We start from the raw sequence: 144179 nt of genomic DNA, 5'->3' as shown, positions 1-144179 counted from the left end.
CACCACCGAACACAACTCCGGCGCGATACCGTCATTAACCGAACCTCCCTTCGGAAATGATAGGTGATGTATAAGGCGAAACTTATTAGGTACCCTCTTCGGTACAACCCCCAACGGCGATACCCGCAAATCGGGCATCGGCAGATCCTTGAAGGGGCCTGCCATGCGACCCAATGCCACCTCTTTTTTTAATTTTTCCGTCACCACCCCTGGAAGCTCCTTCGCCGACCTCAAGTTCTTAGACTCTTGCAAAATGTCCCCCTCCACGAACGGGATACGAAAACCTTCTTCAAAACCCGACAACAAAAAACCCGCCGCTGCCACATTCGGATACCTATTTAGGAAGGGCTCCATCTCGGTTACTCGGATGGGCGTCTGCCCCTTTTCCAGCCGAATCGCTCCAACCCTTCCCTTTTCGACCCCTGAAGCACCGCTGTGCTCCATGACTCCCTCCACATGAGGAACATTCGTGCTTGAACTTGCACTTGTCCCCATACTTACATCCCCCTTCATTGAACAGGAAGCATAAACCCTTTTGCGAGGCCACCGAGTGCTCCGCTTGCCCAGAACCCCCGGCTCCCCCTGGAAAGGACTATCTCCCACTGACCGGAGCCATCACCCTCATCCACAATCCGATGTCCTTATGGTCCCACCGGATGGTGGACCGAGCCGCTTTTCGTTGTCTAAATTGCTCATCGTACCGCAACCATCCCATCCCCCCATATGTCCGATAAGCCTCTCCTATTGCATCCAGGTAACAGAAAAGCGCGGAACAATTTTCCGGTGCCTTTTCCCCAATGACACTGGCCAGGATCACGAACGCCTGCATCCAGTTTGAAAAAGTCAGCGGAATCAAACGGCACCGCCGCTTGTCCTCGTTCTCCTTCCTCTTATCCTCCCTCCTATCTCTATCCAAATTAAACCGTTCTAGCGGGAGCAACGAGAATATGTCCACGTAATCCCCTTTCCATATTTTTTCCTTCAACTCCGACTTAAGGTGGGCCCCCAGTGGCCCTTTAAAACAAACGTACACCTCCCCTCTTGCCCCATCGTCCAATAGTGGTTCCACCCCATCCTTTTCCGTATTCGTTTCTTTATCTCTACCCCCGGCCTTGTCCGCCGGACCTGCCACTGGAACCCCCAATGACCCACCACTGCCCGCGATCCTGCCGTCCCCCGGCCCAACAGACCCAGCCGTCTGCCCCTGACCCCCGGACCCTGCCCCTTGTATACCCTAGGCCGCCACCGGTGATCCTGTCCCTGGCCCCACATTTACCAACCCCTTCACTAAATCCCTCAACCCCCCTAACAATGCCTCTAACCCCCCCCCCCCCCCCGCAACAGACCCCTGTGGGCCGACCCCAGGACCCCCCCCAATACAAGCCAACGCTAATGCTGATTCCCCTTGAATCTCACCTGGCTGCGTGGACGCTGTGATTCCACCAGCCGGAACGTGATGTCGTGGATCTTGACCGGCGCCGATCTCCCCTCTGAACAATCTCCAATCTTCAGCACTACCAGTGCCCACTCTTGCTGCTTGAGATCCCAGAGCCTGCAGTTCTGCAGCTCGCCCACTAGAGGCCGCCATTTCCCCGGCTGAAGCTGACACTGGAGCCTGCAATACTGCAGCTCGACCACTGGAGGCCGCCATTTCCACAGAAGACGTCGATGCTGGGCCAGCTCCGCGCTGCCCAATCAGAGAATCCTGCTCCCGGCCGCCATCTTGACCATGCCGTCCCCCAGATGGATCCCGGACTTCACTCCCACGGCATGCCAGGTGAGCCCGCCCTGGCCCACCTGCCGATCCTGGTCCCGCTCCCACGTCGCCTGATTCAGGGGTGGAGATGTCAGGTCTCTCCTGCCCAGGGCCCCGCCGTAAGACCGGATTCCTCCCGGCACGCGACCGCCCGGCTCTACTGCTCCTACCTGCGGCGCGTGCCGGAGGGTCCCTGGTGGGGCTCCGTACCTGGCGCCGGACCCTCGGGGTCTCCTCCGGACTTAGGCGCGCCGGAGGCCTGGTCCTCCGCGGCCGGCGAATAGGGAGGGCTGTGGAGGCCGAATCTCCTGACCCCGGAAGCAAGCCTTGGACCGTCGCCTGGAGCCATTGGGGTCCCTTGCTCTCAGCTGCCGCCTGGAGCTGCGCCAGCAAAGCATCAACAGAAGACATCTTTGGGAAAAAGGTCAGTCACTAAAGAGGTAACGCAGCAGCAGGACAGGGGCTGCTGCAAGACTGTTGTCCCACACGAGATGACCCTGATCCCGCCTCCCGCTGCCCTTTTTAAACCATACACTCCTCCTCTAACGTCCCCCCGCCCCCCATCCTTGCAATACCCCTTAACCCTAAGCCCCCCAACTCACTCCCTCCAAACGCCTGTCATGCCAGGCCTACCCCCAGTATTGCAGCCTTAAGTCCGGCCTGTACTTGACAACACCTAACAATTGATCAACATGACCTCACCATTTTGAGGCTTCAAGCAGGATGTTCTCGGCCACTGTGCTTAGAGCGTCAGAGTGTCATCAGCAGGTTGCAACAGAGAGACAAAGAGACTGGAAGAGTCACAGCAAGGCATAGAAGTGGACATCCTTCGGCCACATCCCACACTGATGACTGCTTCATTGGGAACAATGCCCTGCGTAACTGGATAATGAATGCCACACAACTCCAGAAACATTTAAGGGAGGTGAGAGGCAACCAAGTGTCACGTCAGACCATTCAAAACCATTTACATCAGCGTGGTCTGTGTGCTAGATTGCCTGCAAGGGTACCTGACCACACCACCAGGCACAGGCGTCATTGTCTTGCATGAACCAGAGAGCATCTACGCTGGACTAGGGACCACTGGGCCTCAATGCTATTTACTGATGAAAGTCGATTCAAGCTGAGCAGAAATTATGGCCGCCAACAATGTTGGAGACGTCAAGGAGGGTGCTATGCATCAGCCACTGTTGTCACCAGATGAGCCTTTGGTAGTGGTGGTGTTACAGTGTGGGCAATGTGTCTAGTAAATACAGAACTGCCCTACACGTTGTGAATGGTACAGTGACAAGTCCATACTACTTGAATAACATAATTAATCCAGTCATTTTGCCTCTGCATGAACAACACAAGCCTAATTTTATCTTTAATGCTCCAGGTCTTTAAGGTCGCATCATTAGGGAATGGCTGCTGGAGACTGGGATACCTAAAATGGAGTGCCCTGCACATTCTCCAGACTTGAATCCCATTAAAAACCTATGGGATTAGCTGAGTCGACATGTAGAGGCTCTTAACTCTGTACCCCATAACTTCAATGACCTGAGGGGCGCCCTTCAAGAAGAGTGGGATGCCATGCCTCAGCAATCGACTTGAGAACAGCATGAGATGTTGTTGACAAGCTGTAATTGATGCTCAACGCCATATGACAAGTTACTCAGACACAAATTTTTTGTGGGGGTATACCCACCACTGTTGGTGGCTTTTGTTTCAATAAATTGTTTGAGATGAGGAAATCAACATTGCTGCTTCTACTTAAATGCCCTACTTTCATGATATAATATCACTGGAGCGTGAACTTTTTACATTTTCCATAAATTTCACCCAAAAACCAACTAACTTTTTGTGAGTAGTGTGTGTCAATTATATTAACACATGCCAATCTGATTTTATGCAGATGAATGGTGCTACATAACTATCGCTTTTCAATCTCCTCCAGAAAGGGTCTGTTACACATGGCTTAAAGGGGTTCTCCGGGAATTAAGAAAATGAAAATACTTAAATATTACTTTATTCTAAATATATTCCCAAATACCTTTCATTAGTTATTATGGCTTGTTTTGTCGGGGGAGCAATCATCAGGGGAAATAAAATGGCCGCTGTCCTAATAGTTCACACAAAGCCTGTCCTAATCACACAGCAGGACAAGCTACTTCACAGCACTGAGCTAAAGAGCTGCCTCATCCTCCTCTCTGCTCTGCTTGTCAGGGATTTTGATCCTGAATACAGTTTAATAAAATCTTCAGCTGAATCTCTGTGGGAATGGAGCTCATGAGGAGACATGAAGTACAGAGAGGAGGATGGGGGTAATGAGCAGCAGAACTTGTATGTAGTCCCCATTACCAGAGTCTGTCTGATGACATCATCGCGCCGCCTGAGCCGTACAGCATGGGACAAAGGCCGGAAGAGGCTGCATCGCATCACTGCCAGCCTGATTGAGTTAAGTATAAGTGTTTATTTTTTTTTATATGGTACTACTACTGGCACATGATTGAGGGACATCTATGGGGGCACCTGTTACTGACAATGATTGGGGCGCATCTATGGGGACGCCTGTTACTGGCACATGATCGGGGGCATCTATGGGGGTACTTGTTACTGGCACATGATTGGGGGGCATATATGGGGGCACTTGTTACAGGCACATGATTGGGGGCATCTATGGGGGCACTTGTTACTGGCACATATTTGTGGGGGCATCTATGGGGGCATTTGATACTGGCACATGATTGGGGGGCATCTATGGGTGTACTTGTTACTGGCACATGATTGGGGGCATCTATGGGTGTACTTGTTACTGGAACGTGGTTGGGGCATCTATGGGGGCACTTAATACTGGCACATGATTGGGGGCATCTATGGGTGTACTTGTTACTGGAACGTGGTTGGGGGCATCTATGGGGGCACTTAATACTGGCACATGATTGGGGGGCACCTATGGGAAAACTTGTTACTGGCACATGATTGGGGGCATCTATGGGGGTACTTGTTACTGGCACGTGGTTGGGGGCATCTATGGGGTACTTGTTACTAGCACATGATTGGGGGGCATCTATGGGGGCATTTGTTACTGGCACATGATTGGGGGGCATCTATGGGTGTACTTGTTACTGGCACATGATTGGGGGCATCTATGGGTGTACTTGTTACTGGAACATGGTTGGGGGCATCTATGGTGGTACTTAATACTGGCACATGATTGGGGGCACCTATGGGAGAACTTGTTACTGGCACATGATTGGGGGGCATCTATGGGGGCACTTGTTACTGGCACATGATTGGGGGTATCTATGGGGCACTTCTTACTGGCACATGATTGGGGGGCATCTATGGGGCACTTGTTATTGGCACATGATTGGGGGGCATTTGTTACTGGCACATGATTGGGGGCAACTATGGGGCACCTGTTACTGGCTCATAATTGGGGGGCATCTATGGGGGTACTTGTTACTGGCACATGATTGGGGGGCATCTATGGGGGTACTTGTTACTGGCACATGATTGGGGGCATCTATAGGGGCACTTGTTACTGGCACATGATTGGGGGGCGTCTATGGGGGCACTTGTTACTTGCACATGATTGGGGGGCATCTATGGGGCATTTGTTATTGGCACATGATTGGGGGCAACTATGGGGGTACTTGTTACTGGCACATGATTGAGGGCATCTATGGGGGTACTTGTTACTGGCACATGATTGGGGGGCATCTATGGGGGTACTTGTTAATGGCACAAGATTGGGGGCATCTATGGGGGCACCTGTTACTGACACATAATTGGGGCACCTGTTACGGGCACATGATTGGGGGCACCTGTTACTGGCACATGATTGGGGGGCATCTATGAGGGTACTTGTTACTGGCACATGATTGGGGGGCATCTTTTGGGGTACTTGTTACTGGGACATGATTGGGGGCATCTATGGGGGTACTTGTTACTGGCACATGATTGGGGGGCATCTATGGGGGGCACTTGTTACTGGCACATGATTGGGGGGCATCTATGGGGACACTTGGTACTGGCACATTATTGGGGGGCATCTATGGGGCACTTCTTACTGGCACATTATTAGGGGCACTATGGGGGCATCTACTGAGGCCACAAAGAAAGGGTATTTTATATGGGGGAAGGGGGGAGAGGAACACTATGGGGGCTTTTACTGAGGCCACAAAGAATGGGTATTTTATGTGGGGGCTCTGTATAGGGGCATTTTATACTGGGGCACATTATGGGGAGAGAGGAGTACTATGGTCTCATCTATGAGGGGCACTAAGAAGAGGTATTTTATACTTGCAAATTATGGGGGACACTGAGGGCATCTACTGGGGCACTATATATGGGGCATTTTATACTGGTACATTATGGGGGGCAATAGGAAGAAGGGGGAGAGGAGCACTATTGGGGGCATCTACTGGGGCACTATATAGTGGTATTTTATACTGGCACATTATGGGGGCACTATGGGGACATTAGCTCAACTGGAGGCATTAAAAGGGGGTATTTTTTGCACTGGCACATTATAAGGAGAATTATTACTACTGCGTTACATGCACCCCTAACCAGCGCCCCCTGTGTTACATGCACCCCTGAACAGCGCCCCCTGCGTTACATGCGCACCCTGCGTTACACGCACCCCTGACCGCCACACTCTGCGTTACATGCAGAATAAGTAGTATTAGTTGCACACACCAACAACACCCACAGGGTTATTTCACAAAAGGGTGAAGAGTTTGGAGAAGTGAACAATATAGGACAACATGGCTGATTTGAAAACAATTCCCCAATTCAGCTCACTTTCCTATTCAGTTATGTTGTCCTAGATTGTTCCCTTCTCCAAACTCTTCACCCTTTTGTGAATAAGCCTGTGAGCGTCTGTTCATTCTTCTTTAGTGACATGTTTAACATGTTGGTAAGGCTGATTAGTCAGCCTGCATTTGTGGGAGGGGCGGAGGCTCTTCATATACAAGCCACAGCCTCACTCACAGGCGTGTGTTCTCAGGTGCACAGGCCGCATGTTACCTTGTCCGTCCAGGTTCAGCCACGGCTGATACTATATGTTTTTGTCTTGTTACCTGGATCGCCCAGGCCGAGTTAAATGTTGTATGTCACCTGGATCGCCCAGGTTCAGCCACTGCAGATACCGGCTATGTCATTTGTCTTGTTACCTGGATCGCCCAGGCCGAGTTACATGTTGTATGTCACCTGGATCGCCCAGGCCGAGTTACATGTTGTATGTCACCTGGATCGCCCAGGCCGAGTTAGATGTTGTATGTCACCTGGATCGCCCAGGCCGAGTTACATGTTGTATGTCACCTGGATCGCCCAGGCCACGTTAAATGTTGTATGTCACCTGGATCGCCCAGGCCGAGTTACATGTTGTATGTCACCTGGATCGCCCAGGCCGAGTTAGATGTTGTATGTCACCTGGATCGCCCAGGCCGAGTTAGATGTTGTATGTCACCTGGATCGCCCAGGCTGAGTTAGATGTTGTATGTCACCTGGATCGCCCAGGCCACGTTAAATGTTGTATGTCACCTGGATCGCCCAGGCCACGTTAAATGTTGTATGTCACCTGGATCGCCCAGGCCACGTTAAATGTTGTATGTCACCTGGATCGCCCAGGCCGAGTTACATGTTGTATGTCACCTGGATCGCCCAGGCCACGTTAAATGTTGTATGTCACCTGGATCGCCCAGGCCGAGTTACATGTTGTATGTCACCTGGATCGCCCAGGCCACGTTAAATGTTGTATGTCACCTGGATCGCCCAGGCCGAGTTACATGTTGTATGTCACCTGGATCGCCCAGGCCACGTTAAATGTTGTATGTCACCTGGATCGCCCAGGCCACGTTAAATGTTGTATGTCACCTGGATCGCCCAGGCCACGTTAAATGTTGTATGTCACCTGGATCGCCCAGGCCACGTTAAATGTTGTATGTCACCTGGATCGCCCAGGCCGAGTTAAACGCCCAGGCCGAGTTAAATGTTGTATGTCACCTGGATCGCCCAGGCCACGTTAAATGTTGTATGTCACCTGGATCGCCCAGGCCACGTTAAATGCCCAGGGCGAGTTAAATGTTGTATGTCACCTGGATCGCCCAGGCCACGTTAAATGTTGTATGTCACCTGGATCGCCCAGGCCGAGTTAAATGTTGTATGTCACCTGGATCGCCCAGGCCAAGTTAAATGTTGTATGTCACCTGGATCGCCCAGGTTCAGCTACTGCAGATACCATGCTATGTCATTTGTCTTGTTACCTGGATCGCCCAGGACAAGCTAAATGTTGGGTGACAACTGGACCGTCAGGTTCAGCCGCTGCTGATACTACGCTATATGCCATGTTTTGTTGTTAGAATAAGTCTCTGCCATACCCCACTCTATCGGTATATCGGGTTTACTCTACTCGCACCCAGAGCTGCATTCACACGTCCTATACTACTACAGGTTCTTTCCAGGCCCATTTCAAGAACTGCATTCATGTCGCTGTTACATCTATGTTATGCTCCGTTCACAACCAGAGCTGCTGTTATACCAAATTTCATGCTCTGCTTATACCCAGAGTTGTGTTAACACTTATACTGCTACACCAGGTCGTATACCCTACCCAAAGCCGCTTTTCATGTCTGCTGTCACATCAAGTTAATATTCCGTGCACATCCAAAGCTGCGTCCGCATGTCTGCTTTTACATCTTGTCCTATACTCGATTCACTACTAGAGTTGCGTTCACGTGTCTGCTTTCGCATCACGTCAATACTCTGCTCACTTTCAAATTGCATTCATACGTCTGCTTATACCATGCTTTTCATGCGCTACCCATACTCGGAGCTGCGCCCATACCATGTTTTTTAGGTACCGCTCACATCCAAAGCTCCATTCACCCATTTGTTGTTACATCATGTGTTGTACTCTGCTTCCACTCAAAGGTGCATTCTCCTGTTCATTGCTACGTCATGGTTTTACTCAATAGTCTCACCGGGCAGTCTGCACCCACCGCTCTGGTTCTTTAATCCCGGTTCATATTCACTCAGACTGGTCTTCTTTTACTTCTGGTTCGTATTTACTTAGATTGGTCTCCTGCCCCAGTTCACCAAACAGCTCCTCAGCGGAGGTCAGTCGGCCAATAGGAGTAAGTTTCCTGCTATGTTTTCACAAGCTGTTCATTTGTTTGTCACGATAAGAGACTTCTCTTAGGGCTCTTTCACACTTGCGTTCTTGTCTTCCGGCATAGAGTTCCGTCGTCGGGGCTCTATGCCGGAAGAATCCTGATCAGGATTATCCTAATGCATTCTGAATGGAGAGAACTCCGTTCAGGATGCATCAGGATGTCTTCAGTTCCGGAACGGAACGTTTTTTGGCCGGAGAAAATACCGCAGCATGCTGCGCTTTTTGCTCCGGCCAAAAATCCGTAACACTTGCCGCAAGGCCGGATCCGGAATTAATGCCCATTGAAAGGCATTGATCGGATCCGGCCTTAAGCTAAACGTCGTTTCGGCGCATTGCCGGACCCGACATTTAGCTTTTTCTGAATGGTTACCATGGCTGCCGGGACGCTAAAGTCCTGGCAGCCATGGTAAAGTGTAGCGGGGAGCAGCATACTTACCGTCCGTGCGGCTCCCCGGGCGCTCCACAGTGACGTCAGGGCGCCCCAAGCGCATGGATCATGTGATCGCATGGATCACGTCATCCATGCGCATGGGGCGCTCTGACATCATTCTGGAGCGCCCAGGGAGCCGCACGGACTGTAAGTATACCGCTCCCCTGATCCCCGCTCCTACTATGGCAACCAGGACTTTAATAGCATCCTGGGTGCCATAGTAACACTGAACACATTTGGAAGACGGTTCCGTCTTCAAATGCTTTCAGTACACTTGCGTTTTTCCGGATCCGGAGTGTAATTCCGGCAAGTGGAGTACACGCCGGATCCGGACAACGCAAGTGTGAAAGAGGCCTTGGCGAACTTGCAATGACTCAGGCTCTTGTTTTTCTCCCATCTCTGTTTCAATTTCATGTTTATGTTTATGGTTCGCGGTGGTTAGTGTTATGTATGCACGTGCTTCGGATTTCTAATGGTGGCAGTTATGTTCCTTAGGCCACCTTCTAGCCAATCCAATCATTCAAGCCTCTGCATATCCTATCAGGTCCGGCTTACGTTTTAATTACTTATCGTCACCGCAACGTCATCCCTCTGGCTTCGGGGGCCCTATGATTGATCCGGCCTCATGGCTCCGGGGGCCCCTTGACCGTTTTTCATGTTTTGTTTGTTAGGGGTACGACATGGTTGTAGGCTGGTTAGTGTCCCAGGTTTGCTGTTGGAGGGGGTCATGGCTATACGAGTCCAAGGCATTCTGGTGCTGCATAAGTGGTTTAAAAAAAAACAAAAAAAAAAAACATAAGAGGCTCGCCCGAGTGGCTGTTCGCTTATAGGACCTCACGATTGGCACTGACACTTGTAGTTCGCACGGCCATCTGATACTTTTTTTTCCCGCCATAAGGGACTCGCACGCATGGCTCCCGCCATAAGGGACTCGCACGCATGGCTCCCGCCATAAGGGACTCGCACGCATGGCTCCCGCCATAAGGGACTCGCACGCATGGCTCCCGCCATAAGGGACTCGCACGCATGGCTCCCGCCATAAGGGACTCGCTGGAGTGGCTCTTGGCTTAGAGGATTTCACAATTGTCATCGACATTGGTAGGTCATACGGCCATCTGGTACTATTTTCCATGGCACACCTTTCAGAAGTTTTCTTTTGTTCAGTTATATTTTACAGATTAGTACTTGCGGTTCATTTCAGCCTCATTTCATTAAGAAGCTTTACCCCATGTCTTTGTCTTTCTAGGTTATCGAGTCCCGGTTGATTACTAAACCCGTCGGGTTAAGCCCCAATCTTTTCCCCAGCCGTCCTCAATTCTAAGGTTCGCACCCCGGCGGCTGCCCGGCCCCATGGGCCCCTGGTGGTTGCTTCGGCCCCATGGCTTCAGGGGTCCGACCAATGGTTGTCTGTCCACCTGTGCAGCTATGCTTTTGGTTTTGAATGACTCACATCTTTATCTGCTTGCCAACTTATGTTATTTAGGTTTCATTTTAGTTAATGTCCGTTATTATCTCCATTTTCTGTCACGTTTCCCTTCGTCTTTTCAGGTCATGCAGTTGAATTCATGTTGGGGGTCACCTTCCACGTCGGTCAGGTCTCGTTCCTAACGATATTTCGCCTTGCCTGCCACATCGGTCAGGCTCATGGTTTAATTTCACCTGCACCTTATTCAGGTCACTTATTAAAGTCATAATTTCTTGATTTAAAAAACAAAACAAAAACTCTGCCCCATGGCTTCGGGGGCCCGACGACGGCTTCGGCCCCATGGCTTCGGGGGCCCGACGACGGCTTCGGCCCCATGGCTTCGGGGGCCCGACGACGGCTTCGGCCCCATGGCTTCGGGGGCCCGACGACGGCTTCGGCCCCATGGCTTCGGGGGCCCGACGACGGCTTCGGCCCCATGGCTTCGGGGGCCCGACGACGGCTTCGGCCCCATGGCTTCGGGGGCCCGACGACGGCTTCGGCCCCATGGCTTCGGGGGCCCGACGACGGCTTCGGCCCCATGGCTTCGGGGGCCCGACGACGGCTTCGGCCCCATGGCTTCGGGGGGCCTGATGATGGCTTCGGGGGCCCGATGATGGCTTCGGCCCCATAGCTTTGGGGGCCTGATGACGGCTTCGGCCCCATGGCTTTGGGGGCCCGATGACGGCTTCGGCCCCATGGCTTTGGGGGCCCGATGACTGCTTCGGCCCCATGGCTTTGGGGGCCCGATGACGGCTTCGGCCCCATGGCTTTGGGGGCCCGATGACGGCTTCGGCCCCATGGCTTTGGGGGCCCGATGACGGCTTCGGCCCCATGGCTTTGGGGGCCCGATGACGGCTTCGGCCCCATGGCTTTGGGGGCCCGATGACGGCTTCGGCCCCATGGCTTTGGGGGCCCGATGACGGCTTCGGCCCCATGGCTTTGGGGGCCCGATGACGGCTTCGGCCCCATGGCTTTGGGGGCCCGATGACGGCTTCGGCCCCATGGCTTCGGGGGCCCGATGACGGCTTCGGCCCCATGGCTTCGGGGGCCCGATGACGGCTTCGGCCCCATGGCTTCGGGGGCCCGATGACGGCTTCGGCCCCAAGGCTTCGGGGGCCCGATGACTGTTTTCATTCCTGCTGGGCTGATTGCCTGGTTGGTTATCTATCACATACATACCTGCTTCCCTAATTTCCTAATAATCCATGTTGATTGCTCACTTTATGTTTTGACCGCAAACTGGTCCGGTTCGCCCTACAGCATCATTGTCATGTCTTACGCAGATATTTCGTCTTGCTTTAATTGTTCATGCTTCCGTTCAGGTCCGGCCAGAGGAGGAACAAGTAGGGTAATTCCCTCTAGCATTTCAGTCTCCGATCGTAGTCGACCATATCTTGTCAACCAGGTCCCCACGCAAAGTCTTTGCCTTTTTACCACGACTAGGAATTCATTTTCGCCGGTAGCTTCATTGCAATGGCATTCCCTCACTCATGGGAGGTCATAGACAGAATCTTCTATATTATGGCTTCGTAGCTTCTTGCCGCACTAACCTCAGACTCTCTACAACCACGTTAAATCGTGTTTTGGACAAGGTTCAGCATTTCCTCACAGTAGAAGATTCAGATAGTAGGTCGGTCTTCATGTCTCAAGTGTTAAAACAATTCTCAGGGGCACACAGTAGAACAACGTGCGGACCACGGCTAGCAGATAGCTGTTGTCTGGGGAACTATTCAAGGATTCTCTTCCTATCTACAGAGTTCTTTTTGGCCCTCATTCCTGCATAGTCTAGGCAGTTAGGTTTCGGTCCCACGATCTCCTGAGGCTAGGGCATTGCCAGTACTCCCTAGAACCAAAACATTACAAGGGTCAGTTTGTTTTCATGATCCATTTCACAACGTATTCCCGGTCCTCCATTCCGCTTTGGGGCAGTATCCGCAATATTGAGCATCATGTCTCTGGCCTTGTCATCCACAAGATGGGTTGTAGGTCTCCTTCTGGCCTTGCCTCATACACCCCAAATTTTTCGCTCTAGATCCCTGACGCCTTGCAGTTGGCTTGGGGATTAGTTTGCACATGACATTAGAGTTCCTTTTCTACCCTACTTGGCTTGGTTTTTGCCCACTTACAGGCCTACCCACGATCATGGCTTAGGGCACACAACAAGCCATTTAGTCAGGTCAGCTAAGACACGCCTAGCTCGGTTAGGTTCTTCCCGTTGTTTCTCTCCCTAGGGTTCTTCGGATATCTCTTGGCCGTAGCCATGACCACAAATGGGATTATTTACACAGCTCTGGTGTTTGCTGAAACGGCTTTAAACTATAAAGAAAAGTTTTCGAGAGTGTTTCTCTCTTTCTTAGGTCTGAAGCAATACCGAGGAAGAAAGGAAAACTCTTGAAAGCTTGTCTTTTAAGTATTAGGTTACTACAATACAAAGGTATCCCTGCATACCGCAATACACTCGTATTTTGTAATCTTATTTATATATACTTATTTCGTTTTTTTCAGTAGTTTGATTAGGTGGTGAAAATTATTAGTGCCGCCCCCCCCATTTTTGACTGTGGTATCTTATGTTCCCCCCTATATATTGTTCCTAGAGTCGCCACCTGCTCTCTGTAATTTATGAAGATGAAGATCATAGTAAACTATTCAGTATCATAATCCCTGACAAGCAGAGAGGAGGATGAGACGGCTCTTTACCTCACTGCTCTGAAATAACTTCTGAAGTAAGTCCTATGTGATTAGGACAGGTTTTGTTTGTACTGATAGGACAGCGGGTTTTTTATTTTCCCTAGACAAAACAAGCCATTATAACTAATGAGAGGTATTTGGGAATATATTGATAATAAAATATTATCATTTTCTTAATTCCCGGAGAACCCCTTTAAAGGTGCATGTCAATAAATTAGAATACTGCTGAAAAGTTAATTTATTTTAGTAATTTAATTAACAAAAGTGAAACTCATATTATATAGATTCATTGCACGCAGAATGATGAATGCTTGTATTACTTGGTCGGGGCTCCTTTTGCATGAATTACGGCATCAATGTGGCGTAGCATGGAGGCGATCAGCCTGTGGCACTGCTGAGGTGTTATAAAAGGCCAGGTTGCTTTGACAGCTGCCTGCAGTTCATCTGCATTGTTGGGTCTGGTGTCTCATCTTCCTCTTGACAATACCAAATAGATTTTCTATGTGGTTAAGGTCAGGTGAGTTTTCTGGTCAATCAAGCACAGTGATAGAGTTTTTTTTAACAGGGTTGTGTCATCTCAGACAATGGGGGCATATTACTAGAATAATTACTAGACAATGCGGGTCCCAGAGCTATCTCGTAAACTGAGCCAGCAAAGTCCTGGAAAGCACACCGCACATGCGCAACTGCCCTCCATTCATTTCTATGGGGCCGTGGAAAATAGCTGAGCTATATCCGTCGGCCCCTTAGAAATGAATGGGAGCAGTGGTCGCTCCCATTAATTTCTATGGGGATTCTGAAAATAGCTGAGCGGGACGCTTTGCTATATTCGGCAGGCCAATCAGAAGGCTTGGTGGTTGCATGCCTTGTGTTAGGCTTCGTTTTAGAGATAGGTGCGGGTCCCAGAGGTGGAACACGCACCTATCAGACAATGGAGGCATATACTAGCATATACTAGCGATATGCCGCCATTGTCTGAGATGGTAATACCCATTTGAACCAGGTATTGGTACTTTTGGTAGTGTGGGCAGGTGCCAAGTCCTGCTGGAAAAGGAAATCAGCATCTCCATAAAGCTTGTCAGCAGAGGGAAGCATGAAGTGGTAGATGGGTGTTCAGACTTTGGACTTGATATAAGCGGACCAACACCAGCAGATGACATGGCTCCCCAAACCATCACTGACTGTGGAAACTTCACACTGTATCTCATGCAGCTTGGATTGTGGGCCTCTCCACTCTTCCTCCAGACTCTGGCAGCCTAATTTCCAAATGAAATGCAAAATGTATTTTTATCTGAAACATAGGCGTGCGCACGGGGTGTGCCGGGTGTGCCTGGGCACACCCTAATCAAGCCGACTTGAGGTTTACAATGTGCGGCACTGCAGGCAGCAGAGCAATACAGCTGATGCCTGAAATCTCCAATAACAGAGCTCTGTACATTACAGAGCTCTGTTATAAGGGAGGAGGCTGCTGATTGGCCAGTATCAGCTGGCTGCCCTGCTATTGGCTGATCCTATCACACCCCCTTCTCTCGGGAGCTGAACACAGCAGCAGCAGTAGCTTCCTTTTCAGTTATTATGAATACAGGAAGCGCGCCGCCTCTGCTGCTGATGAAGTGCCAGGGACAGCATAGGAATGGAGCCATCACCATGTGCCCAGGTGAAGTGCCCATGTGAAGTGTCCTGCAGGCTTCTATCTACTGCTGGGTGGGAGCTCCATGTGGAGCTTTATGAATTGAAAAACTAATAGCCAAGACAGAGGCTAAAAAACACCTGCTTCTGACCCTTATGTTAAAACATAACTTTCATTTGATTGCTTTAACACCTAATGGAAAAAAATCATTTTAAAAAGCTGCTGTTTCTCTAGATGACCTTATAGTAGTGGTAATAGAGTCTCAGGGGTCTATAAAAGCAGCTACACTATTTTTACAGACCTTTGAGACTCTATTAACATAAGGTCATCTAGAGAAAAAGCAGGGTTTTTTTTATTCTTTTTTTTTTTTTTTTCCATTTAGGTGTTAGAGCAATCTAATGAAAGTTATGTTTTAACACCTAAAGGAATTATTTTTTTTAAAACCTACTGTTTCTTTAGATGACCTTATGTTGATAGTAGTGTTAATAGAGTCTCAAAGGTTTGCAAAAATAGTGTAGCTGCTTTTATAGACCCTTGAGACTCTATTACCACTACTATCAACATAAGGTCATCTAGAGAAACAGCAGCTTTTTAAAAACATTTTTTTTCCTTTAGGTATTAGAGCAATCAAATGAAAGTTATGTTTTGACATAAGGGTCAGAAACAGGGTTTTGTTTAGCCTCTTGGCTATTAGTTTTTCTATGTAAGTTCTCTGGATCAATGAGATTTTTTCCCCGTATGGTTTTATATGGAGAGCAATGTCCAGTGATCACAGAGAGGACTATACTGTATATTGTACGGGATGGTGCAGGGATGATACTGTATTGTACTGGATGGCGCAGTGGTTTTTATGCTCTTTGATGTGACAATTATCTTAGGTTTTCCTATCGCCCACCTTTGATGGCGCTGTGCCCAGCTCTGAGCCGATCCCGCTCAGCAGCTGCCAAGGCTTAGAGGAAACACTGGTTCTGTCACCCCCGTGCTGCACTTTTTCGCCCCATAAGATGCATTTTTTCCCCCAAAAGTGGGGGGAAAATGCCCCTGCGTCTTATGGGGCGAATACTAATCAAGTTATTAGTACCAGAGGGCCAGGAAGCGCTATACTCACCTCTTCCTGGTCCTCATGCGCTCCACTGTGAAGGCTGCGCACAGTGTGAGGCCGCGCTGTGACCTCACAGCATACTGTACAAGAGGATTAGCGAGCGGTGAGAAGCGGCAGCGTCCGGAGCAGGAAAGTGTTTTTTATTTTATTTTATATGGGGCACGGGGGATTGATATGAGGCACTGGGGGCTGATATGAGGCACTGGGGCTCTTATCTGAGGTCTGATTGGGGGTCATTCACATTGGGGTCTGATCTGAGGTCTTATTGACATTGGGGGTCTGATTGGTGGTCTGACCTGAGGTGTAATGAATTTTTTTTTTCTTATTGTCCCTCTCTAAAACCTTATAGGGCGAATAGAGCGTCTTATAGGGCGAAAAATACGGTAAGTTTAAAAATGATTTGTTCTCCCTTCATTATATTGATAGTGCAGGTCTGTATGTATACAGAGTGTATTTGTGTATATATATGTGTGTATATAATATATATATACATACAGGTGCGTACGCTGCGTCTGTGTTTGTGCTTTAGGGTGCACACCCTAATGCAATAGGCTGCGCACGCCTATGATCTGAAAACAGGACTTTGAAGATTGAGCCATATGGTGTCATCTTCAAACGGATCCGTCCCCATTGACTTACATTGTAAGTCTGGACGGATCCGCTCGCCTCCGCACGGCCAGGCGGACACCCGAACGCTGCAAGCAGCGTTCAGGTGTCCGCTCGCTGAGCGGAGGCTGAACGCTGCCAGACTGAATGCATTAGGGCACTAAGTCTGCGTCCACTCAGAATGCATTAGGGCAGTACGGATGCGTTCGGGGCCGCTTGTGAGCCCCTTCAAACGGAGCTCAAAAGCGGACACCCGAACGCAGGTGTGAAAGTAGCCTAAGACGCTTCTGACATTGTCTCTGGGACATGAATGGCTTGACACAAGGAATGCGAGAGTTGTAGCCCATGTCTTGGATATGTCTGTGTGCGGTGGCTCTTGAAGCACTGACTCCAGCAGCAGTTCACTCCTTGAGAATCTCCCCCAAATTCTTGAATGGCCTTTACATGACGATACTTTCAAGTCTGTGGTTATCCCTGTTGCTTGTGCACCTTTTTCTACCACACTTTTTCCTTCCACTCAACTTTCCATTAATATGCTTGGCTACAGCACTCTGTGAACATCCAGCTTATTTAGTAATGACATTTTCTGGCTTACCCTTAGGCCTCATGCACACGACAGTGTTTTTTCACTGTCAGTGATTTGGCTTCAGTGGTCCGTGTCCGATTTTGCTTCAGTTGTGTTTCCTTGTGTCTTTCTTTTTTTTTTTTGTCTGACAGGGGGGAAAAAGGAAGGTTAATGAAAAGTGTAATTTTATTGCACCAAGATCTTGTAGAAAAAAACGGACGCGGACACGGATGAGATACCAGTTGTGCATCAGTTTTTTTTTGACGGAGCCATTGACTTGAATGGGTCCATCCTCCGTTTTCCACTGACAAGAATAGGACAGGTTATATTTTTTGGACGGACTGGAATCACGGATCACGGACACGGAGAAAAAAACGGAGGACTATTAGTTTTTTTTCACAGCTCCATAGAAATGAATGGGACCTCCGCTAAACTGTGAAAAAATGACGGAACGGACGCGGATGCACACAACGGTCGTGTGCATGAGGCCTTATCGTGGAGGGTGTCAAGATGACTGTCTTCTGGACAACTGTCAAGTCAGCAGTCTTCCCCATGATTGTGTAGCCTACTGAACCAGACTCAGGGATCATTTAAAGGCTTAGAAAATCTTTGCAGGTGTTTTATGTTGATTAGCTGATTAAAGTGTGACACCATGAGTCTAAAATATGAACTTTTTCACAATATTCTCATTTTCTGTTATACTAACCTTTGGGTTTTTGTTAGCTGTAAGACATAATCATCGACATTAAAATAAATGAATGGTTGAAATAGATCACTCTATGTGTAATGGATCTGTATAATGTATGAGTTTCATTTTTCTTTTTAATTGAATTACTGAAATAAATTAACTTCTTAATGATATTCTAATTTATTGATATGTACCTGTATGTCAAGTGTCTGGTGCATTATATGTGAGCAGCCATGGAAAAAAGTTGAAACCACATACAGATGTAGTGTATCATAAATTATCATTATTCTTCCATATTTGAGCATCCCCTAAGAGATGCTTTTTTTAGCTGAATGTCTGAAATGTTCAGTTACTCAACAGGGTGTTAGAAAGTGGTTTGCCAAACTAGGCAACCCTTTTAATATGTCATCTGATGGCAGGGGGTTTCAGCAGCTTGATACATAATGACAAGCTCTTTAGGCCGCATTCACATGGTCAGTGTTGATCAGTGATGTCTATCAGTGATTCTGAGCCAAAACCAAGGGCAAGTCAAAAACAGAACAAGTGCAAAATATATTTTCTTTCCATTATACCTTCTTCTAGGTTTTTGCTACAATAACTGATGGAAATCACTGACCAAACACGGACTGTGTGAAAGCCGCCTAAGGCTACTTTCACATTAGCGTTTTTCTTTTCCGGCATAGAGTTCCGTCACAGGGGCTCTATACCGGAAAAGAACTGATCAGGCATATTCCCATGCATTCTGAATGGAGAGTAATCCGTTCAGGATGTCTTCAGTTCAGTCATTTTGACTGATCAGGCAAAAGAGAAAACCGTAGCATGCTACGGTTTTATCTCCGGCGAAAAAAAACTGAAGACATGCCTGATCCGGCATTTTTTTCCATAGGAATGTATTAGTGCCGGATCCGGCATTCAAAATACCGGAATGCCGGATCCGTCCTTCCGGTCTGCGCATGCGCAGACCTCTAAAAATGAGAAAAAAATAAATACCTGATCCGTTTTGCCTGATGACACCGGAAAAACGGATCCGGTATTGCAATGCATTTTTCTGCCTGATCAGGCATTTTTTAGACTGATCAGGATCTTGATTAGTCTGAAAATGCCTGATCAGTCAGAAAAAATGACATACGTTGGCATACAGTTTGCCTGATCAGGCAGGCAGTTCAGGCAACGGAACTGCCTGCCGGAATCAAACAACGCAAGTGTGAAAGTACCCTAAGGCCTCTTTCACATGAATACGGATTGTGTCAGGGTGCGTTCAGTGAAACTCGCACCATTTCGCAAGCAAGTTCAGTCAGTTTTGTCTGCATTTGCGTTCAGTACTTCAGTTCTTTCCGTGTGGGTGCAATCGGTTTTTATGTGTTTTTAATGTGTGTAAAAAAAAAAACGGAAGATTTACAAACATCTCCTAGCAACAATCAGTAAAAAATAAATTACATCCAGATGCAATGTGTTTTTCACTGAAGCCCCATTAGCGTGAAATGATACGTGAAAAAAATGTGCACAGACCCATTGCAACCACGCGGAAAACGTGTTCGTGTGAAAGGGGCCTAAGGGTGCTGTTACACATTTGCTGCAAAGCCCTGGTAACCGCATGCGGATTACTGCTAATCACTATCTGGCACCTGTATTTGCCATAGTCCGCTCTATTAGTTGAATGGCACTACAAACTATAGTGCTGCTTGGCTAATAGAAGCGATAAATAAATATACTGAAAACACAGGAGGGAATTTATCATTTCCCCCACGCCAGTTTTCTGCCATAAAAGAGTCGCAAACCGTGTCTTTGGGACTTTTCACACACCCTTGAACCTAAATTTGGGCACAAGTGGTTTCTAGGCTGCCTTCGCCACTGTTCCGAGAAGGAGGCATGGTGAGGGCAGAGTTGGGGCCAAGGGGCCCGGTATATTTTTCTTCTTTTACGCCAGTTTTCTGCCATAAAAGAAGACTGAAGTCTACAGCAGGTCCTGGTTTTCAGTTTAGGCTCACAGACTGCCGGAGAAGTCACCTAATTTATGACAAGGCGTGCTCCTCATCACCATTAGACCCATCCCCCCCATAGTTTATGAGTCTGGTGTATTGATGAGTAGAGCACTCCCTCCACCTCTTCCCACCCTCGTACAGAACGATAGACAATACTTTATTTCTATATGCACAGCTTCAGTCAATCTGTGAGATCTCCATGTAAGCACACACTAATCTGCTTGATAGACTGTACGGGTAATATATCATTTGTGGGGGTTTGGGTGCTAGTTTTAAAGGGTTTGTTAAAAATATTGAGCCATTCTGTCACAAAGGGTTAACCGTTTGTCTAGCTGTGTGAATTGTACTTTTTACTTTCACTTTGTGCCTGTCATCTAATAAACCTTATCTCTAAATTAATAAAAGGTCATTAACACTTATTTAAGCCACATTCTTATCAGTAAGATAAGGATTGAGCTATAATGAGTGTTAATAAGGAGCCCCTCAGCTTAGGCTACTTTCACACTTGCGGCAGAGAGATCCGGCAAGCAGTTCCGTCGCCGGAACTGCCTGCCGGATCAGGCAAAATGTATGCTAACTGATGGCATTAGTAAGACTGATCAGAATCCTGATCAGTCTTAAAAATGCCTGATCAGTCGAAAAAATGCATTGAAATGCCGGATCCGTCTTTCCGGTGTCATCCGGCAAAAACGGATCCAGCATTTATTTTTTCACCTTTTTTTCAGTCTGCGCATGCGCATACCGGAAGGACGGATCCGGTATTCTGAATGCCGGATCCGGCACTAATACATTCCTATGGGAAAAAATGCCGGATCCGGCATTCAGGCAAGTCTTCAGTTTTTTTAGCCGGAGATAAAACCGTAGCATGCTACGGTTTTCTCTTTTGCCTGATCAGTCAAAACGACTGAACTGAAGACATCCTGATGCAAACTGAACGGATTACTCTCCATTCAGAATCCATGGGGATTAAACTGATCAGTTCTTTTCCGGTATAGAGCCCCTGTGACGGAACTCTATGCCGGAAAAGAACAACGCAAGTGTGAAAGTAGCCTTAGCTGACCGTGGGAACAGAGTGAAAATTCAGATCTTCATACTAGCTAAGCTCAAGGCTGCAAAAAAAGTGGTTCAAAATTTTTTAATAAAGGCTAAGGGTACTTTCACACTAGCATTTTTCTTTTCCGGTATTGAGTTCCGTCCTAGGGGCTCAATACTGAAAAAAAAACTGATCAGTTTTATCCTAATGCATTCTGAATGGACAGCATTCCGTTCAGGATGCATCCAGGGGGGGGGGCAACTGGGCAATTTCCCCCCCGAGCTGGCGGTGGCGGTGGGGCACAGGGAGATGAGCGCTTCCATTGTGGAAGCGCTCATCTCCATAGTCATCTGTATCGCCGTCCTCAGGACAGCGATACAGATGACTGTGCTGAGGCAGGGGAGGGAGAGGCGTGTCCCTTCCTCTGATAGGCTGCAGGCACTAGTGCCTGCAGCCTATCAGAGGCCGGCGCAGGCGGCGCGATGACGTCATCGCGCCGCCTGAGCCGTACAGCGCGGGACACAGGCCAGAAGAGGCCTGCATCGCATCGCTGACATGGAGGTAAGTATGTGGTTTTTTTTTTCTTTATATATACAATACTTTTACTGGCACATGGGGGGGCTGTTATTGCTGGCACACGGGGGGGGGGCTGTTATTGCTGGCACATGGGGGGCTGTTATTGCTGGCACATGGGGAGGGGCTGTTATTAATACTGGCACATGGGGAGGGGCTGTTATTATTACTGGCACATGGGGAGGGGCTGTTATTAATACTGGCACATGGGGGTCTGTTATTAATACTGGCACATGGGGGGGGCTGTTATTAATACTGGCACATGGGGGGCTATTATTAATACTGGCACATGGGGGGCTGTTATTACTGGCACATGGGGGGGCTGTTATTACTGGCACATGGGGGGGCTGTTATTACTGGCACATGGGGGGGCTGTTATTACTGGCACATGATTGGGGGGTTGCTCTTGTTACTGGAACATTATTAGGGGCACTATAGGGGCATCTACTGAGGCCACAAAGAAGGGGTATTTTATATGGGGGGCTCTGTACAGCACAATTTTATACTGGGACACATTATGGTGGGTACTATGGGGAAGGGGGGAGAGGAGTACTATGGGGTCTTCTACGGGGGGCACTAAGAAGGGGTATTTTCTACTTGCAAATTATGAGGGACACAGAGGGCATCTACTGGAGCATTTTATACTGGTACATTATGGGGGGCACTAGGAGGAAGGAGTGTGTGGAGCACTATGGGGGCATTTACTGGGGGCACTATATAGGAGTATTTTATACTGGCACATTATGGGGGCACTATGGGGACATTAGCTCACCTGGGGCATTACAAGGGGGTATTTTTTGCACATTATAAGGAGAATTATTTCTACTGGGGGGGCATTATGGTGGGCTTTATTACTCCCCCATGGTATGACCCCCTAGTAGCAGCACCAGCCTCTCCCTGCTCTGCTATCCCTCTGCCCCTTCTCCAATTCCTTATTATGAAATCTTTCTCATTAGCATAAAACACATCAGCTCCGCCGAGCCCCCCAGCCAAAGTGTTGAAGTGGTGTCCGAGCTCCCCAAGGGCCAAGCCAAGTAATTGTAAGTTTTCATGTGGAATATGTTTGTTATATACATATAGCCTACACTGTGCCACACAATGTTCAGTACACCGCTACACTGTGTAGTCTGTTCTATAAGCACCATTGTTTTGTGGCGGCGGACAGAAAATAATCTGGAAGTGCCCCTCCCGAGACCAGGCTCTGGATCCGCCACTGGATGCATCAGTTCAGTCCCTCTTACGTTTTTTGGCCGGAGAAAATACCGCAGCATGCTGCATTTTTCTCTCCGGCCAAAAATCCTGAACACTCGCCGGAACGCCGGATCCAGCATTATCTCCATTGAAATGTATTAGTGCATGATGCAGCATTAAGATCCGTTCTTCCAGTCCACGCATGCGCAGACCTTGGGGGGAAAAATGCCGGATCAATTTTTCCAGATGACAACCGGAAAGACAGATCCGGTATTGTAATGCATTTGTCAGATGCAGGGGCGTAACTAGAAGTGACTGGGCCCCACAGCAAATATTTGTAAGGGCCCTCCCAGCGCGCTTCGCACCTCCCTCCTCCTGTGTAAACCCCACTCCTTTGGCACAGTGTAGCGGTATACTGTATATTGTGTGGAACAGTGTAGAGGTATACTGTATATTGTTTGGCACAGTGTAGGCTATATGTGTATAACATAAACATATTTCATATGAAAACTTACAATTACTTGGCTTGGCCCTTGGGGATCTCGGACGCCACTTCACCACTTTGGCCGGGGGGCTCGGCGGAGCTGATGTTGTGCTTTATCCTAATGAGAAAGATTTCATAATAAGGATTTGGAGAAGGGGCAGAGGGATAGCAGAGCAGGGAGAGGCTGGTGCTGCTACTAGGGGGTCATACCATGGGGGAGTAATAAAGCCCACCATAATGCCCCCCCAGTAGAAATAATTCTCCTTATAATGTGACAGTGCAAAAATACCCCCTTGTAATGCCCCCAGTTGAGCTAATGTCCCCATAGTGCCCCCATAATGTCCCAGTATAAAATACCCCTATATAGTGCCCCCAGTAAATTCCCCCATAGTGCTCCTCTCCCCCCTTCCTGCTAGTGCCCCCCATAATGTACCAGTATAAAATGCCCCATATATAGTGCCCCAGTAGATGCCCCTCAGTGTCCGGCCTCTGATAGGCTGCTGGCCTAGTGTCCCCCATAATGCCCCCCAATAATGTGCCAGTAAGTGTCCCCATAGATGCCCCCCATCATGTGCCAGTATCAAGTGCCTCCCCACATGTCCCAGTATCATAGTGCCATCTCCCCCCCATGTGCCAGTATCATAGTGCCATCTCCCCCCCAAAAAAAGTGGCAGTATCAAGTGCCTCTCCCCCCCATGTGCCAGTATCATAGTGCCAAATCCACCCATGTGCCAGTATCAAGTGCCAAACCCCCCTCCCACGTGCCAGTATCAAGTGCCTCTCTCCCCCCCCCATGTCCCAGTATCATAGTGCCATCTCCCCCCCCCCCCCCCAAAAAAAAAGTACCAGTATCAAGTGCCTCTCTCCCCCCCCCATGTGCCAGTATCAGGTGCCAGCCAACCCCTCTCCCCCCCCATGTGCCAGTATCAGGTGCCTCTCCCCCCATGTGCCAGTATCAGGTGCCAGCCAACCCCTCACCCCCCCCCCCCCCATGTGTCAGTATCAGGTGCCTCTCTCCCCCCCATGTGCCAGTATCAGGTGCCAACCCCCCTCCCCCATGTGCCAGTATCAAGTCCCTCCCGCTCCCCCCATGGTAGTAACAGTCGGGTATTAAAAAAAAATATTAAACACTTATACTTACCAAGTTACCTCTTCCTGTGTCCCGCCCTGTATGTCCATATATGGAGTCAGTGCTTGTATTTCAGAAAAGTTTCTGCTGGGATTCAAACCCACGACCTTCTGTATCAGAGGCAAAGCAGCTAACCACACAGCCATAGAGAGAACTGTGCAACAGTGGAGTTACAGTTGTGACTAGAATGTATGGCTGTTAGGAGAATCTAGCTCTGCATAGATGCCAAGAGTATCGAAAATAGGTAATAAGGGAGTGGGGCTGACTGGGGGTTAATGGGAGTTTCCTGAACATTTTGGGTACCATATTGGAGCAGAGCCTGAATATCCAGAATTTCGGTATGTTGGGAACCAGGGGCATAGCTAAAGGCTCATTGGCCCTGGTGCAACAGTATAGCTTGGGCCCGCCTTTTCCTCAGTGCTTTGTGGCAAGCAGCAGGGGTGCACCTAGCCTTTCTGCTGCCTGAGGCACCTCCATACCAAATTCTCAGCTTAACCCCTTCCTTCCAGCCCTACTGTTAACGACATGGACTTGAAAAACATTACATACAGTGCTGCAAAACATACAGGGTAATACAGCACGCATACCTCTTATATCTATATATATGTCTCCTCTGATGTAGATATTATCTTTCCTTATCTCCTTTCAGACCAGACAGCCCTGATGATTTCTTTCAGCCATCTCTTGTCTCTGCAGAGTTTGACAAACATCTTAGTTTCCTACTTTTCCATCACCCTCCTACCTTGTCAACACCCCATCCTCCCACCCCCAATACTGTGCCCACTGTGCTCCCCAATACTACATTACAGAAACAGTCCCTCTGAAAATACTATTACCACACAGATAGTGCCCCCTTCCAGGGGCAGATTGGGAACTTGAAGTGTCCCTGGAAAAAAACCTAATAGTTGCCCCATGTTGTAAGTGGGACTAAATTGACAGAAGACAGGCCAACACAAGTAGGCAGGGACAACAGAAGTAGCCAGGGCCTGCAATACCATAGTGCAGCACAAAGTACTGCTGCATCAGTATCAAATACCACAGTTCATCACAAAATACTGCTGCCTACTCCACATTATCTAACTGTATCACCTTCCTGAGAACATTAAGTACCTGACCTGCGGCCATCAGGAGAGCTTGGGTGGCCCCCTGGGCATCAGCCCACCTGGAAATTTCCCTGTAGGGTCTATGGCCAATCCGCCCCTGCCCCCTTCAATTATCATTGGCACACAGTGCCCTAAAAAATAACTGCGCCCAGCAAATATTGACCCGGACACAAATAATGTTGTAAACCTAATGTCCCCCAAAAATAATTGTGCTACACCTATACTGTGCCAGGGTGCCCCCACAGTAATAGTGCTCCCCGAAGTCCCACCAATAAAAATAATTATCTGCCAGAGTGCACTTAGTGTTAACAGTGCCCCCAATACTAATCCTGGCCCCATTGTGCACATACTAGTAATCATGTTCTCCGAAGTCCCCCCAGTAATAATAATTCTCCTTATAACGTGTGCCAGTAGAAAAATGCCTCCTAATGCATGCCAGTGCAAAAATACCCCTTAAAATGTGTGGCAATTCAAAAAATACCCCCTTATAATGTGTGCCAGTCCAAACATACCCTCATTATGCGTGCCAGTACAATGGTACCCCTTAAAATGTGTGCCTGTGCAAAAATACTTCCTTATAATGTGTGCCAGGCCAAGAAATACCCCTTTATAGTATGCACCAGTACAAAAATACCCCCTTATAATGTGCACAAATGCCCCCTTATAATGTACGCCAGTACAAAAATACCCCCTTACATACCTTTCAGATCAGACCTCGATATCAGATCCTCAGATCAGACCCCCATACCACACCTCAGATCAGACCCCCATATCAGACCTCAAAATAGACCTGCATATCAGACCTTAAAGGGGTATTCTGGTAGATAAAAGTTACCCCTATCCACAGGGCCGGCGCCACCTGTAAGGCGACCTAGGCAGCCTATAAAGAAAATAAGCGTTGCCGCAAGTTTTTTTTTTTTTAAAGTAAGGCGGGCGGCGGCGGCGGGCCCTTCCCCGCAGTGGGCGGCTGCCGCACTGCCCAGAGAGAGGGACTGACAGGAGGGAAGTGCCTCTAATGTAGCGTGGCCGAGCTTTGTTCTGTCCGCGGTATAGGAGCATTTGTTTTCTGTACCCTGCCGGACTGACAGGAAGTGCTCACTTAGTGTGCACGTCCTTTCAGTCCGGCCGGGTAAAGGAAACAAATGCTCCTGTACCGCGGACCGAACAGAGCCCGGCCACGCTACACTAGAGGTGGGGGGGGGGGGTGGGGGGGGAATGGAATGAGAGTGACAAGAGAGTGGGGGGGGGGAATGATGAGAGTGACAAGAGAGTGGGGGGGGGAATGATGAGAGTGACAAGAGAGTGGGGGGGGGGGAATGATGAGAGTGACAAGGGAGGGGGGAGTAAATGAGAGTGACAAGGGAGGGGGGAAGAGAGTGACAAGGGGGGGGGGAGAGTGACAAGGAAGGGGGGAATGAGAGTGACAATGCAATATGTTTATTATGGAATTGTTTAGTTATTAATACTACATTGGAAACTAATTTACCTCACATTAAGGCTCCATTCACACGTCCGCGACGTGTTTTGCGGATACACGGAGCCGCGGATCCGCAAAACACGGAAAGTGGCATTCCACATTTTGCGGACCGCACATTGCCGGCACTAATAGAATATGCCTGTTCTTGTCCACAATTGCGGACAAGAATAGGACATGTTCTATTTTTTTGCGTAACGGAAGTGCGGACCCGGAAGTGCGAATCCGCAATTCCGTGTCCGGGCAGCACATCATGCTGCCCCATAGGAATGAATGGGTCCGCAATTCCATTCCGCAAAATGCATAACGAAATTGCGGACGTGTGAATGGAGCCTAAAAGGACACTATAGTCCCAGAACCAGTACAGTTTAATGTAGTGGTACTGGTGTCTATAGCCTGTTCCTGCAGAGAAAAGACCCTGTGCAGTACTGGTGTTAAAGGAGCACTATAGTGCCAGGAAAACAAACTCATTTTCCTGGCATTATATAGTTGTTAGGAGTGGGGCACCCTCGTGTCCCCCTCCCACTGGGCTGAAGGGGTTAAAACCCCTTCAGCCACCTACCTTTCTCCAGTGCCGGCACTGGGAACTCTTCTCCCCGATCCTCCTCTCAGCTGCGAATGTGCATGCGCACGCATTCAAAATTATATTCTGCGTCTTCCCACTGTAATTTTCACAGTGAGAATCGCGGAAGCACCTCTAGCGGCTGTCAGGGAGGCAGCTACAAGAAGCTGGATTAACCCTAAGGGAAACATAGCAGTTCTTTTAATTTAAATGCTGAGAAAGGGGTGGAACATGATATGGGCAGATCATCTGATGAGAAGGGGGGGGGGCGGCAATTTTTATCTTGTCTAGGGCGGCAAAAATCCTTGCACTAGGGGATAACTATCATCCTACTGCTGGGACCCCCACCAATCACAAAACTGGGCCATCTTCGGAACTCCCATAGAAATAAATGGAGGGGCCGCGTGCATGCCCAACCGGCCACTCCGTTCATTTCAGGGGAGCAGCAGGGGGCCTGCAGGGGTATGGGGCCCCTGTTATTGTGATCCGCGGGGGTCCAAGCAGTAGATAGAGGTAACTTTTACCTACCGGAATACCCCTTTAACTCAGACCCCTATATCAAACCTCAAATCAGACCACCATATCGGATGTTCAGATTAGACCCCTATATCATACCTCAAATCAGAACCCCATATCACACCTCACATCAGACCCCCATATCAGACCTCAAATCAGCCCCCCATATCAGATCTCATATCAGACCCCTATATCAGACCTGATATCAGATTCTTAGATCAGACCCCCTTATCACACCTCAGATCAGACCCCCATATAAGATCCACAAATCATAACCCCATATCAGATCCTCATTCCAGATTATCTGATCAGACCTCAAATCAGATCCCCATATGAAACCTCAGATGAGACCCCATCAAACCTGCATGTTAGTCCCCCCCCATATCAGACCTCAGATCAGACCCCCATCAAACTTCCATGTCAGACCCCCTTTAGACCTCCATGTTAAACCTCCCATATCAGACTTCAGATCAGACCCCCTTTAGACCTCCATGTCAGACCCGCCCTTAGACCTCCATGTTAGACCCCTCCATATCAGACCTCAGATCAGACCCCCTTTAGACCTCCATGTTAGACCCCCTTTAGACGGACATTATTTTTTTTTTTTAATCAAAAAATTTTTTTAATTGATTTTAAATAAAACTATCAATAAAATACAGATTTGTATACAATGATCAAGATCCTGTCAGTCATTTACATGGACAGAAACCTGATGCAATGACATTACAGAGTGAGGCCTCTTTCACATGACCAGTGTTTCAGTGTTTTGCGGTCCGTTTTAAATGGATCCGTTGTTCCGTTTTTTGTTTCCGTTCCGTTTTTCCGTTCCTTTTTCCGTATGGCATATACAGTATACAGTAATTTCATAGAAAAAATTGGGCTGGGCATAACATTTTCAATAGATGGTTCCATAAAAAACGGAACGGATACGGAAGACATACGCATGCATTTCCGTATGCATTCAGTTTTTTTTGCGGACCCATAGACTTTAATGGAGCCACGGAACGTGATTTGCGGCCAAATATAGGACATGTTCTATCTTTCAACGGAACGGAAATACGGAAACGGAATGCATACGGAGTACATTCAGTTTTTTTTGCGGAACCATTGAAATGAATGGTTCCGTATACGGACCGTATACGGAACGCAAAAAACGGCCCGCAAAACGGAAAAAAAAAATGGTCGTGTGAAAGAGGCCTAATACAGAGATTTTGTTAGATAACAAATTTAACTTTCACCCAACCCCCCCCCCCCCCCTCCCTGGAGTTTGTCTTGCAGAGCGATGATTACACCACCTTACCCTCGCTATATTTTATTAAACAGTTCACAAAGGATGTCATATCCACATAAGATAACAATAAGTTGAACAGTCGATCCTCATTAAAATGTAGTTTAAACTAAGATAAACGTCCCATTAAGGACAGTTGTCCTCTCAGACAATCCCTAGTCAGTACCAGCGAAGCTAAGCTTCCAGATTCCTTTAGACCAACATTAGTGATGGACAAACATCAGCCGGGATGTTTCGCAAACGCTCGTTCGCGATCAAATGTTCGCGAACCGCGCGTTCGCGGTGGGCCCCATTCACTTTAATGGCAGGCGAACCTAAAAAACCTTCAGTCATATTTGCAGCCACCAAATACTTAATAAAAGTGCACAAATAGTCCCACAACATGGACAGTGACATACCAGAGGGGGATCAATGGCAAAAATTCTCACAAAAAATATGTATTTTATTCAGGGGCCATTTTTATGTGTCTTAAAGGGAAACTATCAAAAATGTGCCCTGCTAAAGCCTAGAAAATTTTATTTTAGGCCACGGGAGTACGGGCGCCAAAAATTGGGCATTCACCTGGTAGAAAAGAACAAGTGATTATGTGGCTGGAGGTATATTAGGCGGTCAGTGGATAACAATTTTACTGCAGACCAGTGGAATACCGGCCCCCAAACATTAGGCATTCACCGGACAGAAAAGAACAAGTGATTATAAAGGCTGGATGTATATTAGACAGTCAGTGGATAACAATTTTACTGTAGGCCAGTGGATTACAGGCCCCAAAAATTATTAATTCACCTGACAGAAAAGAACAAGTGATTATGTGGCTGGAGGTATATTAGGCGGTCAGTGGATAACAATTTTACTGTAGGCCAGTGGAGTACAGGCCCCAAAAATTATGCATTCACCTGACAGAAAAGAACAAGTGATTATGTGGCTGAAGGTATATTAGGCGGTCAGTGGATAACAATTTTACTGCAGACCAGTGAAGTACAGGCCCCAAACATTAGGCATTCACCAGACAGAAAAGAACAAGTGATTATAAAGTCTGAAGGTATATTAGACGGTCAGTGGATAACAATTTTACTGTAGGCCAGTGGAGTACAGGCCAAAAAAATTATGCATTCACCTGACAGAAAAGAACAAGTGATTATGTGGCTGGAGGTATATTAGGCGGTCAGTGGATAACAATTTTACTGTAGACCAGTGGAGGACAGGCCCCAACAATTATGCATTCACCTGACAGAAAAGAGGAAGTGATTATGTGGCTGGAGGTATATTAGGCGGTCAGTGGATAACAATTTTACTGTAGGCCAGTGGAGTACAGGCTCCAACAATTATGCATTCACCTAACAGAAAAGAACAAGTGATTATGTGGCTGGAGGTATATTAGAAGGTCAGTGGATAACAATTTTACTGTAGGCCAGTGGAGTGCAGGCCCCAACAATTATGCATTCACCTGACAGAAAAGTACAAGTGATTATTTGGCTGGAGGTATATTAGACGGTCAGTGGATAACAATTTTACTGTAGGCCAGTGGAGTACAGGCCCCAAATATTATGCATTCACCTGACAGAAAATAAGTTATGATTATGTGGCTGGAGGTATATTAGGTAGTCAGTGGATAACAATTTTACTGTAGGCCAGTGGAGTACAGGCCCCCAAAATTATGCATTCACCTGACAGAAAAGAATAAGTGATTTTGTGGCTGGAGGTATATTAGGCGGTCAGTGGATAACAATTTTACTGCAGACCAGTGGAGTAGAGGCCCCAAACATTAGGCATTCACCTGACAGAAAAGAACAAGTGATTATAAAGGCTGAAGGTATATTAGACGGTCAGTGGATAATAATTTTACTGTAGGCCAGTGGAGTACAGGCCCCAAAAATTATGCATTCACCTGACAGAAAAGAACAAGTGATTTTGTGGCTGGAGGTATATTAGGCGGTCAGTGGATAACAATTTTACTGTAGGCCAGTGGAGTACAGGCCCCCAAAATTATGCATTCACCTGACAGAAAAGAACAAGTGATTTTGTGGCTGGAGGTATATTAGGCGGTCAGTGGATAACAATTTTACTGCAGACCAGTGGAGTAGAGGCCCCAAACATTAGGCATTCACCTGACAGAAAAGAACAAGTGATTATAAAGGCTGAAGGTATATTAGACGGTCAGTGGATAATAATTTTACTGTAGGCCAGTGGAGTACAGGCCCCAAAAATTATGCATTCACCTGACAGAAAAGAACTTATGATTATGTGGCTGGAGGTATATTAGGTGGTCAGTGGATAACAATTTTACTGTAGGCCAGTGGAGTACAGGCCCAAAAAATTATGCATTCACTGGACAGAATAGAACAAGTGATTATGTGATTTGGAGGTATATTAGACGGTCAGTGGATAACAATTTTTCTGTAGGCCAGTGGAGTACAGGCCCCAAAAATTATGCATTCACCTGACAGAAAAGAACAAGTGATTATGTGGCTGGAGGTATATTCGGCGGTCAGTGGATAACAATTTTACTGTAGGCCAGTGGAGTATAGGCCCAAAAAATTATGCATTCACTGGACAGAAAAGAACAAGTGATTATGTTGATGGAGGTATATTAGGCGGTCAGTGGATAACAATTTTACTGTAGGCCAGTGGAGTACAGGCCCCAAAAATTAGTCATTCACCTGACAGAAAGAACTTGTGATGAAGTGGCTGGAGATACAATAGGCGATCACCAGCTAAAAATTTTACTGTAGGCCAGTACAGGCCCCAAAATTTAGGCATTCACCTGACAGAAAGGAACTAGTGATTATGTGTCTGGAGGTGCATTAGGCGGTCACTAGGTAATGAGTTGGCTGCAAGAATGATCTCATATCCGAAATGACCAACACATCTTTAAACCGTTCTTTTTGTAAGCGCGGTAGGATCGGTACCCGCACCCGTTTAGCTGTGGGTGGAAATTCCTCTGCCAGCACCCGCAACAGCTGAATGCAGCATCTCGCAGCAAGGCCTGGAAATGCTGCATTCTGACAGCCCTCTGTGATGCTGGTAACATGTCCACCATTTTGTGTTTGTACCGGGGGTCTAAGTACGTTGCCACCTAGTACTGGTCCTTGCCCTTTATGCATTTTATAAGGGGGTCCCTCTTCAAACACTGAAGCATAAAGGCCCCCATTTGCACTTAATTGGAAGCAGTGGAGCACCCTGGCTCCTGCTCATCGACCAGGAGAATGTTATCCTCGATCTTCTCCCCCCATCCACGGACAACACCAGAGATCCCATAAAAGTTTAAAGCCTGCTCTTCTTGCTCCTCCTCCTCCCCCCAGGCACCATCCTCCTCTGACTCCTCTTCAGACTCCTGCTGACTTGTCTCAGATGAAGTATCCCCCCTGGGAATTAATTCAGCATTGCAACTTCCTCATCTTCCAGCTCCTGCTCCTCGACGGCTTGATCAATGACACAACGCAATGCATGCTCCAGAAAGAAGGCGTAAGGTACGATGTCATTGATGGTGCCCTGGCTGCAACTGACCAGTTTGGTGATCTCATCAAATGGCCTCAGAATTCTGTATGTGTCGTGCATGAGCAGCCACTGGCCAGCTGTCAGCTGTTGGGCAAGAGGGTTATCCGGTGTCATCAACTTTTTACGCTCGAAGATTTGGGTCACGGAAGCCTGCCTTCTGCCAGATAAACGCAACGATGGCACGGTGGAAGGTGGACTGGAGGACAAATAAGAGGAGAAGGGGAAGAGGCAGGACATGGAGCGCCGGGAGTTTGGCTTTGTGGGTTCTGACGGCGTTGCTCCCACTGGGCTCGGTGATGGGAGGCCAGGTGCCTTCTTAAGGTGGTCGTCCCTAGGTGAGTGTTGGGCTTACCGCGACTAATGCGTTGACAGCACAGGCTGCAGATGACAACACTATTGTCATCAGCTGACACGTTAAAAAAAGCCCACACTGCGGAGCCATGTGCCGGCGTCCTGGGAGCGCAAGATGTGACCGTGCATGGTGGATGGCTCGCTCCAGATACATTTGCAGTCTGCTTTTTGCCTCCTGTGCACTGCGAGTTCTGCCTGCTTCTCCTCGCTATCTGCTGCTCCGTCTCTCCCTCTGAACTTCCCTCCTCCTCCTCTCTTGTGTTCACCCACGTGACGTCCATCGACACGTCATCATCGTCACCTTCACCACCACTGACATTAGAAATGTCTGAGTAGGCAGCAACAGCGGGGACCACCCTCCTTGGGCTGATCTGGGTACTGTCGTCAGACCGCTGGGTGGCGGCCGTTGCTACCTATAGAACACCTGAATCACTATTTGGTGGAAGCAGGTATATTGCACCCCTCAATCAGTATTTTGTGGAAGCAGGTATATCGCACCCCTCAATCAGTATTTTGTGGAAGCAGGTATATAGAACCCCTTAATCAGTATTTTGTGGAAGCAGGTATATCGCACACCTCAATCAGTATTTTGTGGAAGCAGATACAGTGGGGGAAATAATTATTTGACCCCTCACTGATTTTGTAAGTTTGTCCAATGACAAAGAAATGAAAAGTCTCAGAACAGTATCATTTCAATGGTAGGTTTATTGTAACAGTGGCAGATAGCACATCAAAAGGAAAATCGAAAAAATAACTTTAAATAAAAGATAGCAACTGATTTGCATTTCATTGAGTGAAATAAGTATTTGAACCCTCTAACAAAAAAGACTTAATACTTGGTGGAAAAACCCTTGTTTGCAAGCACAGAGGTCAAACGTTTCTTGTAATTGATGACCAAGTTTGCGCACATTTTAGGAGGAATGTTGGTCCACTCCTCTTTGCAGATCATCTCTAAATCCCTAAGGTTTCGAGGCTGTCTCTGTGCAACTCTGAGCTTGAGCTCCCTCCATAGGTTTTCGATTGGATTAAGGTCCGGAGACTGACTAGGCCACTCCATGACCTTAATGTGCTTCTTCTTGAGCCACTCCTTTGTTGCCTTTGCTGTATGTTTTGGGTCATTGTCGTGCTGGAACACCCATCCACGACCCATTTTCAGTTTCCTGGCAGAGGGAAGGAGGTTGTCGCTCAGGATTTCACGATACATGGCTCCGTCCATTTTCCCGTTTATGCGAATAAGTTGTCCTGTGCCCTTAGCAGAAAAACACCTCCAAAGCAAAATGTTTCCACCCCCATGCTTGACGGTGGGGACGGTGTTTTGGGGGTCATAGGCAGCATTTTTCTTCCTCCAAACACAGCGAGTTGAGTTAATGCCAAAGAGCTCTATTTTGGTCTCATCAGACCACAGCACCTTCTCCCAGTCACTCTCTGAATCATTCAGGTGTTCATTGGCAAACTTCAGACGGGCCTGCACATGTGCCTTCCTGAGCAGGGGGACCTTGCGAGCCCTGCAGGATTTTAATCCATTGCGGTGTAATGTGTTTCCAATGGTTTTCTTGGTGACTGTGGTCCCTGCTAATTTGAGGTCATTAACTAACTCCTCCCGTGTAGTTCTAGGATGCTTTTTCACCTTTCTCAGAACCATTGACACCCCACGAGGTGAGATCTTGCGTGGAGCCCCAGAGCGAGGTCGATTGATGGTCATTTTGTGCTCCTTCCATTTTCGAACAATCGCACCAACAGTTGTCACCTTCTCTCCCAGCTTCTTGCTAATGGTTTTGTAGCCCATTCCAGCCTTGTGCAGGTCTACAATTTTGTCTCTGACATCCTTGGACAGCTCTTTGGTCTTTCCTATGTTGGAGAGTTTGGAGTCTGCTTGATTGATTGATTCTGTGGACAGGTGTCTTTTATACAGGTGACTAGTTAAGACAGGTGTCCTTAATGAGGGTGACTAATTGAGTAGAAGTGTCTAACCACTCTGTGGGAGCCAGAACTCTTAATGGTTGGTAGGGGTTCAAATACTTATTTCACTCAATGAAATGCAAATCAGTTGCTATCTTTTATTTAAAGTTATTTTTTCGAATTTCCTTTGGATGTGCTATCTGCCACTGTTACAATAAACCTACCATTGAAATGATACTGTTCTGAGACTTTTCATTTCTTTGTCATTGGACAAACTTACAAAATCAGTGAGGGGTCAAATAATTATTTCCCCCACTGTATATAGAACCCCTTAATCAGTATTTTATAGAATCAGGTATATCGCACACCTCAATCAGTATTTTGTGGAAACAGGTATATAGAAAACCTGCATCAATATTTGGTAGAAGCAGGTATATTGCACCCCTCAATCAGTATTTTGTTGAAGCAGGTATATCAAACCCCTCAATCACTATTTTTGTGGAAGCAGGTATATTAAACCCCTTAATCAGTATTTTGTGGAAGCAGGTATATCGCACCCCTCAATCAGTATTTTGTGGAAGCAGGTATATAGAACCCCTCAATCTGTATTTTGTGAAAGCAGGTATATCGCACCCCTCAATCAGTATTTTGTGGAAGCCGGTTGTCACGGTCCCTCCCGTGACAGAGGTGAGAAGATGGGATAGACTTGCTGCACGTAAGGCTATCTGACAGGTCTCTCTGTTTTTTCTTTTTGTATGTTGTTTGGCAGGATCTCACCTCTCATCTGTTTCTGCTTATCAGTGATGAGGCTCTATTTAGGTCCACCTTACACTGCTGATCATGCAGTTGATATTTCCTCTTGGAGTTGCTAGAGCTTGTTTGTCTTGGATCTCCTGCTTCTCCATACATTTCAAAGCCAAGTACTATTTTTATTTTCTGTTTATTGTTCTCTGGTATGTTTTGGTTCACAGCCTCGGGGAGACGTGGGTTTCTTCATCTGGGAAAAAAACCAGCTGTCTCAACTCCAGCTACCTATCCTAGGGCTCGTCAGTTTTAGCAGGGCATAGTTATCCGGCGTAGTAACATAGTACATAAGGCCGAAAAAAGACATTTGTCCATCCAGTTCGGCCTGTCATCCTACAAGTTGATCCAGAGGAAGGCAGAAAAAACCCTGTGAGGTAGAAGCCAATTTTCCCCACTTTAGGGGAATAAAAAATTCCTTCCCGACTCCAATCAGGCAATCAGAATAACTCCCTGGATCAACGACCCCTCTCTAGTAGCTATAGCCTGTAATATTATGACACTCCAGAAATACATCCAGGCCCCTCTTGAATTCCTTTATTGTTCTCACCATCACCACCTCCTCAGGCACAGAGTTTCATAGTCTCACTGCTCTTACCGTAAAGAATCCTCTTCTATGTTTGTGTACAAACCTTCTTTCCTCCAGACGCAGAGGATGTCCCCTCATCACAGTCACAGTCCTGGGGAAAAAAAGATGATGGGATAGATCTCTGTACTGACCCCTGATATATTTATACATAGTAATTAGATCTCCCCTCAATCGTCTTTTTTTCTAAAGTGAATAACCCTAATTTTGATAATCTTTCAGGGTACTGTAGTTGCCCCATTCCAGTTATTACTGGAATGGGGCAACTATATATCAGGTATATCAAACCCCTTAATCAGTATTTTGTGGAAGCAGGTATATCGCACCCCTCAATCAGTATTTTGTGGAAACCAGTATATAGGACACCTGAATCAATATTTGGTGGAAACAGGTATTTTTCACCCCTCAATCTGTATTTTGTGGAAAGGGGTATATCAAACCCCTTAATCAGTATTTTGTGGAAGCAGGTATATCGCACCCCTCAATCAGTATTTTGTGGAAGCAGGTATATAGAGCCCCATATCAGTATTTTGTAAAAGCAGGTATATCACACCCTCCAATCAGTATTTTGTGGAGACAGGTATATACAGGTGAAACTCGAAAAATTAGAATATCGTGCAAAGTTCATTTTTTTCAGTAATGCAACTTAAAAGGTAAAACTAACATATGAGATAGACTCATTACATGCAAAATGAGATATTTCAAGCCTTTATTTGTTATAATTTGGATGATTATGGCTTACAGTTTATGTAACCCCAAAGTCACAATTTATTAATTAGCTGACTAGAGTGTGATACTTTGAGCCTAGAATATTGAACCTTTTCACAAAATGTAATTTTAAGCTGCATTAATGCAATTCCTTTTAATTTGCATTACTGAAATAAATGGACTATTGCACGATATTCTAATTTTTCGAGTTTCACCTGTAGAACCCCGTAATCAATATTTGGTGGAAGCAGTTATATTGCACCCCTCAATCAGTATTTTGTGGAAGCAGGTATATAGAACCCCTTAATCAGTATTTTGTAGAAGCAAGTATATCGCAGCCCTCAATCAGTATTTTGTGGAAACAGGTATATAGAGCCCCTGAATCAATATTTGGCGGAAGCAGATATATCGCACCCCTCAATCAGTTTTTTTTTTGGGGGGGGCAACTGGTATATCACACCCGTTGCAAATAGTTGTTCCAATAATGCTTGTCCCTCTATATACCTGCGGTATCGCAGCAGAACCGCACACAACTGCTGCATAATACAAATGCACTATAATATACTTTCTATGTTAGGAAGTGTATTATAGGTATATCAAACCCCTCAATCAGTTTTTTATGGGGCAACAGGTATATCACACCCGTTGCAAATAGTTGTTCCAATAGTGCTTGTCCCTCTATATAGCTGCAGTATCGCAGCAAAACCACACACAACTGCTGCACAATACAAATTCACTCTAATATACTTTCTATGTTAGAAAGTATATTATAAGTATATTACACCACTCAGTTTATCACACCTATCGATAGCACACCTATACCTGTCTTTAAAAGGACTTTTGTGGCCCTATTAGCTAGTGTTTGGTGTTCCTAACAGTCTGTCCTTGCTCCACAATGCAACCTCTCCCTACACTGAAAAAACACAGAATGTAAAATGGCTGCCAGATCGGGTTCTGTTATATGTGCTGAAACGTCTCAATTGGCTGTCCTGTCCCACCTGATTGATGTGTCATGGGTCAACGTTCGCTGCAATGCAAAAGAATATGGCGCATGCGAACATCGCCATATGTTCTCATGTTCGGAGAATCTCAAACGAGCAAAGTTCATCGCAAAACGACCGCCGGGTGAACTGCAAGACCATCTCTAACCGACATGTCAGACCCCATATCAAACCTCAGATCAGACCCAAAATAAATACATTAACTTACCTCTCCTGCTCCGCCACTACACTACAGATACGGGTGGTGTCTCCTGCAGTCCTGCTCCCTAGTTTTCGCTGGGCCCCCACTGCACTGTGACCTTACTGTGTACAATGTCAGGTCATAGTGCGCGTACTACGTCCTGGACAACTTAGGAGGGGTGAAGAACCACTGAACAGCATTAACCCTTTGATGACCCTCCACGAGGAATTTTAAACTTTGGAAACATTTGACTGCCCTAGACCAATAGGTATATTTACATTAACCCCTTCACTGCCCTAGACCACCAGGTATATTGACATGAGCTACTTAGCAATAGACCACCAAGGATACTGGATTTTACCTTCTCAATTCCCTAATCCACTGGAATGAATGCCTTCACTGTCCTCAACCACAAGATCCACTCTAGACAACCAGGACAGTAACCATTTCACTGCCCTAGATCACAATGGAATTGGACACTAATAGCTTTACAGCTCTAGACCACCAGACATACAGAAATTAACCCCTTCACTAGCCCCAAGCCACCAGGGATACAGGTATTAACCCCTTCATTGTTCTAGACCAGCAGGGATGTATACAATAACCTTCACTGTGCTAAACCTGGGTGCTGTTTATTGCTGTTTGCCTGGATGCCACTTGGACTTGTATATCTGGCTGGTTTATATCTAATTATTAGGGGCTGTAAATGAATATTTTCTTGACGTGGTCCTGTATATTGCCTGGCTTAGAGCACTCAGGTCCAAAGGAAAGAAAGAGCACAAATTATTATTATTTTTTTTCAATGGGGGTATTTATTGAAATATGTATATAAGAAGAGTCATGTCAATACATAGTAGAATAAGCTATAAACATGAGTATAAGTTGAATGAACAACATTATTGGGTGGTATTCCTATTGCAGCATATAAGTTAGTTAACCTCTTAAGGACATAGGGCGTACAGGTACGCCCTTGTGCCCTGGTACTTAAGGACACAGGGCGTACATGTACGCCCTGTGTATTTTCGATCACTGCCGTGCGGCTGGCAGTGATCGGAACCCGGTGCCTGCTCAAATCATTGAGCAGGCACCTAGGCTAAATGCGCGGGGGGGTCCCGTGACCCCCCCATGTCGGCGATCGCGGCAAACCGCAGGTCAATTCAGACCTGCGGTTTGCTGCGATTTCTGAAGTTTCTGGTCCCCGCAGTCCCTGACCGCAGGGATCAGAAACTTTATATGCCAAAAAAAAAGTTTTATTTACCCCCCCCTGCACCCCCGAATGATTTTTATGGTGGCGGGAGGTGCAGGGGGAGGGTTGCGGGCGGTGTGGGCGGTGCGGGAGGCGGGCGGTGCGGCAGGCGGGATCGCGATCCCCCGCCCGCCTCCCCTTGTATAATCGTTGGTGTCTAGTGGGGATACCAGGGTGCCAGCACATTGCTGGCACCCTGGTATAAACGGCTGACATCTGCGATGCGATGTCAGCCGTTTAACCCTTTCCATACAGCGGTCCGTACGGACCGCTGTATGGAAAAGGTTAACAGCGCAGGGAGCTCCCTCCCTCTCCCATCGGGGGGCTGCTGTGCCTTTGCAGCCCCCCGATGGGGAGGGAGAGAGCCCCCAGAGAGCCCCCCGAGAGATCCCCTCCTTACCCTTCCCCGTCTGCGAAGTTCTGAGCAGTACTGAGCAGACGGGGAAGGTTCCCATGGCAACAGGACGCCTCTCAGGCGTCCTGCTGTCCATGGTGCTGAACAGATCTGTGCTGAATGGCATAGATCTGTTCAGTGTAAGTAAAATACAGTACAGAACAATATATATTGTACTGTACTGTATTATTCAGACATCAGACCCACTGGATCTTCAAGAACCAAGTGGGTCTGGGTAAAAAAAAAGTGAATAAAAGTGAAAAAAAAGTAAAAATCAAAAAACACATTTATCACTGATAAAAAATGAAAAAAATAAAATTCCCTACACATGTTTGGTATCGCCGCGTCCGTAACGACCTGATCTATAAAACGGTCATGTTACTTTACCCGAACGGTGAACACCATAAAAATAAAAAATAAAAAACTATGATGAAATTGAAATTTTGCCCACCTTACTTCCCAAAAAAGGTAATAAAAGTGATCAAAAAAGTCGCATGTACGCCAAAATTGTAACAATCAAACCGTCATCTCATCCCGCAAAAATCATACCCTACCCAAGATAATCGCCCAAAAACTGAAAAAACTATGGCTCTTAGACTATGGAAACACTAAAACATGATTTTTTTTGTTTCAAAAATGAAATCATTGTGTAAAACTTACATAAATAAAAAAAAAGTATACATATTAGGTATCGCCGCGTCCGTATCGCCCGGCTCTATAAAAATATCACATGATCTAACCCCTCAGATGACCACCGTAAAAAAATAAAAATAAAAACGGTGTAAAAAAAGCCATTTTTTGTCATCTTACGTCACAAAAAGTGTAATAGCAAGCAATCAAAAAGTCATATGCACCCCAAAATAGATGCCAATCAAACCGTCATCTCCTCCCGCAAAAAATGAGACCCTACTTAAGATAATCGCCCAAAAACTGAAAAAACTATGGCTCTTAGACTATGGAGACACTAAAACATTTTTTTGGTTTTAAAAATGAAATCATTGTGTAAAACTTACATAAATAAAAAAAATTGTATACATATTAGGTATCTCCGCGTCCGTGACAACCTGCTCTATAAAATTACCACATGATCTAACCTGTCAGATGAATGTTGTAAATAACAAAAAAAAAAACGGTGCCAAAAAAGCTATTTCTTGTTACCTTGCCGCACAAAAAGTGTAATATAGAGCAACCAAAAATCATATGTACCCTAAACTAGTACCAACAAAACTGCCACCCTATCCCGTAGTTTCTAAAATGGGGTCACTTTTTTGGAGTTTCTACTCTAGGGGTGCATCAGGGGGGCTTCAAATGGGACATGGTGTCAAAAAAACCAGTCCAGCAAAATATGCCTTCCAAAAACCATATGGTGTTCCTTTCCTTCTGCGCCCTGCCATGTGCCCGTACAGCTGTTTACGACCACATATGGGGTGTTTCTGTAAACTACAGAATTAGGGCCATAAATAATGAGTTTTGTTTGGCTGTTAACCCTTGCTTTGTAACTGGAAAAAAAATATTAAAATGGAAAATCTGCCAAAAAAGTGAAATTTTGAAATTGTATCTCTATTTTCCATTAAATCTTGTGCAACACCTAAAGGGTTAACAAAGTTTGTAAAATCAGTTTTGAATACCTTGAGGGGTGTAGTTTCTTAGATGGGGTCACTTTTATGGAGTTTATAATCTAGGGGTGCATCAGGGGGGCTTCAAATGGGACATGGTGCCAAAAAAACAGTCCAGCAAAATCAGCCCTCCAAAAACCAAACGGCGCACCTTTCACTCTACGCCCCGCTGTGTGCCCGTACAGTAGTTTACGGCCACATATGGGGTGTTTCTGTAAACAGCAGAGTCAGGGCAATAAAGATACAGTCTTGTTTGGCTGTTAACCCTTGCTTTGTTAGTGGAAAAAATGGGTTAAAATGGAAAATTAGGCAAAAAAATGAAATTCTCAAATTTCATCGCCATTTGCCAATAACTCTTGTGCAACACCTAAAGGGTTAACGACGTATGTAAAATCAGTTTTGAATACCTTGAGGGGTGTAGTTTCTTAGATGGGGTCACTTTTAGGGAGTTTCTCCTCTAGGGGTGCATCAGGGGGCTTCAAATGGGACATGGTGTAAATAAACCAGTCCAGAAAAATCAGCCTTCCAAAAACCAAACGGCGCACCTTTCACTCTACGCCCCGCTGTGTGGCCGTACAGTAGTTTACGGCCACATATTGGGTGTTTCTGTAAATGGCAGAGTCAGGGCAATAAAGATACAGTCTTGTTTGGCTGTTAACCCTTGGTTTGTTAGTGGAAAAAATGGGTTAAAATGAAAAATTAGACAAAAAAAATGAAATTCTCAAATTTCCTCCCTATTTGCCAATAACTCTTGTGCAACACCTAAAGGGTTAACAACGTATGCAAAATCAGTTTTGAATACCTTGAGGGGTGTAGTTTCTTAGATGGGGTCATTTTTGGGTGGTTTCTATAATGTAAGCCTCGCAAAGTGACTTGAGACCTGAACTGGTCCCTAGAAATTGAGTTTTTGTAAATTTCGGAAAAATTTCAAGATTTGCTTCTAAACTTCTAAGCCTTATAACATCCCCAAAAAATAAAATATCATTCCCAAAACAATTCAAACATGAAGTAGACATATGGGGAATGTAAAGTCATCACAATTTTTGGGGGTATTACTATGTATTACAGAAGTAGAGAAACTGAAACTTTGAAATTTGCTAATTTTTTTCAAATATTTGTTAAATTAGGTATTTTTTGGTGCAAAAAAAATTTTTTTTTTGACTCCATTTTACCAGTGTCATGAAGTACAATATGTGACGAAAAAACAATCTCAGAACGGCCTGGATAAGTCAAACCGTTTTAAAGTTATCAGCACTTAAAGGGACTCTGGTCAGATTTTCAAAAAATGGCCTGGTCCTAAGGTGTAAAAAGGCTGTGTCCTTAAGGGGTTAAAGAAAGGTATGCAGCATCAGCCATTTACATGGCTAACATGAAGTACAGATTCAATTGCCAAGAATTCGAAGGAAACATCCAGCTAGGTTAATATCGATCACAAAGTAATGCAATATCGAAGATCTGTGGAGTGGGAGGAGGATAGCCATGGATCCCAGAACTTTTCAAAAGTAGTGAAAGTATCCATACGAATGGCCATCAGCCGTTCATATAGGAGAATCCTATTAATCCTATCTAGAACTGCTTGATAGCTAAGCATGGGAGACGCCATTTGAAAGCTATATGTATTCTAGCCGCCAGGAGTATGAATTGTGATAGCCTAAATTTGGAATATTGAAGCCAGGAGGGTTTGTCTCCTAGGAGGCATAATTGGAGAGATGTAGGGTAAACACAGCCCAAAACGGATGTTAATAGGTTGCTAATTCGGTTCCAAAACCTCCTAACTATTTGACACGTCCACCAAATGTGGAGCATTGTACCATCTTCCTCACAGCCCCGAAAGCATCTATGAGATACTTCAGGATAAATACGGTGCAATCTTGTTGGAACCAGATAAGTCCTGTGTAGGATTTTTATAGACGTCTCAGCTAATGTAGTTTGCCATGACCCCTTGGAAAGGGTCTGGGAACGTTGGCACCATCTGGATATAGGGTAGTCCTCATGTATATCCTCCTCCCACGCTCTCATGTAGGGCAACTTAGCCCCCTCTGGTGGTGCGTTAAGCACTCCATAGATCTGAGACAATAAGCCTTGCTTGTATAATGAGTAGGTAACAAATCGCTTAAATGGAGTGAAATCAATGGTTTGATTATTTGCCCGCAGTTAGTATAGGAAAGAAAAAATCTGACTAGTCGCAAACTGCTCCCGTTCAGGGGGGGAATATTTGTCTCTAAACTCGGATAGAGAGAGCAATTTGCCTCTAGTCAGGAACCTATAGAAAGTGCATATTTTATTAGAGATCCACCATTCCAAGGTGTGTGTCTGAAGGCCCGGGATAAAAGCGGGATTACCTATCAGGTATGTTAATGGTGAGAGTTTGGATTGTAATGAAAACTTAAATCTTACAGATCTCCATAGTGCAGTACGCAGCCCTGCAGGGTGATGCGAATGGTGAAGTCACAGGGGTAGTTACTAACCCGAGGGTGTCTTTGGTACTCACAGTTTATAGAAGACCCTGGGCAGGCGTACAGCAGTGATGGAGAGGCTGGCACATGAATCCTCAGGGGCACTCTCTGTGTATAGGGACCAGGCCAGGTGGTAGGTGAGGTGCCCTTGATGTTGCAGGTTTAAAGTGCCGGTGGCAAGATCCCTTTAAGTTCGTGCCGCCAGTGCCGGTAACGGTGACACACCAATTTGTTGTAGTAATAAATGAGGAACACAAGTTGCAGTGAACCAAAACTTCCTTTTACTGAACAGTTAACTATTTACAGTCTTTGGTCAAAGTTCCATATGTAAGAAGTAGTAACATGCAGGCTTTACATCAATTGGCAGGCAATGTGTTCTTGCAAATACTCAGAGGGTTAAACACTTACAGATCAGGCTGCACTTTTCCTCAGAATCCTGTCTGTCTTTATCCCAAGGCCCGTATGCCCTATTGCTGGCTTTATCCTTGGTTAGGGAAAACTTCCCCAGGTATATGTCTCCTTGCTTTAGATAGATCCTTCTGCCCTTCAGCTCTCTGTTTGGCTGGAATAAAACTTGGCTCTGCTCTGTACTCTTGTAGGAACTTAGTTTTCAGGAGGCAGACTCTTCTCCTGGTAGCAAACTAGAATCCTGGGCTATCTAGCTGCATGTCAGAAGCTGATCCCAGCTACCCTCTAGCTAGGGTACACACTTTGCTTCAAAAAACACACACTCTCACTAACCCTGGTCTGGACCTGGTTATTTATACTAGGGGGTTCCCTAGCTCCCTCTACAGCTTGGGAGGAGAAATTACACCCCTAACAGGCCTGATACACAGGAATTAACATAAATAACATGACAATATACACTCACCTAAAGAATTATTAGGAACACCTGTTCTATTTCTCATTAATGCAATTATCTAGTCAACCAATCACATGGCAGTTGCTTCAATGCATTTAGGGGGGTGGTCCTGGTCAAGACAATCTCCTGAACTCCAAACTGAATGTCAGAATGGGAAAGAAAGGTGAATAAAGCAATTTTGAGCGTGGCATGGTTGTTGGTGCCAGACGGGCCGGTCTGAGTATTTCACAATCTGCTCAGTTACTGGGATTTTCACGCACAACCATTTCTAGGGTTTACAAAGAATGGTGTGAAAAGGGAAAAACATCCAGTATGCGGCAGTTCTGTGGGCAAAAATGCCTTGAGGATGCTAGAAGTCAGAGGAGAATGGGCCGACTGATTCAAGCTGATAGAAGAGCAACGTTGACTGAAATAACCACTCGTTATAACCGAGGTATGCAGCAAAGCATTTGTGAAGCCACAACACGCACAACGTTGAGGCCGATGGGCTACAACAGCAGAAGACCCCACCGGGTACCACTCATCTCTACTACAAATAGGAAGAGGCTACAATTTGCACGAGCTCACCAAAATTGGACTATTGAAGACTGGAAAAATGTTGCCTGGTCTGATGAGTCTCGATTTCTGTTGAGACATTCAAATGGTAGAGTCCGAATTTGGATTAAACAGAATGAGAACATGTATCCATCCTCTGATGGCTACTTCCAGCAGGATAATGCACCATGTCACAAAGCTCGAATCATTTCAAATTGGTTTCTTGAACATGACAATGAGTTCACTGTACTAAAATGGCCCCCACAGTCACCAGATCTCAACCCAATAGAGCATCTTTGGGATGTGGTGGAACGGGAGCTTCGTGCCCTGGATGTGCATCCCTCAAATCTCCATCAACTGCAAGATTCTATCCTATCAATATGGGTCAACATTTCTAAAGAATGCTATCAGCACCTTGTTGAATCAATGCCACGTAGAATTAAGGCAGTTCTGAAGGCAAAAGGGGGTCCAACACCGTATTAGTATGGTGTTCCTAATAATTCTTTAGGTGAGTGTACATTAAAATGCAATATAAAATACAATGACCATGTTCCACAGGAGGTGGAGAACAACGTGACCCAATTGACCCTTGTGTAGTGCCCACCCTTACGTAGTGGGACACTACAATAGGAGAAGGGAAAAGTGTGATAGAATAGAATTAGTGCGAATGGCATCTGGTAGGGTGAGATTAGACCAAGTTAAGGCCCTCCTGGTGTATGGAGCAATCATAGACTGTTCCAAGGGGATCCATAATGGATGTATTTTAGGATCCAGATGGGTTAGGAACAATTGAGCCAATCTGGCTGCTTTGTAGTATTTTATAAGGTCTGGAACTGAGAGGCCTCCTTGTGTTTTATGTCGGCACATCGTTATTCTTGATATTCGGGGACGTTTGTTTGCCCAGATGAATTTCATGATAACAGCCTTTGGTAACGACCGGTACAGGGAGGGTTCTAAATAGGTAGAGAAGTCTGGGGAGAACTACCATTCTTATAATATGGATCTCTCCTACCCAGGATACTGGTAGAGTATTCCAAGATACGAGGTCTTCTTTAATCTTGCGATATAATGGCAGGTAGTTGATTTTGTAAACTGAGTCAATTGATGTGGGCAGTTGTGTTCCCAAGTAAGGAATATGGTAGGGTTTGCACTGAAATGGGAATATGAGGGATTTAGTAGGGGGCGTGACGTTGCATAAGAGAAGCTCCGATTTAGAATGATTAATCTTAAGGCCTGAAGTCATTGAGAAGGAATCCAACACCTTCATTAGAGAGGGAAAGGATATAATGGGGTTGGTAATGGACAATAGGATATCGTCTGCAAAAAGGTTTAGCTTATATTCCCTCCCTCCAACTGAAATACCGGCAATATCCGGGTGCGCTCTTATGTGGGTGGCTAGGGGTTCCATTGCCAAAGCAAATAGGGCCGGGGATAGAGGACACCCTTGTCGTTTACCGCTATGGATCTGAATTGGTGAGCTATGCGTGGCTGGTAATTTAAGGCTAGCTTCGGGTGTGGAGTACAAGGATTGTATTGCTGTCAGGAAAGGCCCTCCAAAGCCCATTGAGGATAGCACCTTATGTAGATAGTGCCAAGTCACAGTGTCAAAGGCCTTTTCTATATCCAGTGCTAGCACCGCCATAGGGGTATTGGTTTTGTTGGCTCTTTGTATTAAGTTTAGGATTTTTCGGATGTTATCCGGGGCTTCTCTACCGGGAATGAAGCCCGTTTGGTCTTTATGTATGAGATCAGGGAGCAGCCTGTTAAGGCGGCGTGCTAGAATAGAGGTAAATAGTTTATTATCCAAATTGAGGAGGGAAATGAGTCTGTAATTGGAGGGCGATAAGGGGTCCTTATTTGGCTTGGGTATTACAGTGATTTTGGCAGATAGGAATTCTGACGGGGGCTTGGAACCTTGCATTAAATGGTTACAGTAATGGGTGATGTGCGGGATTAGCGAAGGGACAAATTTCTTGTAATATAGGGCAGAAAACCCGTCAGGGCCAGGAGCTTTACCAAGTTTTAGGTTTTTAATTGTGAATTCTACTTCCTCCCCCGTGATATCTTCGCCTAAACATGCTGACGCTTCAGGGGTGAGTTTCGGAAGCGGGATAGAGGACAGAAAATCTTCCCCCTTCAATCCAGGATGCTCTCCAGGATTAGAATAGAGTCGTCTGTAAAAAGCATGAAACATATCGTATATAAGGTCCGGGTTTGAAGTGGTCTGTCCTGAGCTAGTGCGTATTTGGAATACCTGGTTGATTTTCTGTCTGGCTTTAAGTTGGCGGGCTAGCATCTTGTCTGGCTTGTTGGCGTATCTATAGTAGTAGGAAGCTGTCCAGTGGAGGGCTTTTTCTGTGTTGTTGGAAAGTAGCATATTTAGCTGTAGTTTAACATCTTTAAAAGCTTTTAGAAGGTAAAGTGAAGGGGCTTGTTGGTGAGCTCGGACCAACCTGGTCAATTTAGCTTCTAAAGCAATTTGGGTTGAATTCCTTTCTTTTTTTTAACTGAGAAGCCACTCCTATCAGTCTCCCCCGCATATAGGCTTTGTGGGTTAGCCACAGCATCATAGGGTCAATGTCAGGAGAAGCGAAAGAGCACAAATTTTAACTTATAACTTTAATTTATCTTTTCCCATAAAACTATATATCAACCGCTCAGCTCCTCCACCGCTATGACATCCTGTCTGAAGATTACACTGCATTTCTTGGTGAGAGCTTCCCTTTTAATATGTATACAGTGATCTCCCCTTGTGGCATTATGCTGACATTGGCTATATTGGTCACTCATCTGACACTGTATATGTGAGGCACTCTGCACTGGTGGCAGTGCGTGTATGGGGTGCATTACTAGCAGGATTGTTTACAGGGGCAGTTTGCTGGCACTGTTTACTGGGAGCACTCTGATAAGGAGCACATTGCTAGCAATATTGTTTATGAAGGGGCACTCTGATATTATTGCTGCTGGTCACACTGCTGGCTTTATTGGGGCCACTGAGGTGACACTCTACTGGCACTTTTTGTCGAGAGCTCAGTGCTGGCACTGGTTCTGGAGGCAGTCTGCTAAACACTCGGAGGACATTATTTAGGAAGGTGAACTGTACTGATGCCAGACATACCATATTTCTATATAGATTGTGAATAAACACTCAAATTCTGAATAATTGCTGAAGAGCTGTGATCCCTTCTGCACATATAAATTGTTATATAGATTTTGTGACCGAACTGTACCCCTGTCACATACTAACATTTTTGACTCCCAATACACATGCAGCCTCTCAGCCTGCCCCTGGTCTAGCGTCTGTTGCTTTTTCTTAGTGTTCAGTGCGTTGCAAGAAACGTAATTATGACACCTTCCTTTCTTAGTTTATGTACCATCACGTTTTGGAATACTCAACACTGTTGTCGTATTCATGATTATGTGGCATATTGTTCATCAAAGTGCGTCTGTCCTCTTCACCCTTTCCAACCACTTTCGTCAGGCTATGCCAGTCCACAGGTAAATGCCCAGAATGCCCTACTATATATCCAGACAGGGTAGCAGGCATGCTGCTATGGGGCCCCAATAACTAAGGGAACCCATCTCTACTCAGACATATGTGCAGTTTATGATGTACAGTATATGGACAATGGAAGAGTGCTTTACTTTTTGCATTATTTCTGTTCTGTGACATCACTGATTCATTTCTGTGCATCACCATGCATATTATCATACTATTGTGATGTCACTGTGAGCCTTATTGATGTACTGTGACATAATTATGAACATTATTCCTGTGGTGTGACTTCATTGTGTACATTATCCCACCATTATTTATTTAGTTATTTATGTATTTATTTTATGTACTTGGGGTACTTTCACACTTGCGGCAGAGGATTTCGGCCGGCAGTTCCGTCAAAACGTATGCAAACTGATGGCATTTGTCAGATGGATCAGGATCCTGATCCGTATGACAAATGCATTGAAATGCCGGATCCGTCTCTCCGGTGTCATCCGGAAAAAAGGATTTTTTGCGGTCTGAGCATGCGCAGACCGCAATACTGGATGCATTTTGCCGGAACACTCGGGGCCGGATCCAGCATGAATTTTGGACGGAGATAAAACTGCAGCATGCTGCGGTATTATCTCCGTCCTGAAAAGGCAAAAAGACTGAACTGAAGACATCCTGATGCATCCTGAACGGATTGCTCTCCATTCAGAATGCATTAGGATAAAACTGATCAGTTCATTTCCGATATTGAGCCCCTAGGACGGAACTCAATGTCGGAAAAGAATAACGCTAGTGTAAAAGTACCCTTATATAGCGCTACTATATTCCACAGTGCTTTACAGACATTAGCATCAAACTGTCCCCAATGAGGCTCACAATCTAAGTTTGACATCACTGTGTGCATTATTCTTATGCATTAGGAAAACCTAATGGTATTATGGGGTCCCATCAGGGCCGGACTAGCCATAGGGCAGACCGGGCATTTGCCCGGTGGGCCGGGCCGCCTCAGGGCTGGGGACGGATCCCCCCCAGGAAATAATGTGGGGGCCGGGGGGGACAGGTTTGGTAAAATCCCCCTCAGCGGCAGTGTGTGCGGCGGCGGCGGGGCAGGCACTGATATGAGTGCTTCCATTGTGGAAGCGAAGCGCTCATCTCCATAGTGATCTGTTTGTATCGCCGTCCTCAGGACAGAGATACAAACAGAAGGCTGTGCGGAGGAGCAGGGCAGGGAGGTGTGTCCCTTTCCTGTTCCTCTGATAGGTTGCCGGCACTACTAGGCCGGCGTAGGCGGCGCGATGACGTCATCACGCCGCCTGAGCCGTACAGCGCTGGAGTCGGGACACAGGCCGGAAGAGGCCTGCATCGCATCGCTCCAAAGAGGTAAGTATAAGTGTTAATTTTTTTTTTTACTATATACAATACTTAGTTTTTTTACTGGCACATAATGGGGGGGCCCTGTTATTACTGGCACATAATGGGGGCCACCCTGGTATTACTGGCACATAATGGGGGCCGCCCTGGTATTACTGGCACATAATGGGGGCCGCCCTGGTATTACTGGCACATGATTGGGGGGCCCTGGTATTACTGGCACATGATTGGGGGGGGGGCCCTGGTATTACTGGCACATGATTGGGGGGGCCCTGGTATTACTGGCACATGATTGGGGGGGCCCTGGTATTACTGGCACATGATTGGGGGGGCCCTGGTATTACTGGCACATGATTGGGGGGGGCTGTTATTACTGGCACATGATTGGGGGGCTGTAATTACTGGCTGATGAGAGGCGCTGGGGGGGCTGATGAGAGGCACTGGGGGGGCTGATGAGAGGCACTGGGGGCTGCTATGAGGCATGGGGCTTTTATCTGAGGTCTGATTGGGGGTCATTCATATTGGGGTCTGAGCTGAGGTGTGATTTGAGGTCTTATTAACATTGGGGATCTTATTGGGGCTGTTAGCTGAGGTCTGATTAACATTGGGGGTCTGATTGGTGGTCTGACCTGAGGTGTAATGAAAAATATTTTTTTCTTATTGTCCCCCTCTAAAACCTAGGTGCGTCTTATGGGCCGGTGCGTCTAATAGGGCAAAAAATACAGTACTTGCTTGCTCCAGCCGACCTCCCCTGCCCTTTGCGAACGCCGCGCGCTGTGACATCACGCGGAGGCACTTGGGTGAGTTCCCACACTTTTTTTCTCAGGACTTGACCCCTGGTTAGCCTGATTGTGTTCGGCCGGGCACGGACGCTTTTCCCGGGCACGGCCGCTATTCCATTTCTCGGGCACGGCCGTTATGCCCGATGCACATGTTGAGGTAGCTCCTCCCTCTCATTGCCCTGCTCAGAGGCCGAGCAGGCAGATGTAAACGAGCGTTGGTCATCTGAGCAGGCTGATGCATACTGCACTAGTACCTGACAGACCGGCGCTCGTTTACATCTGTCTGCTCCGCCTCTGATAACATTTTATTACCTGTATGCTAGCTCCACATTCTGCAAGCATCCACCTGAGTGTCAGCATTCTCTGCTACCAACAAAGCTTTTAATTTGGAGAGGAAATTGCGTATCACAGCAGACTTCCCAGCCAATAGAGTATTGTCTTTGACAGACCAGGAAAAAGCTGTCAGTGAGGTGGTGTTGTGATTCGCCTGTGTACGGAATTGGTGGTATTTGCCAGAGTTGCTGGAGAACTGTGAGTGCTATTTCGGGGGCACTGACCTGTACAGGGTGTGGAGGATGGGGAGGTTGAGATCCACTGAGGATATTATAAGACTTTTCTGTAGCTTCCTATATTGTTGCAAGGTCTGTATGTTGGTTGTTGCAAAGCTTGTGTGTTGGCTGAAGCCTTCCTATCTTACTGGTGGCTGGCCCTGCCCCTCAATTGTGCTTCTGGTTTTGGCTCCGCCCCTAGACTGCAAGGGGGTGGGGCCTGTTGGGGGTCATGTGATTGGGCTGCTCAGTCAAAAATGCCCGGGCCTATTTTTTGTCCCAGTCCGGCCCTGGGTCCCATCCTCAGTTTTGCTATGGGGCCCCATAGGCCCTTGTTTGCCCCTGTGATGTTTGACATACTGTACCTGACAACAAGTTCTGAGCCTGATAATTTTTCCTATACTCTGGATTTTCTGTGTCACTTACATTATGATCTACGTTGATGATTGTTAAATTATAACTAAAAATAAATTATTATTTTTTGTAATGATTCAAGCAACGAATCCTTATATTATGCTATACAAGATGAGTGTGGTCTTTCACCTAAAATCATATCATGCTAAATATCAGATATTATCTTGGAAGAAGGTCTCAGCTGTGTATTAGATAGTGTATGCTTATTCTCCGCTGACCCAGTCTCCATGATACAGGAGGAATGGTGTGTATATATAGCAAGGACACTGGAGTTTGTATCTTTAAAACAAACATGAGGGCGGCCTGAGATGGAGAGCCTGGGATGTCGAGGTGATGGTTATTGTCTTTGACATCCTTCCTCTCTATGCCTCGCTCCTACCTCCCCCACTGCTCGCCCTAGGGCCAGGATTCTGCTCCTGTCGCCTAACACCCATTCCGCTGCGCCAGCTCCCTCCACTGCAGTGTCAGAGGCAGAGCACAGGATGGGTGAAGGGAAGGGAGAGAAACAGAGAGGTTATTTTTATAGAGAACATGACCTTTCAGCAAGGCCCTGGAAGGAAACGGGAGCTTGAAAGAGCAAGGAAGAATGTAAATACATATATGCTCTTTAACCCATGGCTACTGGGGGAGGGCATTCACATTCTTGTGCCAACTAGGTTAAAAAAAATATATATATTATAGTAAATCAACATCTGCATTTTATTGTAGCTAACATCCATTTACAGCTTTATGACAAATGAACTGCAGCTGTGAAGGAGTTAATGGAGCAATACATTTCAATATGTATATTCTGTCAAATCCAAGAAAGTCCAGTCCACTCTGAGCATTTATCTTTTATTCTTGTTTTCTGCTCAAAAGCAATTGCCATATTGGGATTTTGTCTTTACAGTCACTGGGAGAGAATTATCAAAATTGGTGCAGTTGCCATTGCAACCAATTAGATCCCAGCCTTTGGAAAGGAAAGATGCATTCACTTTGCCTTTGCATCAGTACTGATAAGTCTTGCCCATTGTGTTGGTTATAATCAAATATTTTAGAAACATAGAAACATAGAATGTGTCAGCAGATAAGAACCATTTGGCCCATCTAGCCTGCCCAATATACTGAATACTATGGATAGCCCCTGGCCCCATCTTATATGAAGGATGGCCTTATGCCTATCCCATGCATGCTTAAACTCCTTCACTGTATTTGCAGCTACCACTTCTGCAGGAAGGCTATTCCATGCATCCACTACTCTCTCAGTAAAGTAATACTTCCTGATATTACTTTTAAACTATTTTAAGCCTAAAAGTAGCTATATTGGGCAGTGGACCACTATGTGAGTTTAGTGATGTCACCATGACATCACTTCATATCAGGAGCTTAGTGAACTGGCTACCTACATTACACAAAGAAAGCTGAAGACAATCTACTACTGATGCTATAACTTCAGGTGATCGTTAGCATTTTGTGGACATCTGTCGTCTAACATCTGTATAGGTATAGACCCATATTAGAGGGGTTTTCTGGTCCTTTCATATTGATGGCCTATCCTCAGTATCCAATCAGCGGTTGTCTGACACCCTGTACTCCTGACAATCAGTAGCTGTGGTGCTGGAAGTCTGCACCTGAACTACAATTATATCCATTGTGCGTAGTGGACGGAGCCAGTTATGGCAGTGCTGCTCCCATTCACTTCGGTAAATCGTCAGGGGTGCTGGGGGTCAGACCTGCCCCGATCAGGTATTGACCCTCAGGATAGGCCATCAATATAACAGGACTGGAAAAGCCCTTTAAAATGCAGTTGTCCAGGGGGTTTTGTACTATAACAAAAGTGTTTAGATTTTAAAGGAGTTTTCGGGAGTTCAACATTGATGGCCTATCCTCAGAGATAAGTTATCAATGTCTGATCAGTGGAGGTCCAACTCTTGGCACCCCTGCCGATCGGAGGCCATGACACTCCAGTGAGCACTGCAGCCTCTTCCTAGGCCAGTGATGTCACGTACATCGGTCACATGGCCTAGGTGCAGCTCAGTCCCACTTAAGTGAATGGGGCTGAACTGCAATACCAAACACAGCCACTGTACAATGTGCTGCGCTGTGCTTGGTAAGCTGTGAGGATTAACACATCCTCTTCAAAAAGCTGATCGGTGAGAGTGCCACTTCAGGTGATTGTTAGCATTTTGCACATTGGTCCGTAGGGTGGTCTTAGAGTCCATGTGAGCTCATAGGCTTTTTGGCACTGCCCGTATGGCCAACTGCTGAGAAATCAATTAGTAGTGTCTTGAAACATTTGCAATCAACCTATATAATAGAGTCATTTTACAAAGTAATGAAGATTCAACTTAGGTCTCATGCACACAACTTCTTTTTCATCTGTGTACTCTGGATTGTTTGCAAATAGCACATGAATGGGTCAATAGCACATGGATGGGTCAATTCATTTATATGGGGCCATGCACACATCTACACTGCTCAAAAAAATAAAGGGAACACTTAAACAACACAATGTAACTCCAAGTCAATCACACTTCTGTGAAATCAAACTGTCCACTTAGGAAGCAACACTGAGTGACAATCAATTTCACATGCTGTTGTGCAAATGGAATAGACAACAGGTGGAAATTATAGGCAATTAGCAAGACACCCCCAATAAAGGAGTGGCTCTGCAGGTGGTAACCACAGACCACTTCTCAGTTCCTATGCTTCCTGGCTGATGTTTTGGTCACTTTTGAATGCTGGCGGTGCTTTCACTCTGGTGGTAGCATGAGACGGAGTCTACAACCCACACAAGTGGCTCAGGTAGTGCAGCTTATCCAGGATGGCACATCAATGTGAGCTGTGGCAAGAAGGTTTGCTGTGTCTGTCAGCGTAGTGTCCAGAGCATGGAGGCGCTACCAGGAGACAGGCCAGTACATCAGGAGACGTGGAGGAGGCCGTAGGAGGGCAACAACCCAGCAGCAGGACCGCTACCTCCGCCTTTGTGCAAGGAGGAACAGGAGGAGCACTGCCAGAGCCCTGCAAAATGACCTCCAGCAGGCCACAAATGTGCATGTGTCTGCTCAAACGGTCAGAAACAGACTCCATGAGGGTGATATGAGGGCCCGACGTCCACAGGTGGGGGTTGTGCTTACAGCCCAACACCGTGCAGGACGTTTGGCATTTGCCAGAGAACACCAAGATTGGCAAATTCGCCACTGGCGCCCTGTGCTCTTCACAGATGAAAGCAGGTTCACACTGAGCACGTGACAGATGTGACAGAGTCTGGAGACGCCGTGGAGAACGTTCTGCTGCCTGCAACATCCTCCAGCATGACCGGTTTGCCATTGGGTCAGTAATGGTGTGGGGTGGCATTTCTTTGGAGGGCCGCACAGCCCTCCATGTGCTCGCCAGAGGTAGCCTGACTGCCATTAGGTACCGAGATGAGATCCTCAGACCCCTTGTGAGACCATATGCTGGTGCGGTTGGCCCTGGGTTCCTCCTAATGCAAGACAATGCTAGACCTCATGTGGCTGGAGTGTGTCAGCAGTTCCTTCAAGACGAAGGCATTGATGCTATGGACTGGCCCGCCCGTTCCCCAGACCTGAATCCAATTGAGCACATCTGGGACATCATGTCTCGCTCTATCCACCAACGTCACATTGCACCACAGACTGTCCAGGAGTTGGCAGATGCTTTAGTCCATGTCTGGGAGGAGATCCCTCAGGAGACCATCCGCCACCTCATCAGGAGCATGCACAGGCGTTGTAGGGAGGTCATACAGGCACGTGGAGGCCACACACACTACTGAGCCTCATTTTGACTTGTTTTAAGGACATTACATTAAAGTTGGATCAGCCTGTAGTGTGTTTTTCCACTTTAATTTTGAGTGTGACTGCAAATCCAGACCTCCATGGGTTAAAAAATTTGATTTCCATTTTTTTTTTTTGTGTGATTTTGTTGTCAGCACTCTCAACTATGTAAAGAACAAAGTATTTCAGAAGAATATTTAATTAATTCAGATGTAGGATGTGTTATTTTTGTGTTCCCTTTATTTTTTTGAGCAGTGTATATTTTTTGCAGATCCATGTGTTCTGCAAATTATAGAACATGTCTTATTTTTGTCTCAATTGTGGTTGAGTTTAGCCCTTTTCTATTGATTGGAGTGAGAAAAATGCAGAATGTACACAGAAGATATCCATATTTTGTGAATCCGTTGTTTGCAGACCGAAGTAAGGACATAGTCATGTGCATGAAGTCTAAGTCTTTTCTAATCTATTTCTTTTTTATTATTCTTTGTGGTTTTTTTGTCCGTTTTAAAGGCATATGTTTAAAATGCATACAATAGCCTTTTACTCACATTACAGTTACTCAACTGTAGCACAGTTGCCCCATATAATAGTCCAGGGAACAGAAAAATGGCAACCCTAAAGGGCACCATTGGAACTGTTGCCACTTCCATTTTCCTTGTGCAGATGTCAATCAGAAGGACCCCTGCGCAGACTAGAAGATGTTAAAATCCAATACTCTGCCATACTGTATAATAAAAAAATGGTGAAAGCGAGCATTAAATAAGGCTGATGTGTCTTCTGTAAAACATGTACATCAGTATATTACATTGTTATGTATTGCTGTATGGCACTGTTAGATGGACACCATGATGCATCACATAGCTAATTAAAGAGGTTATCCAAGTGTCAGACAGACCTACCAGAATGCTCACTTGGTCCCCGTCGCTGGGTTCGGTGTCTAATGCTCACGGGTCGACTCTTCCTTGCCATGCTGAGATCAACATCTATCGACGTGGGGACATGTGAACGTTGCAGCCAATCACCGGTTGGTGCAGAGGAGAGCGACTAAACTGATAAGGAGCATGGAGTGTGTTAGTTATAAAGAAAGATTAAAAGAATTTAATTTATTTAGTCTTGAGAAGAGATGTCTAAGGGGGGACATGATTAACCTATACAAATATATAAATGTGCCATACAAAAAATACGGTGAAAAGCTGTTCCATGTAAAATGCGCTCAAAAGACAAGGGGTCTCTGCCTCCGACTGGAGAAGAAAAAGTTCAGTCTCCAGAAGCGTCAAAGCTTCTTTACTGTAAGAACTGTGAAGCTGTGGAATAGACTTCCTCAGGATGTGGTCACAGCAGGAACAGTGGACAGTTTTAAAAAGGGTTTAGATGAATTCTTAAAAGTAAAAAACATTAATGCTTATGAAAACGTGTAGAAATCTGAGTCTCAATTCCTTTTGGGATTCGCGTCACCACCTTTCCCTTGGTTGAACTTGATGGAGGTATGTCTTTTTCAACCGTATTAACTATGTAACTATGTAACACGCATCTCATCATTGACAGATGTTGATCTCTGTTGAGCGGCATGGAGAGGAAGAGCCATCCTAGGAGCATTAGACATTGAACGTGTTGGCAGGGACCAGCTAAGTATGATCTCCATCACAGGTCAGACACTCTGGGAGGTCTTGTAATAGAAAGACCAGCACTCCGTAATTTCAATGTTGAAAGAAAATCTCTTTATTCGTCACTCATATGTGACGCGCGTTTTTTGATGGTAGCTCCTGTTATTTGACAAAGACACAGACTGGTGTCGAAACGCGCGTCACATATGGGTGACGAATAAAGAGATTTTCTTTCAACATTGAAATTACGGAGTGCTGGTCTTTCTATTACAAGTACATGGGGATTCGACCTGCTGACCGTGCACCTGGACCTTGAAGGAAGCATAGTGCCGTCCATTTGTTCCTGATCAATACTCTGGGAGGTCTGTCTGACTCTTGGATAACCCCTTCAAGGAATTATAACCCATTTAAGGAATTTGTTATTTGTAAACTGTTTGAACACTGTACTTGGCACAAAGTAAAGTTATGGTGCAAAACACTATCTGGTCTTCATTGGGTCCCAGACAGCATGTAGTCATCTGCCCAGAAGTAAACAGTTACGGTGTTAACCGGAGCGGTGAGTATTGTATATTTTATTATTTTGAAGCAAAAAATTTTTTTTATTTGACAACCCCTTCAACCAGGTTATTAAATGATATACACCACACACCCAGTGACATGCAGTTACACTACAGGAAATAAACTTTGAGTAGTTTGAGACAGAGCAGAGTTTAATAGGATCACAGTGCAGAACAGACAGGGCAGGTCATGCTATACACTAGCAATGCACAGCAGGGAGGAGATGATGCATGCCAAACAGACGGTATCTAAAACACAGCTTAGGGGCCTGTGAGCGGTACACGGGCAAATCCTACAAAAACCAAGCAGCAAGTTCCAATGCTGAACCCTCTCAGCAGCTCTAGTGAGGACCTGGGTCATTTTCCCAAATATTACTCAAAAACACATTAAATATCAGCTGTATACATCAATATATCAGCAGACTGAATGACAGCAGTGGCACACAATATACTCAGTTACCATATGTTGGTGGTGGGGCCACCAGCTTGGATTTTTTTTATAATGACAATTGAGATGAAATGTGCTAGCACCCAAAAAAATCTCATTCTTAAATTGGTTATGACAGCACATTTCTGATAAACTAATCAGTAGCAAAAACTATAAAAAAAAAAAAGTGCAATGTTAATGACCTCCCTGATCATTGGCGCAGTCCGCAGTAGTGCTGGTCATGATTCTTAAGAGCGGTATTGCCATCTTCTACTGTTATAGCATCTCACTGTGATATGCCATAACATTGTGATTCATGGGGACTCCCTCTGATTGGAGAGGTAGCTTCTTTCCTGCACTGCAGCTCTGGTGTTCATCTGCAGTGCAAGAAAATCAAGCACAGCTCCAGATATTCCAGAACAATAGAAAAGCTGTCGCATTGCCTGCAAATGGTTAAAAATAAAGTGTCCCCCGCCGCTGCCATTCCAACAATGCCCATGTCCCCATTGCGCTCCACTTCCTGCTCCCATCTCAACACAGCAGGAAAGGGCTGGGAATGCTGCTTTACTGGCTGCAGCAACGACCCGCCTCAGCCAGTGATTGGTTGAGCGGCGTTCCCTGCCATTTCCTGCTGTGTCAGGATGTCAGCAGGAAGTGCAGCAGGGATGTGGGCACAACTGCAGCAGTGGGGATGAGGAAAGTGAGTGGAAGCTCATTTATTTATACCATTTGAAGCCCATTAGACAGAATTTTTTGTTGGGTGGAAATACCCCTTTAAGGGACAGTGTTACAGTTCCCTGCACAGAGGAAGGAACTGCGAAAGAGCTCTCTTCATTCTGAGGAGCCTAAGGGCCCAGTGATGGCATATCCTGGTAATGTACCATTACTTCTTGTGGTGGGAACGGTTCCACCTTACATTACCATTCGTTCAATTATCAGTCAATATAAAATCTAGCATCTTTGTAACATTTTTATGTTTTTTTACCATTTATTTTCAACTGGTCACAGATCTTATTATGCTGCAAATATTGTATAGACAAGAATTCATGGACATCTAAATAACCTGAAGCAGTAAACCTTTGTGACCCCAAGTACTAAATAAAGACACATAATAAGAATAAACAGACATTTTACCTAATTGCTGCTTACACCTTCGAGATTTTCTTTACACGGCAGCTGAGAATACAGATGTTTCAGGGGGAAAAAGAAAGCCCCTTTTTTGCTAATCCCAGAAAACCTCTTTAGAGAGCAGCTGTCAGTAGGATCAACTCTAATAAACCAAGCAGGACTGCCTGCTGGAGGTGATCCTGCTGATTAAAATGATATCTGGTATGTGAGAATTGGTTGCAGTGTTCTCGGAGTAATTGACTTTTATTATTTATGCAAATAAGGGATTCAGTGCACTAAGGGTGTCGCCAGCAATGGAAAGCGGAAGATTTAATGTGCACTGATTTAATAGGGTTGATCCAGCTTACAAATGCTCTTTAAGAATTTTAACGAATAAGACCTATACATTTCTCTCCGTTCTGTTATAGTTTTTGTACTAAATATACTAGTGTACACTGGATGCTTGTGACCTAGGTATTAATTTCAATTCCTGTTGATTTACAGGTAATGTATATGACCTGTATGTGTCCTGGATTTGTATCTGGTAAGTTAGGTTAGTAATTTTTATTTTTTTTTGTGTTTGTCCACTAGTTGACATTTGATAGAAACTTGTATAGATGCCCCAATTAAGAGCAGTTCATAGAACAAGTTCATATTTAGTAAAAAGAAAGCCAATAGTTTTGAGATCTCCTTAAAGGCTATGTACACCTTTAAAGCCAATTTTTGTTTGATTGCATTTCACTCATTTTGGGCTAAAAAATCATATTTTCAATTAGCCTTTATTAAAAATATTGAGCCATTCTTTCACAAAGGGTTAACTGTTTTTCTAACTGTGTGACTAGTACTTTCACTTTCACTTTGTGCTGGTCATCTAATAAGCCTTATCTCTAAATCACTAACAGGTCATAAACACATTCTTATGAGTAAGATAAGTATTAAGCTTTAGCGAGTGTTTATAATGTGTGAGAAGGAGCCCGTCTGAAACCCCAGGTGACGTAAAAGACAAAAAATCCTTTGGCTGCTACTCCAGCATCTAAGCTAAGAACACAAAAAAAGGATTCCATATTGTTAATAAAGACCAATTGAAAAAAAATATTATTTTTTGTTCAAAATAAGTATAATGCAATAATAAAAAAATAATTGTCCCGTACATAGCCTTTGGAGGGGCTATCCGGTTAAAAAAATAAAATAAAATACTGAGATCAATCTGTGTTAATAGAGGGAGATCTGATGTTCTTGACCCTTTATTTACTAGAGAGAAAGGAAAATTCCTATGAAAAGAATCTCTTTGGAGGACCTGGCAGAGCTCTGCACAACGAGCACTGATTTGAAACAGATCTGTGTGTAATGTTTTACTTCACCTGTGGTGGCGCTACAGGGCAATTGAACACTTGCTGTCCATCTTCCGAATAGATTGTAGCTGATCTCTGGTGGTCTCAGCAGTGTGGCACCCTGTCATCAGGTTACCATTAGGCGACCTTCCTAACAAAAGGGCATTGTCCAAAAAGGACAACAACTTCAAGCTCTTCATTTTGCATCACTGCATATTCCAGTGGGAACTTTCATATTTCATGATTCCCTACTATGTTTCATACTTTCCCTTTGCAGCACTCTGCCACTACCTTTTAAAGGGATATTCCACACCCCTGCGATCAGCTGTCTCAGAGTATCCACATAGCTCCGCCTCCGTCTACTGTGTAGTGGACAGAGCTGCATACTTTTAAGCAAACGGGAGCAGCACTGCAGTAAGCAGCTCTGTTCACTGTGTAGTGGACAGAGCTGTGTAGTTCTAGGGCTGATCGTCAGGGTGTTAGACACCCACTAATCAGATATTGATGACCTATCCTGAGGATAGGCCATCAATAACAAAATTCTGGAATACCTCTTTAAACAGCTGTTTTCATACGATCTTGTGGTAGTTCAGGATATAAACTGTAGAGAGGACAGAGGCTTCATCTGGTTTTGTCACTGAGTAATGGTTATACTGTATGTAACAGATGTGTCCATTTCCAGTGCATAAGCTTCTGGTAGACTGAACAACAACTCTCATCATTCTGGTTTAATAGGTGGTCTTTACCCATAACTGCTGTTATTCATTCTTTCCTCTTCAGAATGTTTTATTGCCACCTACAAAACTGAAAGGAGACTTTCAAAAGAGTTCTTGTGAAAGATGTTCATTTCTATGGCATATGTTGTCCATCAGATCATAGTGCAGAGCATGAGTTAAAATCCAAGTGTCACCCTATTTGTGTCCCAGACACTAAGGGGATCATTTATCAAACTGGTGTAAAGTACAACTGGTTTAGTTGCCCATAGCAACAAATTAGATTCCTCCTTTCATTTTCCACCGAAGCTGTCCAAAATGAAAGGTGGAATCTGATTGGTTGCTATGGGCAACTAAGCCTGTTCTACTTTACACCAGTTTGATAAATGACCCCCTAGGTCTATGCTGGAAGTTAAGAGCTGCATAAAAGCAGTAAACAACAGCATTCATCACTTTATAAATAATTTTGGAACCTATTTTGAAAAACAATCCAGAACCTTCTGGATACAAAGGGTCAGTGTCAAAGAAAAACTGAATTGAAGGTTATCTCCCTTTCAACAACCAGAAATTTCAGGATATAGTGCCATTAAGCCCAATCTTTCACTCACCCCAAAGTTATACTTAGAGGCCTCCTGGTTTTGACATACTTTTCTAAAGGATTTGTATAATGGACAACTGGTTTGGCTCCACAGTGCTATGAAACGTTTAAATCGTGGTCACCAGTGAACTTGATTCTGTAAGCAGTATCTCCTCAGTGAGAAGGAGGTACCGTAAAAATTCTTACCTTTGGAGAGCCACCCTTTTTTTTAGAGACTATTATCAACTGGTGACCACCATGTTTGGTTTTAGTCCGAGGACCTTTTAGAAAGTCTTCCTAGAATTCAGTTTCCTAGTTTGCTTGGGAGTGATAGAAGTAAGATTTTTGGAACTCAAACCAGAATTTTCTTAGAAGAGATAAAAACTCAAATCACATACCATAGTCCCCTCCACCTTTGCAAAAATCTGGATTTAATATACAGTACTGTGCAAATGTTTTCGTAATAGATGTGTAAATTGTTTATTTGTATCCATTACCAAAATGCTAAGTGAATGAACAAAATAAATCTAAATCAAATCAATATTTGGTGTGACCACCCTTCACCTGAAACCAATTCTTCTAGGTACAACTGCACACGGTTTTTGAAGGAACTCAGAAGGGAGGTTGTTCCAAACATCTTGGAGAACTAAGATCTTCTGTGGATGTAGGCTTGCTCAAATCATACTGTCTCTTCATGTAATCCCAGATAGACTTAATGACGCTAAGATCAGGGCTTTGTGGGAGTCATATCACTTCCAGGACTCCTTGTTCTTCTTTATGCTGAAGGCTTAACAACACTAAACAAAAATTATTGGTGATTTTTTTAATACACATGCGTATTGTATGCTGCAAGATCCTATGAGGAGTTATCCCAGTCCTCCGTATAAAAAGCAAAAGAAAAGGGGTAGCGGATCTGCGCAAATTAAACAAGTGGTAACGGTGAACAATAAAAAGTGCAGTCTCCCAGTGTATGCTCAACGCAACTAACAAAGTCTGCGTGCTGTCTCTTAGCCCACAGGCGTTCACACTTCTCTTGTTACGGCAATATACTTCAGTGCTGGATGCAGGTACCGCAATGCTCGTTTCTGCCCATTATTCCAGCGCTGCAGCCTTAAGAAAAAATGCATACATAGTGCTCACCACGTATAGATAAAAGTAATCGCACTTTATTGTACTTACAAAGTTGTTGTCTTAATCAAATCACATAAAATATCACTGTCCGACTTGGGTTTTGCTCCGCTTCGTCAGGGGTGTGCCGAGATTCACTTCTGGTACGGGTGCATTTGAACCTCCTCATTCGGGACGTCACGTCCGCAAAATAACATTGGTTGCATGTCTTAGGTCATTGTCCTATGTAAGTTTGGAGCTATTACGAAGCCTCTCTGATGGTATTGCATGTATTTCTCAGCATTGACAACACCTTTAATCCTGACCAAAATCCAAATCCCCAACCCCATTTGCTGAAATGCAGTTCCAAGCTTGCAAGGAACCCCCACCAGGCTTCACTGTTGCCTCATTATTATACTGTTCTCCAGCCCTTCAGGGAACAAAGTGCCTACTGTTACAGCCAAATATTTGATTCACCAGACTACAGCACCTGCTGCCATTTTTTGCATTCCTGTTCCTCAGTTTTCATACATAATTGAGTCACTTGGCCTTGTTTCCTCGTCGAAGGTATGGCTTTTTAGCTGAAATTCTTACATGAAGACCACTTCTGGCCAAACTTCTCCAAACAATGGATGTGTGTACCTGGGTCAAACAGGTTTCTGTTAGTTCTGATATGATGGCACTGCTGGACATCTTCCGAATTTGAAGGGAAGTAAGCATGATGTGTCTTTCATCGGCTGCACTGTTTTCCTGGCCGACCACTGCATCTACGGTCCTCAATGTTGTCTGTTTTTTTGTGCTTCTTTAAAACAGTTTGATACAGGCAGGCCCTTATTGAGTTTGTCTGTGATTACATGAAGAGACAGAAGGATTTGAATAAGCCTACATCCACAGAAGATCTGTGGTTAGTGCTCTAAAACTGTGTGCAAGTGTACCTAGAAGAACTGATACTCTTTTGACAGCAAAGGTATTGATTTCACACCAAATATTGATTTGATTTACATTTCTCTTTTTTTTCATTCTGTGCATTTTGTTATAATAATAACACTTCTAATAACACTTCTTATGCTGCTGATTTTTATTTCCACATCTGCCTAACACCTTTGCACAGTACACTATGTCTATAAATGAAATTTCCCAGGCATTATCAACACTGGGTATTATAGTAGTATCATCGAAACATCCTTAAAAAACAATGGGAACCCATCCAGATGAGAAATATCAGGGCAGGACAAACATGCCAGTGAAGACCTACTTTATACAGCATAAGGTGGTGCAATGTTAGAAGTACCTTTGGTTTTAAATAACTTATTTCCTCTTTTTTCTTGTAAGAAGTTAAATCTTGAAAGCACTGTTCTTAACACCAGGAAGTTTTCTAAAGACAGACAGAGGTGCGGATGTTTAGACCTGAACTCAACAATATCCATTTGTTTAACAGCTCTTTTCAGCAGAATCAGATTCTTTGATAAATTTCTGGTTGTAGAAAAAAAAGCTTCTCATTCTCAACTGAGTTTTTACCAACTGCTGATCTGTGGTAACACTACTTTACAAAACATGGGAAATGGGGTGAACATCTTATGATAATCAGCCATTTTGTAAATAGTTCAAAGAAGACTGTTGTAGACTTCTTAAGGTTGGGTGTTCTTGTGATGACGATATTGATAAGTCATGATTAAGAAAGCTGGTGAATACGGTATATTTTTCTCCATTTTTAACATAGAGGTCTGTTGATTCACGACAGTGATTGATGGCTTCGTTACACAAGATTATGAGCAGTCAGACTTAATCCATACTTGTCCTTTTTTTCTTCACTGAAGCCTGGGCCAGTATTGAGTCAGATCTGGGTCTCCTCCCGGTACTTGGACAGGAACAGAAACGCCTGGAGAGATCAGACCTGTATGAAGAAACAGAATTTACTGAAAATGATCATGCTGTTTATTATGGGGAACTGTGATGCAAACATCAGGTATATCCATGTGTCCCACTAGTGCATATGGAGATCATAGAGGGGGAGGGTGCTCTGCTCTGGACAGATGCAAAGAGCAGTTCCTGCTCTAGAAGATCCAGCACAACCACATGTTACACAGTCTCCGATTCATTTGAATCGACTCCATGTAATGCAACATTTCTCCATAATTGCAGGATGTTTGGGTATTTAGTGATGGTTCTTATAGGGATCCCCTGATTGCCAGTGTGTCCTCATTTAGAGAAGGGTGGTTCAGATCCACCAGCAGTAATATTTATTCTTTACCAGCTGCAGTGGAGCAGCCACACAATGCAGTGATATATAGGTAAGTAAAGAAGAATGAATAGACCCTCAGCAGATCCGCTGCACAAATTTCTGTGAACCATTCATCTGACTGGAGATTGCAGAAACCCATGTGCTTGCTGCCAATACAATCCTATTCAAATGAATGAAACTGATTTTCATTTGCAAAAATTTCTACAACAAATCTGCCACATGTGAATTTACCCTAAGAGTCTGAAAAAAAGAAACAGAGACAAAGTTAACAAAGTTCTATAGTAGCTATAATGGCTGCCACTTCACGTTATATATAAAAAAAAAAAAAAGAACAAACTATGTTAAAGAAACAGCAAAATAAGTTAAAATACTCAAAGGGAGATAATGACTCAAGGATTAAAATTTTATACCTTGGGGAAACTTCAAGCCCACTGGGCAGTTGTTAAAGGGGTTATGCCATTTGCCGTTTTTGTGCAGATCTGCATTTTGTGGAACGGAATGGCCGACCCCTAATAGAACAGTCCTATCCTTGTCCATAAAATGGGCAAGAATAGGACATGTTCTAATTTCTTGCTGGACTGCTGAATGGACATTCAACCAGCTCAGTGAGATGGACAAAAAATAAGGAAAATAAACAGCAGGTGGCGCTATACAGATACATTTTATTGAATAGCTCACTGGCTATACTAATTACGTGCAATTACAAAAGTATTCAGATCCAGGTGCTGGTTTGAAAAATGTAGAATATGATTAGTGACAGAACCCTTTAAAAGGGGTTTCTTACCCTTTAGAGGCCACAATGTTGGCCAATTAAAAATCAGTGGCCAACCATGGATACCCAATAACAGGCAATCCCCACTGTACTAGGCATAGTGCTACACTGGAAGAGTTTTCATATGGGCCAGCCTCAAGTCTCATACATTTTAGTCAAAGGTTCATCATTATTGCACTAGTGAGAGATATTTGTCCTCTTAACTGTTCTCATAAATACATATTTTAAGAAACACTTGCCTGTGGAGCCACTTGCACTGGACCCCAGATTCTGGTTATTCATGTGAGTCTGAAGTTGAGGAGCTGTATAGGCATCATAACTGCGGACACTCACTGAAGGACTTGGTGGTATCATGCAGGAATAGGAAGAGGTCTGACTGGCTACCGGCTGTGGAGAATTAAAAGAAAATAAATTCCTCAAATACATAACTATAGAAACTAAGGAGGGGGCCTGCCATATATATGAAAACGTCAATAGGCTGGTGGCTTTCCTTCTTGGCCTTTAAGCAGAAATTTCCTTAGCTTCCTCTCACCTGGATGGGAAGGTTATTTGGCATTGTGAAGCTTGGCAAAGGAGGAAGAGAACCATAGCTGTTCGTTATAGCTGCTTCACTGCGGCTCAGCATGGACCCTAAAAGAAAAGTCTTGATTAAGTCAGTGTGAAGAACTGAATGGTTTATCATAGAAAACATGTCTTTAATAAGTCTTCACATAGTGCCTAGTTTCACTTTGTTCCATCAGACCTTGTACCATAGTCCTTTAGAACAGTGTTCTTCAACTCTAGTCCTCAGGGCCCACCTGGCGGCCATGATTTCAGAATATCCCACGTAAAGAATACCTGTGGTAAGTCCTGATGCATTAACACTAATTATCTGGTCTGGTCCTCCTGCCACTGCTTGTTTACAAACTGCAGTGCTAATGTGCAGGTGTGTGGCATATGACCATTACGGACAATCAATGTCCTCGGAGGTAGACGACTGAGGACAGTGATTGGCTGTAGCAGTCACCTGCCATATACCAGCATGTCACAGCTGCAGTTTATAAACAGCGGGAGGAGGACCGAACCACCGCCACAGAGAACAGCACAGGAAAAAGTAATGAGCATTAGAATAACTTTTTTATTTTAGGCAGTTGGGGGTCTTTAATTATCTTGGACAACCTATTTAAAGCTTATAGCCACTGGTGTTAGGTGGTCTATACCAGTGTTCCTCAACTCCAGTCCTCAGGGCCCACATTCCAGTCATGATTTGAGAATATCCCACATAATGAATACCTGTGGTAAATCCTAATGCATTGAAACTAATTATATCACCTGCTCAATATTAAGGAAATCCTGAATACATGACTGGCGGGCAATGAGGACTGGAGTTGAGGAACACTGTTATAGAAGATACATTTCCAGATCTCCTAAGCAGTGTGGAGACTAACTAGAAGCATCCGCTGGCACAAATTTAGTGGGTTGTCTCACCTCAAACATTGGTGGCATATCTCTAGGCTATGCCAAGAATATCAGATAGGTGTGGGTCACGCCTTTGGGACCCGCACCTATCTCTAGAAAGGAACACCTAAAGTGAATCAGAGTGCAACATGAAAGCATGGCCACCGATCCATTCACTTCTATGGAACAGCCGGAAATGGCATGGCGAGCTTGGCTATTCGGCACTCCCAAAGAAATTAAGGTGTGGTGTGCTCTTGTTCTCTTTAGGAGCTCTGTTCTAGATATAGATGCAAGTCCCAGAGGTGGAAACCGCACCTATCTGACACTGGTGGCATATCATAGCGATATACGCCGAATGTTTGATGGGAGACAACCCTTTTAAGTACAGCTCTTAATGGTATTATTTATTAGAGAGTATTGTCCTTGAACCTCCTAAAAAGGGGTTATGCCATGACTGATTTAAAAGAATGAAAATCAGAAATCATATAGTACATGACAATCTCTTTCTAACAAAGCTAGAACCAGCCCTGTACCTCACATGGGACCACAGATCTCCCCATTCATTGCGCCAGTTTGTCTGCTAGATATACTTCAGGGCTGGGGGCATATCCTTTCTGCTGTAGCTCTTTTCCTTTAACTGCCACAGCTTCTAACAGAAGATATGGCTGTTCACAATTGAAGATACAAAGTGAGCATGTGCGACCACCCCAGTGAGGGGGACAGAGAAATAAGGAAATTAACAAATAGTAGGTGGCGCTTTACAGATACATAGTTTAGTAGCTTTACTAAAATTTTAATTACATGCCATTATAATAGTATTCAGATCCAGGTGCTGGTTTGAAAACTGTAGAATATTTTTGTGGGACAACTCCTATAACAAAGCACATATTTAAGATGCTTCTAATCTCTCAGTACCAATACTGGCCTTTAACTACTAACTTATCTGGTAAGTTTATGTATCCTGCGCTTTACCACAACTGTCTGCCTTTCACTGAAAGTGAGTGTTAATTCTTAAATCATACCTACAGGGGGGAGAAAAATTGCAATGCTCTTGGATTTTCATAATCAGTACCTCTGTGAACACTTTGCCTTAAAAGCAAAGTGTTCTTAAAGTGGTTATCCAACCCTTATAATGATCCCCCTAATGCCCGGTGCCCTCAGATAGGTTATACTTACCCTGCTCCCCGGCATCCGCATCGCTCCTCATGCCCGCACGGCATCTTCCTTTCACGTGGATCGCCGCAACGGGATGAGCCTCCCTGGCATTGCAAGTGACGCTAGAGAGGCTCGTCCCCATTGAGGCCATCACATCCTTAAATAAAAGCTGCCATGGAAGTGCTTATGCTCTGCACATTGCTGCAGGGAAATCATATACTACATGGTACTGTTCTTTGCTAGTAGATGGGATTGCCAAATGGTAGACCCAGGGACGGATTAAGAGCATCATGGGCCTGGTGCTGAGGATTTTGCTGGGCCTTTTTATGGAACTGCACTCAGTGTCTTAATTACATATATATTTTCTCGATACCATTAAAGTATTTTGTTCCTGCAACTACCTCTTCATTTGGCGTCTATCTTGGCAACATGGAGGGGGACCACGGGAGGGGGACCCTGAGGGTGGGGGCACCCTCAGGGCACTATAGTGTCAGGAAAACCGCTTTGTTTTCCTGACACTATAGTGATCATTTAACATGACTATGAAGATTACTGTTTTCTAGCTGCTGTGGACTGTGGACAACAGCAGCTAGAAACAGTAATTTTCATAGAGCTGTGTTATGATTTATGGACACAGCACTCAGCATGCTTAGCCAGCCTTCTATCTGGCTCAGAAACAGCCTGTGGACTGTGACTCTCAAGAAGCACAGCCAGATAGAAGGCTGGCTAAGCATGCTGAGAGCTGTGTCTAAATAACATAACACATTAAAGGGATTCTGTCACCAGGTTTCACCCCTGTCAGCTAAAAATATACTGATGTTCAGGGCGTCTTCACGATTCCTAATGTGGGCTTATAAATGTCATCTGTGGGCTTTTCTAGCTAAAAAACAGCTTTTACTAACCTGTCAGTCAAACAAATAAGGTGCCCAAAGGGATGTTAATGGATGCAAGGTGCCGGCCGCACCCGCCGCCGTTCGTGCCCAGCGCCGCCTTTCCAGACTTCTGCACCGCCTCCTAATCGTCTGTGGCCTCTCGCTCTCCCTCCCTCCCCCCTCCTCCTGCAAGATCTCGCGCATACAGGGGTTAAGCGAAGTGCCGGTGCATGCACACTTCGCTGTAAGAAGCCAAATGGAGAAGTCTGCACGGGCGCATCAGGCAGAGCCCTGTGCGCAAGCGCGAGATCTTACAGCAGAAGGAGGGGGGAGGGAGGGAGAGCGAGAGGCGGCACAGAGGATTAGGAGGCGGTGCAGAAGTCCGGAAAGGCGGCGCTGGGCACGAACGGCGGCGGGTGCGGCTGGCACCTTGCATCCATTAACATCCCCTTGGGCACCTTATTTGTTTGACTGACAGGTTAGTAAAAGCTGTTTTTTAGCTAAATAAGCCCACAGATGACATTTATAAGCCCACATTAGGAATCGTGAAGACGCCCTGAACATCAGCATATGTTTAGCTGACAGGGGTGAAACCTGGTGACAGAATCCCTTTAAAGAAATGACTGTTTCTAGCTGCTGTGGACTAGCAGCTAGAAACAGTAATTTCTTTAATGTGTTATGTTATTTAGACTAAGCTCTCAGCATGCTTAGCCAGTCAGTAATTTTCATAGTGCTGTTATGACTTATGGACACAGCTCTCAGGATGCTTAGCCAGCCTTCTATCTGGCTGTGCTTCTTGAGAGTCACAGTCCACAGGCTCAGAAACAGCCAGATAGAAGGCTGGCTAAGCATGCTGAGAGCTGTGTCCATAAATCATAACAGCACTATGATTGCCCTCCCTTCCAACTGGATGAGTTTATCTGATACCTGCTCCAGAAGCTCCTGCTGTCTCGCGGGCTGGTGTGGCTGAGCGCTGTGGGCCGTGTGCTGGTCGAAACTGCTGAGCAGGTTGTACACAGCGCAGCGTGCAGGAGGGATAACCGCGGGCGCACTGAGGTCATCCGGGCCGGCAGTACAGGAACCGCACCAGCTGCTCTGACATCCTGCCGCCGGATATCCTGTGACGTATATCACGGCGGCAGGATGTCAGAGCAGCTGGTGCTGTTCCTGTAATGCCGCGGCCTGCCGGATATGACCTCAGTAGTGATGGGAAGTTCGGATCTTTCAGATGAATCGGTTCATGAATCGGATCTTCGGTTCACTTGCTGAGTCACTGATTGCTGAGCTGACTCGCAAGTGAACCGAAGACTCTAGGTGCCGGTGCGCATGCGCAGATGCTATCCATTCGACTCCCTTGCTGCTGCTGACTCAGTCGGCTCTTCAGCTCTCTAATGAGTGAGTCAGGATCAGGAAGAGTGATTGATTATAGTGATAGTGAAGGGAAGCTGAGGCTGACGCCGGACAGGAGGACTCAGGACCTGTCACTGTGGTGTGCATTGTTGTCTGTTGTGCATTGTTACCCACAGTGACAACAGTCTGACACTGACAGTAGTACAACGAACCAAGTGAAGTGAAATGTGAATGCAGCACAGGGAAAACTATGTGCTGAATTGATAACAGTATTACAGTAACACAGTCACTGGCTGATAATAAAATAGTCCCCACAGTCCCCACTTAACGGAATCCATAAAGGAGATGTGAACCCACCCATAGTTATATAGCTACTGAACGAGATGCCTTTAACATATATATCTCCTGAGAAGCCAATTTGATCCTAAAGGGTTAATTCAACCTGTAATCTAAACTCTGTGTCATCTGTCACTTCTCTTATCTCTCTGCTCCTGTCCCTTAATCTTATCACTGCAGACAGCCTCAGTGTAACCTGTTCTAGACTCTGACTCACGGCTCTTTTAACTCAAAGAATCGAATGAGTCTCTAACTAATCGGATCTTTAGATTCTTTTAACCTGTGACTCATTCGATTCATTTCTATTCTTAGACTCCCTGCACTACTCAGAGGACTCAGAGCTGCTAGTGCTTGCCTTGCCTCAGCTCTGATTGGTTGGTGGGCGGGGAGGGGAGGGGCTGGCAGAAGCAGCTTCCACTCTAGGATCATATTACGCTCCTCCCGAGTCCCTCCCTCAGGCTCCTCCCTGCTGCCAGCGTGAGGTGAGCGTCTCTGCATTGTCTGTGCGCTATGTGACGCTGCGCTGTGTACAACAGAGGACTTTTAGCGCGGGCCGCTCCCGACGGCCTTTTGGCTGGCGGATGGGCCTATTTTATGGTAGGGGCCTGGAGTTGCAGCTCCATCAGCCCCTACGTTAATCCGGCCCTGAGTAGACCCCTCCTTTATGACATTTATAAACCCTAACAGATCATATGTCAAGGGACAAGCCCTTTTGACTTGCTCCTCTCGAAAATGTGCTGTCTCAAACACTGACTGGGTGTATGGTTGGTGCATTGTAAGCTCGTCTGGGCAGAGCCCTCTATAACCCCAACATGTTCATTCCTTCCCCTGATTGTAATGGGCATTTCTTCAGCCTTACCTGAGCTGCCGGGCTGTGGTATGGACTGATAGACACTGCTGGAGAATGAACTGTTGATGGAAAGGTGGCTGGAAGCATTACCCGCTTGTCGTCTCTGGTTTCTGAGTTTTTCTTCTCGTCTCCATTTGGCTCTCCGGTTGGAGAACCATACCTGTAATATAATGTGACAGTAGGTCAGTATTTTTGTATCTGTGGGTATATTTATGTTATATTGAAAAGCTTCTGAGTGTGGTTTTCAAACGTATTTCTCATTATTACACTCTGCATAGCAGTTGAAGGCATTGGGAAAGATTTATCAAACTGGTGTAAAGGAAAACTGTCTAAGATTTCACCGTTCATTTTCCAAAGGAGCTCTAAAAAATTAAAAGTGGAATCTGATGGCAATTTTCCTTTACACCAATTTTGATAACTCTCCCCCATTGTCTGATTCTTCAAATAAAAAAGCAGTAAGTTTTCTAAAATAGAAAAACAAGCAGTACTCCTCTCCCCAATACCCTGCCGAGCCAGTGGCCTCAGTGACTGCCTGCCAGTCTTTGTATACAGGCTGCCAGTGTCAAGATGTTTGACCAGCATGTGACTACTGGTCTCATTGGTTACTTGTCCTAATTACTGCCATCTTTTCCTAAGTGATGGCCTATCCTTAGGACAGGCCATCACTAGCTGATCAACAGGGGTCTGATATCCCGCACCCCGGCATTCAGCTTTTCAGGTAAAAGCCACAACTAGACATCAATGGGAGCAACACTGCAGTGATGAGCTTTGTCTACACTTGACAGAGCTGTGTAGTTCCAGCGATAGAGCTACAACGGATTATTGGGCGTGTGGGGTGTACTCATTCTTGGTTTTACTTTGCACAGCAGCCCTCCAGGTCATCTCGCTGTGCAGGGAGCTGCCGCAGACTACAGTCCTTTTGCAGAGTGGGTGTCCGGAGGGCCTCTGTGCAGGGAAAAGCTGTGGAAGGGCTGCAGTGCTGAGTCAGAGCTGTGGCTCCTTCATTCTCCAGATTTGTGTGGGCCACAGAGGTTGGAATATGATATCACTTTACATTTGATAAGAGGGTATGCAAATGATCTCTTAGCAAGCTCTGCCTCTAATGCCACCAGACGTAAGGCAGCTCTCCTATAAGTCAATGTTCAACCTTTTAAACAGGCCTTGAGACATGACTTGGATAATAATTAAGTCAATTAATTAAGTCACAACTCCATTGTTTTTATTGTTAGTGCTTTAAAAACATTCAACAGTTACAAAAATAAGCATAAAAATGCTACGCATTTCGGATGTAGGAAAACATTCTTCCTTATGGCATGGATGGCTACCTTACATCTGGTGGCATCAGAGGCAGAGCTTTCTAAGAGCTCATGTGCATCCCTTTTCCCCAGAATTCCAGAGGAGAGTTGCCTGGCCTATAAGACTCCTCAAGCCATTTAGGCGCTCTCCATAAGGAAATATTGTTATCCCCTTTATATTTGATGCAATGTGCACCAGGTAAAATGTTTGGCTTATACTGGCTGGAGCTGACATTACCAATCCTAATTTAGGTTTACCTGGATTCGTGCTTCTGGCAGGTCGATCTTTGCCGCCAATCTCTCTCTGGCAAAGACATCAGGGTAATGCGTCCTCTCAAACTCTTCAGAGAAAAAAAAATAGATGATAAGAGATCATTGCCACACAGTCTCTTTCAAAGATTTGAAAGTTTTCTTCTCCATCTGTTTCCTGCCATTCTTTACCTACACAATTGGATTAGCCTGTGCAGTGGTATCCAGCCGTGCGGACTACAATATGAGGGGAGTGTGAATTGGTAGGACAGACAGTAGACATCACAATAATGCAAAAATATTTGTCTCAAGCATCAAGGATTGCTTTAAAAAAGGGAGTTGTCCAAATAAAATAAAAAATTGTATGACGTGGTAAGTTATTAAAATAATAAAGCAATGCTCATTGTTCCAAAGCCCTGCGTTCCAGCACCACCAATCCAGTTCTCCACGCCGGACTTTGTTTTCACTGGCCTTGATGGTCTTGTAGTGTATATACCACTGAGGCCAGTGATTGGCTCCAGTGGTCATGTGCACATCACAGACACAAGCAAGATGTCAAAGCTGAAGCAGTGGGGATGATTAGAGCAACACCGCTAGAGTAGAGGGGTTGCAAAGGTGAGTATTACTTTTATTATTGCATATTAATGCATATGAATTATTAATGCATGAAATTTCCTAAACAAGTGATTTATACATTCTAATCTGGGGAACAGCTATTGGTAAGATGAGGATTCCCCCCTGACTCCTTTTTGCCGGTGCCTTCAATGAAGTGCAGTACATGGCTCATTCCCTAACCCCTCTAAACTTCCGTAGGTAGAGCCACATACAAGTGCAGCCCCTTCTCCATTGAAGGTGATGCAACTGGTGCCACGTTGCATGCGCAAACAGTGGACAGGGGTCCCATTCTCCCTATAGGTGGGGGGTCCCAGAGGTAGGAGCCCTACCTATTGAGCATTTATGGCATATTTTGAATATAATTGAAAATAATGCACACATGAACACAATAGATTCAATTATAATATACAGTTGTGTTCAAAATAATAGCAGTCAGACATCACAAACATGATCAATCATTGTTTTTGGTAGAAATTATATTTGTACATGGCAAATAATTTACTAGCAGGTGTAGTAGAGTAATAGAAATCCAAAAGACCCAACAGTCATGACATGCATGCTGCTGATTCTGTGTAATTGAATCACTAATTGAAAGGGGTATGTTCAAAATAATAGCAGTGTGGAGTTCAATGAGTGAGGTAATTCATTCTTTGAACAACAGGTGGAAATTATTGTACTTATTTAAGGAAGGAAAGCAGCAAATGTTGTGCATGCTGGTTACAATGCATTTCTCTCTGAAATTCTGAGGAAAATGGGTCATTCTAGACATTGTTCAGAAGAACAGCGTACCTTGATTAAAACGTTGATTGGAGAGGGGAAAACATATAAAGAAGTGCAGAAAATGATAGGTTGCTCAACTAAACTGATCGCAAATGCTTTAAAATGGCAACCAAAACCTGGAAGACGTGGAAGAAAGCGAAAAACTCCCATTCAAATGGATAGAAGAATAGCCAAAATGGCAAGGACTCAGCCAACAATCAGCTCCAGGAAGATCAAAGAAGGTCTAAAGTTACCTGTGAGTACTGTTACAATTAGAAGATGCCTATGTGAAGCCAAGCTATCTGCAAGAAGTCCCCGCAAAGTCCCACTGTTGAAAAAAAAGACGTGCTGAAGAGGTTACAATTTGCCAAAGAGCACATTGACTGGCCTAAAGAGACATTTTGTGGACTGATGAAAGTAAGATTGCTCTTTTTGGGTCTAGTGGCTGGAGCCAGTTTATCAGACGACCCCCAAACACTGAATTCAAGCCACAGTATTCTGTGAAGACAGTGAAGCATGGTGGCGCAAGCATCATGATATGGGGATGTTCTCATACTACGGTGTTGGGCCTATTTATCGCATACCAGGGATCATGGATCAGTTTGAATACATCAGAATACTTGAAGAGGTCATGCTGCCTTATGCTGAAGAGGAAATGCCCTTAAAATGGGTGTTCCAACAAGACAACGACCCCAAACACACCAGTAAACGTGCAACATCTTGGTTCCAGACCAACAAGAATGAAGTTATGGAGTGGTCAGCCCAATACCCAGATCTTAATCCAATAGAAAACTTGTGGGGTGACATCAAAAATGCAGTTTCTAAGGCAAAACCAAGAAATAGAGAAGAACTGTGGAATGTAGTCCAATCATCCTGGGCTGTAATACCTGTTCACAGGTGCCAAAAGTTGGTTGACTCCATGCAACACAGATGTACAGCAGTTCTCAGAAACAGTGGTTATACAACTAAATATCAATTAAGTGATTCAAAGGAAAGCAAAATCTTCAAACATTTTTCAGTTTATATAGTAAATGTTTGAGTTTGTAAAGAAGAATACAAACACTGCTATTTTTTTGAACACTCTAATATTCACTTTTCTTCATTTTTTTTAGAGGAACAACACACATTTGATATATTTTTCTTCATGTTTTAATTTGAAATAGAATGTGTAGTGTTCCCAATGCATTTGTGTGTATGGAAATAAAAGCTATTAGAAGGATTTTGAGCTTTATTCACTTTTTTAAACACACTGCTATTATTTTGAACACAACTGTATAGACTAAGCTGTCATTCTGATATGATAAAATCTGAGTCTCTCAGCCAATATATTTTGATCAAAACACATCTTTACCCGCGCCAAGGTGGTCTCAGTCAGGCAGGTCCTACTCTAAACCTACCTATGCCGTTGGGCATCTAAATTCAGGAGAGCAGACCCTGCACATATAGTGTGTTGCTCCTAGATACCTCTATGTGCATCCAGCAACCAATGAGAGGAGGAGCACGCACACCTATATGTACCACCTAATCAAGGTCGCCTGTGGGATAGGTGCTGTGTGTGTAGGTTTGTGCACAGACACTAAAGATTTATGCCTCATGGTAGGCTTGTTCGAATGTTTTCAGTTAGGCCTCATGCACACCACTGTATTTTCCACCTGTGTACTATGTCAATTTTTTTGTGGACAATGCACTGACCCATTTATTTCTATAGGGTCATGTACACATCCGTATTTTTTGCGTATATGCGTGGCCATTCCCCAAATTATAGAATATGTTCTATTCTTGCGACAAGAATAGTCCACTTGATGGGAGTGCGAAAAATGCAGAATGTATACAGAAGGAATCCATATTTTGTAGATCCATTGTTTGTGCTCCAAAATATGGACACAACCGTGTGCATGACACACACGAATTACAACATAGCATAATAAAACCTCAACATGTGCCTAAAGGTAAGCCTGAGGCCTCCTGCACATGAACGTGTGCTTCCCGTTGCCGTATTGCGGACCGCATTTGCGGATCCGCAATACACGGGCACCGTTCCATGTGCATTCCGCATCACGGATGTGGACCCATTCACTTCAATGGGTCCGCAAATCCGGAGATGCAGAATGGTGCAGAAGGGAAGCATGGAACGGAACCCTACGGAAGCACTACGGAGTGCTTCCGTGGGGTTTCGTCCCGTACTTCCGTTCCGCAAAAAGATAGAAAATGTCCTATCTTTTTGCAGAACGGCCGGATCGCGGACCCATTAAAGTGAATGGGTCTGCGATACGCTCTGGCTGCCCCATGGACGGTGTTCATGCATTGTGGCCCGCAATTTGCGGGCGGCAGCACGACCGCGGGGCGCACACGGTCGTGTGCAGGAGGCATAATCCTGAAATAACAAACAACCATGCATCAGCATAGTAACCTAGGGGAAAATTCATCATTGTAGGTGTATTTGTGGTTAGTTTTCAGATTGGAGTTGCTTTGGGCACCTGCGTCAAATTTATGAAAATGGCGCACAGTAATAATATATTTAGCACAAGTGCAATGTGATGGCTCCTGTTTGAGTTAAATTATGTCTTCGATGGATTCAAAACTTTTTAGAGACTTTTTAAAAAGTTTCACTTCATAAATATGTCACTGAAGTGATCTACTCTGAAATTCTCACCAGGTTGTCCCCAAAAAGTCGCCAAGCCTCTACTCTGACATGCAGAGCTTAATAAATTCCCCCATCCTAATGTTGACCACAAATATCTCCTGCAAGCCCTTAAGGGTCCATTCACACGTCCGCAAAATGGGTCCGCATCCGTTCCGCAATTTTACGGAACGGGTGCAGACCCATTTATTTTCAATGGGGCCGGAATGTGCTTTGCGGATCCGCATTTGCGTATCCGTGCTTCCGTTTCCGCAAAAAAAAGAACATGTCCTATTCTTGTCCACAATTGCGGACAAGATTAGGCATTTTCTATTATAGTGCCGGCGATGTGCGGTCCGCAAATTGCGGAATGCACATTGCCAGTGTCCGTGTTTTGCAGATCTGCAATTTGCGGATCCGCAAAACACTTACGGATGTGTGAATGGACCCTTAGGCTACCCACGGTGCAGATTATGCATATTTTTTTCCATGCAGATTCTCATGCGGGGGAAAAATGCAGCGTAATACAGTACTAGCAAAGTGTATGAGATTTCACATATCTCATGTACACTTTGCTATTTTATTCTGTGCGGAAAATGACCTCCCATGCAGATTTTCACCCTTTTCAGTGCAAAGGTGAGATCTGCGGCAAAATTGCTTAAAATATTCACCAAAAACTGAAATTTACACATACAGTTTTTGGTGCGGATTTAGTGTTGCAACGCACAGAAATCCATGCAGAATTGTGTGCTGAATTTCTGCAAGACAGCCTGCACCCGTGTGCAGATAGCCTAACCCCACTCAACTAACCTACTGTCACTTGTTTCCAAGAACATCACAGTTGATTAGTCACCTAGTAATATAACATGTAGTCCTTGAAGATCTAGGAGCAAAACTATGTGCAACAACAAACTAATTTAGTGACAACATTGGCAAGTAAAAAAACTAACTTGTGCCGTGGTAGACCACATGATTCCCACCTAACTATATATATATATATATATATATGTGCTGCTGTAAATTTTTCTATATATATATATATATATATATATACTGTATCTAGTTAGGCACTTGAGTTGTCCACCAGGCCTTTGCCCTAGTGTAGTAAAATATTAAAATTAATGCATTTGTCATTAATACGCAAACTGTGGGACAAACCCAAGCCATGAGCTTCAGAATCCCCACCTCCACCTGCATGTTAGCTCTCAACAATGCTGTAACTATAAATGTTGTACCAGTAACCTGCATACTTGGCTCTGCTGCATGTTTTATTTTAACCAACCTATGTTTATACCATACCATTCAAGACAGCTGTCTATTTAGACTACCCCTCGTTCTAGACCATTGTCTAGTAGTCTCTGGCGAACCTGGCTCATGCAGTGCTGCTGTCCTATTTACATAGGGTGATGCACTGCCAACAGACAACAATATTAGGTGTTGCATGAAATATGTTATCACCTGTCATAGTGCAGTGACCCGCTGGTTCACTGCTAAAGGGTTAATGCTATAAATCAATGCTAAATGATTAATGCTATGTGTCATTACAGAAGTGGTTGAAGGCAAAGAGTTGGAAGCAGTTAACTAGCAGTTTTCAGTGTTAGTTGCTGGGTAATGGGCTGGTGATTTATTTCTAGTGTCTATAAAGAAAGAGAGACTCAGGGAGGACCACAATCATACTACCTACCTCCTATGCACAGCTTTTGGGAAAAGCCTACTCTGTGAAATTCTTCAGAACTGCCTACTTTATGTAGTTGTACTGTAACTCCCATCATCTATTCCGTAAAGGAAAGACTTTATTTGACTATAACTAAGCCGGCCTGGTTATTGGTCTTTATACCTGAATTGTTCATCATCTACCTCCTGTTTTCCTGCCTTGCACTCCACAACTCATTTAGCATGAAGGGCACCCCAGCCACCACCAGACAGGAGACCCTGAAAGTCCAGGGTGTGCCACAAGGAGGAGAAGGGTTGAACCCCTCCACTCATTGCAGGCCAAGTCTGGGGGAGCACTAGAGCAGTGTTAGCCACCGTGAGGACTACAGCCACCTCTCCACCTCACACCTCTGCTGTGGCCTAGTGCATCGCCTAAGCCTTTGCCTTTTGTCAGGTGTTCAGCAGCACCTTGCAGGTATGGCTACATGTGCAGGTTTTTTAAGGCCAAATCAGGAGTGGTTCATAAAAGGCGAGAACATATTAAGGACAGATGTGAATTCTCCTCTTTGAATCCACGTCTGGTGTAGGCTTAAAAAACGGCATAAAAAATCTGCATGTGTGGCCATTCCCTTATAGGAGGTCAACTATTGGGAACATTCGTACAAATTTTTATTCCCAATAATTGGCCCAATCCTACATCTGTGTTGTCCTACGGAGTTGCCCAAGCTGCACAGCCCCTTTAATGGTGGTGGTCTTTTTAAAATACCCTTTAAGAAATAACTGACTGCTAATAAGAGAAACTGTAATCGGCTATGGTGATATAAGATGGCAGCTTTGATTTACGAAGTTTAACAATTACATTTTCCACTTTATGCAGGAGTGAAGTTTCAGTTCCTTGAATAGGTATTATAATATGTTAAGTCTTTTTATGACATGGTAATTATAGTTTACTGCTATATATGTCTGGGTAACATCGCTCTAACAGACTGGGAGGAGGTCTGTAAAAACATCCTGTGACAGGTGCTATGTTCACACTTCCTCTTTCTCAAGCAGGTTTTGTATACAATGTAGGGTTCATTTCCCCCGAGCAGTAGATTTTCAGGTGAGATGCCCAAAAGATGCCCTGCTGGCATGTACCAATCTGGAGTCACTGCAAACCCCCACTATAGAACTACCCTGATACTGCTATGTATAATCCCCCCTATATAGTGAGTAAGAACATAAAAGGGGTTAGCCCATGAACGACATCCATTACCTATCCACAAGATAGGAGATAAATGTATGGTCCCAGCTGTTACACACCCAGCACAAGAACAGGGGTCCTTAAGTCTCCTATGTGTCCAGAGCGGTAATGCACCTGCCCAGCCACCACTCCATTCATTTCTTTGGGGCTGATGGAGATAGCCGAGCACTGTATTCCAATATACAATGAATAGAGTGGTGGTCTTGCATGTGCTATACCACTCCATTCACAAAGGGAACTCGTGGTCCCCCATTCTCATGATTGCTAATGGTCCCAACAGTCAAACCCCTAAAGATCATACATTTATCATCTATCCTATGGAGAGGGGATAAATGATCTTAATAGGCAAACGCCTATAACTATAATTTAGATGTATTGAAGGTTAAAACGGGAAATGAACTGCCAATTTAATGCTTAAAGGAATAGTCACTATGCTTCCCTCATGAGTGGGGAACAAGATGCCATAGCCTGGTAGAAATCCCCCCTTAAACCTAGAATTAGTCTGGTTCTGGATTGAGGCCATAAGTTCCTTCTGATTCTGTGTTTATGATTTTTGTTGAGTAAAATGTTGCCAGACTGTACTCCACTTTTTTGGTTTCTTCATACAATACTTGCAGAAAATGTACTACACAGGACTAGTGCAAGGATTTTTGCCACCCTAGGCAAAAGCTAATTTTGCCGCCCCCCTGACTCCGCCCATTGACCACGCCATTTGACCCGCCCCTTTTTTGTCGCCCACCTATATATACAGACTGTACCCTTCATTGTGGTAAGGCCACGTTTTCTCCCTCCAGCTACATACCATGTCATCCACAGATCCCCACAAGTGTCATCCACAGATCCCCACAAGTGTCACCCACAGATCCCCCACAAGTGTCACATCCACAGATCCACAGCAAGAGTGCGCTCTACGCGGAGGCGTACCTTGCTTATGGGTGGCGCCGGCCCTGGTACTACAGGAGGTAAAGTAGTATTTTCTTAAAAGGGTTGTCACTACTGTTTCCTTATGTTGCAGTGACAACTTCTAGCCTAGAAATAAGGCCAAATCAGAAATCTGAATTTGGCAATTTGCCAAACTGCGTCACATTACTACATTTTGGCAGTGGCATCGCTACAGTTGGGGCAAGGCCCCCCCCAGGTCATTCCTTGTCCCCCCCCCCCCCACTGATTCGCTGCTGCACCCAGCCGCCCACACTAGTGATGTCCGGTTCATGAACGAATCGTTCTTTTGAATCGATTCAGTTCACTGAACCGGAGGAGTCGAATCCTCTGACTGAGCTGATCTGTGTGAAACAGCTCAGTCAGATAGCAGAGCAGAGAGATGCTGGCAGCAGGGAGGGAGGAGTGTAATCTGATCCTAGAGTGGAAGCCAGCCCCTCCCCTCCCCGCCCACCAACCAATCAGAGCTGAGGCAAGCACTAGCAGCTCTGAGTCTGAGTCACACAATACAGGGAGTCTAAGAATCGAATGAGTCACAGATTAATAGAATCTAAAGATCCGACAGACTCATTCTACAGACAGGCAGTCAGCAAAGAGATAAGAGAAGTGACAGGGGACAGAGTTTAGATTACAGGTTGAATTAACCCTTTAGGGTCAAATTGGCTTCTCAAGGAGATATATATGTTAAAGGCATCTCATTTATATAACTAAGGGTGGGTTCACACTAGTTATTTTCCTGTGTGATGTCTGTGCGGACTGTGGACTACTTTATTATCAGCCAGTGTTACTGTTATCAGCTTAGCACATACAGTTTTCCCTGTGCATTCACTTCACTTGGTTGTACTGTCAGACTGTCACTGTGGGTGACAATGCATTCTGTCCTGAGTCCTGTCCCCTTCCCTTCCTCACTCAGTCAGAGCTCAGACCAAGTGCCAAGAGCCGACTCAGCGAGTCAGCAAGTGAATCGAAGCATTCGCGCATGCGCACCACCTAAGCTCTTCGGTTCACTTTCGTCTCAGCTCAGCAGAGTCAGCGAGTGAACCGAAGATTTGATTCATGAATCGTTTCATGTGAAAGATCCGAACTTCCCATCTCTAGCCCGCACTACTCAGTGAGTGATTGACAAATCACAACACAGACATGACAGATGGGGGTGGGGGCGGCATTCGGACCCAGCGGAGCAGAGCGTGCAGGGCGGGCGCAGGCTGGGAGTGCGGCAGCCGCAGAGTTGACATCACCACGTAAAGCTGTGTGCCTGCCCGCCCCCGCGAACGCTTGCTTCTGTTCTGCAGCTCTGCTACTGCGTCTGCTAGTGTCAGTGAGCCTGTCTGTGCCCAGCCCAGGCCCCAGCTTCGGACAGGAGAGGAGAACTGTGTGTGGCAACTTCCCAAGAACTCTGCCTGGCCCTGCCCTTGCCGGCCCCTAGGCAAGCTAAGAAAACAAAGTAAGAATAAAAAGTTTTAAAAAAAGTATGTACCCCCACTACCTCGCCTCATGGCCTGCCTGCTTGCGCCCAGCCCCTCCTCAACCCTGATACCCCTATAACTTAGGGGTATCAGGGTACAATATACAGGGGTAATATAACTAAGGACCCCTGTATAATGTCCCCTGATAGCACTGAGTCCTCCTCAGTTATATTACCCTTGTATAATGTACCCTGGAACCCCTTAGTGATAATATTACCCATAATGTCCCCTGATACCCCTCAGTTATAATATTACCCATAATGTCCCCTGATACCCCTCAGTTAAGGGTAGGGTAATCAGGGTACATTATACAGGGGGTAATATAACCAAGGGGTATCAGGGTACATTATACAGGGGGTAATATAACTTATATTACCACCGTATAATGCCTGATAGGCCTCCTGAGTAACTTATATTACCCTTGTATAATTATGTACCCGGATACCCCTTAGTTAGATGATCCCGGCGGGGTCATATAACTAAGGGGTATCAGGGTACATTATTATACAGGGGTAATATAACTCAGGAGGCCTATCAGGCATTATACGGTGGTAATATAGCTTACATTACCCCTGTATAATGTCCTATGATAGCCCTCCTCAGTTATATTACCCTTGTATAATGTACCCTGATACCCCTCAGTTATATTACCCTTGTATAATGTACCCTGATACCCCTCAGTTATATTACCCTTGTATAATGTACCCTGATACCCCTCAGTTATATTACCCTTGAATAATGTACCCTGATATCCCTTAGTTATATAATATAACTAAGAGGTATCAGGGTGCATTATACAGGGGTAACATAACTGAGGAGGGCTATCCTATCAAGGACGTAATACAGGGGTAATGTAAGCTATATTACCCCTTTATAATGTCTGATAGCCCTCCTCAGTTATATTACACCTAATGTACCCTGATACCCCTTAATTATATTACCCCAGCGCCAGGGGCATAGCTGCAGGGGAAGCGGCTGCTTTAGTATTTTTCAGTAGTATGATTAGCTAAATTATTAGTGCCCCCCCATTTTTGACTGTATCTTCTGTGCCCCCCCTATATATTGATCCTAGAGTCGCCACTGCATTTTGGGACCTTGATAAGGTAAGAATTAAAGGCTGTTGTATGGAAATGTACAGCATCCATAGCCTGCTATAGGCTCATACAGTACTCAGAGTTCATGTACAAGCACAAATCAAAATGTGCGATGTTCTATCACTCGAAGAGCACATTAGATACACCAGACTCTGTAATATGGATGTATATAGACTGCGCATGCTACAACATATGGTCAATGCACATGAATTTGCATAATTTTAATGAATCCCCTGTAATACTGTTACCGTACATGTGATAGTGAAACTCATAGGCCCCACTGCAAAATCTATATCTGGTCCCAAAGCAAAATTGTGTGCAATCACCTAGATTTGAGTAGGTTCTATGTGTATTGTATTCACACACAGTAAATTTTCTGCAGAAAGTTCTGCAACTGTTCAGTTTATCTGAATGGGGTCTGCAAAAAAAATCCTGAATGCTTCCAGTTCACTCTCTGCATTTCCTATAGATACAGCACAGAAGCTTTAAATCAGGGATGCTCAACCTGCGGCCCTCCAGTTGTTGCAAAACTACAACTCCCAGTACGCCCTAATAGCTGTAGGCTGTCCAGGCATGCTGGGAGTTGTAGTTTTGCAACAGCTGGAGGGCCGCAGGTTGGGCATCCCTGCTTTAAATAAAAGAGGTTCTCTGGGAATTTGATATTGATGAGCTTTCGTCAGGATAGGACATTAATCACAGATTGGTGGGGGTCCAAATTCTCGGCACCCCTGCCGATTGGCTGTTCTAAGAGGCCACTGCGCCCACCGAAGCTCCGGTGAGCACTGTGGTCTCCTTGCAGCTTACCAAACACACTGGATAGTGGCTGTGCTTGGTATTGCAGCTCAGTCCCATTCACTTGAATGGGACTGAGCTGCGCCTAATCCAGGTGACCGATGTAAGGTGATGCCACTTGGGAGCTGTGATATAATGGAAGAAAGTAGCGGTGGAAAATTCTAGATGTACAGCAAAAGTCTGGGAGGCTGCTGAGTAAGTGCAGAGCTTCTCTCAGCTCTGCTGCTCAGCGGAAACAGTGCTGGTTCCACCCCAGTAGGTTTCCCTTGGGTGCCTTGTGGTCTCATCCGCTCTCTGCACCACTGACTCCTTCCTTTACCAGCACGTGTGTGCAGAAGGTGCAAATTGACACATAATAGACACTCGCTTTTTTTTTTTTCATTTTGCAAAAGTCTAGCTTTTGTAGAGATCTTGTCATGTCAGGCAATGTATGGCTGCACATTGATTCTTAAGGGGGATTTCTGTGTACAGTAATATTATGATTGATAGATAGATAGATAGATAGATAGATAGATAGATAGATAGATAGATACAGGTAACAAAAAAAATCACATTGTTGAGGTCAGAGATCTCCGATCACCCGTGATTTCCAGAATGAAAACGCTCTATAGAGAGCTTAAACCCCTAGTAGTGTCAGGTTTCTAGTAACAGAAACGTCTGAGCGGTGCCATAGGGGGTTTTGAGCTCTCTATAGACTCTTCTCATTCTGGAAATCAAAGGCTGAGATTACAAATCTTTCCTGTCAAAGATGTAGGTTGATTTTTCCTGGACAAGATGCAAACTCTTTAAATGGCCAATACCCAACTTTGCATGCGATGTGACAAGACAGCTATTTGGCTATTGTAGGCACCTGTTCTCAGGTGGAACTAGACCCTGACATTTCCCTGAAAATGCTCACAGTGATGTCACTGCACAGATATAATATCATGCAACCTGGATAATGATCATAAGTGTAATCATATGCTGGCTCAGCTCTCCCACTACCCACCTTCTGTTCTCAGCTGCCACCCTCTTCTGACGCCAGATCGCCGTGCCTACTGGTTGCATAGCACGCCTAATCCTGGCCATTGGGTTTATAAGAGTTTCTTCAACAGTACTTGAAGCTTGAACAATAAAGTCCAATTAGTTCCTAGCCTTCTACAGTAAATTTGTTCCTGGGGCTTACGATTATGACTTGTTTTGCTGATCGATTTCTCATGGCTGCTGCCTGTTATGACCTCTGCCTGACTTCTGCTTTCAATTGAACTCTGCCTATCCTGACCTTTGCTCTTTCTGACCACGATTCCTACCTATTGTCTTAATACGTAAATTTGGAAACTCCAGTGTTGCTGACACAACTCCTGAGGTATCAACCTAGGTCTTTCCTGTAGGAAAGACCATACCTCCCTATGCCTCATTCACACATCAGTGTTTTGGTCTGTGATTTCCATCAGTGATTGTGAGCCAAAACCAGGTGCGGCTCTAAACACTTTCCCTTACACCTTATGTCTGTGGAGGCTCCAATGCTGGTTTTGGCTAACAATCACTAATGGAAATCACTGACCAAAACACTGACGTGTGAATGAGGCTTTACTGGGCTAAAAAACACCAAATCTTTTTGACTTCACTACCTGGGTAGGTGTTAACCCATATTAATTAGTAACCTGGAGTATCCATGTCTCCAGTCGGCCCCTGATAAAATAATGATATCCAACCACAAGTATAATAAATACAGTGACTGTTGAAGTACAAGGATAATAAACACGTGATGTCAACATATATAGATAATAAACAGTGATGTCACAGTACACAGATAATACATTTCATGATGTCACAATACAGAAATGAGATAGTGAACACTGATTGCTCACCACAGGAATAATAGTCATAGTGATGTCACAGTGCAGAGGTAATGAATACAGTTATGATCATACAGAGGGATCTGGATAGATTGCAGGCTTGGGCAGAGAAGTGGCAGATGAGGTTTAACACTGACAAATGTAAAGTTATGCACAAAGGAATAATGCAAGTCACCCGTACATACTAAGTGGTAAAACACTGGGTAACACTGACATGGAAAAGGATCTAGGAATTTTAATAAACAGCAAACTAAGCTGCAAAAAACAGTGTCAGGCAGCTGCTGCCAAGGCCAATAAGATAATGGGTTGCATCAAAAGGGGCATAGATGCCCGTGATGAGAACATAGTCCTACCACTTTACAAATCATTAGTCAGACCACACATGGAGTACTGTGTACAGTTCTGGGCTCCAGTGAACAAGGCAGACATAGCAGAGCTGGAGAGGGTCCAGAGGAGGGCAACTAAAGTAATAACTGGAATGGGGCAACTACAGTACCCTGAAAGATTATCAAAATTAGGGTTATTCACGTTAGAAAAAAGACGACTGAGGGGAGATCTAATTACTATGTATAAATATATCAGGGGTCAGTACAGAGATCACTCCCATCATCTATTTATCCCCAGGACTGTGACTGTGACGAGGGGACATCCTCTGCGTTTGGAGGAAAGAAGGTTTGTACACAAACATAGAAAGGGATTCTTTACGGTAAGAGCAGTGAGACTATGGAACTCTCTGCCTGAGGAGGTGGTGATGGTGAGTACAATAAAGGAATTCAAGAGGGGTCTGGACGTATTTCTGGAGTGTAATAATATTACAGGCTATAGCTACTAGAGAGGGGTCGTTGACCCAGCAAGATATTCTGATTGCCTGGAGTTGGGAAGGAATTTTTTATTCCCCTAAAGTGAGGAAAATTGGCTTCTACCTCACAGTTTTTTTTTGCCTTCCTCTGGATCAACTTGCAGGATGACAGGCCGAACTGGATGGACGGATGTCTTTTTTCGGCCTTATAAACTATGTTACTATGTTACTAGTTATGTTGCTGTAGAGAGAGCAGATGCCCACCAGTGAAGAAGCACCCACCTGCTGCAAGATTGACAAGGCTGGGCATTTAGCCTGGCTCTGACAACCCCTTGAAAAAGCTGACGGTGAAACGCGCGTCGGGGTACGGTCTGGCGGTGGTGTGGTCTACATTTGGGTTAGTATGCTGTGTATTATGCTAATTTTACATGGTGTTGATGTATGGCATGGTGTTATGTTGTGTCCGTGTAGGTCTAAGTGTCAGTAATGCTGGTACTGTGATCTCGTTATACTGTGGTCAGAGTAACACCCTATACATGCACTGATTATACTACCCTTGGATATACAGTATATCCTTGCATTTTATATGGATGAATTGAAATTACCATACACCTAAAGCTTATGAGATTTTAAATGTTCTTAATTATGTGAAGCCAGATTTTTGTAATTTTGAAATATTTAATAAAAATGATGATCATTTGAAAGTATATCCAGTGGTGGAGTTACAGTTTGTGAAAATTTTGATTCACATATTTTTGAATATTGGTTCCAATAATTTTGATATTGGGTCGTTGATACATTGAAGGGGAAATATTTTTTGGTTGTTCCTGACAATTCTCTGCCTGCTGTTGAGGAGCAGTGTTAATGTAGGTGCAGCACTTGTGCAGATGCTGCTCCGAAGCAAAGCCTGTGCCCCTGCGCGGCTAATCAGAGCAGACACGCAGGCAGGAAATTGTCAGAGACATGCTAAATGTCCAGCAATTTCAATCTTGCGACAGGTGGGCGCTTCTTCACCTGCAGGGTCAGCCCTCCACAGGTAAAGAAGCCCTGCTGATGAGACATGCTCAATTCTAACAGGGATAATAGAGGAAACACTGTAAACTTGTAGCACAGTCATCACACAGCAGTCACATTATGAAAACAATGCCCATAGTATGAGATTAGTGATGTCAGAGAAAAGCTATCATGTCACAGAGCTGTGGTGTCACATCGTAGGGATGCATAATAAACACAGCATCATAACAAAAGCATAATGCACACAGCGATGTGAGAGTACAGAGGTAATATTGGTATATTTGTGTGTGTCTTTGGGTCCCCTGAGGCCCTTGGGCTCAGGGACAACTACAAACTCTCCCCCACTATAGGTACACAGATTACAGGAGAAGTTCTGGACTTTTGGGACCCCATTACGAGGGTGGAATTGGGCCATAAGTGAAGTTTTGAAAATGATAATATATTAGTAAGTTTCTCTATTATACATTTGCGGACCACTGAACATGTTTTTTCTGCCATTAGACAACCCTTTTAAGATGTTGTTAAAAGACTCACTGATATCCTTAATACTTGTGCCCATCACCTGCTAAACATTATGGTATCTGTGCATTGGGAAACCACATGTTGAGATCTTGTCTGCCTGGCCACATGGAACATGCAGTTGTGGTTCTCAAGTCATAAACCATGTCTGCAGACGGTTTCCTCTATAGGTCTCTTGGTAAATGTGCTCACTTGTAGCGTAAATACCAGGTACAAACCTGGAGAGCAACTGCTCAACTATTGCCTTATTTAACACAAAGGAATCTACAGAAATTAGCTGGCTAGTCAATCCTTTTTAAATGAGTTAGTTTGGTTTAGAAAACGAATTTTCAATTGAAATTCTGAGTAAACGAATCGCTCATTCGGGACCCTCGTCTATTTGCCAAAGTACAAAGTGGCTACTAAGAGCATCTCTTGCCCAGTAGGAGCAACCGTCAGTGAGAACTGTTTAATGCTTAAAGGGGTTGTATCACTTCAGCAAGGGGCATTTATAAAGCAGAGAAAGTTAATACAAGACACTTACTAATGTATTGTTATTATCCATATTGCTTCCTTTGCTGGCTGGATTCATTTTTCCATCACATTATACACTACTCGTTTCCATGGTTATGATCATCCTGCAACCCATCCGCGGTGGCCGGGCTTGCACTCTATATTTTTTCTATAGTATGCAAGCACGGCCACCTCTGCGGGATTGCAGGATCATCATAACTATGGAAACGAGCAGTGTATAATGTGATGGAAAAATTGATCCAGCCAGCAAAGGAATCAATATGGATAATAACAATACATAAGTAAGTGGTTGTATTTACTTTCTCTACAACATAAATGCTATTTGCTGAAGTGACACAACCCCTTTAAAGAGGTTGTCCGAAAGTCAGGGAATGTGGTAAAGTAACAAAAAGATCCTATACTCACTGGTGCAATCCTCCTCCATTCCTGCCACTCCAGTCCATGTTATACCGGCAGCAGTGACGTGCCCATTTACTCCACATGACCACTGCAGGCTATCCCTGGCACCCTTGGTATACAGCACAAGACTAGTTATTATACATTTGCTTCTATGTAACAAAACTAGACAACTAGACGAGACTAGAGGACCAGAGTGGCAGTGCTGGAATGGAGGGGTATTGGGCTGGTCAGTATAAGATATTTTGATATATTAACACACAGTTGGCGCTATAGGGGGATTGAGCACATGTTGCAAGATTCCCACACAGATTCCCACTGATTTCTAAGGGACCAAATAGTGGGGCAACCTGTGATCAACTTATGGGTCACCCTTTTAAAGAAACACTCTCACCATACAAACAGTATTTAAATAAATCTCTTAGACCTGATGATCCTGGTCTACTTACTATAAAAATCCACATCAGAATGGCTGTATAAATCCTTTTTTAAGGTTTTTCTGCCTGATATTATTATCCCCTTCCTGACATTTTTTTTTATATTGTTTTTTTTTACGCCATGCCTTCCAAAAACTTTTTGACTTTTTTGCTCAGGTAGCTGAGGGCCTGCTCCCTGATACTGCATCCTGATATCCTGGCCAATGACCTTTTGGTCCCTGGCCTATTCACTTCTGGCCAGAGTACAGATAGGGTCATGTGCGCCTTTGCAGCCAAAAACTGACCTCAGTGGTGACCAGGGGGCTGACTGAGAACTTAAAGTGGCCCTGGAAAAAAATTGGCCCCATGTTTTAGGTGGCTCTAAATTGACAGAAGGCTAGGCCAATAAAAGTGGGCAGGTCCAAGTTAAGTAGGCGGGGCCAGTAATACTGTAGTGCAGCACAAAATGCTGCCCCAGCAGAATTCAACTCTATCACCGTCCTGAGGACGGCCATACAGTTGCATTCAGGAGGACACTTTTTTTCTGCCAGCCAGGTGCATAAGTACCAGATGCTCCTAACCTTAAATAATGCTGAAAGCACCAGATCACTATGTGCCAAACTGGTAACCGTGAGGAGGGCTTTGGCGGCCCACCGGGAAATTTTCTGGACGGTCTATAGCAAGTCCACCCCTGGTGGCGACATTTCTTTAAGTGACACAAGACGGCATGTGGTTAAGTCACCACTGAAGCCAGTCATTGGCTGCAGCAGTGCAGATGACCCTGGCTAGAAGTATAAAAGGTTGGGGACCAGAATATCTCCAAATGGAGTCAGGGTGCCAAAATTGAGAAGTTAGGAGCAAGCAAGTATATATTTTTCATTAGGACAACACTCGGGGGCTAGTTAAAAAGGGCAATAATCCTTGAAAATCTGTTTATGTTTTGTATACTCATGTTCTGTGATGCCTTCCCATAAATATTCTTTGATTAGTAAGCCAATATAAAGGAACCAGTAGGGGTACTTTCACACTAGCGTTTTTCTTTTCCGGCGCTGAGTTCCGTCCTAGGGGCTCAAATCCGGAAAAGAACTGATCAGTTTTATCCTAATGTATTCTGAATGGAGACTAATCCGTTCAGGATGCATCAGGATGTCTTCAGTTCAGTCTTTTTGACTGATCAGGCTTTTCAGAAAACCGTAGCATGTTGTATTTTTACCTCCGGCCAAAAATCCTGAACACTTTGACTGAACACCGGATCCAGCCTTTTTCCCATTGACTTGCATTGTGTTCCGTCAAACCGGATCCGGCTTTTGCATGATAAACCCGAAAAATGTGAAAAAAAAGTTAGTCCATAAATGGCGGATCCGTTTTTTCCAATGCATTTTTTCATTGTGATCAAAATCCTGATCAGGATTCAAATGTAATCCGTTTTCACACGTTATTCCGGATCCGGCGGGCAGTTCCGGTGTTGGAATTGAACGCCGGATTCAAACAACGCTAGTGTGAAAGTAGCCTAAATAGTTTCTGACTTTATTAAGGGTAACAGTATATGAAATACGAGGACATTCTGCCTCGGTAAATAAGAACAATAGCACCAATCAAAACTCACTGGTGACGATACCTGACGCCAGAGGTCCCCAACCTTTTGTAGGTCATGAGCCACTTTAAAAGACAACAGATGGTGTGTATTAAAAGGGAAAGATCACATTAAATATCTGACCAAGTAGTATGTTTCTTACCATAATGTAAACTGCCAGTTATATAGTTTTGATTCTAGTGGCTACAATGCTATGACCTGGTGTCAGCAGCTGCACAGTAATATCTGCAGTTGCACACAGTAGAGGAGTTGCCTACAGAAAGACTCTGGTTGGGGAACACTACCATTAACTAAAGCCTAGTGCACATGGCAGAGCTGTGTGGCAGCAAATACAATCCCTACAGCTCTTTACATGGGAGACATAGTCAGTCTATGTGCCACTGTATGTGTACATATTCTTTAGTGGAAGAAATGGCTCTTGGGAAGAATATTTTCACAATTCACTTCCAATCGAGCATGCCTTCATATGATCCACCAGAAATAACTTCTGCATGCTGAAATCAAGGGCAAAAAAAGGTATAACAGCGTCAGAGTTATGTGGAAGCCTAAAAATGGATTCATACAATTTGAAGCTTTAAAGGAGTTGCAATGCATAATATGCATAATCCCTTAAACAGTTATTCCTATCTGGACATTTATGGCATATCCACAGACTATGCCATAAATGTGTAGGTGCAGGTCCCACCTCTGGATCCACGTTATTATGATTGGTTTGGGATTCTGACCTATGGGACATTTATAGCATATCCTGTGGATATGCCATAAATGTCAAGATGGGAATAACACTTTAACAGGACAGCTGCTGAACTTGACATATAGCTGCTAAAAGTATAACAGAATCAACATGTAGGTAACCCACTCACCACAAACTCGCAATGTCAATTCCCAATGGTTAAACAAGATGTTGGATTCCAAATATTACTGAGCATGACGATCAATCTCCCTGAATCATTTCAAGTGCAACCTTGATCTCCATCTACTTCATTCCTTGCACGTGAGTGCTTCACTAACATATTTTACAGAGTTACATCATATGCCTTACCATGGATTGCAGTGATGCAAACTTCGCCCCCTATCAAACAGCCATATCAGTTTGGATGGTAACCAAAGACCTATGTAACCACTGTTCTCAGCGGTGTGTACTAGGGTCAGAGAGAATCTGAAAAGAGCCTGATCTTTATGTTTGCCATGGATTCCTCTATGTAGGCCTCTAATGGCTCCATATTTTTTCTCACCCCATGTCCAATGTCTTTGGTAAGCCACTTAAAATCCACTAACCTTTTTCTAATGCTTCAATCTGCTCCTGAGTGAATGAAGTTCTATTACGCTGAAGTTTGCGTTTCAGTTGCAACCGGATCTGGGAGTCATCCAGTTCTTCATTTACTGCCCCCGTCTGATGTTCCGAATCTAGACTGCTGTCCAGCTGCTGACAACTGTCTGTGGGATGAAAGACATAGAGAAATATTGGGGCAGAATTACTAATAGTGTTGTCTAAGAATACAAATCACAGTCTTAACAGTAGACAAATTTACTATTATGGTGCATGGACCTTTGTAAATTTGGAGTATCGTAAATCCTGTGTCAGATTTATGCTATAATTCCATTCTCCAAATATGTGTTTATGTTCCCGAATTTATTCTGTGCTCCAAAATGTTGTCTGTGTGCCAAAAATTTTGTCTAGTCTAAGTTTACGACACCTGTAAGATGGTGTAGTTTCACTCTAACAATGCACAAAAGTTTTGGTGTACAGAGTTGCATGTAGACCATGCCCTCTTTCCCTAAGAAGCCATGCCCCCATTGGCAGAAGCTTAGAAAAAAATGTGTAAGGCTTGTTTCACATTTGCGGCAAATAGATCTGGCAGGCGGTTCCGGCTAGGAATTCATGAAAACGAGCGCAACCGTGCACTGCCAAGATACCATCCGGGAGATCTGGCCGCTACCTGGCGAATATGTCGAGGAGCGGCCAGACAAATACTGCTGCATACAGCAGTTTTCGGCCACCTGCTACTCAACATATTTGCTGGGTAGCGGTCGAATCTCTGCTGGCCCCCATTATAGTGAATGAGGTCGGGCAGTATCTTGGCAGCGCACAGTATTCACAAATCCAGGTGGAACAGCCTGCCGGATCGGTTTACCGTAAACGTGAAACAGGCCTAAAACTGTTAGATAGTAAATCTGCACCATTGGGTCATTATTATGGCTGAAAAAATGTAAACTCAGAAAACACTGAGAGGAAACAGAGATTACTGTGGAAACAAATGGGCAATAGTCAAAAAACTAGACTATTGAGAATATATCTGCAATATGTAAATGGACAGAGTCATTCAAAATCTTTACTCTTTCAGGTTCCCCAGTTAGAAATAATCAGGGTGGAAGACAGGACAAAGGACTTAGCTAGACGGAGGTTGATGGGGCATCTGCTCCTTGGTCCATTCACAATTTGAATTATCTTGATTTATACAATATATTTGTATTTCGGTCATACCAGCTTGTCCTGAACTGACCTTTACACACATTATATGGAATTTCGGCAAAATGTGTTTAACTGATCTGTAACAGTTAAGGATTTTAGCTGAGATAAAAACACCTGCAGACCCCCTAGAAGATGTTCTATGTTTTTTTGTGATTTCCTGAAATATACTGTATTTTGCTTTCTTTGTTTAGACTTCATTATTCTAACTGTGCCTTGTTGATACTAAAGAGACTTAAATGGGTTGTCTACTCCTCTGACACCCCACACCCCCACTGATCAGCTGTTTCAAAGTATCTCCAGCACCAGAAGTTGGCACCGGATCTACACAGCAACGTCCAATGGACAGAGCCCGCTACTGCTGTGCTGCTCCCACTGAAGTGGATGGGAACAGCATTGCAGTTCAAGCTCCATCCACTGGAGTAGTTCCGGTTCCAATTTCCACCACCAAAGCATATTAGACCGCTCAGATCACATTATAGGACGTTTGCCCCTCTTGTCGCATGAGCAGTGGGCAGAGCAGTGCGCATGCGTGGCCTATCGGTGACCAATGCTCGCGAGAAACTCCAAGCCAGAGGAGGAGAATGCAGTAGGAGAGGAGGGCGAGCCAGAGGACTGCAAGGGGAGCAGTTATCTGGGCAAATAACTCCGCCCCTGGTCATTTGCGACAGCTAATTTGCATACCTTTATAAAGTACTTTTTTCAGGATCTCTACATGGGACAGACACAAGAGAGGTACTAGTTTAATGGGGGCAAACGTTCTATAACGCAATCTGAGCGGTCTAAATCGCTAGTAGGTGACAGACTCCCTTTAAAAAGCAGTTCTAGAAATATTTCCTAGAAATTATACTTTAACAAATACATTTTTACTGTCACATTAAAAACTGCATGTAAAATGTGGGTTTCGCTGTGGTTTGCTTTTTGCTATAGTGGTACAGCTGTCAACCAGAAATAGCACACACTGTGGAGGCCAGAGCTACTGCAGACCCAGGGGAGTAGACTGATCTGATAGGGCTCCATAGAATCGTATGGGCCCCCTTGCCCCCATCAAGTTCCCAAGTATGTGTACGTCTCAGGCAACACCAGCAGCTAGATTTCTGACAAAACTTTATAATAAATCCTCCACTTCACCCTCATTATTCGACCTCTATGTCAGAAAAAAGTGCTTCATATATATTGCACACATTCTGAACGCCACATATCTTAATGCCATACAATTGGCAATGATACATTGATAAATCTCTGCATACAGCTCTATGTCTTTGGTTTCTCTCAGTGTATTATAAAACTGTCTGCCAGTACAAAGGAATTTATACAGCTACCATTGCCTGCAATGGAAGCTGTAAGAATCTGTTTGCACTTTGCTCCCCTTAGTGGCAGCTGCATGAAAATGCAGTATTTCCATGTGAGCAGGGCCGGACTGGGGCAAAAAATAGGCCCGGGCATTTTTGACTGAGCAGCCCAATCACATGACCCCCAACAGGCCCCACCCCCTTGCAGTCTAGGGGCGGAGCCAAAACCGGAAGCACAATTGCGGGGCAGGGCCAGCCACCAGTAAGATAGGAAGGCTTCAGCCAACACACAAGCTTTGCAACAACCAACATACAGACCTTGCAACAATATAGGAAGCTACAGAAAAGTCTTATAATATCCTCAGTGGATCTCAACCTCCCCATCCTCCACACCCTGTACAGGTCAGTGCCCCCGAAATAGCACTCACAGTTCTCCAGCAACTCTGGCAAATACCACCATTTCCGTACACAGGCAAACCACAACACCACCTCACTGACAGCTTTTTCCTGGTCTGTCAAAGACAATACTCTATTGGCTGGGAAGTCTGCTGTGATACGCAATTTCCTCTCCAAATTGAAAGCTTTGTTGGTAGCAGAGAATGCTGACACTCAGGTGGATGCTTGCAGAATGTGGAGCTAGCATACAGGTAATAAAGTGTTATCAGAGGCAGAGCAGACAGATGTAAATGAGCGCCGGTCTGTCAGGTACTAGTGCAGTATGCATCAGCCTGCTCAGATGACCAACGCTCGTTTACATCTGCCTGCTCGGCCTCTGAGCAGAGCAATGAGAGGGAGGAGCTACCTCAACATGTGCATCGGGCATAACGGCCGCGCCCGGGAAATGGAATAGCGGCCGAACACAATCAGGCTAACCAGGGGTCAAGTCCTGAGAAAAAAAGTGTGGGAACTCACCCAAGTGCCTCCGCGTGATGTCACAGCGCGCGGCGTTCGCAAAGGGCAGGGGAGGACGGCTGGAGCAAGCAAGTACTGTATTTTTTGCCCTATTAGACGCACCGGCCCATAAGACGCACCTAGGTTTTAGAGGGGGACAATAAGAAAAAAATATTTTTCATTACACCTCAGGTCAGACCCCCAATGTGAATCAGACCTCAGCTAACAGCCCCAATAAGATCCCCAATGTTAATAAGACCTCAGATCACACCTCAGCTCAGACCCCAATATGAATGACCCCCAATCAGACCTCAGATAAAAGCCCCATGCCTCATAGCAGACCCCAGTGCCTCTCCAGCAGCCCCCAGTGCCTCTCATCAGCCCCCCAGTGCCTCTCATCAGCCCCCCCAGCGCCTCTCATCATCCAGTAATAACAGTCCCCCAAATCATGTGTCAGTAATAACAGCCCCCCCCCCCAATCATGCGCCAGTAATACCAGGGTCCCCCCAATCATGTGCCAGTAATAACAGGGCCCCCCCAATCATGTGCCAGTAATACCAGGGCCCCCTCAATCATGTGCCAGTAATACCAGGCCCCCCCCCAATCATGTGCCAGTAATACCAGGGCCCCCCCAATCATGTGCCAGTAATACCAGGGCCCCCCCCCAATCATGTGCCAGTAATACCAGGGCGGCCCTCATTATGTGCCAGTAATACCAGGGCGGCCCCCATTATGTGCCAGTAATAACAGGGCCCCCCCATCATGTGCCAATAAAAAAACTAAGTATTGTATATAGTTAAAAAGAAAAATTAACACTTATATTTACCTCTTTGTAGCGATGCGATGCAGGCCTCTACCGGCCTGTGTCCCGACTCCAGCGCTGTACGGCTCAGGCGGCGCGATGACGTCATTGCGCCACCTACACCGGCCTCTGATAGGCTGCCGGCCTAGTAGTGCCGGCAGCCTATCAGAGGAACAGGAAAGGGACACACCTCCCTGCCCAGCTCCTCCGCAGCCTTCTATTTGTATCGCTGTCCTGAGGACGGCGATACAAACAGATCACTATGGAGATGAGCGCTTCGCTTCCACAATGGAAGCACTCATCTCAGTGCCTGCCCCGCCGCCGCACACACTGCCGCTGGGGGGTTTTGACCAAACCTGTCCCCCCCGGCCCCCACATTATTTCCTGGGGGATCCGTCCCCAGCCCTGAGGCGGCCCGGCCCACCGGGCAAATGCCCGGTCTGCCCTATGGCCAGTCCGGCCCTGCATGTGAGGAACAGAAGAAGGAGTTCATCGTTGGGCCCCTTCTCCACAGGCCCCGTAGCAGTTTCACTGTCTGCCTCTATGGAAGGTACAGCGCTGTGCAGAACTGATCGGTGGGGTGCAGGGTGTCGGACCCCTGCCAATTAGATATTGATGGTCATCACTTGTAAAGTTCTGAAACACTGTGTTAAAATTGGAAAGTTTCACTGAAAAATGTTGCCATAAACTATTTAGTAGCACAACAGCTAGGGTAGCAATTGACATTTGACATTCACAGAAATAAACCGATTTGCATACAGAAACCACCTTCATGAGAGGAGATAAGTATGGGATGAATAAAAAGTCCTTGTCCAAATGTCCAGCAGCTAAAACTGTGTCTTTCCTGAGCTTAAAGAGGTTCCCTATCATCAGGATAGGTCATCAATATCAGATTGGCAGGGGTCCATCTCCTGGCTCCCCCACTGATCAACTGTATAACCCTAAGTTCACACTTGCGCGTTTTACAGCGCGTTCGAACGCGCTGAAAAACGCCCGTCGCATAAACAAGTTCTTGAGCTTCTTTGGTGCGTTTTGTCGCGCGTTTGCGGCCATAGGACACTGCTGTCAATCACACAAACGCGCGTAATACGCGCGTTGACTATGGACAAAAACGCGCACAAAAACGCGTATCAAATACGCTCAGGTCTGAACCCAGTGTCAAGAGGGCACGCCGCTCCATGAATGCTTAGGCCTCCTCCTAGGCCTGTGATGTCACATTCATTGGTCACAGGGCCTAGGCAGCTCTGCTGAGCTACAATACCAAGCAGTCTGCCCATCAGTATAGATATCTTATCTTTATACCTTGCTAAAAACAACCACATCATGCAAGGTTTCCTTTCTTACCCATGGTATGGAAATAGCTATTTTCCACAAAAAGGAAAACTATTCTAGTGTCACCTGTAGTCAATGTCCAGTCCAACCCTTTTAAAAGGACATTTCCATCAGAACTTTTGGGCATCTTTATCTAGATCTATCAAAACAACAATAGAGCTGTCATACTGTTATCCCAATCCTACACCTACTGTTATCATGAGGATTACCTTTCAGTCAACAGATTCCCCTTACAGCAACAGTAAACTGACAATGGATTTACTATTTATATAGGAGGCTTTATCAGTTGTATGACTGCTATAGAAGGACAATATTTTGTATTTAGCTTTCAATGGCATAGTGCTGCCGATATGAAAAAGAAACCAGCCAAAAAAACGTACAAAAGGTTTTCTATGAATACCGGAGGAGATTTACCATTAATTAAAAATCAGATTTAGGCTACATTCACATCAGCGTTTTTCCTTTACAGTATTGAGATCCATCATAGGATCTCAATACCGGAGGAAAACACTTCCGTTTTGTCCCCATTCATTGTCAATGGGGACAAAACTGAACTGAACTGAGGGTACCGGGATGCATTGCATTCTTTTTGGTTTCATTCCCATGCTGGACAGAAAAATGCTGCAAGCAGCGTTTTTGTGTGCGTCATGAGATGCAGAGCAAGACGGATCCGTCATGAAACACGAAAGAAAACGGATCCGGCTCCCAATGACTTACAATGGATTGAGTGCCAAATCCATCATGGCCATTTTAGAGATAATACAACCGGATCGGTTCATAACTGGTGCAGACAGTTATATTATCCAAACGGAAGCGTTTTTGCTGATCCATGACGGATCCAGCAAAAACGCAGATGTGAAAGTAGCCCTACTGAGTGTGCAGCTGTAATTTAAGTCAAGTTGGATGTTGCACAACATTTATAAATTTGGTGTATATGTCTTGAGATGTTACCCCTCTTTCCACGTTAACCCTTTACTGGAATAAGGCTACTTTCAAACTAGCATTTTTGCTGGATCCGGCAGGGTTCAGCAAAAATGCTTCCGTCACAATAATACAGCCATCTGTATCCGTTATGAACGGATCCGGTTGTATTATCCTTAACATAGCCAAGACGGATTCGTCATGAACTCCATTGAAAGTCAATGGGGGACCGATCCGTTTTCTATTGTGTCAGATTGTGTCAGAGAAAACTGATCCGTCCTCATTGACCTCATGACGTCTTGCTCCGCTTCCCAGGACGGAAAGAAAACCGTAGCATGCTGCGGTTTGCTCTCCGGTATGAGAACGGAATAGAATGCATTTTGGAGCATTCCGTTCTGTTTAGTTACGTTTTGTCCCCATTGACAATGAATGGGGACAAACCGGAAGCGTTTTATTACGCAACAATCGCAACATTTGGTATTTTTAACACCACTCAATCCAGTTTTTAAAAAATCTGTGGGAAAATGCGGGGTAGCTAGACTTCGACTTAAAAAAAAAAATTGCAACATTTTTGCAGTCTTGGGCTACTTTCACACTATCATTAATATTTTCCGGTATTGAGATCCGTCATAGGGTCTCAATAGAGTTTTTTCCCTTTCTCTCTAGGAGAGAACTGCCAATCATCAGCAGATGGGTGAGAGAGCAGGAGATCAGGAATAACCAGGACTCTTCTCATGTAGATTTGACTCTTCAAGGCCTGTGCTGCAATGATTATGATGCTGGTTCTCTGCAACCACTTACTATTAGCTCATAAGTGACACACCGCCGAAATCAGCATTTCGGTCACTATTTTATGCTGCCCTCAGTGAGGTCAGCATAAAGTGGATGACAGGTTCCCTTTAAACAGCCTCCTCTGGTACCTAGGTAAGACTGCTCCCTTGCCATAAAATCCCTTTACTAACCCAGGCCTACGATGAGTCTCTACCAGGGCTGCTTATCTTATTAGCCAGTTGACTAGCAAATTAAAGATCCAGACTACCCTATTAATTAACTGAGGCAGTTGAATACGGATGGTCTGATGTAAATGCAACCACTGTGAATAACTAATATACTTCAGTCCACAATGAGTCACGTCTCATTGTTGGAGGCAGAAAACGTACCGCCTTTAGGCTCAGAAACAGACACCAACAGGATGATACAAGCTGGGCGACTTGAAGGGAAGAGGTTGCTGTAACCCCAAGCAGGCAGCCCTCACGGTGGTAGCATGCTGGGATCAAGAATACTAGACTAAAGCGCAGGCCCACAGGCAGGAGTAGCCGCTGGGTGTCATCCATGTTACTATAGTTAGCACAGGCTGCAGGGCTTTTAATGCCTCAAACACAAGTGTCATGTCGGACACAAATTTCTTTGGGCGCAAGTCACTCACCGACACAAGATGCTATAAGCTGCAGTCATATCTGGTGTTAAAACCAGTCAATCAACAGTGACTGCCGCTGACCACATAGCGCTGCAGAACCCCTAGTGACCTGGATGGGATTTAACTATTCACACATGGGTGGAGTCACCCGACTGTCAAAGTCAATATAAACCTCTGTTCATTGACTCCAGAAAAACACAAATTACAAGAATACAATATACCTAAAGTGTGTGCTCTTTCCCCTATAGAGAGAGGGATACTCGTGTAGGCGGCACTCACTACTCTTATCCAGTATATATATGTGTATATATATATATAGTAAATACAGTACATGTACAGTACATTTCGATTCTGCACTCCTGATTAGCCTGTCTGCCCCATAGGCTGATTTTAACTATTTTCAGTATAAAGCTGTAGCCTGCTCTCACTACATTCATTGGAAGCTGTCTAGCACCAGGAAGGGTATAGAGTGGGCTCAGCATGCATGTTGGTACCTGCATCCCTTGTAATGGAGGCCATTTTGGCACAAAAAATGGAAAAAGGCAGAGTGGATCCAACATGCATGTGGGTCCAACACTCTCTGAATTTTATGGCGGTCATTATGGCACATAACAGGTAGTATTTAGTGTTAGGACCCTTCTAACAGAGATCGCCTTGACGTTCGGCAGACGGGCTTAGATGGTTTTGTACAAAATGCATTGTCCAAGCATCTCGCTTTTATAAATAAGCGTAGTATTAGCACCATAATTTTTGTAAGCATTGTTGTACTTTGTCTGATTTGCAGAGTGCTGCTGCATTGTCTCTCGTGTGCATGAGGCCTTACAGTAACACTGGCTGATAATAAAATAGTCCCGACAGTCCACACAGACATCACTCAGGAAAATAACTAGTGTGCAATTTGTGCACGATTTTCTAATAAACCTAAAGAGAGATTGTCACCCTGTCGGATCCATCCTGCCCCTGCTCCGTCCCCGGACCCTATTGACTATAATGGGGAGGGGGGTGGAGCTCCGGCGCAGCACGGCAGTTCGCGGTGAGAGGCCGCCGGACTAAAAAGTTGGACATGCAGTACTTTTAGTCCGGCGGCCTTTCGCCATGCACTGCCGTGCTGCGCCCGGAGCTCCGCCCCCGTCCCCATTATAGTCAATGGGGACGGAGCGGCGGTCCGGCGAAATAACGGCAGGACGGATCCGACAGGGTGAACAGCCTGTCGAATCCGTCCTGCCGCTAGTGTGAAAGTAGCCTTACAATCTCATGGCTTCTTAGCAACAGATTGCGTGGTCTTCACAGTGATCTGCTGTAGTGATGTCCGGATCATGAACGAATCGTTCTTTTGAACCGATTCAGTTCACTGAACCGGAAGAGTCGGTTCCTCTGACTGAGCCGATCCGAATGAAACAGCTCAGTCAGATTAGCATAGAGGCAGCAGCAGGCAGTGTAATAGGAGCCGACAGTGGAAGCTAGCCCCGCCCCTCCCCGCCCTCCAACCAATCAGAGGCAGCCAGCAGTCCAGCACTGACTCACAGCACAGGGCGAGTCGCAGGGACTCGGAGAATCGTCTGAGTCTATTAGTTAAAAGAATCGAATGAGTGAGAGACTCATTTGATTCTTTGAGTTAAAAGAACCGTGAGTCATCGAGTCCCTGCCAGACTTCCTGCTCTGCGGCTCCCTGTCTCCTGACAAGTCCGTGGGTGGGGGGTGGTTGTATAGTATTGCATGTAGCAGAGCTGTGTGTGTATAGGGTGCTATGGGGGGGGGGTATAGTATTGCATGTAGCAGAGCTGTGTGTGTATAGGGTGCTATAGTATTGCATGTAGCAGAGCTGTGTGTGTATAGGGAGGCATAGTATTGCATGTAGCAGAGCTGTGTGTGTATAGGGTGCTATAGGGGGGTATAGTATTGCATGTAGCAGAGCTGTGTGTGTATAGGGTGCTATAGTATTGCATGTAGCAGAGCTGTGTGTGTATAGTGTGCTATAGGGGGATATAGTATTGCATGTAGCAGAGCTGTGTGTGTATAGGGTGCTATAGGGGGGTATAGTATTGCATGTAGCAGAGCTGTGTGTGTATAGGGTGCTATAGGGGGGTATAGTATTGCATGTAGCAGAGCTGTGTGTGTATAGGGTGCTATAGGGAGGTATAGTATTGCATGTAGCAGAGCTGTGTGTGTATAGGGTGCTATAGGGGGGTATAGTATTGCATGTAGCAGAGCTGTGTGTGTATAGGGTGCTATGGGGGGTATAGTATTGCATGTAGCAGAGCTGTGTGTGTATAGGGTGCTATAGGGAGGGTATAGTATTGCATGTAGCAGAGCTGTGTGTATATAGGGTGCTATGGGGGGGTATAGTATTGCATGTAGCAGAGCTGTGTGTGTATAGGGTGCTTGCAGCAATGTAGCAGAGTAGGAAGCCTGGCAGGGACTCGGTGACAGGATTCTTTTAACTAATAAACTCTTAGGCCTCTTTCACACTTGCGTTGTCCGGATCCGGCGTGTACTCCACTTGCCGGAATTACACGCCGGATCCGGAAAAACGCAAGTGTACTGAAAGCATTTGAAGACGGAACCGTCTTCCAAATGCGTTCAGTGTTACTATGGCACCCAGGACGCTATTAAAGTCCTGGTTGCCATAGTAGGAGCGGGGATCGGCGGAGCGGTATACTTACAGTCCGTACGGCTCCCGGGGCGCTCCAGAATGACGTCAGAGCGCCCCATGCGCATGGATGACGTGATCGATGCGATCACATGATCCATGCGCTTGGGGCGCCCTGACGTCACTCTGGAGCGCCCGGGGAGCCGTACGGAAGGTAAGTACACTGCTCCCCCGCTCCCCGCTACACTTTACCATGGCTGCCAGGACTTTAGCGTCCCGGCAGCCATGGTAACCATTCAGAAAAAGCTAAATGTCGGGTCCGGCAATGCGCCGAAACGACATTTAGCTTAAGGCCGGATCCGGATCAATGCCTTTCAATGGGCATTAATTCCGGATCCGGCCTTGCGGCAAGTGTTCCGGATTTTTGGCCGGAGCAAAAAGCGCAGCATGCTGCGGTATTTTCTCCGGCCAAAAAACGTTCCGTTCCGGAACTGAAGACATCCTGATGCATCCTGAACGGATTTCTCTCCATTCAGAATGCATTAGGATAATCCTGATCAGGATTCTTCCGGCATAGAGCCCCGACGACGGAACTCTATGCCGGAAGACAAGAACGCAAGTGTGAAAGAGCCCTTAGACAATTATCTAAATCCCTGCAATAACTATACAGTGTAATTACATCAGTCTGCTCCACTGCATTCACTCACTGCAGCAGAGCTGTGTTTGCCAGGAGCGAGTCCCTCCTGACCTTCGGTTCACTTGAGAGCCGACTCACCAAGTGAATCAGGAAGTGAACCGAAGATCCGATTCATGAAAAAGACCCGAACTTCCCATCTCTAATCTGCTGCCCAGAAACCATGATTCTGTATGGGGACGAGCAGTAGCCATCCCTCATCCTCATGCACACGGCTCACGGGCTCAATATACAGTAAGATATAACACACTCCGTCTCCCACATGAATGGTGACATCTCTCCTCTCTGTCCTGGAGATAATTGGATAAAGGGGCCAGACATAGTTCCATCCATGCAGTCGATGAGTAAGACCATTGTATATGCTAAATGTATCATATGCATAATCTATTGTGTTTGTGGATTGCGTCACCGGCAATATCTATTGTGTTCGCTAATTTCCATTGTGTTCGCTATCTGTGACTGCGTCACAGGCAGATAAGGTGGTTTGTGTACATTTAAAGGGTGAAATAGGGTCAACTACATGAACAGCTTACAGCAGACCGGATTATAAGAGTCTGGACAAGTGGACTGGACATTCATAACACAGGGATTTTGTCAGAGAGAGAGAGAGCCTGTCGCTGCCTGTCGTCACGAGTGAGGAATAAGGATGGCTTTAAGAAAGAGAAGCAATATATGGATTCATTTTGAGGAAGTTGGTCCACAGAAGGCAAAATGCAAGATCTGCAATAATACTTTTTCAGGACAAGCTTCAAATTTCAGACGTCATCTTAAAAACAAACATCCAACGTTATCGCTTATGGAGGAGGGTCGAGCAATATCCACATCGGTCTCCGGTGAATCCACATTAGCGTCTCCGTCTACCTCAGCTGGCACAGTCTGCACCCCTTCTACAGAATCATCCACCACCACCACATCTGTTGCTACCCCTGCACAAAGGTCTCACCAAAGGCAGATGACAAGGTACGTGAGAGCACCAACTGGTCCCATCCGACAGAGCAAAGTGGATGAGCAATTAGTTGGAATGATTGCCTTGGATTTCCAACCGTTTGCAATTGTAGAGGACAAAGGATTTAAACGTTTTGTGAAGGCCCTTGATCCTTCATACAATTTGCCGAACAGAAAGACACTATCAGCCGCTGTCTTACCTCAGCTATATGACAATGTTAAAGCTGAAATGATGGGGAGAGTAAGCAACGCCTCTGCCGTGTGTCTGACAACTGACTGCTGGACATCCCGCACGACAACCACTTTTATGGCAGTCACTTGTCATTATATTGATGACAATTTTAATCTTTTGTCCTGTCTGTTGGACTGCTTCTCATTTACGGAGAGGCACACAGCGGACAATCTGGCAGCTGAACTTAACACAATTTGTGAAGAGTGGGGCATCACAAACAAAGTTGTTATGTGCACTTCTGACAATGCCAGCAACGTAAAATCAGCTATCCGGAAAGTTGGATGGAAGCATTTGCCATGCTTTGCCCACACATTAAACTTAATTGTGAGGGAAAGTTTGAAACACATTCAGGAGACGGTGGCAAAGGTCAAAAATATTGTGGACTATGTTAACGGAAGCACTGTAGCAACTGAAAGACTGAAGACCACACAAAGGCAAATGAGCCTTGAAGAGTTGCGGCTCAAGCAAGATGTAGCAACAAGATGGAATTCAACATACTACATGCTGAAAAGATTTTTGGGGATGAAAGATGCGATTATTGCTACACTTGCTTTGGTCAACCCCAGCTTTCCAACCCTGACGCTTGAGGAGTGGGATTTTATAAAAGATGCATGTGAAGTACTGAAGCCCTTTGAAGAGGTCACAATGGAAATCAGCGCAGAAAGGTGTGTATTATTCTGTTACAGATCAAACCACATGGCCCACAACAGGTCTGATTACATGTATTTAGTAATTTCTGTCCTTTCTTTCTCATTACAACAGATATGTCACTGCATCGAAGGTCATTTTGATGGCAAGGGAACTGCAAAAAGTCGTCCAGAGATTACGTGGTGCTATCTCCAATTGTGGTCCTGTTATGGCAATGATTAAAGCACTTACAGATGAAATGCAAAAACACTTTCACCAGATTGAGCACTTTCAACAGCTGGCTGAGGCAACCCTTCTGGACCCCAGATTTAAGCAAAGGGCATTTCATGACCCAGTAGCAGCTGATGAAGCCTCCAAACGTGTCACTATGGCTGCTGCAAGAATTGGGTCTAGTACGCAAGTGGGTGACCCTCATACTACTGGCCCTACAGACCCCTCAGCTCCTCTTCAGTCGGAGCAACAACCTTCTTTCTGGGCGGACTTTGATGAGAGAGTTGCGGATGCAGTGACCGTCTCTAACCCTACTTCACTTGCAATGACAGAAATGAGAGGGTTTCTTGCAGAGTCCCTCATTCCAAGCACAGAAGACCCTTTGGCCTGGTGGAAAACAAGGCACACAATTTATCAAAGGCTGGCAACTATTATGAAGACAAGACTTTGCATAGTTGCTACCTCTGTGCCTGCAGAAAGAATATTTTCAAAAGCTGGCCAGCTTTCTGAAAGAAGAAGCAGGCTGAATCCAAAGAAAGTTAGACAGCTAGTTTTTCTTAACGCAAACATTACCTAAAGACACAGCTGTAGAGAGGCGTATATTATCTACATTTTTCAGATAGTTTGAACTTCTTTTGCACTTAGTTATATTTACTTTTGGGACCTGCACCTACAATCAGAATGGAGTGGGAAAGAGAACGGAGGGCACACTGCGCATGCGCAGCCGCCCTCCATTAATTTCTATGGGGCCACCGAAAATAGTGGAGAGCTGGCTCGGATATTTCCGTCAGCCCCATAGAAACTTCTATGAGAACAGCGCTTGGTGGTGGGTGGACCCTGGGAAATCCGGGGTCCTCCAGCCATAGCGCTCCCCACTCCATTCTCGTTGTAGGTGGGACCCGCACCGATCAGAAAATGGGGGCATATCGTATCAATATGCCTCCAATGTCTGAGATTGGAATACTCCTTTAAGTGCAGTTTTTCATTATTATTCCAGTGCTTTAAAAGTTTGATAATGTTCTATTAAAAATGGTTTATTCTTTAAAACCCTGTGTGTAAATGTGTTATTATCTACCCCACTGTAGGAAAAAAAAAACATCCAGGGGGTGTGAATTTAGGACTGGGGTAAATAATATAATTAAAATGGAGGGTTAAATGTGTAAGAATGTGTAAATGTATAAAAAAATAATCTCTCTCATTAAGGGTGGGTACGCTATGGATTCCGTTATGGCTTTCCGTTATAACATGGTTATGGTTGTAACAGAAAATAACGGAATCCATAAGACGGATCTGTTCTGCTGCCCAATAGACTTGTATTATGGCGTAAAGCAAAACGGAAGGCTTTAAAAGGCATTCCATTTGCTTTCCGTCCTAATAGAAGTCTATGGGAATCAAAATGGATCCGTCTGGGTCCCGTTATGCAAGACGGAAAACAAAGGACCCAGACTGATCTGTTATGATTCCCATAGACTTTTACGATGACGGAAAGCAAAACGGAATGCCTCTTAAAGGTTTCCGTTCTGCATATCATTTTATGGATTACGTTATTTTCTGTTATAACCCTTTTATAACGGAATCCATAATGCTAGTGTGAACCCACCCTTAGTTATATAGCTACTGAATGAGACAGAAGTTTCAGAAGAAGGGATGCCTTTAACATATATATCTCCTTGAGAAGCTAATTTGATCCTAAAGGGTTAATTCAACCTGTAATCTAAACTCTGTCCTGTTCTCTTATCTCTCTGCTCCTGTCCCTTAATCTTATCACTGCTGCAACAAAAGCATCAGCCTCAGTGTAACCTGTTCTAGTGACTCATGATTCTTTTCAAATGAGTCTCTAAGTCGGATCTTTAGATTCTATTAACCTGTGACTCATTCGATTCTTAGACTGCGTGTATTGTGTGACTCAGAGCTGCTAGTGCTTGCCTTGCCTCAGCTCTGATTGGTTGGTGGGTGGGGAGGGGAGGGGCTGGCAGAAGCAGCTTCCACTCTGGGATCAGATTACGCTCCTCCCGAGTCCCTCCCTGCTGTCGTGTCTCTGCTATTGTCTGTGCGCTATGTGACTCACTGACTCAGACTGAGATGTTTCACACGATCAGCTCAGTCAGGTGAATCGACTCCTCCGGTTCAGTGAACTGAATCGATTCAAATGAACGATTCGTTCATGAACCGGACATCTCTAGTGCTTTGTACTTCGTTTTCGCCAGTCCTGCACGTATGAGGCTCCTGCCAGCTAAGTATGTGCGGCCTTCCCTCCCTCCACGCCGCATCCCCGCCACCTCGTCTCATACAGCAGGCCCGTCCGGCCTCGAGTTGATTTCACGTCCCCCTCATGTTCCCCCTAAATTCAGCCACGGTGCCTGCAGCTTCACCAGCCGGCCAGGCATCGGTGTCCCGCCCGCATGGCTTCGTCTCCGACCCCGTCCCGGGTTTCAGGGTCGCTCCAAATGTTTCCAGGGGGAGGGTGGTTCGGCTCCCGCCCCGCCCTTCCTCTCCCAGCGCCTCCCGCCTACATTACCCGGCCACCGCTCGGTCAGTCTCACGCCTGTTGCCCCTCTCCCATCTCACCTCGGCCTGATGCGCTCCAGGGGCCACCCGGCCGGGCAGACGCCGTGCCCCGGCACCTCCAACTTCAGATCCCGCGTCCTGTGCGATCCACGGCGGCGGGGGGCGGCGCAGGCTCCTCCCCGTCCACGCCCCCTCTCTGCGTCACAGGCCTCAGAGACCAGGCGGCAGCTGCTCTGCGTACGCTCCCCTGCATGCATGCAAGGCCTAAACACCATAGTGCAATAAGTCTTTCCAGTCCACTCATGTCACACACTCCAATAGCTACAATTCAGCAGAGTTGAAAACAAAAAACAAATAAAAAACACATTATCAGTTCTGGTTAAAAAAAAAATAAACTTTTAATTATAAAAAAAAATAATTTTTTGCACCAATCTACATATCATTACAAAACGTCGCAATGTCGCCCGTTTTACGTTACAGAAATACCTTTCTGGTTTCGTTCTGACAGAGCTGTGGCACGCCAACCGCAAATAATACGGAATTTACCTGACCTTTTTGTCCGTCAAATTCTTCATCAAAAGGTTGGTATCTTGCTTTACTCTCACCATTGTCTCAATTCGCGCTCTGGGTACGGTAGTCTGGACACGTCTGTTCATCTATGTCCACGCCTGTTTTCGCGCTTCAGGTTCGTTTGTCAGTCACGTCTCTCGCCTGTTTGCGTTATTCAGGCCACGTCTTTTTTCACGTTCCATGCCTGTTTTTCGTTATCCAGTTTCACGTCTGTTTTCCACGTCTCATGTGTCATTCACGTCCCAGCCTGTTTTCGTTATTCAGGCCACGTCTGTCATTTACGTCTCACGCCTGTTTTTCGTTATTCAGCCCTTGTCTGTGATTTACGTCTCACGCCTGTTTTCGTTATTCAGGCCACGTCTGTCATTTACGTCTGACGCCTGTTTTCGTTATTCAGGCCACGTCTGTCATTTACGTCTCACGCCTGTTTACGTTATTCAGGCCACGTCTGTCATTTACGTCTCACGCCTGTTTACGTTATTCAGGCCACGTCTGTCATTTACGTCTCACGCCTGTTTACGTTATTCAGGCCGTTAAAAAAAAATTAAACATTTAAAGAGGACCTTTCACAACTGTACAAAATAAAAACTAACTAGATCAGTGGGCAGAGCGGCGCCCAGGGGTCCCCCTGCACTTACTAGTATGTCTGGGCGCCGCTCCGTTCGCCCGGTATAGGCTCCGGTGTCTGCGCTCCCTCTGACAGGTATAGGCTCCGGTGTCTGCGCTCCCTCTCATAGCCTGGCTATGAGCTGTGCGCTGCGATTGGCCAGCGCTGTAGCAAGACACGCCTCATACAAGAAATCAGTCAGAGGGAGCGCAGACACCGGAGCCTATACCGGGCGAACAGAGCGGCGCCCAGACATACTAGTAAGTGCAGGGGGACCCCTGGGCGCCGCTCTGCCCACTGATCTAGTTAGTTTTTATTTTGTACAGTTGTGAAAGGTCCTCTTTAAATCATTACAAAAAAAAAACACAGCGTTTTACATTATTCACGCCTGTCTACGTCATTCAGGCCACGTCTGTCTTTTACGTCTCACGCCTGTTTGCGTTATTCAGGTCACGTCTGTCTTTCACGTCCACACCTGTTTTCGTTATTCAGGCCTCGTCTGTCTTTCACGTCCACGCCTGTTTTCGTTATTCAGTCCTCATCCGTCATCCACGTCTCACGCCGTTTACGTTATTCATGCCATGTCTTTTCACGTCCCCCTTATTTTCACGTTTTAAGCCACATCTCTTCTTCTCGTTCCATCCATCTATTCCGTCCTCATCTTCAATCAGGCCACTCCGTTTCACACACACGCCCTGGTTTCATCTTTCTGGTCACGCCCCTGTTATTCTTGGTCTCACACCTGCCACGTCAGGAAGGCCATTTCGGTCCCTCATCCATGTTCGTCTATCTTCATGGCGGCCTACCCAGGCATCAGGTTCATTCATTTGCAATCTTGCTCACTGGCCATAGGCCCCTCCGCTAAAACTTTTACTTTTATCTCAGTCAAGACCCGATTTCGACTACTCCGCCACTAACCTTCAGGACCTGAGGCCTCGTTAGACCAGATGGGATCTTCAGGTACTGATCCTCTCTTTATCTAAATTCATCCGGTTACGGAGCCTCGTCACGTCTTTTTCAGGGTCGCTCCAAAACGTTTATCTGGGGGCAGCAAACACAACGCACCTCCTCGGGTTCCAGGGCCCTAATGATTTCGAGGCTACGTCTCGTCTAACCCCAAAAGAACACTAAACCTTGCTCTCTCTTTCAGCTTTCCAACATGTCACGTCGTTCTGAAATCGATGACTCTGCTTCCCTTCCAGATTCCAGCGTGGGGTCACTTCGGAGCTGGACGATCCCCAAAATTATAGCCGAGTTGACCAAAAGAGGGATTCGTTACCCAGCTTCGGCCAGGAAGGCGGAGCTTTATCGACTCCTGGTGTCCGATTCCTCTCCCTCTGAAGAGCAGGTGTCAATGTCAACAATCCAGTTGTCATTAACTCAGCTGCACGCCACCATCAACACCCTAGCCACTTCCGTTTCAGACATTCAGAACAGGCTGTCGGCAGTGGAGTCCAGAGATCCACCTCCCAGCCTCCCCATCCTTCCTCTCCCGGTCGCTTCCACGTCCCAATCCACATCCTCAGGTAGGGTTCCCGCCTTGTCCGAGGTAGCCCCGTCCCATTTTGTGGCTGACTCCATCAAACGAGACATCTTGGAGGGTAAGGACGTCAATTTGGCCGCCATCCTCATTGCCAACCACGACACGGTTGAGAATAGGACCATCGCCTGCGAAAATGTATTGATAGTTCTCAGGTCCAGGGATGCCCGATTGAACAGGAAACTTTCTATCCCAGAATTCGTCCTGGCTTTCAGCCTGTTCAGGGACATAATCTGCTCCGCCTTCCCCGTAAGGCGCGAGGAGCTAGATTTGTACTTGTACAGGGTCACGGATCTGGGGCACAAGTACGGAGGGTACGCATTTTATGACTACCATTGCTCCTTTTCGGCCAAAGCCACAGCGACCCTCGCCCAGATCCAACGGGTCACCAATTGGGCATCCCTGGACGTGGAGCTGTTTTGCCGACATTTAGCCGGCCTCAAAGCACCCGCTTGCTCATCATGCCAATCCATTCTGCATGCCTCAGATTGGTGTCCAAATCCCAGCCTTCCATCGTCCCAGCCTAGGTCTGTGGCAGGCACCTCAGGGTCCCAGCCAAGACACAACACGGGCACGGACAAGCTGGGTCGCCCCATAGTTTTCCTAGGCAATAGTCAGGTATGCAACAACTACAACTTTGCAACCTCCAATTACAATCAGTGCAGAGCGCTCCACGTCTGCTCCACTTGTTTCAGGGCCCATCCCCTGTCGGTTTGCCCGAACAGAACGGCCAGAAACAAGTGACTAGGCGTGGTCAACGTGGACCTGCTAGCCGCACTTCTTCATGATCATCACAACCCCCACCTGGTTCACTTCCTCATCAAGGGTTTTAAGGAAGGTTTCCACACTGGTCTCGTGGCCCTTCCTCCGTCATCTTGGGAAGGCCCCAACCTCAGGTCCGCCATTTCCGATGCCGCTTCGGTGGGTCCTCTGGTCCAGGCGGAACTGGAGAAGGGTTTTCTCATCGGCCCTTTCTCTAGCATTCCCTTTGATTACTGGAGGATAAACCCTATCGGCATCGTCACCAAAAAATTTACCATTAAAAAAAGATTAATTTATGACCTCTCAGCTCCTCATTTTCTAACATTCCCAGCCTCAACTCCCTAGTTCCATCTGAGGAGTTCTCAATGAAATACTCCTCTCTCAGTGAAGCCATCGCTCTCATCCTCCTGGCAGGCCAAGGGGCTTGGCTGTCCAAGGCTGACCTGGCGGACGCCTTCAAGCTGCTGCCCATCAACCCACAACTCTGGAAATTCTACGGTTTAAAATGGGACGGCTTGTACTACTTCGCCAACCGCCTCACCTTTCGGCTCCAAAAGTAGTCTGTGGCTTTTTGACCAGTTCGCTCAGGCCCTCCACTGGGTCCTGGTCAACCACTGCGGGTGCCCCATGGTCATCCATTATCTGGATGACTTTCTCTAGAGCAACCGGACGTTTCACCTTGCAAACTCGACAGCCTACTACAGGTTTTCGCCAGCCTCAACATCCCTGTCGCCCCTTCCAAGATGGAAGGGCCCTCAACCACCATCACTTTCCTCGGCATTGTCTTAGACACCCGCAAGATGGAAGCAAGGTTGCCTGAGGACAAGCTGTCCGGTAATTTCCAGATTTGTGGGTTGCAGGGTCGTCTCGAAGCAGGAATTACAATCCCTGCTAGGCATGCTGAACTTCGCCACCAGGATCATGCCCCAAGGCAAGGCCTTCTTATCCAGATTATTGGATCTGCTACCGACAGCCGCAGAGCAGGACTCCCTGATAGTCCTGGACACCCAAGCGATGGCAGATCTATCTATGTGGAGTTCCTTCCTGACCTGCTGGAATGGGATCTCCCTATTCGTCCCTCAATGGTGTCCCTCTTCTCCCACCATTTTTTCCGACGCAGCTGCCTCCAAAGGTTTCGCGGCCATCTACAACAACCAGTGGTTCGCAGGCCAGAGGCCTCCCGAAATCTCTTCTATCAGCGAGTACCTCAGATCCTCCCCCCTCCTAGAAATCTACCCAATTGTAGCGGCCGCACAAGTTTGGGGCAGGCAGTGGGCAAACTCCCCGGTGACATTCATCATGGACAATCAGTCGGTAGTGGACATCATTACCAAAGGCAGGTCAAAATCCTGTCACATCATGCCTTTCGTCCGCAAATTAGTTTGGCTCTCCCTACAGCACAATTTTCAGGTTTCATGCAGACACATCCAGGGTGTCCAGAATTCCGCGGCTGACGCACTGTCACGCTTCCATTTCCACAGTTTCTTCCAGGTCATGCCGGAGGCGGAACCAGCAGGGTTGTCCCCTCCAGAGTTCAACACCCTACGCATGGACTAGCGCAAATCATTTCATCCGCCAAATCCCTCATAAAAAAATCACTATCTGCCAACACAGCTAGAAACTATAAAACCGGTTGGAACAGCATCCAAAAATTCTCACGTCTACATCCTAGGAGCAGCACGGATAGGACGACCTTTTTGATGGCTTTTTTAGCTTATTGTCACCATCACCTCAAGCTTGGCTACAATTCCATCAGATTGTACATGGCAGGGGTGCAATACTACTTCACTCTCAAACATCCCGGTAGTAAGGCCATATTCGCGTCCCCCGCCATCAGGGCAGTCCTTAGGGGGATTCAAAAAAGCAGCCTGCCATGCACTCCTACCAGGCAATTAGTTTCAGGGGATCTGTTTAGAAAGCTTTCAAATTCCCTAGACAGCAACCCTTTCGGGCTCCATCCCAGCACCATCATAAAAGCGGCCATGTATTTAGGTTTTTATGGGTTTTTCCGGCCAGGGGAATTCATAGGTTTCTCCCCAAAATCGAAGGGTCTGACCAAGAGCCAGCTAGCTTGGAGTCACGACCATTTCATCCTGCTACTACCTTCCACCAAAATGTCACAATCAGGGCCCCCAGTCCAAGTTAAGTATTTCAGGTCCTTCAACAAATGGTGCCCAGTCCAGGTTTTCAACCAGTTAATAAGCTCCTTGGGTCATTCCTCCCCAGACAGCCCGCTGCTGCCCTTCAAATCCAAGCCCCTCACGACTGCGCAATTCATTTCCCACATTCGCCTAATAGTTGCCGGCCTAGGTTTCAATCCCAAAACCATTTCAGGTCACTCGTTTCGGATCGGGGCGGCTTCCGCAGCCTCCAAGCACAATGTTCCCAGTCATATCATCCGCAAGATGGGACGTTGGGAGTCATCTTGCTTCACCAGGTACATTCCCAATCCGCATCAGGAAATATCAGACGTTTTCCGCAAACTGGCATTGTAAACCATGTACCCTTCAATAAATACAAAATCTACCTTTTGCCTTGCTTTTTGGCCCCTTATAGGCTACCTACGTTCACGGCTATGGGCACAATCCAGGCCTACTTAGTTAATGGTACGGTTAGGTTTCCTGGGCTCTCTGCGCTAGCACCAGTATCCGTAGCCACGACCATAATTGTCAAGGCTGTTGCAGCCTGTGATTGTGGGAGGGGCGTAGGCTTTATAAGCTCCCCTCCCATGGTCATCCGACGCTGGCGTTATTCTGTGCCCCACCCTCCCTCCCCGTTTCAAGGGCTTCCTCAGGGTATGCCCCCTTATAGGCTACCTACGTTCACGGCTATGGGCACAATCCAGGCCTACTTAGTTAATGGTACGGTTAGGTTTCCTGGGCTCTCTGCGCTAGCACCAGTATCCGTAGCCACGACCATAATATTCCATATTTACAGTCTTAATTTAACAGGTCACCACTAAAGAGGTAGCCTATCATAGGTGGATGACGATTATTCGGTAACATTTGGTGTTGTCATATGTATGTGAATATTTAAACCTGTTGTTTGCTCCCATCTATACACACAAGGAAGAGGGCATGATCTCCCAAAACACTGCGTGGGATGAGGAGGCGGAAAATACTCAACATGTGGTTACAAGAAAGTTAAAGGGGTATTTCTGAAAACAGATATGAACCTAGCGTTATTCAATGGCTTTCAATGGCAGTCAAGTTTAGAATTGCTACATGTGTATCTATCTATTATCTGTCTATCTATCTATTATATGTCTATCTATTATCTATCTCATATCTAATCTATCTAATATCTATTATCTATCTAATATACAGTACAGACCAAAAGTTTGGACACACCTTCTCATTCAAAGAGTTTTCTTTATTTTCATGACTATGAAGACATCAAAACTCTGAATTAACACATGTGGAATTATATACATAACAAACAAGTGTGAAACAACTGAAAATATGTCATATTCTAGGTTCTTCAAAGTAGCCACCTTTTGCTTTGATTACTGCTTTGCACACTCTTGGCATTCTCTTGATGAGCTTCAAGAGGTAGTCCCCTGAAATGGTCTTCCATTTCTCCAGTTTGAAGGAGTTCCCAGAGATGCTTAGCACTTGTTGGCCCTTTTGCCTTCACTCTGCGGTCCAGCTCACCCCAAACCATCTCGATTGGGTTCAGGTCCGGTGACTGTGGAGGCCAGGTCATCTGGCGCAGCACCCCATCACGCTCCTTCATGGTCAAATAGCTCTTACTTTCAAAGTTTTCCCAATTTTTCGGCTGACTGACTGACCTTCAATTCTTAAAGTAATCATGGCTACTCGTTTTTCTTTACTTAGCTGCTTTTTTCTTGCCATAATACAAATTCTAACAGTCTATTCAGTAGGACTATCAGATGTGTATCCACCTGACTTCTCCTCAACGCAACTGATGGTCCAAACCCCATGTATAAGGCAAGAAATCCCACTTATTAAACCTGACAGGGCACACCTGTGAAGTGAAAACCATTTTAGGGGACTACCTCTTGAAGCTCATCAAGAGAATGCCAAGAGTGTGCAAAGCAGTAATCAAAGAAAAAGGTGGCTACTTTGAAGAACCTAGAATATGACATATTTTCAGTTGTTTCACACCTGTTTGTTATGTATATAATTCCACATGTGTTAATTCATAGTTTTGATGCCTTCATAGTCATGAAAATAAAGAAAACTCTTTGAATGAGAAGGTGTGTCAAAACTTTTGGTCTGTACTGTATATCTCATATCTATCTCATATCTATCTATCTATCTATCATCTGTCTATCTACCTATTATCTTACATAGTTAATACGGTTAAAAAAAGACAAACGTCCATCAAGTTCAACCAAGGGAAAGGTGGGGACGCGAATCCCAGAAGGAAGTGAGACTCAGATTTCTACACGTTTTCATAAGCATTTATGTTTTTTACTTTTAAGAATTCGTCTAAACCCTTTTTGAAACTGTCCACTGTTCATGCTGTGACCACGTCCTGAGAAAGTCTATTCCACAGATCTGTCTATCTATCTATTATCTATCTATTATCTATCTATTATCTATCTATCTCATATTTAATCTATTATCTATCAATCATCTATCTAATATCTATCTATCATCTATCTATCTATCTATCTATCTATCTATCTATCTATCTATCTATTGTCTCACTTTACCAAATAACAGTATATCTCTATATACAGGCTCACATTACCACATACCCAGTATGTCTATATATACTGTATGTAGGTATAGGCCAACATTATCAAATAACAGTGTACCTCTAGCACGGGGATCAGCAACCTTCGGCACTCCGGGTGCTGTAAAACTAAAACTCCCAGTATGCACACTTACTCAGCTCTTCTTGTAACTGGAAGTGAAAGGAGGATTCTGGGAGTTGTAGTTTCAGACATCTGGACTGCCGGAGGTTGCTGATCCCTGCTCTATTGTGGTGCAAATCTTAGGCCACGCTCCTTTCCCACAAAACCGCACCCGTTTTCCAGTAAACTGCAATCCCCTTCTGGAATAGGCGCAAATAATTTCTTTAACCCTAGATGCACAAAACTATGACAAAGTGCACCACATTTTGACACAATTAATGCCAGAATCTAGGTGCACTCACCTTAGTAAATGGGGGCCACTGTCTGTCCTTGCACTGTGAGGACTGCTTACTTTATGCACATTTGAATTATCGGTTCCGTTCAGAAATCCTATTTTCATATAACCTATTGGGGACTTATGAGTTAATAGTCAGGGGTCGCCTGCTCCGACTCCTCATCTTTTGGTCAGCAGGGAGAGTAGGTTCATAGTGAACTTCTGTGTAATGCTTCATTTCCCCTGTGGTGGCGCTGCTTAGAAACTGAACACTCATTGCCTAGTTTCTCTACAAATTACAACTGATAGCTCAGAGTCCCAAAAGGGGGGCATTTTGTAATATTTTATTGTTAAGGGACTCTTCTAACAAGGAGGATATATTAAATAGAGCAACATTGTGTCACTCAGGTTCACTGTCTCTTTAAAACTCGTTGATATTTACTTGGTGACAAACCACCTCTGATATAACAAGTAGAGAACATCCATCTTGTTTTTCTGAACTGTATCGCTCAACTCACCACAAGTTTCACCTGGTCTGTTTTTGCAGAACAGGATTCAAGTGTTTTTGCCTACATGAAGCTATTCATTAGAAGATGAAAGAAAACCTAAAACCATTAAACATAAAACAGTAAAGTAAAAAAAAATACAAGTTCTTAGACAGACAATTCAAACCTTGTGCAAAAGCTAAATTTGCACATCTGCAGCTGGCTGAGAAGACTGCAAGCTTCCTGCCTCGACCACAGCACCACGCCGCAATACTGTCTGTTGTGACACAGATATCACTAACATATGGCCATTACCTTTACTGACTCAGCACTGATAGAATGAAATACAATAGATATATACAGCTAAAATACAGAATGAAACCTGTCATTTGATTTATAAAGCAATATTATAGCGCTGGTACTATACTGCATCTCCTGCAAACTTATTTTAATACATTTCCCCCTAAAAAATCTTTTGGTCAGAACTGACATGACACTTAAAGGGGTTCCTTCTGTGTTTTTGACTATGCTGTACCGCTGTTTACAGATAGGTAGGGACTGAGGAGAGCTGGACAAATATACCTTTTGTGTAGCTTTTCTTATCAGGGGTAGTGTGAATGTGAAGTTTTATTCTGCCAGATTTTGCTCCTGCAGGTTCCCAGGGTGGGGCTTCACTGTGAAATACTCCCCTGCGTTGATCTGCTCCACAGCTCCTCCCCTCTGATCTGAGTGACAGATTTTCTGGTCTTCTGTTTCGAGGCTACAGCTGTCCTGCAGAAGTGAGGGGCTGTGATGCAGTTCCCTGCAGAGAGCACTTCACAGTAAGCCTCCATCTTCAGTGAACCTAAGAAGCAGAATCTGGCAGAATAAAAATTTATATTCATACTAATCCTGATGAGAAAAGATCCATAAAAGTAATGTTTGTATTGCTCTCCCCAGCCCCTACCTGGTGCTTTAAAACTGCTGACAGACTCCCTTTAATTTGCAGCTAACTATGTATTTATTGTTTTATGTATACTCTGTTTGTATTCAGATTTAGGCCTCATGCACACGGCCGTTGTTTTGGTCCGCATCCGAGCCGCAGTTTTGGCGGCTCGGATGCGGACCAATTCACTTCAATAGGGCCGCAAAAGATGCGGACAGCACTCCGTGTGCTGTCCGCATCCGTTGCTCCGTTCCGTGGCCCCGCAAAAAAAATATAACCTGTCCTATTCTTGTCCGCGCTTTGCGGACAAGAATAGGCAGTTATATTAAAGGCTGTCCGTGGCATTCCGCAAATTGCGGAAAGCACACGGACGCCATCCGTGTTTTGCGGACCGCAAAAACGGAACGGTCGTGTGCATGAGGCCTTAGGAGAAGTAAAATAACTGCTTAAAGGGGTTTTCACAGACTTTTCTCCTGATAACCTAACCTCCAGAGGATGGGTCATCAGTATCTGATTGGGGTGGGGTCTGACACCCGGGATACCTGCCTATCAGCTGTTTGAGAAGGCACCAGCACTCGCAGTAGCGCTGTGGCCTTCTCGCAGTTCACCAAGCACAGCACTGTCCGGTATTTACTTTAAATGGGGCTGAGCTGCACCTACACCATGTGATTGATCGACGTGACATCACATGGCTAGGCAAAGCTACAAGAAGGCTGCGTCGCTACTGTGAGTGATGATGTCTTCTCAAACAGCTGATCGGCAGAGGTTCCAGGTGTCAGATACTGATGACCTATGCAGAGGAAAAGTCATCAGTTAAAAAATCTAGGAAAACCCCTTTAACTGTATGCATATTTATTTCAAGATAAGAAAAACAATGAGGACTATGTACTAAGGGCCCTACATGAACTTATCAGTCAGAGTACCCAGAACTGACACCTGCATAGAAGCAATAGCACAGAATTTAAACGTAACTAAAGTCAGGATATGTACAAATGAGGGGGTTGTTGGAGTGGTTTACTATACAGCAATGGGTTTTAGATGTGAAAAATGAAAATCAGACATCATATAGTACTGTACATGACAATCTCTTTCTAACAAAGCTAGAATCAGCTCTGTACCTCACATGGGACCACAGATCTCCCCATTCATTGCTCCAATTGTTCTGCTAGATTTATTTCAGGCTGGCAGCTCAGGGGGCGTGTCCTTTCTCAGTGGGCGTGTCCTTTCTCAGGGGGCGTGTCCTTTCTCAGGGGGTGCTCTGTTACATTCACCGACCTGCGACCCCTGTGATAATATTTAATGAATCAGCTGCCGGAAGTAGAAGCACTGTGCGCAGTGAGCCGGCTGCTACATGAATTATTATCACAGGGATCGCCGGTCAGCGAATGTAACGGAGCATTAGATTGTATAGAAAGGGGGAATATAAATGTAATTTTAACTCCTAAGACTCCTGTGCCCAGCCTTCTGTCTCCCAGGGAAGGACGGGAGGCTGAAGCACAGCGTCCGCACAACCCGTCTCCCCTTTGCTAATAGGAGACGGATGGCCCTTAGCAACGCTCTTTTGAAGAGTGCTGCTAAGGGCCATTTCAGCCCGTTTTCTACCAAAAATAAACTTTTTGGCTAAATAAAGTCTATTGCAAAATTGTTACCTATCACTTGCCCTACACTTTAGCAAAAAAAAATAAAAAATATGACAGTTATCCTTTAACAAAAGATATGGCAGATGACAAAGATTTAAACTGTGATTGTGTGTCAAAGGACAAACAGCAGGTGACGTTATACAGATACATTTTATTGAAGAGCTCAGTGTCTGTCAATGAAGCCATGCAGGAAAAGGAGAAGCCGAAGTGGAGCTGCCTAGAATATCTCCCTGTGCTCTGTGCTCCCTCTTTTTTAAGACTATAGGGCAGATATAGTAATCCTGTCCAATACTTAGAGAGCGTAAACCTAGATGGTGTAGTCTAAAAATGGCCCTTATTTATCAAAGTGGCTCCTGCTGTATGATAAATTTGGTGACACCCGCCTGAAACGCAGGGGCGTAGATAAGGGGGGGATAGGGGGGTTCAAACCCCCCCCAGAGTGTCTGTCCTCCTAACCTGCCAGAGAACGGCCCGGGCGTGCCGCTGCCTGCAATAGCGGCGCGGACAGTGCGGCACACAGAGAGGTGATGGAGGCTGCAGGGCGGGCAGCATAGGCGTGCGCACGGGGTGTGCCGGGTGTGCCTGGGCACACCCTAATCACACCCCTGTGCTCCGCCTCCTGCACTGCCGCCTGCCAGCCCCGCACTAGTGTCCGACCGGCGACCGCACAGATGGTAACTATGACACAAAGACATATACAGACAGTGTATTCAGTCCACCCCCACTGCTCCTGTGCTCCGCCTCCGTGACTCCGTCTCCCAGCGGCCGGCCACGTAACGTCACTCACTCCGACGTCATGCGCCTTCTCCGCCTTCATTAATAAAGTGGGAGGAGCATGCACCTGCGGCGTGACGTAGTGAGTGACGTCACGTTACGCTGCTGCCGGCCGCCTAGTTTTAGTGTTTGAAGAGCGGGAGCCAGCCTGCAGCCTATCTGGAGTCCTGACAGTCCCAGTAAGTTAGTGATAGATTATTAGATAGTAGTAGTACATATACTTTGCACAAGTAGCTCACTTAGTCACTTACATAAGGAACGGCGGGTCCGTCTTACAATAGGGACACTGTCAGGGACACTGTTATGGGGGAAGGGGAGATATCTGTGGATGTGGATGATGACTCTTATAATTTGAGAAAGCTGAAACCCCCCCAGGAAAAAAAATTATCTACGGCCCGCCAGAAACGTTACACACTTTTGTCTAACTCAGGGGTGGCCAACCTTACAGATACAAAGAGCCAAAAAACAACAACATATGACTACCAGGAGCTATACATTTACACAAGAGTCACCGTATTTTTCGCCCTACAAGATGCACCTAGGTTTTAACAAAGAAAAATAAGAGAAAAAAAATATTTTTCATCTGATCTGAGGTCTGATAAAAATATTTTCTTCTTATTTTTCATTAGCAGAGAAAAAAATAAAAAATATATTTTTCATCAGACCTCAGATCAGACTCCTAAATAAGATCCCCAATCCTCATCTGACCTAAAATAAGATCCCCAAACCTCATCAGACCTCCAAATCAGACCCCCAATGCTCGGATCAGACAACACAAATCAGACTCCAATTTCAGACCCTCATTGCTCATATCTCCCCCCCAATGCTCAGATCTCCCCCTTCTCAGATCTGACCCCCCATGCTCAGACCTGACCAACCCATGCTCAAACAAGACCCCCATGCTCAGATCTGCCCCCTATGCTCAGATCTGCATTCCATGCTCAAATCTGAACCCCAATGCTCAGATCTTCCCCCCCCATGCTCAGATCTGACCCTCATGCTCAAATCAGACCCCCATTGCTCAGATCAGGATCCCCCCATGCTCAGATCAGAACCTCCCATGCTTAGCTCAGACCCCCATGCTCAGTTCTATAATAAATAAATAAAATCTTGTCCCTTTCCTGATCAGGCACTGGGCTCCTGCTCAGGCACCTGCTACTCTGCAGGTCTGACACGCTCTACACTGTGACCTAATGAGCACAACGTCAGATCGTAGTATTTCTCCACGTACTACGTTCTCACACTGTGTGCATCAAGACGTAGTGGAGAGTGAGCTGAAGCTGCAAAGTAGCAACAGTGCCCGATCAGGAGAAGAGATCTGAGCATGGGGTGGAGAGTGAGCCGCCTGACTGCTTCCCGGCTCCACAGCTAGAGCCTCACTTGAAGAAGCAAAGAGCCACATGCGGCTCAAGAGCCACAGGTTGGCCACCCCTGGTCTAACTTGACACTACCTATTGGTAGACTTACTTTGTGCCACAATTTTGGTGCATTTCGTCACATTTTAAGTCCTGCCCTTTCCTGCTAAACCAGACCCCATTTCCCTCCAAACTGTGTCCTATGTGTAATGAAGCTCAAATGTGTATAAAAGACAAAATAAATGTAGTGCAAGATGCTTAGTAAATCTCCCAATATGTGTTCTCTGAAACGTTGCAGTTTCACATTAAAACACAGTTCATGGGAATAAGAGAACGTGTCACTGTGTTATGCTGACCGTGGTTGGGGCAGCACGAAACTGATGACCGGTTCCCCTTTAAATAGAGAAGATATGTGATGTACCACAGGGCAATGAGCATAGACCTCTCAACCAACTATTACTACAAAATGGTAACATGACAATTTAAATGTAGGAACACAGGCCCGGATTTTTGATGCCTTCACCAGAATTTTGGCTCCACAAAGTTGCAAAATGGGGCTTTTTGTATTTTTACACCACTCTTTCCAGTTTTTAAATATGGATGGAAATGTGGGTTTGGTTTGCTATGTTAATGAGTTTCACTCCAAAGTTTCTGAGACTTCTTTTAAAAAGTTGTAAAAAAAATGTACAATCTCACTCCAGGAGGAGGGTGGAGTAGGAAAACTGGAGTAGCTTTTCGAGACAAAAGTGTTAGGTTTAGGGCTCATGCTCACGAACTTATTTTCTTTCCGTGTTGTTGTTTTTTTGCGGACCATATGTGGAACCATTCATTTCAATTGGTCCGGAAAAAATGCGGAAGGTACTCCGTTTGCATTCCGTTTTTGTATGTCCACATGTCCGTTCCGCAAAAAAATAGAACATGTCCTATTATTGTCCGCATTATGGACAAGGATAAGACTGTTCTATTAGGGTCCAGCTGTTCCGTTTCCCAAAATACAGAATTCACATGGATGTCATCCGTATTTTTTGCGGATCCGTGTTTTGCGGACAGCAAAATACATACTGTCATGTGCATGAGCCCTTAAGGATGAGACAAATTTATCAAACATGCAACATTTAATAAATGAGGTATAAAGTACACCAAAGACAGACTCAAGCAAAACCAACTTTGAATATTGCCTCATGATAAATTCCCCCACAGAGTTTAAATGAAAAATGTTTTTCATAGTTAGCATGAAGTCATCTCCTCAAGATGAGGTGACAGTACCTGGATTGGGCTGGCTGGTCACTAGATTGTCCTGGTACCAGTCCTGGCGACTGCCCCAAGATGCGTTCTGTATGTTCAGCATTCTGATCTTCTGATCAGTGCCATCAGCCCCCATGGACTAACCACCAGCACTTGACCTTGGTAGATCAGCAGCGCATCTTGTTGTGGAGTCTTTGACCTTGATCTGAAAGAAAACAAAATGGAGGACTCTGTTTAGTCTTTGATTTCCCAGCAGGTACAATGTTTGCACTGATTTTCAGTCATGAGTGTGTAATGTTCTTTGGTTCTTCTAATCCCTACTTGTTTACAATGTAAGTCAATGGGGACGGATCCGCTTGAAGATGACACCATATGGCTCAATCTTCAAGCGGATCCGTTCCCCATTGACTTTCAATGTAAAGTCTGGACGGATCCGCTCAGACAACTTTCACACTTAGAAAATTTTCTAAGTTTTAATGCAGACGCATCCGTTCTGAACGGATGCGAACGTCTGCATTATCGGAGCGGATCCGTCTGATGAAACATCAGACGGATCTGCTCCGAACGCAAGTGTGAAAGTAGCCTTAGAAAGCTTTCTTGACTATCAGTTGATCCCAATGGATCAAGACTTATGGGCACATTATCTGCTTGCTTCAAATAACTATTTAGAAATTTGCAGACACATTTTATGGCATTCAGTGCTGTCCCAGTGGCCCCTCATTGAGGCACACTGTGGTGTACATGGAGGCACCATGACTAGCTGTATTGGGGTCCTCTGAGTGTCTCTTAAAGGGGCACTTTACCGGCTGTAATTGTAATGAGTGTCTCTTAGGCTACTTTCACGTTGGCGTTTCTGGGTCCGCTTGTGAGATCCGTTTCAGGGATCTCACAAGCGGCCCAAAACGGATCAGTTCAGCCCCAATGCATTCTGAATGGATAAGGATCCGTTCAGAATGCTTCAATTTGGCTGCGTTTGGTGACCGTCTGACTATGCAGAGCCAAACGGATCCGTCCTGACTTACAATGTAAGTCAATGGGGTCGGATCCGTTTTTCACTGACACAATATGGTGCAATTGAAAACGGATCCGTCCCCCATTGACTTTCAATGTAAGTCAAGACGGATCCGTTTTGACTTAGACTTTTTTTTGAATGAATAATGTAAACGGATCCGTTCTGAACGGATACAAGCGTTTGCATTATCGGTGCGGATCCGTCTGTGCAGATACAAGACGTATCCGCACCAAACGTGACTGTGTAAGTAGCCTTATATGTCAAGAGGACAATGTGGGGCAGTGTAAGTTTAAATATTCACGTACATATGACATCACCACATGTTACACAGTCAATACAACTCCTCAACATACACAATGACACAAATACTTAAATGAATTAAATATCCAAGCAGTAAAAAACATTACACAGTTCACAACAATACTCTACAATGACACACATCATTTGACCCTTTGGGTTCTACAGTGTCCATCTTCACAATCCAATGTGTCACGTTGTTATAGACTTCTGTTGTTCTCAGAGTCGCGGTCACATTCACACATTACTTGGTTCTTTGTACCTCTTAATATTCGACATGTGCTTGTTTAATTGAATTTTAATTGAATTTCTTTTGCCTGATATACCACATTCCACAAGGGCACTTTAAACCATAAAGAACATTCTTAGTACAGCAACTAGCATACCCTCTTATAAATGTTTTATAGCCCTGCATATGGTCATATGTTGCATCTCCCTTAGGCTATACTCACAGAACAGACTACTGGTATAGCCAGATACTGCCGCACAAAGCTGGATCCCTATTGACTAAAGTGGAATCCAACGGGGATCCGTCCTGTTCCCGGCATAAATACAGGCTTTGGGCTGGACAAACACAGCTGCATTCAGTATTTTTTGTCCTGCTAAGAGACGGAATTTATGCCAGAAACTGTCCAGATCCACATCGGATCGCATTATAGTCAATAGGGATCTGGCGATGTGCGGCAGTATCTGACTATGCTGGATACAGTAAACTCTGGTAGTCTGTTCCTCTGCCTGGACAGACCAATGGAGTTTGGGAATATGTGAAGTAACTAGTGTTGAGCGAATCAAAGTATGAAATGGACTTTGATCCGACAGAGAAAATTCGATTTGCCGTGCTTTATGGTATCGAATCGATTTTCCCTAAAAAAAATTCATACTTACCTCATTCATTTGAGTGCGAAGAGCCTGCGGCCAGCATCTTGATTGAAGATCCCACGCGCAGTGACCTATGATGTCACCACGCCGCCCGACGTTAAGATTTCGCACTGGATTTTCAATCGAGATGGCAGCGGCGGGCTCTTCGCGATCAAATTGATAAGGTAAGTATGATTTTTTTTTATTTTTTTATTTTTTATAAAAGACTTAAATATTAAAGTCAGATTCCGCGATCAGCGATGAACATGGCATCTGAGGGGTACAATGACGGGGGTGGCACAATCACCGTTTCCTCTCATTGCACCTATTTGCAAATAAATACGCTTCATGACAAAGTAATTTGTCACAAAGTGAACCCCCTGTGAACAGATGTAATCTAGGGGGACACCTGTAAGCAAGTGTCCAATATTTCTGCAGCGCCACCACTGGAGACATTAAGTATTTCATAGCATTTATTGAAATCAATGGGCTGTCCATGTGGCTGCTGGTTCCTACTCTTTGTAGTTTCTCTCTGCTGTCACTTATAGATGAGGATCCTGAACTGGGGGCTCTTCTCTATTAACTTACAATCTCCTAAAAGACAACTTCTTTCATATTACCTATTATATAAGATGAAGATTGTAGGAATATAAATGGAAGCGGCAGACTGGGACTGACCCACATGTGAATCCCATGGTGGGCTCCTGAGCATGGTGGGCCCCTAGTCCGTTACCCCCCTGCACAAGTGGCACATTTTACAGTAGACTGTACTAGATATAGATTGGCAGTGCACAGCATCTTAACCTGCCTATATGATCATATAAAATCTAGGTAGATTATAAACCACTCCGTTTATTATTATAGATGCATCAGGTGGCGGAGGTGACTTCTAGGCACAGAGGAATTGCCGGCCAGTATCCTCCTTCATCAGGGATCTGCCTTCTCAAAGTCGCTGCAGGGACCCCTCAGTCATCTTGTAGAGTTTTGGTGCCGCTGTGTGGTCATATAATATTTGCATGTAGTTATACACTGGGCCCCCAGGAAGAATTTTACTGCAGGGCCCAAGGCACAACCGTCCAAAACTGATTGTGGACTGATTAGTGGTTATGTGAATAACGGATTGACTTGACGAAGGCCTAGAATTACCAGGCCAAGCAGCAACATGCATGCTGCTGTTTAGCAAATAGCAGTTGGTATTATTTCTTAATAGTAGACATAGCAATTAGAGATGAGCGAATCTCAATAAAAATACAATTATATAAAAAAAAAATAGATGAGCGAATCGAATACCACGAAGTGGAATTCGATCTGAATTTCAGGATAAATTTTATTTGCCTTGAAGCCGAATTTCTTTGTGCTTCGTGTTAGCGAATCGATTTAACCTGAAATAGTTTAAAAAAACTAAAAAATTCATACCTCCTCCATTAGCTCGCGACGGGCCGCCACCCGCCATTTTGATTGAAGATTTCGATCGAAATCCCATGCGTGGTGACGTATGAGGTCAACACGCTGACCGGCGTGATGACGTAATCTCACGCCGAGCGAGATTTTGCTCCAGATCTTCAAGTAAGATGGCGGCAGCTGGCCCGTCGCGAGCAAATAGAGGCGGTAAGTTTGATTTAATTTTTTAATTTTTGTTAATTTCACACTGCTTTTACACTCAGATGCCGCGATCATGTATGAACGTGGCATCTGAGGGGTACAATGACAGGTGCGGCACTATTGCATCTCCCTGTCAGTGCACTCGCTACTTACAAAAAAATGCGCTTTGTGACTAAGTAATTCATCACAAAGTAAGTTTTTTTGTAAAATTCGGCGAATCGTACTTTTCATAAATTCGCTCATCTCTAATAGCAATATATAATTTTTTTATGTAATTATCATTCAGTAATTAGTCTCTCTGCTCGCCAAGTACGGAAGTCTCGCTTTTCCTGTGACAGGAATAAAGATCTAAGGAAATACAGGAGTGACATAAATTCTTCTCATCCTAAGTCCCCTGTGGCAAGACAAACTTTATTTATAACTTCAGCTCACCTAAAATCCTATAAAATATGCACGTCTGCCCGGACAAATCAATCAAATACAATTCAGGAAATAACATGAATGTTTCAGGAAATACACATTTGTTCTCCATGTTTTTGTCAGATATTTTAGATATTTTAGAATTAAAGGGCTGTTCTATTTCAGATATTTTAGAATTAAAGGGCTGTTCTATGAGGTGCCCAGCAGCCTCCAACCTGTGGCTGTCCTGCCGTTCTGAAGCCATAATCCTCAGTATGCCTTTAGTTGTACTTTCACCACTTCACTTAGAATTATTATCTCTACATATTTAGTTGTATGCATAGCTGCTTGGTCCAAAGGAAGGCAAAACAACACCCTTTCCCACAAAGCGATTATAGACAATCTGAACAAGATTTTTCCTGGTCCCACTTACTAACTATAACCCTCTTTCAGATGGCCGATTTCAGCCAACCATCATTTGAAGAATTTGTCATTGGTGATGGCCAGTGGTAGACTTTTATCTGTTAGTTATCGTCCATACTGGAAAATTTCACCTATGCTAGATCAAAATAACATGTGTACGCCATGATTGGCCATTTGCTCAAGGACCATGGAGTCAGACTCTTTGGTCGGTCAGTTTATCATGTTGTTGGTGGTATCATTCCTGAGAACATTCCCATGGACAGCTGGGCAGCCTCAATCCGGCCAACTATTGTACTTGCCTTGGTGGGCATTCACCTATGTAGAAGATTCATTTACTGTACCCATTTTTTTGAGGTAGAACTGATAGAGTTCTTTAGTGTTATTTGTCTACAGCATGAGTCACAGTGAGGCCGGGTTCACACAAGGACGTTATTTAGATGAGGAACATGCATTTTTTTATAGTGGTATTGCAATATGTTTCCTACTGGCCAACACAAGTTGTGCATGTAAAAAAAAATAGTGAAATTAACTGGTATTCGGTTGCTAGGCTACAATAACACTCCTAAAAAAAAATTATGCACAATAGCAAATTGTAACAACTATTTTATTTTGTACAATATAAATGTACAAAATTATCTAAAACAGTCGTTTCCCAATTAAGAAAAAAAAATCTGGAAAACCATTGGGTACAAAAACCAGAGCTATGTGACAAGAGACAGCAAGGATGTAGACAATGAATGAACCAAACATTTGGAGACTGGAAAGTCCTTCAGACTCTGTAATGATTGTCCAGAACACATGCCAAGATCAGATCCTCCTCAAGGTCTTATCCTAATTAACGTCTTTAGGATATGCACCAACTCCTGTATCACATCCACATAAAGCTGAACCTTGGCTAAGAGCAGAAACCGGTGATTAACCAGACAGACTGAAGATGTGCAAGCTACTTATACAATATGACAAGCCCATCTTAGAATGATTACGCAATGCACTGAGGAGCAGACAGGGATTGACACAGCCCTTGATATTTTGTGCATGTGGCACGAGTGTAAATACTGTGTTTTTAGGACTAGGATAAGACGCCTTGGGTCAGACTATATGATGCATCCAAAAAGAAAAAAAACAACACATTCTTTTTCCAGGCAGTCTTATTGTCCAAAAAATCTACTAATGACCCACTGTCTCCAAAAATAGTTACTGGACATTTTGTATGTCTGAAAAAGGGGAGATATTGCTTATTAATATCAATAATTGTTATCGATAAAGATATCTGGTTACTGGTCTAAAAAAGGCAAAATATTACCAAGATGACAATGGTCATTACCCCCTAGCTCGTGAGATTGTTCTTACTTTATACCACAGCTACAGTATGTTGCCTTGGTAGCACCAGGAATAACGCACAACTCTTGCAGATGTAACATAAAAGACCCCTTTTCTTAACTACAATGTACTACAACATATACAAATACTTTCAATATCATGGTGATATCAGTATACATCCACCATATAACTGGCCTATAGCCTATATACTTTCAGTATCATGGTGATATCAGTATACAACCACCATGTAACCGGCCTATAGTCTATATACTATCAGTATCATGGTGATATCAGTATACATCCACCATGTAACCGGCCTATAGTCTATATACTATAAGTATTATGGTGATATCAGTATACATCCACCATGTAACCGGCCTATAGTCTATATACTATCAGTATCAGTATATATCAGTATACATCCACCATATAACTGGCCTATAGCCTATATACTTTCAGTATCATGGTGATATCAGTATACAACCACCATGTAACCGGCCTATAGTCTATATACTATCAGTATCATGGTGATATCAGTATACATCCACCATGTAACCGGCCTATAGTCTATATACTATAAGTATTATGGTGATATCAGTATACATCCACCATATAACTGGCCTATAGCCTATATACTTTCAGTATCATGGTGATATCAGTATACAACCACCATGTAACCGGCCTATAGTCTATATACTATCAGTATCATGGTGATATCAGTATACATCCACCATGTAACCGGCCTATAGTCTATATACTATAAGTATTATGGTGATATCAGTATACATCCACCATGTAACCGGCCTATAGTCTATATACTATAAGTATTATGGTGATATCAGTATACATCCACCATGTAACTGGCCTATAGTCTATATACTATCAGTATCATGGTGATATCAGTATACAACCACCATGTAACCGGCCTATAGTCTATATACTATCTGTATTATGGTGATATCAGTATACAACCACCATGTAACCGGCCTATAGTCTATATACTATCTGTATTATGGTGATATCAGTATACAACCACCATGTAACCGGCCTATAGTCTATATACTATCAGTATCCTGGTGATATCAGTATACATCCACCATGTAACCGGCCTATAGTCTATATACTATCAGTATCATGGTGATATCAGTATACAACCACCATGTAACCGGCCTATAGTCTATATACTATCAGTATCATGGTGATATCAGTATACAACCACCATGTAACCGGCCTATAGTCTATATACTATCAGTATCATGGTGATATCAGTATACATCCACCATGTAACTGGCCTATAGTCTATATACTATCAGTATCATGGTGATATCAGTATACAACCACCATGTAACCGGCCTATAGTCTATATACTATAAGTATTATGGTGATATCAGTATACATCCACCATGTAACTGGCCTATAGTCTATATACTATCAGTATCATGGTGATATCAGTATACAACCACCATGTAACCGGCCTATAGTCTATATACTATCTGTATTATGGTGATATCACTATACAACCACCATGTAACCGGCCTATAGTCTATATACTATCTGTATTATGGTGATATCAGTATACAACCACCATGTAACCGGCCTATAGTCTATATACTATCTGTATCCTGGTGATATCAGTATACATCCACCATGTAACCGGCCTATAGTCTATATACTATCAGTATCATGGTGATATCAGTATATATCCACCATGTAACCGGCCTATAGTCTAACAATATAGACATATAGACAACAGATACTTAGCCTTAGAACGTAAGGTGGTCCCACTACTTCAATCTAAGACTTCACATGAAGCTGGTCAGGGTGAGGAATACCCCAAATTCATTGTACCTGTGATGTAAGCACAGGAAGGGACTGAATCTCAGCCCTGTAACAATATAAATAGACAGTAAAAGCACTGGCACTCTGGACTTCAGTACTGAACATATTTGAAAAGCATTAAGAATAGTTTAAAGGGGCATTCCTATCTCAGACAAGGGGGGCATATTGCTAGGATATGCCCCCATTGTCTGATAGGTGCGGGTTCCACCCCTGGGACCCGCACCTACACCGAGATCTGAGCCGGTAAGGTGGCGGCCGGAGGACTCCGGGTTTCCCAGGGTCCGGCCACTGCCAAGCGCTCTCCCCATAGAAGTGAATGGGAGCGTACCGCGCTTGCATGGCCACCGTTCCCATTAATTTCTATGGGGCAGACGGAAATAATAAATAGTCTTGAAAGTACTTTGATGTAATCTATTTGAGTAAAGAAGCTTTACTGCTCTAACTATAGAGAACCCTTTGATCTATCTCTACTGCAAATTCACATTGTCCTCATGCTGTGCTTTTTCTAGCGTTTAGAAAACTTTTATGTCATTTATCTGAGTTTGGAAGTTTAACTTCTCTAACTGTATAGAACCCTTTCCAATATCTGCTTCAAGGGTGTACTCATTATACTCTTGCTGTGCAACACCGATTATAGCATTGCAAGCATTTCGATATAATTTATTTAGGTAGAAAGAGCTTGGATGTGTTGAGAGCCTAGTTTTAGAATCTATCTAAGCTCAAGCATAGTCTATTACTCTTTGGGGTTTAATGCACCATTGTATGGATATATGATAAAGTGCGTTTTCAGTTATTTCTTTAAAAGTATATGTGTAGATGTGCCTTGGGATATAAATGTGACTTAGGGACTAATATACATATTATATCATCTATATTTATAAGATGTATTCAAGAGTACTACACATATTTCTCTGACAACTTTTCTAACAAGTGCAAAGGTTACTCCCTGCCTACCCAGGAATGGCTGTGTGATTCACTGTTAGCAATGGTAGTAATGGTAGATTCAATGGACATATTTTCTAAAGGACGGGTGTCCTTCTTTATAGGGAATAATAGTTACCGCCACAGGGCATCTATGGGGCATGTGCCCAGATGCTTTAGATACAGGGCTAGGAAAACTAGATCTATTTGAGGCCATTATCCTCTTAAAAAAGACTAAAATTGGCAGATAATTCTATATAGATCAATGTAATATATTTAGGATTAGCAGGTTAAGACTGGATGTTATCTCTTAAATGCACACCTGATCGTCACGTCTGCAGGCTGAAAGCTTAAAGGGCTTCTCCAGGATTTACATACTGATAACCTATCTTCAGGATAGGTCAATATGAGATCAGCGGGGGTCTGACTACTGCCACCCCCACGATCAGCTGTTTGAAGAGGTAGCACCACGTCCTTCTCTCAGCTCTCCAAGCATAGCGCCATACATTGCATAGTGGCTGTGCTTGGTATTGCAGCTCAGCCCCATTTACTTGAATGGGACTAAGCTGCACCTAGGTCATGTGACCTGTAAATGTGACATCACATGTCTATAGGAAGAGTCTCCTATGTGGTTCCAGAGCGGCGCAGCCTCTTCAAACAGCTGATCGGCGGGTTTACGGGGAGTCACACCTCCAATGATCTCATATTGGTGACGTGATCTCATATTGGTGACGTATCCTGAGGATAGGTCATCAATATGTACAGAAAATCCCAGACAACCCCTTTAACTGGGGCAGACCCTCATTTTCTGTAGTAGCAAGGGAAAATGTAGTATTACAGGACAGCCATTCCAGTGAATGGATGACAATGTAATAAATGAGTCATCCACAGGGGGTGGCACTCTTTGCAGCATGCCTTCCATGTCCTGATCTTTTAATCTGGTTTTAATATCCGATAAACTATTCATTATGTTTTTGAACAGAAAAGATAAAGATAAAGAAAATGTTTAGTCTTCCATGCGGCTTCCAGAAAACGCTGGGAGTAGTAGTCTTGCAAAGACTTTAGGACGATCGGTTGAAGACCCCTGATAGACGACAATCTCTATACAGGGCATATTAATGAATGAAATGAGTAAATACACTTCCATTAACTTGTGCGCAAACTTCTGTAAAGTGCTAAGCACTTGCTATCTTTGCACAGAACGCTTCCAGACGAGCAGCCCTCGGGATTCATATTCTGATAGATGCTGTGACTGTAAACCACTTCATTCGCATGAACACTTTCACGCAGCTTTGTTTTACAGATCAGTTTATGACCTCAGTGGGAGATTATTAGTAGCATTCTTCTCTGAAAAGACACCTAGGGGCCCATTGTGGTGTCAGCACTATAATAACTTAAAAGGGCTTATTTCCACAATTAAAACTGCTTATACACATGAGATAAGTGACTTTTCACTGATTGTCGGCCAGTAATTGGTTGCTTTCTTTCAGTCAAATGACCGTTAAATGACAATCTGCTGAAATTTTTATCTGTTGATCATCAGTCTGACAGCCGTCTTCATACAATTTACACTTACCAACAATACATAGTAACTAGACATAAGTGAGTCTGGAAATGTACTTTATTTTGTCATTGCTCACCCTCCATCCAATGCCCTTAGCTCTAGTTAGCGAATATATAATAATGCTGCTCCTTATTTGTGCTGAGTCAAAATTCTGAGGTTCCCAGCCTATAGGGGTCATCCCTAAAAATGTATTCTTGGGGGAGACTTGTCTGGGTGTAGCTGGTAATGTCTCATGCATAAAGGGTGTACTAGCTTATTTGGACACATATAGATATTGTATATTTCTAGGTTGATATTTTCTCTTCGTCATTTGAGCTCTAATATGTTGTATGTGTTGTCATTTTTTTGTATTTTTTTAATGCTTCAAATAATGATATTGGGTGCATCATACTCTGACAGGTCCGAGTGCAGGAAAGGCTCCTACAGCCCTCTCATACCTGCTGTAACATTGTATTTACTACTGCTGCCCTTTATTGTTCTATGGCTTATACCTCAATGAATTCTTTTTGGTGTTGTGATTTTGAGCTAAATTCTTGTATGTCCGTACATAAGCTTGGCCCATGTGGCAGAGCTGGGTGTGTCACATACGTAAATGAATTGTTAATAGTAATCTATTCAATCAATAAGTAACAGTATGATATATACTATAATAATAGTATATTAGTGTGTATATATAGTATAATATATACTACAACAATATTGGCTTTAATACTCAGTATATGGATGTAGCGGGCAGGACTGTTATTAGAGGCGAGATTTTCTTTTAGCGCAGTTCAAAGGAACAGTTTACAAATTATAAATTCAGCTTTGCTACATATATATCTGATAAACAGAACACACAAAGATAGATAGATAGATAGATAGATAGATATTAGAGAGATAGATAATAGATAGATAGATAAATAAATAGATAGATAGATAGATAGATAGATATTAGAGAGATAGATATTAGAGAGATAGATAAATATTAGATAGCTAGATAGGAGTAGAGAGATAAGATATTAAAGATATGGATATGAGACATATAGATTGATAATTAGAATAGATAGATAGATAGATAGATAGATAGATAGATAGATAGATAGATAGATAGATATGAGATAGATAGATAGATAGACAGAGAGATAGATAGATAGATAAATAGATAGATAAATAGATAGACAGATAATAGATAGATATATGGATAGATAGATAGATATTAGATAGATAGATAGATAGATAGATAGATAGATAGATAGATAGATAATAGATAGATATATGGATAGATAGATATTAGAGAGATAGATAATAGATAGATAGAAATGAGATAGATAGATAGATAGATAGATAGATAGATAGATAGATAGAAATGAGATAGATAGATATGAGATAGATAGATAGATAGATAATAGATAGATATATGGATAGATAGATATTAGAGAGATAGATAATAGATAGATAGAAATGAGATAGATAGATAGATAGATAGATAGATAGAAATGAGATAGATAGATATGAGATAGATAGATAGATAGATAGATAGATAGATAGAAATGAGATAGATAGATATGAGATAGATAGATAGATAGATAATAGATAGATATATGGATAGATAGATATTAGAGAGATAGATAATAGATAGATAGAAATGAGATAGATAGATAATAGATAGATAGATAGATAGATACGGTAGATAGATAGATAGATAGATAGATATGAGATAGATAGATAGATAGATAGATAGATAGATAGATAGATAATAGATAGATAGATAGATAGATAGATATTAGAGAGAGAGATAGATAGATAGCTATTAGAGAGATATTAAAGATATGGATATGAGACATATAGATTGATAATGAGAATAGATAGATAAGATATTAAAGATATGTATATGAGATAATGACGATAGATAAATAGATAGATAGATTCAGTATTAGAAAGGTAAGATATTAGATATGGAATAGATACAGTAAATAAAAAACAAAACAGCAATGTCTTCCTAATGATGCCTCTAATCCACATATCATTATAAATCGTGACACACCACTTCCCATTACCTGCCTACACAACTTGTCAACTCTGGTGAATCTCAGGGCACAGGAGCATATTAACACTAGCCTCTGGTCAATCAGATTCCAACCAAGCTCATCAAACAAGAACAACATGACCACTGGGCAACCAACAATGAGCATTTGTATTATTTCAATCCCTCTGTGCAGATCGGTGCAATTTAGACCAAAGATCTGATGCTCGTCACAAAAAAACAACCAATTACTGTACTAAGTGGGAATGAAACGGCTCCAAAGTTCTGCAGGGCACATTTACAGGCTTTACTCACAAAGTCAGCAGGTAGAAAGGTATGTAAATCAATGGAGAATGACAAGTTAGTAAGATTTTTGGATAGTTTCTTCTTATCAAATTAAAACGCAGAAGAAATACTACTACTAATATATAATAATAATCAGGTACAAGAAAAAATAATGAAAATGTATGTATATGCATTAGATAGGATTACATTTATCTTGTATTTTAATATAGGTATATCGATTATCTATTCTAAAAACGAAATCTAAATATACTATAAAAATAATTATTTACTTTTAAAAATAAAACACCAAAAATACAATAAACAGATACTGAAAAAAATTATATCCATCTAAAGTTTTTCCCATATCTGTCTTTCTAATCATCAAATATCTCTATCTATCTATCTATCCATCTATCTATCTATCTATCTATCTATCTCTCATTTATCTATCATCTACCTATTTATATAGATTTATAGATCTACTTATCTATCTCATATCTATCAACCTACCTATCTTACTTATCTATCTATCCATCCATCTATCCAAGTCTAACTTAGCTTATATATGTCAGCTATTAATCTATAAATAATAAGTAGATAGATCTATAGATATATAAGATAGATAGATAGATATTCCGTATATATAGGCCCACAAAAAATATTTGGTGACTCCATTTCCAATAAATCCGCTATATAAGGTAAATATCCAGATTCAAATTAGAATCATCTACAATATTGGGGGGAAAAAAGTTCATACAAGGAATAAGAATACTCTAAAGCCAAGAGTAGATGGTGCCAATACCATATCCGCTGTGCCCTAGGTCTGATACAAAGTAAGATGTGTGCAGTTCTATCACCTTTCAGCGGCTGAAGTTCTTGAGTTGGACCTGGCTTGCTCTCCACACACATATGGGTCTTCCTCACCCACAGCTGGCAGTCGCTCCAAATGACTGTGCCACTCTGAAGCAGTAATGAATAAATAAGTTCTGGGAGCTATGAAAAACCAACAGGATGGTTCATCTTGGTGACACTTGTACTAACCATTAATGTCATGTTTGAACTTAATTCTGCAGAATGGTTGGGGGATGGGTGGGAGAGGGGAAAAAGAGAGATACAAAAAGGGAGGGAATAGGGGAATGCATGCGGAAGGGAGGGCAGAGGAAAGAGTAATAAAGAGACAGAAGATGAGGAAGGAATACAGCAGTCCCCGAATATCAGCCATGGTCTGTTGGGTGAAGAGAGAGCCACGAAGGTTTCTGGCAGGGCCTGTCAACTCTCGTCAGGGTCCGAACCAGGCTGCAAATACGTAATCTAATCACTAAACGAGGTCTTGTATGTGACACACAGCAGTATTAGGCAAAATGCCTCTGCCAGCCAGCGGTGTTAGGAGCACAGAATGGAGACATACCTGCTCCGTGACAGCAGTTTACCATGTTGGACCGTCAATGTCTCCACTATCTATTCCATTCACTTCCATTGTCTGCTGAGGACTACAAAAAGATTTTTTTAAAAATCAATTCTGAATTTCACAATCATAATTTGTTGATGACCTTTTCCCCTTTCTTGCTTTAATTAAAGGAAATGTGTTATCAGAAAACTACCTATTGTTTAAATCACATTTTTATGTTTAACATATTTTTAAAGAATTTTGATGATTATTTTTATTTTCATGTCAATATTTATATCTAAACAAAAAAATTATTAAAATCCTGCAGTTTTTACACTTGCTACTAAGTCAAATAATAGGCGCCACTTCTTGGTCTATATGGATCACTTTACTGCAGTTATCTGCTTATCTATACACAGTGGGGATATCATTACAGGCAGGATTAAAATGGCAGATAAGACAGGTTCCACCATTCACAATGAGTGATTGTCAGAGCTTATCTATTCTTACCTTGTACAAGGACCTCTGCACAGGTCTTAGAGCATGTCTAGAAAACTGCCCCATAGAAGTCACTAAGGTCTCCTCCTGACCATTGTATCTATGGCCCATGGGGCTGCCGTAAAGGAATTTTTTTAATGCTTTCTAAAGAACACCTCAGGCAAGATGACCGCCCCCATAATCATGCTCAGGAAATAGAATTAAAAAATCTGCAATTAAAAAATAAAAAGAGATTAGAAAAAACAATATCTCTGGTTTTAACTGTCAGTTCAATTTTGATGACTCCTTTCCTTTAAATACATACAAATTAAAAGCTAGACAGAATGGAAACATCCAGTTTTGTCTGGACAATATTTCACCTGTCAAAACCACACTTACCTGGGGTCCTGGGGTGCAGAGACCTTAGGGGTTCTTTGTCTCTGCTTCCTCTAATTCAGTGGTTTCCAGTGGCATGCTGGTATTTCCCCACAGGTTGAAGAACTTTGTTGTAATTTATAGCACCCTCAGCGCCTACACTGCACTGTATACTATATGTATTATATGTTATTGCACTGTATATGGACATGTCCAGCCATCTAACCAGTCTGAGACCAGGTCTGTAAATTAATTCATGATATTATAGGAATAATGCTTGTGTGACCCATTATTTTACATCTAGGTTTAGTTTTTTTTTTATATATACAGTACAGACCAAAAGTTTGGACACACCTTCTCATTCAAAGAGTTTTCTTTATTTTCATGACTATGAAGGCATAAAAACAATGAATTAACACATGTGGAATTATATACATAACAAACAAGTGTGAAACAACTGAAAATATGTCATATTCTAGGTTCTTCAAAGTAGCCACCTTTTGCTTTGATTACTGCTTTGCACACTCTTGGCATTCTCTTGATGAGCTTCAAGAGGTAGTCCCCTGAAATGTTTTTCCAACAGTCTTGAAGGAGTTCCCAGAGATACTTAGCACTTGTTGGCCCTTTTGCCTTCACTCTGCGGTCCAGCTCACCCCAAACCATCTCGATTGGGTTCAGGTCCGGTGACTGTGGAGGCCAGGTCATCTGGCGCAGCACCCCATCACTCTCCTTCATGGTCAAATAGCCCTTATTTTCAAAGTGTTCCCAATTTTCGGCTGACTGACTGACCTTCATTTCTTAAAGTAATGATGGCCACTCGTTTTTCTTTACTTAGCTGCTTTTTTCTTGCCATAATACAAATTCTAACAGTCTATTCAGTAGGACTATCAGCTGTGTATCCACCTGACTTCTCCTCAACGCAACTGATGGTCCCAACCCCATTTATAAGGCAAGAAATCCCACTTATTAAACCTGACAGGGCACACCTGTGAAGTGAAAACCATTTCAGGGGACTACCTCTTGAAGCTCATCAAGAGAATGCCAAGAGTGTGCAAAGCAGTAATCAAAGCAAAAGGTGGCTACTTTGAAGAACCTAGAATATGACATATTTTCAGTTGTTTCACACTTGTTTGTTATGTATATAATTCCACATGTGTTAATTCTTAGTTTTGATGCCTTCAGTGTGAATCTACAATTTTCATAGTCATGTCAAACTCACATAATTTAATACATAAAATTCTAGAAAAAAAATCCAAGTCATCTACCGTTCCTTCCTATCCTTTATTTAGGGTAAAACTAACCCAAAATTTGAGATCCTCTTTAAATTCCCCCAACTGATACTGATTCTTCTCACATTCAGCACATTACACTAAAGATGACATTGCATAAAGGGAAGACATAGTAATGAGCCTTGCCCTTGTTGGCTCGTACAACCTATCCCCAAAAGAGTATCTCCCATATATCCTAGCAATATGATTCTGAGGGGAACCAGAATGTAAGGAAAATTAAGGTTCCAGTAAGGATCAAACCCATGAGCCTTTAATACCTTTACCAAGGAGTTGCTCCCGAAAGTATAACTGGGGCAAAGCTTCTGTTTGCTAACCTAGTCCTATTTCATAATTACCTAACCAAGGCAGAGTGCCTTGTTGGTGCCCCATGTCACCCAGCATCTGGGGCATATGCCCAAGCAGCACACCCCTAGCTACACCTTTGCCTGATCCTATTTGATATTGAAAATTAGGGTGTTGAATGGACAGACATATATAGCAGTATGTTCATATATGATACAAGTTCAATGTATCTGAAACTTTCCATTCATTTCATGGAGGTTTACTTTCCAATATTCCAAAAATTTAAAATCAAGATAAGCCCCATTCCTGAGAGTGCCCCAAATGCCCCCAAAACAAGTACTTTGGGGAGGAAGGTTTGCACATACTTGGTAACTTTGTGTCATAGGCATCTGTTTGATAATGGTTTGCGGCGTGGGGCTTGAAAATTCTTTCACGGCTAGGCATGCCCAGTTTAATCTGTCCCCGACTGTGTGATTGGACATCGGGGCTGTGTCTGAGGGTAACACACACAGCTGGAGGCTGATTTTAAGGAGGTGCCTGGAGGATTCACCAGCACCTGTGAGATTTGCCAATTCTCTCAGGAGTCTGGGAGGTCTCCCCTTTTTCTGGAAGTTCTCCCCCTTTTCTGGGAGCCTCCTGGACACTTTAGGAGAGGTGACAAGTATGGGTGTACATATGTCCTTCCCCCTTTTGTGACTCTGTTTGTTGTCCCAGTAAAGTCGAGACCGTTGGCAAGTATGTAGAAAGTGATTATGCATGCTTGGTCATCCCACTGGTGGAGAACTTGGGGGCCCCTTGTTATAGTGGTGGTAGGTATATAGGTAATGCTTATGATCCAGAACAAAATAATTCACCATGTAAACCATAGTAATATTCCCCATTTATAGCTGCAGAAATTTCTTCACACCCTGGATGTACAACATGTTTTTAACTAATTTTTGTGTGATCTGATATCAAGCTTGTGCTTATGCTACAATAGGTTCTAGGAGACCTGTGTATATGTGTTTAGCTAGTCACATACACAACGAGTCTGGGGACGTGAGACTGGCCGTGACCCAGATTTATTAATTAGCTCTAAAATTACACTTCCTCCTGAATAAGCATTTGTGATAATAAAGGACTGTCTTGAATATTGACATCTGCTGCTCTGACCCTACAGAACAGCTGACCTGCATCAACTCCAGTATGTCACATAATGGGGGTGGGGGGCTCGCTTCATGTATTAGAGAAGATCTCAGTGATGTGTGAAGTTTAATGTGATGCGAGGGAAATGTTTCCCACGCTAAGAATTGGATATGGCAACCTTCTCAGGTGTATGGAGAATGTATGCTGACGTATAATTGGGAAAGGAACGTTCTCCTCATTGTCGTCTATATGATTTTGAAATTTAGTTATGGAGTTAAAAGGGCATTCTCACAATCAGTATTTATTACCTATCCAAAGTGTATGGGACTGATGGAGATAGATTATAGTGCTTGTCCATCTTCATCCATCCCATAGACTTTGGAGCAGCAGTGTTGGTGCTCGACTGTCACTCCTTTTAAAGTCCTCCTCACTGCAGTTGTGCATACAGAAGAAATGTTGACCTCAGAACCTCCATTCTAGGGATCAATGAAAAAAATCAACAGTGAGGTCCTCAGAAACTATTTATCGCCTATACCATGTGACTACCCCTATAAAGAGAGTCTCACCTGGATATTCACTGTTAAACCAGGCACAATGCATTGTAGGGCTAGCTCACCTGAATGTAATGAGATCTGTTGCTTCATCCTGGAGAAGAAGTACTTTTATTCCATATGCAAATGTGCAACCAAGTGCCCCGAGGGCAGGCCCAAGTGATTTTGTGCCCCCTGTCCTCCTGATACCTTCCATGTCCAGCTGGCAGACAGCTGAGGACTTTTGTGGTCTTGGATTTGTGTTCTTTTACTACAGATGGAACAGTGAGGAAGGGTCGGTTCTGCAGCCAGTTGTCTTACATCCAGAGAAAATAGTAAGAGACATACAGTATATGAAATACGGGGGTCTCATATAGAAAAAATTCTTTAGGTATTTCTCAGAGTATGACACAGAATATGATCAAAGAAAAGGTAATATTATTAATTCTGGACTAATGAGGTCACATCCAAATCAGACTAACCCAGAAGTACTACATAGTAATAATACACAATACTGCCTGAATATCTGACTGTAATATCAAATCTTGTATTCGGTTTTACTCCTCAGTCTTTTATTATGTAAAGTTCAATAGCATGGAAGAATCTCCAGGCAGTCCGCTAGCTGCTATCCTCCAACTATGCCATAGGTAAAGGTGGGATGTGCGTTTCACCTGATGTTCTGTAGTAAGGAAAATGCCACAGTTGGTGTCTACAGCATGGAGGCCCTGGGAAGGGGCGGACTGAGAACCCTCAGGGCCCCCGGGCAAAATAAATCAAGGGCCCCCTTACAGGCCCCACGCCTGTTCTGCTGCAAGCCCCACCCTTGTCCAGCCTCCAGCCACACCCTACACAATCTTTAATAAGATTTCAAAGTTAAAGCGACACAAAAGGCACCCAGACCACTTCAGCTCATTGATGTGGTCTGGGTACAGTGTCCCTTTTGTAAATCGAGCTGCAATGTTCTAGAGAAGCTGCATTGTTTACGTCCCAGCAATAAGTCAGTCTCTAGTGGCCAGCAGCCACCTGAGGGCTTCCTGGAGTAAAACAGACCTTTGGTCCGGTATCTGACGCTGGACGTCCTCACACCCTGCATGATGACCTCCAGGGTCAAATTTTTCCCCATAGGAAAGCATTGATTCAATGCTCTCATATGGGGTGATCTAATCTCAGCGTCCATTAGTGAGCCTCTGTTAGAAGCAGTGTGGGCATAACTACTGTGAAAGGGGCACATATCTGGGCATAACTACTGTGAAAGGGGGGGAGGCCCTTCACAGTAGTTATTAATCCCTTTCAGCAGTCTCCCCTTCAGTGAATGGGGGACTGCTGAAAGGGGTTAATAACTACTGTGAAGGGCCTAGCCGTCTGGGCAACCCCACAGATCATCCCCCCACCCACCTTGTACTTGTTCCACTGATCTGCTACTTGCGGGCTACATGGGAATGAGTTCAGTCACTTCGGTGCGCAATCCCATCCTGAGGCGCGTGATCCCGCGAGACCCGTGACCGGGATTGGCCACCGAAGTGACTCATCTCATTCCCGCGCAGCCCACAAGTAGCGGAACAATTACAAGAGGGGTGGGGAATAGCCAAATAAAAAAATATTTTGAACCAAAGGGTGTTATGGGGGGATCTGTGGATGGCACTGTTGTGGGGGGATCTGTGGATGGCACTGTTGTGGGGGGATCTGTGGATGGCACTGTTATGGGGGCTCTGTGGATGGCACTGTTGTGGGGGGATCCGTGGATGGCACTGTTATGGGGGGATCTGTGGATGGCACTGTTATGGGGGCTCTGTGGATGACACACTGTTATGGGGGGGGCTCTGTGGATGACACACTGTTATGGGGGGGGCTCTGTGGATGACACACTGTTGTGGGGGGGCTCTGTGGATGACACACTGTTGTGGGGGGGCTCTGTGGATAACACTGTTGTTGGGGGGCTCTGTGGATGACACACTGTTATGGGGGCTCTGTGGATGACACACTGTTGTGGGGGACTCTGTGGATGACACACTGTTATGGGGGCTCTGTGGATGACACACTGTTATGGGG

At 44.6% G+C, this 144179-nt stretch overlaps 1 protein-coding gene across 2 annotated transcripts; it reads right to left on the bottom strand.

Moving 5' to 3' along the window:
• Positions 1–62960: 62960 nt before the first annotated feature.
• On the bottom strand, positions 62961–124276 carry LOC121002582 (paired box protein Pax-6-like). Of its 2 annotated transcripts, none has more exons than XM_040434030.1 (8): positions 124162–124276; positions 120776–120781; positions 93465–93623; positions 73926–74008; positions 72382–72532; positions 66905–67002; positions 66612–66759; positions 62961–65252 (listed from the first exon to the last, which is right to left on the bottom strand). In XM_040434030.1, the coding sequence occupies exons 1-8, from the start codon at positions 124274–124276 to the stop codon at positions 65167–65169; spliced, it is 846 nt and encodes a 281-aa protein (XP_040289964.1). In that variant the 3' UTR covers positions 62961–65166. The 2 variants fall into 2 exon arrangements, with proteins under 2 accessions (XP_040289964.1, XP_040289969.1); XM_040434035.1 differs by lacking the exon at positions 120776–120781 and adding an exon at positions 113094–113099.
• Positions 124277–144179: the final 19903 nt, after the last annotated feature.

The sequence above is a fragment of the Bufo bufo genome, chromosome 1 (genome assembly GCF_905171765.1).
Source record: "Bufo bufo chromosome 1, aBufBuf1.1, whole genome shotgun sequence".
In the NCBI taxonomy this organism is placed as follows: Eukaryota; Metazoa; Chordata; class Amphibia; order Anura; family Bufonidae; genus Bufo; species Bufo bufo.
Note: the sequence above shows the minus strand (reverse complement) of the source record. Positions and strands in the feature narration are given on the sequence as shown.

Coding starts and splice junctions, on each gene's coding strand:
- LOC121002582 (XM_040434030.1), bottom strand. CDS start 124,276: ATGGGGGCTGATGGCACTGATCAGAAGATCAGAATGCTGAACATACAG. Junction 67,003..72,381: donor ACCACAGCCCGGCAGCTCAG/GTAAGGCTGAAG, acceptor CTTTTCTTTTAG/GGTCCATGCTGAGCCGCAGT. Junction 65,253..66,611: donor CAGTGCAAGTGGCTCCACAG/GCAAGTGTTTCT, acceptor TTCTTCATACAG/GTCTGATCTCTCCAGGCGTT.